Genomic DNA, 144,179 nt, shown 5'->3' on the forward strand with positions numbered 1-144,179 from the left:
GCTGTTTGATGTGTGTGGGCACAGGGTTATTATCTGTGTTCAAGACATGTGTGGAGACGGTTTCTCTAATCCAGCACTGCACAGACCAGAATGGCCATTGCAGTGAACAGAAGAAGAGTGTGTTAAATTAGAAACCTAATGGGAAACTAGATTCCAATCTACTAATAGAATATCAAAGCTTTACAAAAACCCAACAGGATGCTTTTAAAATTCAGTAGGTTGCCTGATAATATCTAGTGAGAGTGAAACCTTAGATTTGATGAGAATGTGAATCTCCTCTTAACCAATGAGCCCCACTGACATATATTCAAAAGTGTTCCTTCCCTCAATTAATAGAAGGTCTCTGAGTACAAAGGTCCTTCCTCTGTGACAGCCGTGAGTGGGTTGTGACCAGAAAGCCCCAAAGAAACATGCTCCTTCCTTGGTCTGCTGCAGGACAGGCAGACAATGAGGGCCTTGTTCCCAGGGCAGGCTCATAGGTGTGGTTTTAAAACCAGCGTTAGGGGAAAAGTTCAGACTTCCGAAAAGTTCCCTGGTAACTGGCAGATGGAAACTTTCATTGTTTTTGGATGAGGTCTGAAAATAGTGGAAATGTAGAGCTGCCTGGGGAGTGTGGATGGGACTCGAGCGTTCGCAGCATTCTGACTCCACAAATCACAGTCAGCTGCCTGAACAGCTTGATGCTTGATTTTAATTGTAATGTGAATTTAAAAAAATGTAATATGAACTCATCTTCCTGTATAGAGATCAACAGGAAGAGTTTTGAATAAGCTGCCAAATGTTGAGCTTCAACTAAGTAGAGAGGTGTGCAAGTATGGTAGTCACAGCCTTTCCCATGATGTACATGCAAACCCCTCATTGCTGATGTTCCAGAATGGATCAAGAACATGAGGATGTAAGGATACCACTGGTATTCTTAACCATTGATTGTCTTTGCCTGAGATTTGTCTTGTTAAGGTGTTTTCTGCTGCTTTAAGAGTAATGAGCATTTTGCATTAGGTTTGCAGAGTGCTTCGGCCACCTGGCTGCTCTTAGGCCTGTGCTAGCACTGGAAATAAGCAGGTCATGAGAAGATACCTGGAGCTTGCTGGGCCCCACGTACTCCTGCAGTCAGTGCGGGATTTGCAGTAGTTATGGCAGATGAAGAATCTACTGCACTGAATGATCTCACTGGATAAGTAAATATAGCAAAGCCAACTTGATGCAGACCAGGTTATGGGGTGTGGACTTCAGTCTTCTAGGGCTTTAGCTTATGGTCTTTGACCAAATTCACTTTCCATTGCGAATTTAGCCAAAAAAGTAAACTGTGTGCTGGCCCTTACCATGGAACAAACCCACTGGAGGTATTTGTTTAACTATTAATTCATCCTTTTATAAATGAAGGCTTGTTGTGTAAATCATATTTCCTTTGCAATTATCCAGCATACACATACTTTTTCCAAAAGAGAATTTGCATTTTGTGAATACATTCTGTGAACCTCCAGCTAGAGGCAGGAAAACCCAACCTGTATCTCTGTAGCTGTTTATGTATTGACATGGAATTGCTCAGGGAAAATAAAATGGGATCCTGGGATGATCAGTCACGTAATCAAATCAAAGTTCTTCCAGGTCTGCAGTCACTCCAAGAGGGAGACGTGAGTGGAGTTAGTTCTGGATGATGTATTTCTGTTTGAATCCCTTCCATTTACTGGCAAAGGTTTCCTATTGTGCTTGCGTCTCCGGTCAGCTAACCTGCTGACAGTGCACTCTCCTGCGAAGGGAGTGTGTGTTCCGCCTTAAGAGCTCAAACCTACAGCAAAGTCCCTGTGGCTTCAGAGGTGACATTTACCTGCATTCTGTGGGGGAGGAGATAATCCTCCCCATTAACTGAACAGTAGTCATCCCTTATGTTGTAGGACTCTCCTTCCAGCATCTTACATCTGTACAGGACTTGCTGACCACCCTCCCTGTGTGCAAGCGTCAGCCAGAGAAAAAGATCCACGAGTCCTTAGAGCATCTGAGGTCAGCTCATCTGGTCGCAACTTAGTTGTAAAGGTGAAGCTTCAACAAGCCTTACTTGGGGGATACAGCTCATTTTTGGCTGCCTGGGCTTCTCCTGCCTACCAGTGTCAGTCATCTGCTTCAAAGCAGGCTGCAGCACCCAGCTGCTTGGGGGCCTCACACCCCCCTTGCCTTGTGACAGTGCTCAGCCCCATGTGCCATTCTGCCACAGGGTCCCTCCATATGCCATACTCCAACCTTATCTCACCTTGGTAACTGCTCTAGAGCAAACCTTGAGCCTGTTAAGGGAGGACTCAAACGTGTGCTAGGTCTCTGGGTAGTACTTGGGACATCTGTCCTTATTTGATTCTGTGCCTTTCAGCCTGGGGTAGATCTGGGTCAGAATTCACAAGCTCCTGCTTCAAGAGCTGTTTGGGGGAGGTGGAGAGTTGTCCATGGAGAGGTAGGCATGATACTGTGCTCAGGTTCTCCTAGGCAGGGTTCACACCTCCTGACTCTTGGAAAGCTTTCCTCCTGCAGAGCATTGTCTGGTTCTTTGTAGCCTGTGACTTTCCCATTTCTCCATTTTTCTAACTATGCCCTTCTTTTTCTTTCTGGTTACCCATTTTCAGCCCAAAATCACCTTTCCTTGGTGTTGTAGAGTCTACTGTTCTTTGCTCTAGTTTTCTCTTCAGTTTTCTGTAGGGTCATGTCTGCTTTAAATATTGTTTGGTGTTTCTGCGTGTTGGTCCATTAGCTGTTGTGACTGTTTTGCCAGTAGCGTGGTGTTTTGCAGATTATGTTAGAAATGTCACTTGCCCTGTCCACAATACTTAAAAGAAACCAGAAACATGGGTTTTTTTCATCTGAGTAATTTCTAGGGAGAGCAGAGGATTGTGCTAGCTAACAGGATTAACTCATGCAAAATAGAGACCTCCAGAAGATCTTCGTTTACTCTATTCGAGATATGGGTGACAGTCCAAGAGAATTAAGAGTTTCTCAGTGTGTTTTGTCAGATGCCACTTGGAAACTTGTACCAAAAAATTCCTGAATGAAGTTAAGAGGAAGGTGTGACTCAGATCCAGTTGTGATCTAGACATTTCCATGTTCCTCTAGGAAAACTGCTGATATCAAGCAGACTATAGAGGAGTCTAGCCAAAATGCAGATTTCTACCTATCTGTTAAGTGTTTAAAGAAGCTCTGCACTATGGGAGTAAACGTGGCTTCCAAATCCATCTGTGTTTTCTCAGTCAGGTTAACTCGGAGGGGAATGTTGACCGGGTACACTAACCTGGCCTGGGGAAGGGAGCAGTAGGACAGGGCTGGCAGCAGATGATCTCTCTGTGCCACAGAGCACAATGTGGGGCACAGCTGTAAATGTCACAAGCCCAGCATAGAAATGAAGATGGTTGCAGTCTAATTCTTGTAACTTCAGTGATGCCTAAAACTGTTCCTGAAAACAAGCTCTGCCCTTGAGCCGAACTCCAGTGATTTATTTTTTTCTTCTTTTGCTTTTTCAGATGGGTATGCGTTTTCCCAAGAAGAACATGGTGTTGTTTCCCAGTCTGAAGTTGTACGATCCTACGATACAACCAAAAGGAGAGCAGAAATAGAATAATTGGTTCTTTACTTGATGGGTGGTGGGAATAATGGGATTTGGATCAATGCATCCACTGTTGTTAACGCATTCTTGACTAGGGTTGGCAGCAGCAGCCAAAACACCAGAGAACTCATTTCTGTGGCCTTAGCCAACAAGTTTCTATATTCTCCCTGCAAACCTTGAGTACATATTGTGGGGGGGGGAATCATTGTTTGAATTCAGTCACAAAGCTCTGCCTAACGTTTTGTTTATGTTGTTATGAAGCATTTGACTGTGTTATGTGAGGTGTGAAATTAAAAACAATGTTTTACCACTATTTAAAACATCAGCATAAGATTGTTCTGGGAGAAAAGTAGAAAATTTATGTTCCATGAGAAATCAGCCTTCGCTTAATTGGAACGGGGTGCTGAGATTTCCTGTTTTGTTACACACAGACCAAGCGCACACGGCTGCATGCAGACCTTGCTCCCTCTAATATTTGCTGTTTACTAATTTGGCTGAAATTTTTAACAGATTATTTGGCATAAAATTTTTGATTGCAACACAGTCTGTAGCTAAAAATGCTTATTTGCTGCCTTATGACAGAATAACACAAGATAGGAATGAATTACTTAGAATATTTCTTGCCCTTTTACAGGATTTATTAGGGCTGTATCTTAGCTTTCTAGAACCCAGTGAATAGCTTGCTCTCAAAGCCAGGACGTGGAAGTTGGAGAGCTTGGCAGGGCAGCTGGCTTGAGTGCGTGGCATCGTGCACAAAGAGGAACTCGAGTAGCTGCCGTCTGGTAACTCAGCATATTGTATTTGGACGTGCACTTCAAGTGTAGCCTGGGATTTCCCTCCATGATCCCATTCCCACTTTAATAGTAGAAGAAAACCATGAGAGCTTCTTAAAAGGTATGAGCTTGTAAGGTGCTGAGAAAGAAGATGTACATCTGCACAGGAGGCTGATACTGTAACACTAAAGAAGGATTTCCCTGGCCAGATAGGACAAGCTTGCAAAGGAGAGTTAGGAAGGGTTTACACCCGTGCATGCACACACATGTATGCACACAGAGCTGGTTGTGGTGAAGAGGAGATCTGCTGTTTGTTCAGCCAGACCAGCCCCTCTTCTAGTTCTGATCCATCAGCAGGCTTCCCAGCACACTCGGAGCCGTGAGCTCTGGAAGGAACGTTGGCTCCACGGCCTCGCAGTGCCAGTGGGACAGGCGTGCTGCTGCATAGATTGGAATTTGGAAAAAACGGCAAAAACTAGGGCATAAGTTAAAGCTGAAAGAGCTCTTAGAAAGCTTATGCTGTCCTCCAGACAAGTTCTATTAATTTTAGTTGCCAAGCCGTGCTTCTGAATAGCATAAAGTAAATACTGCTGTGTTTTAGGCAGGTTTCGTGGTTAATGCATATACTACATCTGTACATTTAAGAAGCTGGCACTGTTTTTGCCCTATTGACCGTCATCCAGAACTTTTTATTGATTTAAATATATCCGAAAGCAATTTGAATATTTATGTTTAGTGAGGAAAAGGAAAATGCCAGCCTGGCCCAGTGGCTTAATCTTCGTCAAGGGTTGTGAGTAAATGCCGGCACTCGTGTGTCTCAGTTCAGTTCTCAGTGCCACCTCGGAGGCTCGGAGTTGCCTTCCACATTAAAAAGCAACTTTTGCTCCTGCAGCACCAGGCGGGATCTGCTCTTGAATTAGGCTGATGGCACAGAGGGAAAAGTCATCACCTTCTTTCTGCAGTGCTAATGAGACGATTATGCAATAAGGGATACGTGCAAATATTTTTTCCATAGGCGTGAATGTCAGGGGGCCAAGTGTGGGTGTATATATTTTCTGGGAGGTGAATTTTGTTTAAAGGCATAAATACTAGTTGAGAGGATAAATAAAGGGAGGCTAAACCTGATGCCAGGAGCTTTTGAATCTTAATGCTGATCTAACCTGCTAAACACTTTCTTTTAGTTGGAAACAAAATCTATTTAGGAAATATGTGGTGTAAGCCTGTCCTCAAAACTGCTAATTGTTTCTTCCTTTTGTAGCAACACAAGGAAAATTAACTTCCCACTGAGGCGAAGCGAGATCAGCTTAGTCTTTGTACTTTAAGCCCCACACTAAACATTGGTATGTAAACAATTTGGAGGCTTTTCATGAGGATACAAAAAAAAAAAACTTTTAAAAGCCTCTGAATAATGAAAAAGGGCAAGTAAATGTATTGAGCAGAGAGTGGAAAGGATCCTAGAGTTTCTTCTGTTCTTAAGTTAGTGCAACAAAGTTTTATGGAACATAATGAGAGATGCTGGGGAGGAGCAGCTGCCATCTAATGTGATTTATTTTATTAGTGCAGACTATGGGCTGTATAATTTTGACCTCTCTGTAAATTGAGGTCAGTGTGCGTCACAAACACAAACCCTCCCTAGAGCGAATAGTGGTTTAGGCTGAGGTGCATGCGTTGGATGTCAGCTCAATGGGAATTACACATGGGGTTTGTCACGGGGCGATACAGTATGTGGCGCTGGGGCGAGCAGGTCAGACTTTATCATCACTGTAAGGCCTTAATCTCTAGCTGAGTTAATCCTGTAGAGCCCACCCAGGTCAAGACCTGGCATTCTTCTTGGTCTTTGGAGTCATTACAAGAATTAATATATTGTAATATGCTGTAGCCTGGCTGTTGGAGTTGCCTGTCTTGGTGAACAATGATGAGGCGTGTTCCAGTGGTGTGTTAGCAAAAGGAGAAGGGCAGCTGCTCTACATCAACAGAATTCCTCGTTCATTAATGCAAATGCATGTAGCAGTAACAGGAGCCTTTGAAAGTGTTATCAACTAGACAGGGTATCAGAGCAGAAGGAATGGGAGATTTCTGCTTGACTGTCCAGATTTAACTACCTAGGGTTGATCAGAAAAGGGTTTCTTGGGCAGCTCTCTGCACTGACCAAAGTGATGGGGGGCAGGGGGGGCATTGAATATTCAGGAGGGAGTGGTGATTTTCCTGAATTAAACCTGGATGCTCCTTTTTGTAACACCATAACTGTCGCCTGCATAGGAGCTGCCGCTCCTTTAATGATTGCCTAGTAGCAAATTAAAGCTGATGAGCGGGAGCCTGAGCTGAGCACTGCTGAGAAGTCTTTTGACATATTCTGTTCCCTGACAGGGCTTCAGGTCTTGCTGTAGGGAGCTAGCATGGGAAGTCAGTAATAACTTGTCAAGGAGAAATGGCAAATAACCAATAAAAGTATTTGAGTCAAACTAAGCTGCTAATGTATCTAAAAATGTGTGTGGAGTTAACATGAACTGTATGGGCTGTAAATTAAGATAACAGTCAAGCCTCACTAATCTGCACTTCACTAGGCCACACGCCTCTCAGTGCATGCCAAAAATGCACAGTCTCTTCTCCTGCCTGAGCCAGCAGCTACCAGCAGATGCTGCAGGGAAGTCTCCTGTTACCAAGATTACATTATTTTTACAGCATGTACTGAAGTGTGTTTGCTGGGAGACAGTCAATGCTCATAAATAAAGAGGAGAAAATTCAGGTGGATCAGAATAAGTGAAATGCAAGGACTGCCGCATGGTCAGTGGCCACACTGGGTGCAACTTGGCCCTCTGTGGACAACCCCAAGAGCTTGCGAGGTGCATATTCCCTACACTGTCCCTTTCCTGTAGACTTATTTTGCCCTTTGGGGCTAACTCACCAAATCTGCTGTTTTGCATTGCCTCCAGTCACCAGTGAAGACTAGTAATGCCCTATTTACATTTTCCAGTTTTATAAATAATGACTTAATTTCATTTTTAAATGCTCTGAGGACTGTACTTTTGCTGTTATGCCTCACAGCTCAAGTTTGAAGTAGAGCAGCCCTGGAGTGGGTGTTCACTCCTGAGAAGCACTTTGGATTTGTCAGAATTCTTCCAAGTTTTAAGGCACTGAGGATATTTTACCTTAGTTTTGGATCATCCCACAGTATGAATGCCTTAAACATCAGTCAGATTGCAGGGGGAGCTCTTTGTGTCTTGTTGAGTCTAACAGTAAAAGGTGATGATATGAAATATCTGATGGTTTGGAGGAGAATTTGGCCATGTCTGTGCTATACCTGATGCATCTGTGTAACAGTTTGATTCTGGAACATGGCACTGACCATACATGTTCCTCAGTCTCCAGACAGCTGGGCTCTTTCTGTTGTATAAGGAAGGGCCTTATCTCTTCCAGAGCCTGTGCTGCAGCTCCAAGCTGCCTTGAGGATGCCAAGCACAGAGCAGATCCAGCCCCTCAGTGCCCCGTACCTGCAGGGTCCCCTGGGCACAACCCTGGAGCTCTTCCGCAAGCGGCTGCTATAGGCACAGCCAAAATGCCTTTGAATTCAAATCCAGGTTTTGTCCCTAGCCATAACTCATAATTGTCACTGTGGACAGTGCAAGGAAGTATCCAAGAGATGAAGACTCAGCCAGTTATGAATCTGACAAGTGGACTTGTACATGGCCTGTTCCGATCCCACCTGTCAGGCCCTGCGTGAGCAACTGTGTCACTTGGTGAGTGAACAGGCGATGATGCTTCTCTTTAGTGTGTTGCTTATTTGCAGCCGTGTCACTGTTCCTCAGAAGCTCCTGCGTAGGAGCGGTGTCCCAGCCCCTTCTGAAGGGCAGCTCTCCAGCCAGGCCGGGAGGGGCAGCCCCGAGGAGCTCCTTGTTCCGTAATGTGATGGCACAGTTGTCTTTGTACCACAGGCGGTGGCCAGTGGGACTCTCCCAGCAGCAGCAGGGGTAAAACAAGCTGCTCTAGGAGCACAGCCCCTGCTTCTTTGGAAATGACCTGTTAGTGCTGATGAGGTCAGGCCTTTGACATGACCTGAGCTTTCAGATGGATGGTTTCTAGAGCTTATTCTTCCTGGTGCTGAACCTTCTGGGTTGACTGCAAACAATTCCTGTTAGAATAGATTGAAACGTGCTTTTACCCGTTTTCTATACCATACATGAAAGGCTCAGTGCTTTGTTCGGTGAAACCAGACAGGTTGATTATTTTCTTACAGCTTTCTCCTCCTGTGTTGCATTGGAGCAAGTCTCCTTGGTTTGATTACACAGTTAACAGAGCTCTGTTGCCATTTTATTTTCACTAGTCTTATGATATTGCTTACACTGACTTCTCAGAACTGAGTAGCTCCAGGAGAGAGGGAATGCAGATCCTCTTACCTGAAAGCTTTATTGTCCTCTAGACACACAAGAGAGCCTCCACAGCCCTTCAGCACTTCTGACCAGAGCTGTGTGTCTGGAGAAGACTACAAGACAGATCAGTACAATAGATGACAACAGAAGAAATCCACATGAGTGCAGAGAATAACTCCCTACCTTTTTGTACCTAGCAGCAAGATTAATGGAGGCTTCGAGCTGTGTTTGCAAATGAAAACCAGGAAGTGCCCTGTGCTGTGTCACCACACAAGCAAATCCCACAGGTGATGGCTTCTTGGTGACCTGCGGCCTGGCTGGGTTTATCTGGTCAGGAATGTGCTCTCAGATGGGCTGTCCAGAGCAGTGAAGGGACTGGGAAACCAAATAGCTTGGCTGAGCTCACTGCTGCTGTTAGAGGCAAGAAGGGAGGGATTCCTCGGTCTTCCCTGAAGAGCTGTGATAAAGCTGCTCTGGCTTCTTCCTGCAGCTCTGGGAAGGGAGGTGGAGAGCTGGGTTGTGAGCTTGCAAAGCTCCGTTATCTCCTGAAGCTGAGCTTTCTCTGGCACCAGGCTGAGTCTGGGCTTGGAGAAAGGGAACGTGTCCCTCAGCTCTAGCAGGTTGTTTTCTGGGTATGACAGATGGCTAAATTGTTTACTGGCTGCTGTTTGCTTCACGGATCCACAGGAATTGAGCACTGGAATTATTTCAGCCCTGATAGGAAATGGTTTTCACAGAGAGTTAATGGGACTTCTCCTTGGGTGTTGCTCCTGGGCAGGTTCCCGTACCCCAGGCCAGTGGAAGGGGCTTGTTATTCTGGGGATCTGGGTCTAATTGTGATGGAGTGTGAAGCTGAGGGGTTGTTTTGTTTGGATTCATGGCTTCTTCATTTGTGGTGTGGACAGAAAGTAAAACAGCTGAGTGCTGGTGTTTCTCCAAAGCCTCCCTTTATATATGAGGAAGGTGAGATGCGTTCTCCTGAAGTCTGCCACGAGGGGATCGTTCCCCCTCAGCATCTCTATAGCTACTAAAGAGAAATAGAAATGGGTAAATGACACATTCTGTGTGGTCAAACCCCAGCTCTGGGCAGTCACACAGAAGTCTAATGATGAAGAAAATACTAATGTATTGCCAAACTGTCACTTTGCGTAGCTGGGAGGTCAGTACCCTTGTAATTATGGAGTGATGAAGCCAAGGGAAAAAGCCAACATTAACAGAAAGACTTGATTGTTTTAAATTCTGACCACCTTACTGGGTGGCTTCTCTGCGAAGATGTTCCAGATGTTGTCTTGGCATAAATTAATCAATTTCAAAACATCTGCAGGGTTCCTTAGAAAACATGGAATTTAACAGACAGTGCATATGCTCTCCTTTACCCTTCTGGTTGATATTTTGATTGAGGAAGGGAATGCAGGCACTTGCTTTTCTTCTTGTCAAGGGCTCTTAGGCTGGAAAGTTGCTCAAAATTGTTAAAAAAAGGGCTCCAGATAATGTAAAGCAATGAGGCAGCCAAGTCCTCTGGGACTGTGTGTGCATGCGTGTGTTGGAAGAGTCGTCCGACTTGAAATCCTCCCCCCGTCCCTCCTCCTGCCCCCGAAGTGCAGGCCATTGCGCCAAGAGGTCAAATATTCAGCGACTTGAGTGACAGGATCTTTAACAGCATCTTTTTCATCAGTGAGCCAAGTCCTGTGCCCGCTTGTCTGTCATATCTGTACTCGAATTGCTTAAATATTGTTTCAGATGGGGAGTTTTTAATCTGGATATGCAGAGAGGAGCAGTGCTGTGGGGGGATGTTTAATTGGCTCCCAGCAGAGCAGCAGTGGTGTGTGGGTTTTTTCCTCTAGAAGTGTTACCATTTTCACGTCCTATTAATGTCCTCTGGTAGTTTAAATACAGCATCGCATTACAGTGGAGTTTGTTTCCCTCCCAGACTGAATACAAATGAAGGTCATTTACTTGTATTTTTAGAAGGTTCAGAAAACTTAGAAAATTTGTAGCTTTGAACAGCATTGTTGACTGTTGTATGTCTGCACAAAAATATTTCCAATAAACCTTTTGTTAAAGCAATCCACTGGACCAAGGCTTGTTTGTTTTAGACCGCAGCAAGAGTTCAATGTTAAATGTGTTTGAGATTTAGCCCACAAAGCTGGTGAGTGGATTATTTTTGTTTTTTCATGACCTTTTGGGTGTGTTTTAGGGGCCTGTTTCTGTTAGTGCCAAGGACAAGGCCTGGGCTCCTTTAGCGTGTCTCAAATGAGGCCCCGAACACTAGACTAGTATGGTAAAATAAGAATGGTATGGGTGAGCTTACAGCAGGTACCTGATATTTGAATAGTGTTTCCAGTGGGTAAAAACATCTTTTTATGTAAACTAGATGGCAGATATTCTCCTACAAATGATACATTTGATTTCACCAAGGCTTCACCAAAATAAATCTTGGAAATCTTTTGCCCTAGGTAAGTCACATAGACACAGCAGGGGAGAATTAAGCCCTAAAAATCTCCTTTGCTTCCTTCTTGCAGCTATATTTGCAAGAGGCATTTTTAGCCCAGGTCCTACAGCCTCCCGTGTTTGCAGGGCGAGAGGGTCTGATGGTGCATTGAGATGTGATGCAAGAGCATGCGAGATGCCTTTCTCCAAACCATCCTGAGCGCAGGGGCAGGGTCTATTCTGCTTCTGCCTCACCAGCATCACGTCCACTCTCCACTGATGGTGCTCGGGTGATGCTGCCGAGCTCGCGTTGCCTTGCCTGGAGAAGAACCTCTCGAGCTCGCTTGCCTCAAGCAAGACTGAAGCATGAAGCAGCACACAAAGGCTCTCGTGTCGCCAGTGGCTCTGCATCCACACGCTCCGGGGGACAGGTGCTGTGATCCTGTCTGCTGCAGTGTGTTCTTTCCCTTTAACTAATAATGTTTCCTAGTCGCTGTGAACCACCTTGTCCCTTGTGCGGGGCCTGCTGGGGGCTGGTCACCAGGGAGCTGCAGCAGCCAGGCTGGGGGACATCAGGGCACAGCCAGCTGGGGCAGCAGCACCATCCGTCCTCAGCAAAGCACCAAGTCAGAGGTGATACTCAAGCCACAGCTGAAGTTAAATCTGCAGAAAAGATTTGCTTTACTTGATTTTTGGTGACAACAGGGAATGTGCATTATAAGATCAGTATAGAAAGTAAAAGTGTATGAGCTTTAACAAAGAGGTCTTTTTGTCCAAATATTATTAGATAGTGAAATTAAACAGATTTTATCAAGAACAAAATGCATATTTATATATAGTCTGGCTAAAACTGTTTCTCCTTAGGGTGCTATAACTTGATGAATGTTTTTTCTTGCCTTATAGGTCGCCAACAGAACCACTTTTAAGAGCATAGAGAGACTTTTTAAAAACAACAAATTACTTCTGGATTTTTTTAAAATTAGGAAACAAAAAGGACTCGTAAGCCAAATTTCCCTTCTTCCCTTAACAAGTCATTGCTTGAGCACATTTCAGAACCCTTTCATCCCAGCAGCCAGACCCAGTACCTGCTTTTACTTTGCAGAGGAATAAAAAGCCAACGATGAACTCCTGGTGTATCCCTGTTGTGCTGTGGTGAACACAGTCTCCTTCCCAGGGCCTCCGTAGCAGCGTCCAGCCCGCAAATGTGTGCAGCAGAACTTCGCGGTGTGGAACGGCTTCTCGCACATCTGGGCAATCCATTACACAGAAGTAAAATTGATGGTAAACTTGAGAAAGCTTTATTCTGCTGGTGGTGGGAGAACTTGATGCTGAGCTGAGTGCTCCCTGCACTGTCGTCTCATACAGCGCACTAAAAGTGAAATGATTCTCAGAATGGTTAAATATAATGGATTGCTGCTTAAACCCCTTATTAGATATATTAGTTGACTAATCACCTCAGAGACTTTCCCTCTCACGGTTAAACAGGCAAGGCTGTCAGAGCGTCTAGTGCTCAGGTCCCAGAGCCAAATATTTGCCGGAGCAGCTGTTAAGTCCGTTGCCGTCAGTCTTTGGTGCCTCAGACCAGACCAAAAGAGAATGAAAGTCCCTAAACCCATAGATTAATGCTCAAGCCTAAAATGGGAGCATTAAAAAATAAAAGTGTAACTGAGAAAGGTCCAGTTGAGGAATGTTAAGCAAGAAGATTTCGGAAACACAATCCCTCTCTGTGAGTGCTCCTGGGCAGTACGCAGACACCTGGCACCGGCACAGCCCCGCGCCTTCTCCAGCTCCCCCAGCGCTTGGGGCACAGTGAGTCCTCAGAAACTTGGATGGAGACGCAGGTTTTCTCCTGGGGCCATGGAGAAAGGAGGCTTGGGAATGTCACTGAAACCACTACAACTTCTCAGCCGTTTGTGCTGAGGAGGGGCCTCTTGGGCAAGCGTCAAGTGGGCTGCGTCCAAGGTGGGGAAAGGTTTGTTGGTCTTGGTGGATGCTGTGGAGCTGGTGGTTCTTGCTGGTAACGAGTACAGACAGCAGGAGCACCTACTGGTCCCTCGGGAGAAAGAAGACTGGAAGAAAGGGACCATTGGGTTGGGTTTGTATAACACACACTAGATTTATAACAGTGCTGATCCATTTCCCCCCTTCCTTTCTCTGTGATGCTGATTGTGGAAGGAGCTGCCTCCTAGCACACTAATACAGGATTTTGTCTGGATAAAAATGTAGTGTGGTCCTAGTGTCAGTTAACTTGGATGTGCCTGGTATCAGAACTGTGTACCTGTTTCACATGTGCTAATTAAATCCTTTATAACAAATACATATATATACCCATATATAGTGAAGGTGGCATTTTAGCTTTTAAAGTGAGAGCCTGATTCTCACTACACATTAGGTCTACAGTGGTTGCTTTTGGTTTCCACCAATGTAAACTGAGAATCACTTTTTTCCCCATAAGGAGACATTTACAGTCATGTGCGGACTGTCTGGTGTGTGAAGTCAATGGGATTCTTTTTCCCAAAAGCAGATATTGAGGGAATTAGCAGCTGCATAAGCCAATATTTCCCATTTGGGTAACAAATCATAGCAGAGACTGACTGCACGACATGTTGGTGTCCTTGTCTCAGAGGAGATGTCCTGTCATGGGTCAGCTTTGCCCTGGTGCTGACGGCCGCAGCCCCATCAAGCGCTGGGAGGCTTGTGGCTCAGCTCTGCCCAGCAGCATCAAAGGCTCTGCAGCCTATGTGCTTTCAAAGTACTGTCCACACCAGATTGAAGTTGCTCAGTATCTTGGAAGGGAAATAGATAAGTCATTTTATTTTATTACGGCTGTCGGACGTGATGTTCACTTGCCCTAGTTTGATAGCATTGATAAGATCCAAAGTGGTGCCATCTTTTTTGTTTTCAGGCTAACCTGCAAATACAAACCAGCTTGCTCCATGCCCTGAGCCACTTCAGCATTAAACACGAGTAAGGCTTGCTGGAAAGTGACTAATCCTTTGAATTAAACAACATTTTTCAGCTTGATGTATCAATGGTTTTGGTGAAGGTTTTCTGAAGGACTGATAACAGCAAATAAGGGATTTCTTACCTGGAAGAGAAGGATTGTCATGTTTAGGAGAAAATGTTATTTCTACTCTTTCTTGAATGCTTGAATTCTACTTTTTGCTGTTAGAAGCCTACGAAGTGGGTGAAAAGAGCCTGTGATGGCAGACAAGATTCTCTTTTCAAAGTTTAAGGTCAATTGTCCTTCAGCTTTCCTGACATGCCGTCTACAATCCGAACAAGGAAACTATGTCTCCCCTCAGCAAGCTGCAGGTACCACCAGCCTTGCCTAGTGGAGAGGGTGACTCTTCGAGTTGTCACCTGCGTGGTTTCATCTCATCAGAAATAACCACCAAAACTGATGAATATTAAGGAAATGCAAATTAAGTTAACCTTCTTTTGCCAGAGCCAGCACCCAGAGCAGTGCTGGAGGCACTTGCAATCTGAGAGCTTTGATTCATGTCAAAGCTGGCTTTATTTATTACAAATGGGCAAGGGGTGAAAGGATGGCACAGGCTTAAGTGACTTGTTCAGTCCATTTGCAAGTGATCCTGTGCAGGAAAATGTTGCATACCCCACTGAGGACCTACAGAGACCTACAGAGAAGCAAGAAATCTGAGCAGGAAGCAATAAAATGAGATTCAGCTTGGAAAAATGCAAGGGAATACATGTGGGGAATAATATTTAGTAACAGCTTCAGTGGGAGGAAAAGAACAGAAAAGCAGGCAATCTGGAGGGGAAAGAAGAGCTCTGGCAATACCAAAAGTGAACAACAAATTAGATATTTTGAGAGAAAGGTGCTGCAGTTAACGTGCTGAGCTGGGACCAAAACCCCAGCTCCCTCTCCTGTGGGCATTATGGGCTATATTAAAGAATGGCCTCTAATTGCACCATGCTCTGCTGTCCCCTAATAAACATGGCGATGGCTGGTACCAGCTGTGTGAGGCGCACAAACCTCCTGCTGATGGGGAGGAACAGGCTCTGTCCTCTGCCTGGACTTGGCTAATCGGTGAGACATTTCCAAGTGGTTCTCTGTGCATCTGTTGTGAGGGGGTAAGGTGGCCGGTGATGGATTTGTGCTGTTCCTGTGCATGGCTCAGTGGTTTGGGCACTGTGGGTCAGTGCTGGCCAAGCCTGGAGGGTTGGGTACAGCTGCCTTGGGGCACCAATGCGACCACTGTTCCCCGTTTGAGGACACCAGCAGCACCTTGGGGTGCTATGGGTGAGCCAGTGCCAGCCCAGCCTGTGTGTGTTCTGCTGGCTTCCCCACATCATCACTGCTTACCATGCACATGGTCTCTGGCACGGCACAGCACAGAACACTTCAGCGCCTGAAATACACGGCAATGTATTCAGAACCAGACACTGAAAAAGCGCACTGTGCACTTTCAGCTGCGAGAGAGAACATAAATTGAAGAGGTGTAAACAGCAGGAAAAAAGAGGAATTGTTTAGGGCAGTCTGGGAGGGAGGGACTGACTAATGGGATGAAATCGAGCAAGCAAGAAGGCGTGTGGGGTGTATGGCCTTGCAGGGCAGGTTTCCTGAGCTGTGTGCCACCCTGCACCGAGCTGCATGACCCACAGCAGAGAGCCCTACGGGGAGCACGCAGCCAGGGCTGCAGGAGCATTTCCAGCGACTCTTACAGCCATATAAGGTTAAAAATGTATTTATGGGCCATGTAGTAGGTTTAGAAGTGTGGCTGTGATGATTTTTTAAATTTTATTTTATTTTTTAATCCTCAGGTTTCAGGCTCTTGCATTACAAAGACAAGGAACAGATGCACGGTCACTGGTGGGACCCGAGAGCCGGTGTGCTCATCCTGGTCCCTGGTCGGAGCCCGTCCCTGCGCTGCCATGGCCCAGCGCTCGCCAGCAGCGCTGCACTGGGGTTTTCCAGTTATCCTATTACACGAGGGACTGTTCCTTTTGAGTTGCAACCAGCTGAATCCTGGGTCTCAACTAACACTGTAGCCTATTAAAAGTAAATAAAGGCCTCTTTCCTAACCACTTTTGCTTTATCAGAGTTTATCAGCAACTGTTTCCATGGACTGTTTCCCCATGTCATCCTTAGCTATTGTGTCTAGCGGGAAAAAAACCCCTAACTCTCTTGACCAAGGTAAAAAAAAACCCACAACAAACCACACTCCATAAAACTACAGGAAAAAGCTTTGAGACAAACACTTTGCAGCAGAAGAGGCCAAGTGCTCATCACTTCAGCACATCTGATCTAGGCTGTGGCTGACCCCCCGCTCCGTGTTTCTGCCCTGTTCCTTTGCCCCCCCAGACACCAGGAAGCAGTAGCATTTTGAGACCCAATATGTGCAGACTGACCAAGGCTACATTTTTTTCCTAGCCTGCTATTTCCTATTTATTTGAGCTGCAAACGTGTGTCTGAGGAGTCCTCATTTCCCATCCATGCCCTTTCTGCCCGCACCTACGTGCTGGGCCCCGCACGGCAGCACCAGGAGGGAGCAAACACCGGGACAGCACAGTGACCTTGTCCTGGACTGAGTTATACCCCCCCAGCACAATGGGAGTTTTTCCTCTCAGTTATAATGACAGAGTTTGCTCAAGTGAGAAGGTTCGATGTGCACAGGAAGGTGGGAACAGCACAGCCACTTACTGAGAGTCACACGGTCAAAATGCTCGGCTGGGAACCAGTGGAAACCAAAATCCTCTGAAAAACGCCATTTGCTGCAGAGACTTTGGCGTCATTTGGAAAGGGGGAGCCTGGTGGAGACATGGGCTCTGCTCATCCTGCTCCCCAACCATCCCCACGGGTCCCCAGCTCACCTGATGCTCAAACAGCCCCTCTCTGCTCTCCACCCACACCAGCCCCCTCAGACACGCCCCACCGGGGAAGGGTGCTCAGCCATGTAAGCTGTTTTTACTGTTATTCTTTAAAAACGCAGCCAAAAACCACCACTTTGCTTTCTGCCAGGGTGTGGAGAGCCAGGCTGGTCAGATATGCTTGTAGACTGAGGAAAACAAAGCATTAACTGACCAAAAAAACACTGTAACAAAGCAAACAAAAAAAAAAATCACACCATAAAGTGTTTATTAAGAAACAAAGGGGGCTTTTTTTTTTTCTTCATTTGTAAGAAACACTTTAAAGCAAGTGCCCTTTCAAAGATTTAAAAGTTATATCAAATGGTAATATTGGTCTTACATTACTGTACATGACAAAAAAAAAAACCACCAACACCCACCACATCTCACAAACGTCCTTTTATTACAACTCAGGTTTCTCTGCTTTCAGTTGTAAATTAATTTCTACAGACTTAAATTTAACTTACGCTTTTTTTGTTTTTTTTAAACAAGTAAACAATGTACAAAGAGGTTCACCTGAATGTCGAAGGTCAGCGGGGGGGTCCTGGCCAGGGCGCCTGCAAGGCAGGCGGCGCCCCGACAGTGGGAGGCGAGTGCTGACGGGGTTCACAGTTGGGAACAACACTGAAGGTGGGATGGGCTCGTCTTCTGGCCACGGGCTGGGTCTCACCTGGGCCCAAGCACCTCCAGCTCCTGCCAGAGCCACCAGCAGCCAAAGGCACACGAGCCCCCGCACCAGATGCAAACCCAGCTTTGCAAGGTCAGAGTGCCTGAGCTGCTTTGTTTGGCTCAGACAGAACTTGGGAAGGAAGGAACCTAATTCCCCATGAGACCCGCGTGTACGTTGGGTCCTTCCAAGCCCGGGAGCACCCGGGTGCCCTGAGAGGCAGAGCAGACCCGGCCCGAGCAGCGCCCAGTGCTGCCGCAGCCGGTCCCCGCCTCGCCAAAGCTGCCCAGCCTGGTCTCATCAGCCAGTCTGTCTGTCCAGGTCCTACGCGCTGGATGGGGTGATGGCAGCCAGAGCAGCAGAGCTGGGATAGAGTCCTATTCATTTTCATGTGTCAGTGGCCAAAGCATTTCTGCCCACTGCCGACTACTTGTGTGTGGCATGTTTACAAGTAAACCATTGCATTTGGCAATGCTCCTGCATGTATGTGTAATTTAAAAACAGACATACAAAAAAAATAGTAGTATCACAGTTATTGCTACATACTGATACAGTATCTGACAATAAGAAACCTTTTATCTGCTCTGGTTACTGCAACTGCCCGGTTTTGGCACAGACGCACCGCCCCCCCCCCCCAGCCCCAAATCCTCTGTTGCGGTATTTTGGCTGAAGAGTAACTGGATGGAAATGTAGAGCCCACATTTTTTAAGAGACAAAACCAGCCTTAAACAGTTCAGTTCGCTGCATCCGGGGTGATATATCACAGCACGGTCTGATTACTCCTGGTGCACTGTTGCGGTATTTTTCCCCAGACGAAGCCAAGCTGGACGGAGCCAGCAGCTCCAGTGCCAAGTGTGTCCCCCTCCAGTACCACACTCCTCCCTGACCCCCGCGGCATCGCCGGGAGCCACAAGCACCTTCATCCTTTGGTTGGGCCTTTTACCTTGTTTTAAAATACAGCTGTGCCTTCCTCTACTCCCCTGTCCCATAAGTAAAGAAGAAATGCGGACGGGTTTCGAACCTCCGCCGGTCCCTCTCTGCCCAGGCTGGGGGGGCTGTGTGAACCCCCAGGTAGCAGGGCTGGGACTCAGGGTGGGCTGGCGGGGCAACAAAGCCCGTTTTCCTACGGTCAGACTCAATCACAAGCAGGGTTTGGGTCTGACAACTTCCTGCACAGTCACACGAGTTTACTGTTTCATGGGAAGTGAGGTTAAATCAGGCGTATTTGGAGTCACAGTCCGACCTTTCTCTGCAAAGGCGTTTTCAGCTCAGACGCTGCCAGCTGTACCAAACGCTCTGCTGAGCGTCAGGAAGAGCAAACACCTCCTACCCTGTTTTTAGTAAAAAGTTCACAAAGATAAAGTCTGTGCAAAGCACTACTGGGTCCTGATCTTGAGGCAAAACCAAATCAAGAAGGGTTTCAAGTGCACTGGAAGGAAGAGCTGAATAATTCACACTCTTCTAGTTCCTACATAAATATCTGAGACAAAGGAAATCGGTCTTTGCAAGACTAAGCCTTTTGTGGCATTGCACCCCAAACCGGGGGCACATAAGAAAACACGGGGGCCGGTACCAGCACCCAGCAGGCAGGGATTGCACCGTTCGGCTCTCAGTCGTGATTGTCTGGAAAGCAATGGGAAATGTCACTAAGCAGCTGGGAGAGGAGGAAAGGTTTCCTAAGTACTGCGGTCTTGCACAGTGTAACAAAACACTTTTTACGAATTAATTAGGCAAATACTTCTGACCATGTCATACCTGAAGGGCACTTAATGGCTCCGGCATTTATCTCGCAAGTACAGTGATCTGAAATGCATATGCATTTTCAGCATAATCCTTCACCGCTGTAAATCATGCGCTGGAATGAGAGCGTATCTGGCAACGTTAATTCAAAGATATCATCCTACAGTTTCTGGCAACGGACCCCGATGAAAAATAAATGGTTTATAAACACTGTCTGACATGCATGAGCCTTGCAAAATTATTTACAAGTGATGTTCTGGGAGCTTCGTTCCGAGGAAGTATTTCTCCTCCATTCAGTTTAGATATTAAAACGTGTCAGGTGGGAAAGGGAGGAAGGCGTCAGCGCTACACAGTCACAGCTGGGTACATCTTCTGCTCGCTGCTGGTGTGCGGGTAGGGAGACTGGATCTGCCGGTAGCCGCTCTGCAGACCGTCGAGGAACGGGGGCACCGGGGTCAGCGGCATCGAGTCGTGCTGCACAGCGTAGCCCACGTACGGGGGGTGCAGGTACTGCCCCTGGTGCGGCACGATCTGGGTCGCCTGCTGGCAGTTCAGCACCGAGAAGTTCGTTGGCATGTTGACGTAGACGTTATTCATGGTCCCTTCCGGCAAGCAGCAGTTGGTCTGGGACCTGGTCGGGGGTGCTCTGGCCCCCGAGTTGGCGCTGGAGCTGGAGCTGGCGGCCGTGCTCGACTGGCGGGACGAGGAGCCCCGGGATGTGCTGGCACTTGGGATCATGGGGATCGTCTCCATCAGGCGAGTGCCCCCGGGGGCTCGGCTCTGCTGGGGCTCCTGCTTGGGCCGCAGGCACCTGCAGCAGCAAGCGGCCACCAGTGACCCCAAGATGATGAAGGCGACAAATACAGATCCAACAATAAGGAACGGCACGTAGATGGGCACTGCAATAGCAAGAAACGCTTCGTCACTGGGAGACAAGGACAGACCTCAGCCACTCTGGCAGAAGGTCCCACCCACCCCAGGCTGAGCCCACCTTCCCCCAGCGCGGGTCAGTGCAGGGTGAGAACCAAAAGCTGTGTGTGCAGCTAAGCATTTTCCAAAGGGAAGACAAAAAGACCTGCTAAAATAATGGCTGGAATTACCAAAACACCTTTAAAGTTATTAGCAGGGGGAAATCCCACAGCTCGCACCTCAAGAGAGGACAGCTCGCTCGTGCTGATGGTGGCCTAGTCCACATCAACCAGTGCTCCACACCTCATGAGATCTTGTCTCCAATATACCTCGCCAGAAAAATCAGGCAAGAGAACAATGGGTTTGAACAGCATCGTCGGGAGATACTATGGGGGCAGGATCCCTGGTCAGGGCTTGGGAGCACAAGGTGGTCAAACTCTGGCACTGCATCACATCTCCCCCAATCGTCAGTCCCCCCGGCTGCTGCCACCCCTCGGGGCAGGGGGACAGCCGGGCAGCCCTCAGGGGGCTCTGCCACCCCCCAGCCCCACAGATGAGTGTCCGGCTGCTCTGAGCTTCAGCCCTGTGTTTAGGGAGAAACCAGAGGCAGGCAGTGGGGCAACGGCACCATGCTCCAAAGCTTCACAGAAGGGTTAGTGTTGAAAGGGACCTCTGGAGATCGTCTAGTTCAACTCACAGCCCTCCTTGCAAGGCTTAAAGAAGGGACGTCAGGGCAAGAGTGCGGGTCGGCAAGGGGCACGAGCAAAAGGTACAGGTGATGCCTCAGAGGTGGGGATGGGAGACCCACCCTTGGAAGGATCTGGGCTCCAGTTGCTCTGCACTCCGAGGGAGAAAAAAGCTGTTTCCTCTGCTTCAGTAAGAAGTCTGCACGGGTATATCCAGGAGTAACAAGGGGAAGGTGCCCCCTTCAGTGCTTGTGAATGCTGCCAATAACACACCTGAGCTTCATCAGCCCCACTGAAACCTGTCAGCCCTGAGGCCCGGGCAGGGCTGCGGAGCCCCTGCCTGGCCTTGGCTAACACTGAGGATGTGCCCTGAGCACAGGGGATGCAGCCGCCCCTCCTGCACGTTAAACCAGCGCTGGTGCTGGGCAACAGCTCCCAAACCTGCTGAGCACTAAATATCAATTGCTAAGAAAACTAATTGTTAAGAAAAATGTCTTGTTCTCAGAACGGCAAAAGGGGTTTATCTGTCCACTCAAGTCAGAATACCTCCTCACACAGGTGATTATGTGGGGTGAATTATTAACCAAAAGGCCGTATTTCTCCCATTTCTTCCACAATTTCTGCACTTTTTAAACAAAAGCCTTGCAAAAAACTATCTCTACTTCTGCACTTGGCACTACGGTAGCTCTTGAGCAGGTGCATGCACTTGCTACAGACTATAACACACAAGTTCTCCAAGTAAATCTGTCCTAATTATAACATCACTTCAGGCTACTTCTGGTGTACTCAGTGCGTGGGGATGGCAGCAAGGTGCTGGGAAGCCACTGAGGCTCTTTTTAAAACAGCGGCAGAAAGATTTGAGATTAGCCTTGAAATTCAATGTTGTAAAAAAAAAAAGTCCTAAGTGGAGGTATCTGAGCTGGAACAACACATACAATTAGAGCAGGGACCAGCCAAAAGTCATTTTGAAATGTCACGTTACTTTTTCTTTATGTCTTGTTCATACGTAGTTTCATTTTTTCCTTTCCTTTTTAATTGTCAGCACAAACGGGGCTAAGAAACCAATTCGGAGCAGTGGCAGAGCCGCACACGACAAACAACTCGGCCAAGGCTGTGGGCCAGTGGTGTCACCTACTTTTAAGGACGACAGGGCTGGACTTTCAAATCGGAGGAAGACAAAAAGCAGTATATCTAAGCGCGGGTACTTCTTCCCGTTTAACGGCTACAGAAGGGCTTGGCTGCCCCCACCTCCATCCTTTTTGCCCCACGACCCATTGGTGGAAGGAAGTGACAACAACGGGAAGGAGCGGGCCAATAACTTTGCCGCAAAAGCGGCGGCTCCCCTGGAGCCACCGAGGCACAGGGAACCGCCGGGGCCGGGCCGGGGCCGCCTCACCTGCCGCGCCGTCGGTGCCGTCCTTGCCGGGCCGGCCCGGCTCGCCGCCGCCCTGCCGCCGGTCGTTGTCGCAGGCTCCCTGGTCCAGGCGCGCCTCGGCGCTGGAGCAGCAGTATCGGAGGGCGCAGCTGCCGCAGCAGATGGTGGCGTCGCCGCCGTCGAAGCGCTCGGGGCACTGGAAGCCGTCCCGCCAGCCGCCCTGCCCGTCCAGCCAGCCGTGGCAGTACTCGCCGCTGGCCGCGGCCCCCGCCGGCAGCAGCCAGCCCAGCGCCGCCAGCAGCAGCCAGCAGCGCCCGCCTCGCATGGTCAGAGCCCCCCCGCGCCGGGGCAGCGCCGCCCGGCCCCCCGGGGCAGGCAGCCGCCGCGCTGCGGGGAGTCTCGCCGCGGGTCCCGCCGCCGCATGCCCGAGACCGGCCCGCGGGGTTGCGGAGCCGTCGCCGGGAAGGACCGGCGGGCAGCGCGGGGGGGCGGGCGGCGCCGCTACTCGCTACTCCCCGCCCGCCGCCGCGCCGCGACGGCCCGGCCTGCGCACTGCGCCGCGCCCATGGGCGAGGGGAGGCGGGTGCGCTGCGACCCTCCGCCCGCCCGCGGGACCCCGACCCGCCGCGCCCGCCCCGTCCGGCACCGCCGCTCCGGCGGGGGCACCCGCGCCGCGCCCTTATAGGCAGCGGCGGCGGTCGAGTGCGCATGCGCCCGCCCCGCCCCCGCCCGACGGGGCGTCCCCGCGGCCCCTGGCCGCCGAGGGCACGGGCTGCAGCACCACGGTGCCGCTGCCACCGAGAGCAGCGCCGCTCCCCGCCCCCACGTCCCAAAGCAGCCCCCGCGCCCCGCCGGGCAGGGCCACACGCCGCCGCGGGAATCCACGGGTGTTTTTGCCGCGGAACATCTCCACAGCCAGCGGCGGCTCCAGGAAAGGGGCTGCCAAACCTGCCCCAGCTGCTGAGGTGGCGAGACAGTTAGACAGCTGCGGAGGGATTAGAAACAACTGGGATGTTACCAAGCGGAACTTCTGCATGCAAGACATTAGATCAATTTAAAAAGACAGAAAACTGGTAGCTCTGATAACTTGCCATTTTTAAATCCTGCTGCGAAATCATTTCCCTGCAGTGGCAGTGACCGCAAAATTAGGTTTGTTTCTCTTTCAAGCTTTTCTACTTCAATTAAATGATTGTCTTTCACTAATAACACACCAGTCCTTCCCCCTCTGTTTTCATCTCTCTTTTGTTGTCACTCTTTTCAGACGCTCCTCCCCAGCTGCAGGCTTTCACAGAGCTATTCGTTTGGGGCAGCAGATTCTGGTCAAATTACAGCACAGGTAATTGCATTTTGCCCCCTCAGCTACGCTGCTGCTCCCAGCAAGTTCTTTCCCAGCTCAGCCCACAGCCAGAGCACAGGCGGGGCACACAGCCCCTGCCTCACCCCAGAGAGGATGAGTAACCCAGAGCAGCCAACCTTCAGAAAAGCTGGTAGTTATCAAGATGAAAAGTGGGATTGCAGCAGGACAGGTTCTGCTTTGCCCATATCAACCCAGCTGGATGAATGAGAAGAAACTTGCAGGGATTTGAACGACAGAGTTCGGGATGCTCCATCTCAGAACCCGCTCAGCTCCAGCACGCTGGGTTTGGGGTGAGGAGCGCCAGACAGCATCCACCAGCCTGCGTGTCCCAGAGCACCCATCGTCCCAGAGAGCCTGTTCTGTGGGTCAGCCTTGGGACACGGCTGGGGAGAGGCATCCTCTGGGGAAGAAGTTAAAACCACAAGCTCCCATGGGTGACCCATGGGGGTGTCTGGCAGCCCCCAGGGACAGCTCAGCAGCTGTTGAACACCTTTACTCACACAGGGCTTCCTGCAAGATCATTTTCTTTAAATCTGGGTGGGACTGACATTCTCATAGTTAGGAAAGCAGCTTCTTGATTCTTTTATACATGGCAAGCAAAATACTTTCCAAGCCCCACCCTTCCAGCCAATGGTTCCACTGATACTCATTAAATTGGATCTTTCAGTGGCAGTAACAGCGTATTAGAAGATAGGCACTAGGTAGTTAAAAAGGGGACTATTTATTCCCATTCAGGAGTCCCGATCACAACAAAATACCAGCACCAGACCCCTTGCAGAGATTATCTGTAGCAGGTACTTTTTATATTCAAGCTCAGAATTTGTCTTGTCTGGGTAAAACCAGAGATAACAGCACATCTCACTATGCTTTCATAAAACTTAAAACACTTGGCACTTTGCAAAGTGCTTTAGAATGTAGTGATACAGTAATCAGCAAAGATTTTTTTTTCTAGCTGTCTTTACAAGCTGATCAGATAATATTAATATTATTTAAAATATAAAGCACAATAAAAAAAATCCCAAAAACCCAAAAGCAGCCCCTCTGCATCTTGAAAAAGTTATTGTCCTGTGCCTATCAATTTGATAACATTAACTCAATCTGTTTTCAGTGTAAACTTAACTCATCACTAAGGCTGACACATTCCATTTGCCATCAAACTGAGCATCTTGCGGCTTTTAACCGCATAGAGCTGACAAAGATTTTTAAAGCCGAGAGGCAGTCAATAATGATCACATAGTCTATAAATCTCTGTTATCTGCTTCAACTTTTTTTTTTTCCTAAAAGTATCCAAGCTTCTACTACTAGTAGTTGTAGTTTCTGAGGCCTTTGGCTCAGTAGAAATGTTCTTTGCCCTTCACAAGCAGGAAAGCAAACGTCCCACCTTGAGTGTGAGCTGCTGAACCGGTCACAGCGAGGAACTGCAAATATTTGTGGGGACCGGCTGTGCCAGCGTGCAGGGGACAGGAAGGAGGGAAGGGAAAGGACAGATTGGAGGAAGCTGTAACAATAAGGGAGAAACAACAGGCCCTCCCCCTTGTGTCTTACAAACTCTCCAAGATAAAGTAGGAACACAGACCTGTCACCTTATTCTGTATCTTTATCTATTTTGGTTGGAATCTCTTTAGAGCCAGGAAAAGGAAAACCCTGCGACACGACTCCCTGAGCTGCCGTGAGCTTCTGTGGCTCCGTACATGGCTCTTGCTGTTTGGGATGTTTTGCTTTCCCTGTTGTATTTTCAACCCATGCTCTGCAACTTGCCCCATTCCCTTGATGGTAAAAGACACGCAGAACTGGGAGCAGCTCCTGTCCCCTCTTCCTTTCAGCCCATTGGAGATAAACTTTAGATGGTGGATGGATTATTTTTTTCTCTTCCCCTTGGGGATATTTAGTATTCATTCTTGGTACCCCAGTCACTTGGGTACATGTGAGATTATCTGTTTTCATTGCCCAGCCTTTCATGCCAAAGAGGCATTTATGTACCTTTCTCGTTATATTTAGCTAGTGTATCTACTGTATCTACCATCAAACAATTTTGCAGCCTCATTAGAAACCTTGAAAATCTGGATTTGGGAATTACTTTGTCTGCAGTTACATCCACAACGTTGCAAATCTGGATTGTAAATTAAAATTTATAACCTGAAGTCTTGTTCCTCCCTTCTCCCAGAGAAAATCTACAAGTCGCCACCATGGTACTGTCATTCAGATCATTTGGCATGTAAAAGCCAGGCCATGCTTACTGCAAGAGCTGGATTTTATTGCAGTTTGTACACTTACATATTGCAGCTCAACACTTCATCAGTAGAAGATTCTTCTTCCTGGTAATACAAAATAATGCAATCAATTCCCATCTGAAAGCCAAGCTGAGTACAGAAGTGTTTAGTTATATAAAACCCAATTTGTTTGGGTTTTGTTTTGTCTTTTAATTGATAAATGCATCCCCTTGGAGGCAGAAATCCCAGCATCTTCTCCATTTATCCTGGCAAAGTTGCTTCTCAGGTAGAACTGTATTTCCTGCTGATAAAGCAATGCCTTGCTGCCCCCGTGTGAAGCAAGTGGGAAGGGTAGCGTTATTAGAACACCATTGCTATGGGGTTTGTACAGAGGGCTGTGCTGTAATCAAGACTGCAGCCCATACTGACATGTTCCATTAACATAATTTCCCAGGTGAGGATAGTTACCAGAATAATAGAGCTTAATTTGTCTCCTCCTGCTCTGGTTATTAGCTACCTTTTACACTAGTGTAGATATACCTGTGGTGTTATTTAAACACCATCAGTATATTTAAAGGTCCAAACAGCTTCTCCAATTGTGGTGTTACTTGCCTAAGCCAGCCTGGTTTTTATTTCTGCTTAGGGAACATATTTAATAACTGTATTTTAAAATACACATGTATTCATAGCAGAAAGGCTTTCTTTTATTTGCTCTCATTTCCTGGAAAATAATTAGAACAAGATGACCCAAGGAAAAAAAAAAAATCTCACAGAAAGAATCAAAGGGCTGTAAAAATAACCTCAAATGAAATGATATGAAGTTCGCACACTCAAGAGCTGGTCAGTGAATCTGCAGTGGCTGCGCCGGCACCAGGCACATCAACACGCAGAGATTCGGGTTCTGCTATCAGCGCACGCAGAGGTGACATCGGACATCAGCGCTGGCACCACGTTATCACAGCCAACACAGACACCTCCGCTATCGCTGGGCCGGCTGCAAAATGCACTGCTCGCTCGATAACGGGGTGAAGGGATGGGGACAGAGAGGAGTGAGCTGACCAGGTAACAGCATCTCTAAGTGCTGGGGGATATCTCCCTCCAAATTCATGAGGGGAGTATTGCAACAAGGTGGGGAGGAGGCTGTTTCTCAGAAAGCATCCTCCTGTTTCAACGCTGAGCCCTGTCAGACGGGGGCTTTAGGAAGTTTGTTAGCATTGCCTGGCTATTCGGCTGTGATCAATACAATTGTCATGCTCTTCTCCCTGGGGTCTTACTTAGTACATTGATTTCTGGAGCTCCCGCTTACTGCAGACACAAGAGATTGGCATTAGAGTATAAAAGACACAAAGCTGATGTGCACATCTTCAGATTGAAACAGGTGCCATTTCCTAATCTAATTGTTATTTCTGCCGTAGCCAACTACTCGAACCACTAGCAAAAAAGAATTTTAGCTTTTTTCTCCCTCCTCAGACAAGAAGGGAGGATGAATTACTTATTAGGGACTAAATCCATCTTTCCACAGCCTGCCCTCCCAGTGACACTGGCCAGTTTGACAAGGCATCATTACTATAAAGTTATTTAAATTGAAAAAAGAAAAACCCTAAAGTACTGGAATTTTCCACATTCATAGTCCAGTTTATGCTGCACAGAACATAAAGCATGAGCACTTTATCAAATGCAGGAAGAGAAACAGAATTGTACTGTTGCTCTCCTAATGTCAGAGTGCAAGACAAAGGATTTAGGCACAATACAGTGAAAGCAGCACCACTCTGCAGCTGTAGCACAGGCTGCTGCCTGGGCAGTGAGGTTAACAAGCTCCAGACAAGAAAAATGTGCTTTTCCTCTTGGTATGGTTCACCGGGACTTAAACTACAACTTAATCTGCAGATTTTGATTTTACATAGTGATTATTAGCACAGATGAGCAAGAACAAGCAACTTGGTGCAGAAAATTAACAACATTTATGAGAATATTTTCTAGATCATGGTGCTTTTTTTTTTACACTGCTTACAAAAGCAGTAAAATGGACAGTGCCTGCTTGCATCATTGCTTTTTCACTTAACATCAATAGTATAGCACAAATATGACTTACCTTCAAGATGCCACAACCTAGCAATAACAACCTAGCAACAAGGGGCTGCATGTCACACCCCCCCTCCCTTCTCAGGGCCAACTTTCAATGACACATCCACCACTCTGCAACAGCACTTGGTTTTTAATGTCACTATTTCTGTGGCTGCAGGAATGCTAATGCTATCACCACCCATCTGCTGGAGCCCAAGTATCCCTTTTGCCCCAGTACTTCTCAGCAGCTCTGCAGCCCCGTTACCACCACAGTGCAGGCATCACCATCACAGAGCAACACTCAACAGCTGTGCTAGAAATAAGGCATGGGGAGAGGTGGTGAGGAAGGTGACACTTCTCAAGTGCAAAGTGAAAAATTATTCAGAAACACATTTCTAGCTAAATATTGTTACTAGTAAGGTATAAATTTAAGCTAACAGGCATTTGCATTAGACAGGCATCTTTAGTACAGCAATTCTTGCCCTGCACAGGGCAATCTGGATGAGCTGCCACAGCCTCCCTGCGGTTCCAGCCACTTCTGCACATCCCCCGACACATCCCCGAGGTTGCTACCGGCACTGACAGAGCATTACCATGCCTGAAGCCAACATAAACAATGTCAAAAGTCTTCCCTCTTTACTCTCAGAGCAGAGCTCAGCATCAACTTCACTTTGCTACCACAGGCTCAAGTAGGAGCTTTACCCTTGTGGGGTTTCCGCATCAGCTCAGCTAACAGCCAGCGTGGGTCTCGCCCTCCCCGGGGATAAGGCTTGCTCTGGTTTGGCTGCCAGAGGTACACAAACACCTGCCTGCTCACTGGAAGCCGCTCCTGTAGTTTAAGCATTATGCCGCTACCACGGGGTGTGCAACGGCACCGTTAGCTGCAGCCAGTTCCTTCCAACCACCACCACTTCCCTTAACGAGCAGCCAAAATAAAAGGTAAAAAAGGACCATTGCTATTTTAAACTGATATAACATGCACTCTAAGGCTGATTTCCATGGCATTAAGGTTAACATGTTCCTTTTGCCATCATTTCTGTCAATTCACTTCGTCTGACCTGATGTTAAATCAGAACCACTGTAGCTGCCTTCAGCATTGCTGCTAACGATGAAGGAGGCATCACACCGGATTGCTGCACCGAACCACAAAAGCGACACGCTGGTGAGACACAGGTGTGCTCCTCCACTCATCCCCAGCAGAGCTGGAAAGGTGTCCCCACTCCATTAAGGACTAGGGCAGCGCTGGCCTAACTGCTCCCTGCCAGTGCACACATTCAGCCTTTGGGCACATCCATTCCAAGCCTTTTGTTGAAAGATGGACATTTTTTCAGTAAGGACTGCTTTAGCAGATGTACCTTACCTTATCCCTGGAGAGAACAGCAGCAGAAATGTTTAAGCTCAAAGGTTCAATTCCTTTATGCTTATGCTGATAAAGAAATAAAGGTAGTCCCAACAGCCAAGAAATGCTAACACTGTCAAGAGGATAAGAGGTTTTTGGTGTTTTTCCCATTTAGAATAGCTTCTGTTTAGGTACTTAAACATGGAGTTAATAGGCTAGCTCTAGCTACCCAACTGTACATAGCTTGTGCATATTTCCCCCCCTCCAAGGTTTCACCCAGCTGTAAGTCTGCTCAAGCTGCCTGTCACCCTTTTTTTTCCCCATGAAAACTTACCTCCTTCTTCTCTTATTAGGGTTCATGGTATTTTTCAGATTTTCAAGTTTCATATAATAGTTTGATTTTGAATATTTGTCAAGTCTGTGTTTCTTTCCCTTTTTACTACGCTGTAGTATCTGATCGAAGCCTCATCCTAGCTTGCTTTTGTGACTGGGATCATCCCCATTGAAGCATTCCCTGTTACCAGAATGTGCCACATTAAACACACAGAGCCAGCAAAGGATTTCTTGCCTAGTCGATATACACCAGCCTCTAATCAAAACTGGATTTTGGAAGCAATTACACGACAGTTTAGAAAGGTGCCGTCCTGCTGCTGCCCAAACACACGTCACAGAGTGACACCTGCATTGAAGAGAAAAGAAAGAGGGAAATCCATCAATCTGTGAAACATTAGTTGAGCAAACAAGCAAAATACCTTTTGCCTGCTCAGGTATTGACCTGTTCGGGGCAGCAGTAGGCATGCCAAGTTTCCATGCAAGCGTTCAACAGAATTGAACCAATAACCTGGTGAAGGCAGATCTATATTCAAAAAAAGTAAAATCAACCTAGATGATTTTTCTAGTTTGTAGAAGCTTCTGAATCTCATCATAACTTGTTCATAAGAAGCTAGAAATACCTTACTTCTAAAAGGTGAGAAAATAGAGAGCAAACCATTATTTGGAAAAGTTTTCAAAGCTAAAGTAACATGCAGCCTACTCACCTCCTCACTGTGGCACCTCAACTGTAGCGATGGGCTATAAATATTAAATTCCTGAGGCTGAGTAAAAGAGCATTAAGTAATAAACCTCATAGCAGGAGTCAAATGGGTTAGAAGGATCATTTAAATATTGAAGTTCAACAAAATCGAAAATGTGAATAACCTGGAAATAAAAGGTGACGCAGGGCTTGAGAGGTCCACCTGCAAGGCTCGGCATTGTGGTGGCAGTATGTATTATAAATGGCAGCCTTCTGCCACCTGGGGGAAGCTGCACTCTCCAACAGGGCAACTGGAATCCTGATAGGACTCTCTTAATTTTACATTTCTTTTAATTCCTTTGGTTTGAGAGTTAATTAATAGATTTCCCCCACCCACCAAGTAAAGAAGTGTCACCTGTGTAGAAAATGAAACTGCCACTATCATGTATTTCTACCTACTACATGCAACATTCAACCAACATAAAAATATATATATTACAAACTCAAGTTGATTTTAGACTACAGAAATACGAGCATATAAATATCCAACACCGAGTACAGAAGAAATGATCCCAAGCTGAACTAAAACATGTTATCCCATTCACAGTCAGAAGCCTTGTGCTCTGCATCCCCTCGTTTCTCCCCACACATCTCCTCCCCCCTCATCACTTCCATGCTCCTCCTCTTCAGCAACCTACCTGTCTGGTGGGGTGGAGATGGCACCTTACAGCTGGGATGAAGCTCCACTAGCACGGTGCCAGCAGGTACCCGCTGCCTCCAGGCCCAACTCCTGATTTGCATGAGAAGTTGTACAAATCTACTACTGTGGTACTTTAACCAACCATCAGTGTCTGGAGATACCAGCCATGGCACTGGAAGGTGCTTAATGAGAGGGAGGAGGGAAACTGTCTGACAGCACAATTCCAGTGATCAGTCCAAAACCTGCATAATTTATTGATGGAAATTTCTGTGCATAGCCAGTCCTTCGTTCTTATAAACTTTAACAAGAATTTTACGGAAGGAAACTTTTATGGAGCATAAGGCATTTACATTCTAAAGTGCAGATGGATTTTTCTAAACAGTTACTCTTAATTTTTCACTAAGAACCTACGAGGTGCTTCTTTCTTATCTCCTGTTTAGACATGCCAGGTATTAGAACCAATAACATGCAAGAGCTGACAAAACTAACTCGATTATTTCTACTATTAACATCAGTAGCAGACTGGGAAAAAGAAATTACCACTGATGTCAAAGAAGGAAAAAAAAGCCCACTAAGCCTGTATGCCTTAACTATATTTTTCATTTTAAAAGTGATGCTCAAAAGTAATGGAGGTTCAAAGTGCAGTTATGTTATGAATGTGTAGATGGAGGGGGTATAGCTGGATTTGGATTTCCTGTCGTGAGGAAGGTGCATAAACTCTATCCAACTCCACCTCAGTCCAACCTCCTCCCTCCCAAACCACCAGAAGGCAGTAGATACATGCGGTAGTACCAAGCTGGCCAGCTTGTCAGGAACAGGGACAATTGTGAGTGTAAAGAAAGTTTTGAGGTGCTGGACCAAGAAGAGGTTGGTGAAGCAAGCAGTCTAAGGCACAGCGCTGCCCTACCTCCTGCTGCGTTCATTGCAAGGAGAACAGCAAAGAAAAGAACAAGTTACTTCAGGTAAAAGACAGAGGTCACGTAAGTAAGTTTACACCATAGCTGCACAACCAGGTACAAACTAGTAGAGAATCGCATCCTACATATGTGACTTCAGCCTTTCTCTGGTACATATTTTTCTTTTCTGACAAAAATAATCCAGACGTGATTTCATTCCATGGTGTTTCAGTACAGGACAGCTTCTTAGCCTGTCTTGCAGGAAACCAAGCCACACCTTCAGGGTATTTGTATTTTGCACTCTAATTATATCACATTTCTTTGCATTTGGAAAAAAAAAAAAAATCATAAAAAATGTATACAATGCTGATCCTTGAAAATCATGGCCAAATTCAACCACCCAAGTAATATTCTGGCAATATAATGATTTCATATCCCATTTTGACTTTAGTTTTGTACTTCAGCATGTGATTATGTTATTACACAGTCACTTTTTCACTTAGGCTAAATTAAAACATAACTGTACATAACTGTTGCTTTAATGTGAAAAGAAACAGAACACGGATACGCAGGAGGCTCAGGCTGCTTTTGCATTCACTAAGCCATCCCCAGTGCTGTCACGTCTCTGCACGACCCAGGTTTGTACAGCACACTCTAAACAGATTCCAGACAAATCCATAACACAAAACCTCCCTTCACCAACACCGCAATCCAGAGATCAGGGCCCTAACTTCACAAAGAATAATTTTGCATTATATACATTCTAAGAAAAAACAATTCTACATATTAGACAATGATGTTTTTGCTTCTCCTAAAACACAGGAGAACAACAGGAAATCATCTTTCAAATAGGCAAATATGTATTCCAAGGATCACAGCATTATTGTTTTATTGTCTGCACAATGATAAGTTGCACATATGGACAAAGAGTACACATTTAGAATTAGTTTCACAAATTAATACATTACAAGAGAGTCCAGTGGTTTAACATATTAACTATTAAAAAAAAGCAATAACAAAGGAATATAAACATTACTGTTTTGGCTGCAGCCCAAGGAAAGTTTAAAAGAAAGGCTGAAATAAAAATAAAATGTAAGCTTTATTTTTCCAGGACATAAAAAAACCCCACATTTTATCCCTTCCTAAGAGACTGCTCACAAAGATGCAATAACATACAAGTACAAAAGTGAAGAATTCTATGCTCAGTTTCCCTTAATTATGTCAGATCAAGTGACAAACTGAACATTTGTCAAAGAGCAAATCACAGCTGAATGCAGACATCATTTCCAAAACATAAAAAATGATAATAACACTTTAACAATAGCAAGCAAATGACCTGGTACTAGAAAAATCTTACGCACTGTAACTGTTTTAGAAAAAAGGTGCTTTTGTGAAAATGACTGTGAATATTCATTTGATGCTTGTTATATACAAAACATCTTCTACATCAAAAGCAACCTGGCTCCAAAGTTTCATGTTCACATTTCAACCTGTATCTTTATATGCAAAGATTCAACCTATTCTTTATCTCACATAAGGCAGTACCTCCTTAAGATGTTCTCCCAGCTATTTCTACTGCATTCTGACTTGGAGATGCAGCACAAGCAGCTGTGATGTAATATGCAAGATTCAAAAACTACTGTTGCAATAGCTTTAACCTTCAAATGATATAATTTTCCTCCTCGGTTCTTTAGCAGCAACTTATCATACCATACCTCATGTTGAAAGCAGATACGCAACTGCTTTTAAGTCAATGCTAGTAGCTCCGATGAGAAGCCAGTGAACCGGCTCCAATTAGTAACAGCTACCTTGGGTTTTCATTAGAGCAGCATATCCCATCTCCTCCAGTTGCAGGGAAAAGCTCAACCAACGCCCCACTATTCAGCTCAGGAGAAAAACAAAACCAAACTGTCTGGGAACATTACATGTCTGTGTCAAAATCTCAGGCTCTTCTTTAGAGTTGGCTGCTAAATGGGCTAAGAAAAAGATTAAAAAAAAGCAACTACTAGCCACTATTTACCAAACTTTATGAAATAGTAAACGTTGTATTTCAGCTGGTCTTAAACAATAAAACAGAAGAAGCAATGATGACATAGCCTGGGACCCACTATTTGAAACTCCTAGGAACATCAAGATAAGGGACCGCAGGGCAACACAGAGAAACAGCACACACAAAGGAAAGGAGACCTGTCTATGGGGCAAGGTTTGCACATCTGTATTTTATACATATATATATACACATACATACACACAGATGTGTGCACTGTACTGTATATATTTACATCCATATACACAAAAACACCCTGAAGTAGATTTAAAGGCCATATCCAGGAACAGAAGATATGAACTCTAGTATTTGTACTAGAATATATTTTATCTGTACAAAAAACCAAATACGCATATATTCATATGGTATAAAGCTTATTAACAAAAAATATTCTGCTACTAACATTAGGTTAAATAGATGGGTTTACAAGATTCTTTAATAATAATGCAGTATAGAACATTTCTAAAACTAGGGCCAAAAATGAAAATACATAAACGGGTTTCTATTCACAAGAAAATAGCTGTTCAATATGATTTCGTTTTGTATTTCAGACTAGGGAAAAGTAGCAAAATTTTTATAAATCTCTTGGGATGCAATTTAAGTAATGCATCAATCTAGAAAAATAAATTTTTCAGCTGAACAAAGTCGATTCACTTCCCCTTCCCTAAGGGTTGCCTATCTTTTCCCCCGCTTGTTTCCAGCTGGAGGTTTCTTCAGCTGAAGAAGTTGCCCTCCTGTCCCAAAGCCTGCAGATGCAGGATTAGACACCCCGAACGTCAGGCCAGCTGATGCTGTGATGCCAGGATTGCTGAAGTTAAACCCAGATGTAGTCGAGCTGCCAAAGCCTTATGAGGGAGGGAAAAACATTTTAAAACAGAAGTTATATCAGGATTGCAAGTTTGTTCTCCTTGGAGTTATGAACACCAACCACTTTATTACCAGTATTTCTAGTACTTTATACTAACTTCTATCTACAACAGTATGCCACACTGCTAACACGTTTGGACTTGCTACGGCAACTTGGATATTACAGCCCTAACACAGTCTATCTCAGTGATTGTAAACAATGACATCTTAAATCACAAGTCTATTATACCATTATCCATACAACAGTAGTATCCAAAAGTCCCACTGAAATTGTACAATAGAAGGACCATAACTTCTCAGGTTCTCAGTGTAAATATGTAATGGGTGCACAGGGTGCGAGGAAGGCAGAGGTACAAGTGAAGCACAGCTCACTGCAGGTAAAGAGCACAGCTGGAGTGCGAGCCCACAGCCTTGTGCCCCCCTGACGAGGCCACCTTTGCTTGTCTTTATAGCATCTGTGGCACAGACTGTGCCTTAAATGAGAGGCAGAAAAGGCTCAAATCACCGCCAAATTATTGGTATTTAAAAATACACTTTCTGACAAACCAAAAAGCAGCACTGAAAACAAAGCTCTGGAAAAACTGAATGACTAGGTGAGCAAATTGTGTTATTTTAACTCCTCCATCTGCTTTTATGAAGGTAAACAAATTGAACATTTGGTTCTGCTATAAAACAAGAACCTTTGAAGAAAACCTGCCTATAGTTTTCAGCAACACCAATTCATTTTACTTTCTTCTGAGAATTTATATCAGTTATGCACAAACAACTTGGATAATACTTGAAACTTAGAGAATGCTAGAAATCTCTCAAATATTAGTTAATAAGCAGAACTTCACTCTGCTTTTTCTTTTCTCAAGGAACCAAATAAGGTAACCATTCACACAAATTAAGTATAACATGAGCAAGATTTTAATAAATAGTTTCATCCAAGTTGCACATGAAAAGATGTGAACAATTAAAATATTAAGAAAAAAATGGGACCGATTAACAAGCAAAAAGAGTATATTCTGAATACAAAGTACTTCAAGTTTTGTTAGTTGTCAAGCTGACAGTTAAAGCAATTATTTGGTTATGTCAGTATCTTCAACTCAATGCCTAAATATCTTTAAAGCACAGAAATAACAAGCCAACTGGTTGCCTCAGCAGAAGCCCAAAGTGGCTCTCACAAGCCTGATGTCTTCTGTCCTCTCACTTGTTATTGATGCTTTGGATTGAGAACTAGTTCAAAACACAACATGAAACTCTTCCTTTTGTAATGTCTGGACCTGGGTTATACAGCACATCACCTGGTCAGGAAAATCCCCGATTATCTACATTCCAGTAACTGCAGTCCTTCAAGACTTATGGACTAATTTGTCTGTCATCCTAGGATGTAAGGGGTGGAATAGATGCAACTATTCCTCCCTTTCCCTGCTAACTCTGAATCCCAAGTAAGACTTTTAGAAGAATAAGCTTGATCTTCATCAGGGAGTCTCATGAATGGAAAAAAAAGAATAACCCAAACTGTTCTTGCTAAGTTACCTTTTGACTTCAAGTATGTATCTGAGATAACAGGTATTGCCTCCTACAGAAAACATCATGAATGCCATTCATGATAAAGCTGTATGTGATCTATAGTGTCAGGAGTTCATTAGGCAAGAAGACAGTGTTCACGAACTGCCTCTATCTGTCTGCCTCTAGATGCAGGGATTATTTTGAGGCGTGCAGGGAAGGCAGTGTGAGCTTTACTTGAGTAATGTTAAAATAAGAAAGATGCATAAACTGTGTTATGAGAAGATTGAGAACATGCCTGTTAATTTAGATATAGCCTGGAGTATAATAGCTATTATGTTAGAAGTGTCATTTAGAGTGGGCACAAAAGCATAGAAAGGCAGAAGTGAAACTCATTTAAATGGTTTTGTGATGTCATGGCAGCATAACAAGGCCATGGTATGAAGTTCTTTTCTTAAAAGTAAAGCAAACTCTAAAGCAGAATACTCAAATGAAATCACTTAAGGAAAAATCCTTGAACAAAGTATACATTCAGTCTTATTCCCCTTGCAAAGAAAGAGATCAGTACTGGAATAGCTCAGTTCTAGAGGGAGCAGTCACAAAGTCTTGAATCATAGCTACAAGTGTGATCAATTATTTCTTTGCTGAAATTAGTATTACTTAGGTGTAAACAATTATTTTCAGGAAGTAAATGACAATCTGCCCTTCAAGGGCATAGATTTAGTATGTTTCCAAAGGACCTCGGAGTACAGTTTATTCATTGGGCTTTTGCATCTCTGCTTCAGTCAGCCCTTTAGAGAGGTGAGCCAAACATGAGATACACACCTCCCCTACCAGCACTTATTTTAATGCTACAGGGATATGTAGCAGCTCAGCAGATATCAAAGGCAACCTGTTCCCTCCCTCAACCCTCACACTACAGTAGTGCTCTAAATCAAAGAGGATTTCCAGCACAACTTAGATGCAGAGGCTATATAACGTCAGTCAAAAAGCTGCACATAGTTACACATGGATTACATTCAGGTCTATTTTTCAGCCATATTAGTATGTCCACTCATGATTCTACTTGATTGTCTCTTAACCCATGTATTGAGGCTGCTATTCTTCAATTAAAATGAGTCTTCAAAACAAATTCTCAACTCAGCTCTTCAAAGCATGTGTAGCATCTCAGTTCTCACAAAAATAGTGTGTGTGTACAGCTCCTCTTAACTTCATAAATTCAGTGCTAATTTTTTTCCTTTTCTCATCACTTTGGGAGTGATGCTTTTTAAAACATCCAACCCAATTTGGCCTTTTCAGTTGCCATCAAATGAGTAAGAATAGGAATTAATTGTAACTTGATTTAGAGTCAGCTTTCCACAGTGTCTGTCTATGTTTCAGAGGGAAGCCTGGGCAACTTGTTCCATGTTGCAATTGTGTCCATGAAAGAAATGGAGAGCAGTCTGTAGTTGCTCTGCTTCTCATCTACTGTCACAGTGGACACAACAAACTGCTCCTGGACTAAGCCAAATTTACTATTAGAAGACACTCAAATACTTTCAGAAGACACAGAATTTTCTCTGCAAACATACAAACTTAAGTTGAGAAGAGCAGTAGTACTACTAGAAACATTTTCAAGTCTTTTAAAGCAATTACATCTAGCTCATAACTTATAAACACTTGACAAGCAATTTAGTGATCTATAATTTTCATTCTAAAATAAGAACAAACTGATGGAATACATGTGGAGAAGACCTGAGGTACTATCTAAGCAGCCTAGAAGGACAGGGTGATGGAATACTTACTAGACATTAGTCTGGGCAAATATTTAAGTGCTCACATCTGAACACAAGCAGCAAGGACGGTATATCCCATATTCAGCCCATTTTCCTAGTTTTTTCAAAATAAAACTATTTAGAAACAAGATACAAATATCACACGGTGTTATGAACCAGAATATTGTTTCAGAACCCTGTAAGTGTTATCTAAGAAACAAGACACATTGAAATTTAAAATACCCTATAACCTGGCTGACCTCGGGCATAACTCAAGCCCTCTCATACACCCACAACAAAATTAAACTAAAGATCATAAACAACCCAGAAGCTACTACGGCATAGGATTTTGAATACAAGAGTTAATATGCTTCTGGGCTACCAAATTTTTATAGAGGTTTCTATTCTATAATCCTAGGCTAGATCAGGATTTTCATGACCACTTTATAAGAACAAAATGACAGGAATTACATTTCATCTTTTATATTCCTGGTTACCACTTTTATAGCTAAGACTTTTGAGATAATTGAAAACAATCTTCATTTTATTGGATTCAACTCCCTCACTGCTAAAGAGATTGGGGGCACTGCAACCATGACACAGCCTGGTTTGAAGAACAGAGCAAAACTGTCCCTGCACACCATCACCATAGCTAAGACAGATTTGCTATTTACTTTGGTTTGATACTTCATTAATATTGTATGACTAACCCATATAACTAGTTTTCTAACTATATTTTTAAATATACTAAAACCTAAATTAGATACTTTGTAACTTAGCACTTTGAAATGCTGCAATACTATTTTCAGTCCATAAATGACAGGCTACAAGACTGGTGCTACAGGCAGGGTTTTGGATTCTTTGGTAACAGCTGGTTTTATAAGACACCAGTCCAGACAGTGGTATGTGGGAAAGGTATGTATTGAGTACTGTCCAGGGGTGGACAAGGAGTGAGTTGAGAGTCTGTGGGTGAGAATCAAGGGGCAGGTTGTGTCAGGAACAGAATACCAAGCAGAATTGCAACCCTGGACTTCAGCAGGGCAAACTTTGGTCTTTTCAAAGAATTGCTAGGGGAGATCTCATGGACAAGGATACTTGAAGGTAAAGGGGCCCAAGATGGTTAGCATTCAGAGACTGCTTCTACCAAGCTCAAGATCAGAGCATCCCGACATGTAGGAAGTCAAGGAAGGGAGCCAGGAGACCTGCGCGGTTAACAGGGAACTGCTGGGTAAGCTCAAGTGGAAGATAATTTACAGATCAAGGGCTGGCCACTTGGGAAGAGTATAAGGCTGTTGTCAGAGGATGTAGGGAGGCAACAAGGAAAGCTAAGGCCTCCTTAGAATTAAACCTGGCGAGAGGGGTCAAGGACAACAGAAAGAGCTTTTTCAAATACGTGGCAGATAAAACTAACACCAGAGGCAATTTGGCCCACAGATGAATGGGGTGGGTGCCCTGGTGACAGAAGATACAGAGAAGGCAGAGTTACTGAATGCCACCTTGTCTCTGTCTATTCTGCCAGAGGCTGTCCTGAGGAGCCCTGTACTGCTGAGGCCCCAGACAAAGTCAGGACATTGGAGGAGTCTGCCTTAGTTGATGAGGACTGGAACAGGGAGCAATTAAGCAATCTCGGCATCTATAAATCCATCGGTCCAGATGGGATGCATCCACGGGTGCTGAGAGAGCTGGCTGAAGTTATTGCTAGGCCTCTCTCCATCATATTTGCTAAGTCATGGGGAATGGGAGAGGTGCCTGAGGACTGGAGGAAAGCAAATGTCACTCCAGTCTTCAAAAAGGGCAAGGAGGAGGACCCAGGGTCAGCCTCACCTCCATCCCTGGAAAGGTGATGGAACGAACAACTTATCCTTGGTGCCATCTCAAGGCATATCAGGGATAAGAGGATCATTAGGGGCAGTCAACATGGTTTCACCAAAGGGAAGTCGTGCTTCACCAACTTCATAGCCTTTTATGAGGACATAACGAGGTGGATAGATGATGGCAGAGTGGTGGATGTGGTCTACCTTGACTTCAGTAAAGCATTTGACACAGTCTCCCACAGCATCCTTGCTGCTAAACCAAGGCCTGTATCTAGTGGAGTGCCTCAGGGGTCAGTACTGGGGCCAGTATTATTCAATATATTCATCAGTGACTTGGATGAGGGAATAGAGTGCAATGTCAGCAAGTTTGCTGATGACACCAAGCTGGGAGGAGTGGCTGACACACCAGAAGGCTGTGCTGCCATCCAGCGAGACCTGGACAAACTGGAGAGTTGGGCGGGGAACAATCTAATTAAATATAACAAGGGAAAGTGTAGACTACTGCATCTGGGCAGGAACAACCTCAGGTTCCAGTATAAGTTGGGGAGCGACCTGTTAGAGAGCAGTGTAGGGGAAAGGGACCTGGGGGTCCTGGTGGACAGCAGGATGACCATGAGCCAGCACTGTGCCCTTGTGGCCAGGAAGGCCAATGGCATCCTGGGGTGTATTAGAAGGAGAGTGGTTAGTAGGTCGAGAAAGGTTCTTCTCCCCCTCTACTCTGCCCTGGTGAGACCACACCTGGAATATTGTGTCCAGTTCTGGGCCCCTCAGTTCAAGAAGGACAGGGAACTGCTGGAGAAAGTCCAGCGCAGGGCAACCAAGATGATTAAGGGAGTGGAGCACCTCCCTTACGAGGAAAGGCTGAGGGAGCTGGGTCTCTTTAGCTTGGAGAAGAGGAGACTGAGGGGTGACCTTATTAATGCTTACAAATAAGTAAAGGGTGAGTGTCACAAGGATGGAGCCAGGCTCTTCTTGGTGACAACCAATGATAGGACAAGAGGCAATAGGTACAAACTGGAACACAGCAGGTTCCACTTAAGTATGAGAAGAAACTTCCTCACAGTGAGGGTGACAGAGCACTGGAACAGGCTGCCCAGGGGGGTTGTGGAGTCTCCTCCTCTGAAGACATTCAAAACCCGCCTGGACACATTCCTGCGTAACCTTATCTACGTGTTCCTGCTCCAGCAGGGGGATTGGACTAGATGATCTTCCGAGTTCCCTTCCAATCCCAACCATTCTTTGATTCTGTGATTTATATAAAGACTAATCATCAGTAATGTAATACACACTCAGGAAAAATAATCTACATGATAAATATGTAAATAGTGTAAGTTTTCACGTTTCTGATATTAAAAACTAACAAAGCAAAAAAAGGTTGATGCTTAGACACTGCATATTGCAAAATCAGAGATGTTCTATCAAGAATTTACTAGACTGTTACACATTCATGAATGTTTAACAGCCAGTTTAGTGAGCTATTTCCACCTTATAATATAATTCAAAGCTTAAGGTATTTTACAGGCCTAATTTGACAGTATAATCCAACACTAACCAAGGAAAAAAAGCAAAACAAAACGCATGGCAACTAACACAAGGCTGGTTCAAGCTAATGTACTGGGCACTTACTAATATATACCAGTCACTTGCTATGTTTGTAACAACAGCAGTTAGAAAACAAATCAAAACATTTTGCTTTTAAAAAATAAATATGCTATCAGAAGTCAATCCCAGGAGACATTATATGCTTTCAATCTGTCATTGAGGAAAGACTGTAAGACAGACTATAGTAAGCTATTTGACTCAAAAATAAACTCCTATTTAAAAAGTAAGTGGAGATGCAACCTATAGAAATGACTTGAGATTTCAGACATCTAAGTTAAGGAGCAATTACATTCGTATTTTGATTTCCTCGTCACCAACAAAACTGAAACAAAGTGAAACAAGTACCAAGTAGTTTAATTGACACGTTTTTAAAGTAGTTAACACAACAAATTATGGATATATACAGAGAAACAATACCTACAACTTACTATTCAAATAGAAAGAATATTCTATTCAATAGAAAGAATCAGCAGATAAACAGTTTTTTCTGGTCTCTGAAAAATAATTTTAACTTTACTTGTAAATACAGGAAGTCAAATTACTGGTATATTTGTCAGAAACTTATACACTAATTTCAATAGCTTGGTAACTGTATAGCCTGTGCATTCAAGCAGTAACTGCATTTCTGTGCCTCAGACTGCATCTTATCCAATCTGATGCATCTGATCTGATTCCATCAAATGGAATAAATTAATGCTCACTCAATACTGTCCACCTAGGAGACCTTTAACAGAACCTAAACGCTTCTCTGAAAATGTGTATTTAGCAAGTAAATAGTAACTTTAATGGCTATATACACATGCAACTTTAAGTACATTTGTTTCAGCAACTTACTTAGACTGAGTGTAGCAGTTTGATTATAACACTTTTGCCTTAACATAAACTTGAATTCAAGAAAAACAAACCAACCTGCACTTAGACTTCCTGATGGTTTACTTGTGTTTCCAAACCCAAATGATGATGCTCCTGTGGCACTGCTTCCAAAGGCAGAGCTACTTCCAAATCCTAGAAGAATAATAGTAAAGACATACAACAAAAAATTACAGACACAGCAATTAAAGACACATAGGTTTTGGGCAAATATTCTAAAAGTAAAACATAATTCTAAGCATTATTTGGTAAACAAATATTCCGAACATCATTGCCTCAATTTTATTCTCAATGCAGTATCAAGAAAACCGCAAACAGGAGAGGATTGGAGAAAAATATTTCCTTCAAAATACAAAATTGAGTAAAGGAAAAACTATAAAAACAGGTGAAGTAAACTATCAGCTTACAAATTTGCTATTGAATTGCTGTTAAATTGACAAGAAAATGGTAACAAAATGGCCCAAAACTAAGAAAAGAAGTGATATGACTTCTCTAACAGAAAGCTGCAATCTTCATCCACAACTCTAAAAGAAAAATTTCCTATGCTTAAAACAGTAAAATTTTTTTTGAGTTTACATTTGGCTTATTTTAGAGTTGGGTCCTGGTCCACTTATTTGGGATCGGCTTTATCTAATAAACCACAAAACGGCTTAAACTTAATTTCACAATATTTAACAGGAAAAATTATCATATAAAGGGCAGGCATAAACATGTAGTTGTAATAAAAGTAGTTCTGTTCATTTTGTAATTGGTATTCATAATTTGATAATATAAATACTTTAAGATTTCAAATTGGGTTAATATGAGATTACTTCAAAGGAAAAGCTGATAGTTGCAGTTTGATACAAAGGTCAGACAAAAGAAACAGTAAGAAAAATACTTTTTCTGTTCTCCATTGTCTGAAGAGTTCGTTGTTTGTTTGTTTGTTTTTTTAAAAAAAGAGCAGTATTTACATTTGAGGTAATTTTGCCCCCATCTTGAGTCTCAAGTGTCAGGAAAAATACTTGTATTTTACTGCAAATTGAGCCTTTAGAGAAATAATTTTTAGATTTTAAAACTAGTAATGACTGAAGACACTATCTGAAGCAGCATTCTCTAGTCTTCTGCAATTTTAAAATCAAGTAAGAGTTTTAAGGGTATATAATGCAATTACCATTTGAATGTAGGATAGCTTATTTAAATGATATACTCTTTTGTCCTAGTTTGAAACGCATTACCAATGGTCAGGCAAGGTGTCTTCAAATATTTAATCAAGCATAGGATCTATATGCTACGTATGTTAAATACTTAAATGCAAAAGCCTCAATGTTTATCACCAGCAAAATTCATTGAATTTTTATCACAGAAAGAGAGTAAAATTCCCCAATTAAAATGATGTTTCATGAGTATACATTAAAAATTGTCCTGTTCAAAAAAAAAAAAAAACAACCCCAAACCAACACACACCAAAAAAAAAACCACACCCCACAAAAAACCCACCAACCACCAAAACCACAACAACAAAAACCAAACCCCAACAACCCTAAGATAAAAAAATCATTTTGCTAATTTGTTTCCAAGAGCACACCTGCAGGATATATTGCACATATTCCTTTATTCCTCTACACTTGCTTCTATCAGATACTGTTCTTGATTTGTCAAAAGATGAACATTTTGCAAATTAATACAGAATAGATGAAACACAAGGAAATGCCTTCTCTAAACAGAGAACTAGGAAAAAAAAATATACAAGGCCTCTAAGTCAAAACTAGAAGCAGTTGTCCATCAATTTAAAAGAAAATGTTCTCTAATTTGCATTGGCAAGATTGGTGAACATATGTAAACAATCTTTAGTCTACAACCTCTTTGGTTGAAAAGGAAGAATTTTATTGTCGTTTTTGTTTTTCTCTCCCCTCGGCCCTCAAGGCATTTAAAATATTGTAGGAGCTCACTATTCTCAGGTTATTTTTCCTGTTCAGAGGTACAGACTTTCTTTTATCTAAATACCTTAAAAACTGATGAGAAGAGACATTGGTAGACTTAAATTATCATATTGAAATGATCCTTAAGGTAAACTGATGTAAGATCCAAGTACATCTTTCCAATACCGAGTGATGTTTTATTATTCTAAATACATTACAAAACTGATTCCCATGTTTGGCTCATAAAGAGGCAAAATGTAGGGATGCAGACTGAGGCTGCAGAGCGGATGTAACAAGAAAAACCACAACACATCATGTTTGTGCTCAGCAGATGTAACAATTTTCTTTGCAGATTTTGTACAAAAGCTGCAGAGAACACCAGTGTCCTTTGACTTGCACTGTAGGAACCCCTGACCTTTATAGACAGGAAATTTACACACAGATTAGATTCTACTAATCACTTAAGATTCTACTTGTAGTTCTACTACTGAGAATTCATTACATTTAAATGAAAAGGTCTACATGAATTTCATGGGGTTTTTTTTATTACCGCCTACTGTTTCAGAGTTACGTGTCCTCTTGGAATATATTCCCCACCAGCACTATTAACATTTTAATAAGTTATTTTTCCCTCATTTTCAAATGTTGATTTTTCAGCTTAAGGAGGGATTTTTTTCCACCTCAGCACTGACGGACAGAGTGATCACTAAAGCAAATATGTTTCAGCAAGCAGGATCCCAAAACTCTAGTAATTTTTAGCATTTACTCTTATCTACAGCCAAGCAGAAAAGGGTCTCTACAGTTAACAGTTGTACATCCAGGTGAAAAAAATTCAGCTACAGCATGATCCAATCTCTCAGGTGTCTAACTTTCATAGATGTAAAGTGAAGTTGTAGTTACAAGAGGATGTACTTGATGTGCTTTCCTCACTTTAAGAACAGAACTTATATGCGATTACTTCATCTTGGGTTTATGCTACAACGGCTTCTTAGCCTTAGCAACTCCTTCTGCAAGGCATGAAGAAGTTTGGAAAGCGCAGACTGCCAAATTGTATAAGGTCTCTCCCTGAAACAGATCATCCTCTTAGTGGAGTTAAAGGTTTGCAAGAGATTCAGATGTGCGGTATAATAATTCAATGAAAGATTAGAAAAGTTAAAGTGTACCTCCAAGGCTTGAAGAACCTAAGCCACTTGATTGCAAGCCAGTGCCAATACCTGAGCCGAATGGCGTTCCAAAACTAACTCCCAGAGATGGCTGTGGCCCTGGTATAAAAAAAATGAGAACAAACTTGCCTTACTCTTTCATAGTAAAGAGGTCCTTTATTTATTTATTTATTCAAATATTTGATAATGTGAACATCATTGCTTTCAACAAATCCCATTAAGATCCCAAACTTCACCTCATCAGAATTCCTCACTTAACTGTATCACTGTCTGCCTCTACATCCACCTGGTAAAAGTCTAAGAAAGCACCAATTGTGATAAGGTGAAACGAGTCAAAGCTAAAAAACCCATGATAATAATAACAACATCATTTAATATTTTTAAAAGTTAGCCAGTCTCACCTTAAACTTCAAAACATTAATTAAGACCTTGAGAGAACTCATAGGTAACAACATTTTGCCACCTGTATTAATAGATCAGAATAAGGGAAAACCTTCGAATTAAAAGTATAAGCACCGACATTAATGTAACTAAAACTATATTACTAAAAGTTAACTTAATAAATAAGAACCTTCAAAACTACTCGAATATTACATCCAAATTTAAACAGAACACTAAGATAAAAAACAAGACAATGACTTTATTTTATTAAATTTATTGTTCATTTTTAAGCAAGTCAATTACACAGTAACATGACAATTCAATTATTTTTCACACAAGTGATAACTGAGTTCTGTTAAGCTCTGCTACATAACACCATTCAATCAAGTAAACTAGTCAAAACACCTGTTTAAAACATTTACAAAAGGCACAGTTCTGTGTACCTTAATGAAGTAGATACATTCAAAATTTCAGAGTCAGTTTGTCCCATAATTAAAAAAAATTGACAGTACTTTCCCTGCATATTCACAGTAAGATGCAGGACTGTCAAAAAACATTTTCAGTCTGCCAAGATGAAATTTACAGCCTCAGTTCCTTTTTTTTATTTGTTTTTTTTAAAGCATTGGGGAATAAAGAGTCAACTTCCTAGCCCATTACTAACACATTTTAAAGTAATTAATTCTGATAAATAATCAATAATATTTTGACAGTTTTCACAGTACAATCTTATATTCCTGTCTTTTTCAAACAGTTTTCAGTGCACTAGTTAAAAAGTTTAACCATTGAAAATACAGTGCCAAACTCTTAATCCACAGACATTCACACCTTTCTTCAAGATAGCCTTCTCCTCCTTTGAACACACTTTATGTAATGTATCTGTCAAAGTGATGATTTATTCAAATATTACTATACAGCTCAGATTATTTCAGTCTTTCTCCTAAACCATTATCACATTTGGGTTTAGTTTCATTCAAAATTTCTTCCTTCAAACTGCAGAGTTTCCTGTTACTAATATTTATCTAGGGTTTTAAAATGTCAATATTTCAAGCTTGTAAAATCATTTCAGTATTTGAAGATTTCAATGGGAAATCATTTTGAATCAAGTGAAAGGCACTGTATATTGAAAAGTAACATTTTTGCTAGGAACACAAAATCTTATGTGATCCAAGCTAAATGACATCTCTATACTCAAAATAGTGTTAAACTAAATTTTAAGGGCAATGAAAGTTGTTAGCTTTCAGTCTCTGCTTAGCAGGGAGTAGTTTTGAAACTCAAGCTATTCTTTTCAACTAAAAAAAGTATATCAGATTTTGTAATGACAAATTTTCACACAGATTTCAGACTTCTTTACATCCAGTTTAAACACTGATACACCTACCTAGCAGCTCTTGAAAAATAAGAAAAAAATGTTATTAGAAACAAAAATCCTTACACAAGTCACTTAGTCATCTAATAAACTAAAAGAAGAACGTCAAAACACATATCCAGTTCCTTCTCAAGTGCACAGGTTCTATCTCAGTAGGAGGCACCGTTAGTGGAAGAAATTAAAACAACCCTACAGTCCTCCAGGCCAAGCTTTTTTCCCAATGCAACATGCTTTTTAGAGCCAGTAAAAAACATTATTCTAAAACACCTTACATTATATAAACAGGATCTTATGCCTTAGGCTAACAAGCTTTTCATTGAGCAACGGCATACGATATTTGTTGATTTTGTACCATAACGTTCTGAAGGCATCATTGCTATTTATAGTTCTTGTAAGTAAACATAATTATAGTTTTGTAAGTAAACATAATTTTCCATAGCAAAAAACTAGTAATAAAGATTCTTCAGTGCCAAAAGTACTAGCAAAAAATTGGCACTTCTGGCTATTATAGGTACATGACAAATTCATTATAACAAATATTTTAACATTTTAAAACTTGACACATTTGCCCCATAGAGCATTTCAGTTTAATGAATGGGACCCACTACAGAGTCCAGGCAGGTCAGCCAGATTCCCTGAAGTGACATACTGCAATTTTTAAAATTGCAGTTGGTCCTAACAGTGAACAAATTTAGTGTCACAGCTTCGATCTGATTCTGACAAAGTAATACACTGACTAATTTTAACCAAGGTTAATATCAAATTATACAATACAATTTTTAAGTGCTACAAAGATTTTAGTATCTTTTTCCATGAGCACTTCAATCTCATACAGAGCCAAGCCAAAATACAACAGTGTGCTAATAGCTTGATAATGATTTGACTGACTCTGCACTTCATCAGTTAAGGAAAGAGTAACTAAGTTGTTAAGGGGGGTACTTCATTCATTTTTAGAGAAGGAAAGGTGAGTTTGAAGAAAAGCATTTTGTTAAGATAACTTAGTCTTACCAGAAAAACATCAGTTTCAGCCTGCTGCATTTACAGCTCTTAGTTCACTGGGCTTTAATTTAGTTTAAAATCTTTTACTTCAATCCCATCAGTAACAGTAGGTAGAGTAGCCACCATCATTTTAACTTCCATGCCATTCAAGATTGCTCAGGGAAGGTGCAGGCGAGGCAGCAGTTAAACCTCTAGCTGCTACTGCACAAAAGCACAACCAGCCTCGCTGCGACCAGTGAAGCTGCGCTCAGAGTAAAAGTGCTGAACTAGGGAGAAAGGTGGTGTGCAGACAAGACTTAAGCATAATTTTAACAACTCTTGCTTCAAAAAAAATGCACAAAAATTGCGCTTCAGTGTGCATGCCATGTTCCTGGTGTCCTGATTATCTGTCCCAGGAAACCAGTGAAGCACGTCTTTGCTCCCTTTCTTCCATATGGCCAGTATCTGCTGGCTTTATTTGTTTAAAGAGAAGCCAGACACATCTTGGCATACAGAGAGAACATAAATAGGGTGCATATCTACACCCAGGAACTGGGGAAACACTCCCTGATCCCACAGCTTAGATGTAGCTACTTTGACTTCTGAACACAACATCAAAATAAATAATCTTTTTCAAAGAAAGTACAGTAACTAACTAATCTTATGAAATAGACTTAATCATGTAAACATTTTTTTTTAAAAAAAGAAGCTAACCATCCTGATCCCTCAATACTAGAGTACCATATATTATATTTCACTCAATAACTTTAAAGCCCAGATTAATTTTCTTGTTTTATTCTTATCTTCAAGAACAGTAACATCACATCAGGTATTACAAAGACACTCCCCTCTCTCTACTTCATATACACCTCATTTCGTAGTCTTTTCTCTCATAACCTTCTACCATCCCTCATCTATCCCACTCTTCATGATCCACATCTTGCAAAGAAATGTGTGATTTTAACTTCTAGCAGACAGTTTATCCAATTCATAGTAATATAACAGAGTTAAAATATGCAAACATTTGCAGTTTTACTGCAGCAAATGACCATCTGAAAACTCAAACACGGAAAAGGAAATTAAGAGACAGAAGTCTTTAAACATCTGAAGATTCCTGAAAAATCAAAATAGAGTCCCCTCCTTTTTCACTCCAAGACAAAAAGTGGTAGCCTTAATTTGAAGCTAAGAAATCTCAGAAAAGTTGTTGGAAAAACGTCAAGCATTGGAATCAGTAATTTAGGAAAGGTGTGACATTTTCCTCTCCAGCAAAAAGTGTTTTAAGATTCCAAGATATCTGTGGAATAGTTCAGGCCCGACTAATCCTGGTTTTGAGCTAGAAAAGAAGATAACTTCAAGTTCCATTTAACTGTATTTTCTAGAATTTTAAGTATTCTTGCAGTGCCACTCAAAACATCAATCCACATCTATTTATCCAAGTCCTCAAGCGAGTTGCATGGAGGGTAACAATATCACAACTGAATAAGTAGTAAACAAATTGTTGTTTACTTTTGTTGGCATGTTTGACATAAGTTAATGGCTTTGTTCCATCTGCATCACTCTTAGAGTTGGCACATTTTTGGCTTTTGAAATACTCTGCCAAAACAACCAACTGAAACAACGCCCACCCCAAACCAATCTACACACACTTCCCTTTGCTCTTTTCACTACAAAATACCTGAAGGTATAAAGGCACCTTACCTCAGGTGTGTTGATACAGGTCAATTCTGCCTCTCCCCCCACTTCACTCCTACTCCTAAGAGAATATTCACAAAGTCATGCCATAAGTGGCATCAATTTACTGAAGTTATTCAAATCTGGACTACGAAGAGAAAGTTCAAATCCCTCAACCCAATTCATGAAAATGCAGGTATAACTTTAAATGTGACATCCCAAGTATATGACTTTCATATACAAGTAATCCTGTAAAGATCATGGAGACTGTTTAAAAAAAGATAGGAGACAAGGAGAAAGATGGAAAGGGAACTACTTTGTCAGCATTAAGCTGCACAACTCACACTTGTATTAAAAATTCCAAAGTGCGACTTTATCTCATGTTTTCTAACTAGACTCTCTTTCAGATGTCACTTCAACAGAATTTCCATGGATTAACAAAGCAGAAACAAGAAGACTGTGGTCTGCGATGGAAGTTTAGAATATAAATATTTCATACAGACTTAATTTTTTTGTTGTGTTAAAAATATTTTCAAATATTTGTCTTTTAAACTCATCTCCTTGCTGTTTACAAGGGCCAAGACCGAAAGTTCATTATGTTTTCCATCTATGGAGAAGGCAAGGACAGCCTAATAATTTGCCAAAATGAAGGTGGTTGCTGCATGAGTTTCTAATTAAAACCATTCAAAATATGACTGGTGCTATAAGACAAGAGAAGGGAAAGGTGCTAATATGACTTTCAGTACACCTATGATAAATAACATTTTAGAAAATAAATGGTAGAACTATGCTTTTCATAATTTGCTGACAAAGACACATAGCCATGTTGAAGTTAAATTGAATTTATCTAATTTCTGTTAAATGATTAAATATTAATTCAGTCCTCTACATTCAGGAATCCCTCTCCAAGAAGCGTTGGTTAGCATAACAATATCAACTAAGATGCCTTGAATTATTTCCTTTGCCATATGTATCCACTCTTCATTAGCAGTGGATCATGCATTTCTGTTTTGGCTTTCCTCTTACACGTGCACACACAGAATCCCTGATCCACTCCTTCCAATATTTACTTACAACAGCAGAGTTGCTAGCTAAAACTGCTCCAACATCACTCTGACAAAGGAGTTGGCTATAAAATAATAAGCCAGGCATCTGTCTTCCTATTCTACTGATGTTTACTCCACTATCCTTCCTGTTCTACAGCATTTTTCATTTTACAGTTCCAAAGTGCTATATAAAAATGCATTATTAATTTAGCATAAGAAAAAGGTAATATGCATTTAGATATTGTCTCCTCACTGATTTGAGATAATTTACTATAACCATACAATTCTGGAAAGAGGCTATACTATATATATTCAGAGATGTAGAGTGAAGACTCACATTCCAAGGGGTAAATTAGAACAATACAGTAAATGTCACTAATACAAGTAAATTCACAAGATTAAGTATCTGTTGTATAATTATTGCTAAGTCTACCCTGCATTTTTCTATTGGCTATGTATCAGTAACTTTGCTCATCACAATGTTCAGATTTAGTCTAACACAAAGGAAGACTTCATAGAAAATTTTACACAAATCGACTATTGTTGTAACACTAATAATCTATAACTTGAATGCACTCAGACCTGTAGCAGGCTGTTGCTGCTGAGTAAGTGTTGCAGCCATCGCAACGGCTGCTGCATTTGGTATGTTGCTGAACGGGGTCGGTCCAGTGGTAACACGTGGCGCGCTCTGCCACTTCTTCGCTTCTGCTCGTCTCGCTTCAAACACATCCATGGCATCCCCCAGAAAGGTTTTCCTGTAGCCAAGGTATTGGTCTTTGAGCATCTGCAGGGAGTAGGGAGAAGCCACTTTAGTTCAGTGTATTTGACATAAAACCTTAACTTAGTAAGGGAAGAGACAGTTATATATAACAATTCCTTAAAAAAATAACAAGAAACAAAAACCAAAAATAAACAGACCACAACACCCCACTCAAAACAAAACCCAAACAAACAACAGTAACAAACAACAAAAAAAGACCCCAGTCTGAAAGGATCTAGTCAGACTATGAACTGGAAGGGACTGTTTTGTATCAGCTACAGCCAGAAGAGGTTCCTTAATTAAATTCTGCAAAGCAGTCAAGCGTAAAAGACTAACATACTGAATGGTATCAAAATCTTTTGACCTTGGTGTAAATCAGCACAATTCTGGTACTATCACTGTACTAGCTCACCTAAGAGGCAAAATACAGCCACATCACTAGCTTGTAACATAAAATAACATACTGTTTGGTGCTACCCTTTCTGCATGGAGTCTTGCTTTTGCTCCCATATCACCTTCACCTGTATTTCTCTCCTTCATCTCACTCTTACATTTATTTTTTAGCACAAAGCTAAAGAAGATACCAGAATTTTAGAATTCACTCTTGTTTCTGATGCATTTCATCAAGAATGTAATGCAGTACAAATGCAATAGATAATTCCACTAACGAGCAGCCCTAGTCTGTTGTGTTGTGTCCCTCCTCCCTATCCCTATGCTCCATCCCTCCTGAAAAGCTCACATTCTGTGGCAACCCCTGGCTGGGCCTGTTCATCCTGAGCCATTTCTATCTGTCACAGATGAGAGAACTATGGATGTCTTAGGTAACATAAAAAGAATAAATGGCTTCAATAAAGAACTGATGGAATTATTTCTATCCTCTAACAGAGATTCCTTAAACATAATAGATTTATTAAAACCACAGAACAGTACATTGAATTGAATTTTATTGAAGACAGAACATGTCTTGTGTTCCTGGCTAAGGATACACTTGTTTCCAAGAAGAGGAGCTAACAGTCCAAACATTCTGACTCAGGATTTGAACAGCTACAATCCTATACCAATCAGCAACAACAGGAAACACACAGAAAGAATGACCTCATCATCACATCAGGAGTGCTGTCCTTGGAGAGACAAGACATTTGTCAAACTCTGAGATTTAATATTATGTCATAATGACTGCCACAGGAGCTACCAGAAATGTAGAGATATTGTAGAGCTGATCTGAATGGTTTAACGACATTCTCCACCTGAATCGTACGCAAGCACATTTTACTCTTCACTAAAAAATGTATCTATGTATATGTTCATACACGATACAAATATATTTAGCAAATACAAAGATGTTTCAGGTCACATTTCTCTGCAACTTCAGACCTTTGAATCAAAGTGTATGTACAAACCAGAAAGCCAACTTTTGACAAAGGAATGTATTGTGGCCACAGCTCTGCCTTCACAAACCGTATCACAACCAGGTACAACAGAGACAGCACTTTAACTGCTCTCCTCTCACAGCATCTCCTGTCTGATAAACTAAACCAGATGGTCAGAAGGACAAATCCACTTAAGCAGTACATGCATTTTTCTGATTTTTAAGCTTTAGTTACAATTGTCTTCTAAAATACAAGCCCTCATGTCTATCCACTTGATTAAATCTCAAAAAAATCCCCCAAAGATAAAACAATCCTCAAACCAACTTCTTAGTTTCAAGCAGTAGAATACTTCTTAAGCTGAAGTAAAGTCTTTTCTGTGCAGTCACACTGACAAGGCACTGAAGGTACTATTGCTTATACTTGCATGTGAATCCAGCTCTTCATATTGAAGAACAACAAAAACATACCATCACAAAGACCACTGCATGACCTGAGGCTACACTCAGATCTCAGAAGAGCCGAGGACACATTTGAGATCCTTTTTGTGTAATTCTGCCAAAATTATGGAGGACCTGATATATTCTACATCTGGTACCAAAACCGAGTTAGCTAAGAGCAGCACAAATACCTGATTGCAGGTACGTGTAAAACCAGTGAATTACCATGCTGACAGAAGCAATGCAATGCAAGGAATCCAGTTCACACAAGATCCTTGGTATTCCTGAACTTAACTCAGGAAAAGCAAAAAACTTTCAGATGTTTATAGAACTAACAATACTGTGCAGAAGCAGCTTTGAGAAGGAAACAAGAAGAATATTTATCAGAGCTATTCCCATTTAGGAAGTCACTTAGCAGAAACAATCCCAAACATTTGTACTCTTCTCTAAGGTGTCTTTTTCTGTTTGTTTTGTAACCAAGGGTTCTGATGATCTCAAGAAAAGTTATGGATTGTAGAACATTGATATTTTATCAATATGTCCAGAACCATGAATGGGAAACTCAAGCCAGAGTCCATGACGGAGAAAACAAGCCTAACTAGGATCTTTGGTACATTAGCATTTTTTCACAGTACGTTTTCTTTCATTATTTGACTTTCCATGAAAACCAGGTTGAAAAAATTAAGCCAGAACACAATTTTGCCTAAAATTCTTCAGCATGTTGAAAAAGTTTATGTATGAATATCGACTTTTTTCTGTTACCTATTTGAGTAAGAGGAGATTTAGATCCTCTTTTCTTGAGATCAAGAGGTCATTGGGCAAAATGCAAAAGACACAAACATGAACTCAAAGACAGACATTTCAAAAATCAATCAAAAATTATAAGGGGAAAAGAGTTAAATGGAAAACATTTTGTAACCTACATGATTATGGTCAGTTGCTGTCATCAATTTAATTAAATAATTCAAATTACACTTTAGATGAGAAAAAGTTACTTTTTTAATCAAAGCACCTCTGCAGGACAGTTTGAAAATTTTTAAAAGCAGTTAGTTTAACAGGGGGAAAAAAAAAACAAAACAAAACTAAACACCCTGCAGATGTGTTTTCAAAAAGCAACTCTTTGTAGTTCTTTCACTAAATACACAGGAACGTATCAAAACAACATACCTTTACATTTTCATGTATTGATTGAAGTTGTGCAGCTAAAGCTACAAATGTTTGATAGATTTTCTGCATAGCCATTGACAAATCTGTAAGAGGCACATACAATATTGGTGAGTGACAATCTTACTACCAGAAGAGATTTAGTGTCTATACCACAGCAAGAAGCCCAGCCAAAACCCATACAGCACAAAGCACAAGAACAATTGCATGAGAATAAGTTAATGTCTGTAAGAAACACAGAATTTGAGAGCAACTGGGTGAGAAGTTTATTAAAAGTACACTTTTATTTTTTTTTTTTTATATGGCAATTCGATTCCTATGATTCTATCATTTAGCAAAGCTAAAAAAGATTATTTAACCTAACTTCATCTAATTACACAGGAACATTTAACCTCATTTTTTAAAAACTAATATTGTTAAAATGGATTTTCTCGCATTTGTATTTATCTTCTGGTCTTTCTGACTTTAAGCTCAGTTAAGCATTCAGTTGACTTTGTCAAAGAAAGAGCAGTAGAATGGAAGCTTTACTTACTTTTCAAAGACAATTAACAAGCATCACAGGATCTCTTATTCTAGCTCTACTCACAAGCGTATCATAAACAGAAACACAATGGGGAGCTTGACTACAGAAAAGTCCTAAATCTAGGTTATCCTACTGCCCACACAGATATGAAGGTGTTTTCAGTGCACTGATACAACTAACGTAAAACTTTAGGATTTAAGGGGAAATCTCAAAGGCTTTGGCAAAATAAGCCATCTGCTGACAAAAAACACTTTTCAGAAAAGTGGCGAATTGATCTTTCACTGTAAAAACATCAGCTTCTGCATTTCCTCTGAAGGACCCATGTATAACCTACTGACATGTACATAGTAGCTACCAAATTCTTAAAGATGTGTAGGTATAGCAATGATTCTTGAACTGAAAAGTCCTGTCTCTTCCATTAAGGAATTTCTCCATTACAACTTGCATTTCTTTCTGAAAAAGAAAAGCTGGGGAATAAATCTCATGCCGACCTACAGGGTTTTGGAGGCAGTGGTATCTAGTAGGATTGGCCACAAGTTTCCTAAGAGCCTGGAGGCAATTTAGTGATACTGAACGTGAGATGTTTCAAAATTTTCAATACATTCTGGGTCATGGTTTCCTGCATGGTAAAAGAAGTTTTTCTGACATGGTAAAAACCACATACATAATTGTGCTGACTAGGTCACTAGATCATGTGCTGACAGTCTGAGCATGCTGGCACAACAGATTGAGCTTAACCCATACAAACAACCTTTAGAAAAAGAAACTACCTTCAGAAACTGCTGAAAAACCTGAGAAAAATCTGGAATGCATTCCTCTCATACTCTGTACAGACAAGAAGATCACACAGAAAGACACAGGATCTTCAGGATTCAGCGTATCTTCCATTCTGGAAGCTAGGTCTAGACAGCTCTCCTGTTTATGACATATGAGGTCTAGAATTTATGTACCATCGTGTGATGGCACGATGTTCAAGTATAATTTGGCACAAAATGACGTGCACTTGAAATCACTGGTTATTGCAGCACTTGTACCTAAAATGGCCCCCAAAATAAATATTTCTATGATCACAGGAATGGTAACCAACCAGAAGACTACTATCCAGAAGCCAGTATTCTCTGACCAGAGAGATTATCCCAAGATTGAATGACGTAGCAGCAAACAAGGCTAAATTTAAGTCAGAGATCAAAGCAATACCAACAGGCTCGAAACTGAGGAAGAGTTCCCATTTTGATCTGGAGCTGGCAGAGCAGACTTCCGTATTTGTCTGGTCAGACAGCCCTGTGCAAGATAGAAGGTGCCAGACATCAGCCTTATAACATCTAGATGCTGAAGGGAAGGAGATGGATATAGTGGATGGCAATGCTTCCACTTCCATGTTTTGTCAGGATTGTCCATCCAGCTCAGAGATTTACAGATCAAAGACTACAGAACACCTTTCCCAGAAAAGCCATTTTTGTCCCCATGCCTCCTTTTGTGACAACATGGTAGTCTTCTGAAAGGAACCTTACATCCCAAACAACTGCATAATTTCTCAGACTTTACAAGAAGAAAAAAAAATCTCCTGTCTACAAGGGGTTTTGTTATGTTCTATAAAGACCTCATCTTAAAATGTCAGGTGGACAGAGAAGTCATATTAGTAGAAAGGGATAGAAGAAGGAAGACAGAAACTAAAGTGAAAGGAAAACAGATTTTCTCACTGTTACGCTAACCACAAGAACAACAGTCAAAGGCAATAAAAGCTGTTTGGAAGCAGAACAGCATCAATAGACAAGGCAAGATTGAGCTGACCCAGTGAGAAGAGGCAGGAGCTTTCTCTGACATCTATGAGTTCACTAGGAATTGTACAAAAGCAAAATACAGACGGACTGAACAGACACTGTCAGAAAAGGCAGCACAAAATGGAAGTCCAAGTGTTTGCAAGATAACGCCTCAGATGTGCCCTGGCCTCACCAAGAGTCACAAACTTCCACTTTCAGCTCCTGTGCAAGTGCCATAGTTAAATCTAGAGAAGACTCCAGTTCTTTTACAAGAACGGTGCCAAAGTCAGGTAGAACAAGAGTGCAAAACATATTAGGCTTCTTTATTTCCTGTTTTTCAGAAGCTGAGAAGTTGTGATTTCTACTCCTGTGTACCTCGGTATCAAAATCTCTATGTAAAACAAACCACATCTACAAATTGCACTTCAGGAACTAGATCTGTCTCAAAAAGCTCAAGATCCTTTATGAATTTAACCTTTAATTCCTAATCTTTGCACTGGACAACTTCAGAATCTACCTGAACACTTATTTCTGTACATTAAATGAGAAAATCCAACCATAACAGGAAATAATTTACTGACTTTTTCTTAGAGGTACAAGACTTCTCCATTTTTATGTATGAAATATTAAAACTGAAACATTTACCTTGTGGAGTTATGTGTGAATTATTTGCTTGAGTAGTAAGATGATTTTCCAGTTCTTCTATTTGTTGCCTGTATTGTTGCAGCTGTACTTCAAACTGCTCAACCAAGATTCTGAAGTAGCTAAATGAGCACGACAAAAAAAAAAAAAGCCTATGATTAAACTTCACTAGTTTGCCACTATTTTTTAATCTGATCTATATCAGCTGACAATTTTCATGTAATTAACTTCAACAGTTATTTTCTATAACGTTCTTGACATTCTTCCACCAGATGAAAGAGAGTGAAGACTATTTCTCATATCTGAGAAAGATTAACTTAAGCGTAGGAATAAAACACTGATTCTATGAAGCATTCAGTACAAATGTTACAAGAAGAAGAAAAAAATAAATCCTATTATCAAGTTCACAGAATCCTAAAATGGTTTCAGCTGGAAGGGACCTTTAAAGATCACCTAGTCCTGCAATGAGCAGGGACATCTTCCACTAGATCAGGTTGCTCAGAGCCCCATCCAGCCTGGCCTTAAATGTCTCCAGGGATGGGGCATCTACCACCTCTCTGGGCAACCTCTGCCATTGCTCCACCATCCTCATCATAAAGAATTTCTTCCTTATATTGAGTCTGAATCTCCCCTCTTTCAGTTTAAAGCCATTACCTCTTGTCCTATCATTACAGGCCCTACTAGAAAGTCTGTCCCCATCTTTCTTATAATCCACTTTTAAGTATCGCAAGGCTGCAATAAGGTCTCCCCAGAGTCTTCTCCAAGTTATACGATTGACCATTTTTTTTGAATAGCAGTAACTCACTCTGCTGGGGCTGTATTTTCATGCTGGAGACCAGGAGGAGTTTTCTGTGTTCGTAATGCTATTTCTGCGTTCTTTAGCTCCTAAGTAAATATCAAAAATTAATAAAAGATAAGGTTCTCTATCAAATGTTCAAAAAGAAAAATAGCTACAACTCTACTGTTCATTCACATAAAATATTTTCTTCATATATTTAAGGTAACACCGTGATATAATCCAACCAGAAATTTTTCAAATAATAGACTACCAGAAAGTTGGAGAACTGCAAATACCAACAAAAGTTTGGGGAATGAACAAGCAACAGCATATACTGAAAGCACATAGAGCTCTCTGAAGATGAGAAAATATTGCACTTAACTATCAGAGATAAGATTTCTGTTGTACTTCAGAAATCCTGTTATAATTTTTGAGGATTAGGGGGGAAAAATGTAACAGTCAAATGCAAGGAAGTGAAATGCCTAAAAGAAAAGAAATAAAACAAACAGCATTATTTTGCCTTTTAAAAAAAAAATATTAACTAGTTAAAAAAAAAAAGTCTTTCTTTGGAAGTGATCTTTTTATGCATGAGAATTACAGCACACACTTCTGTTTAATACCTTCCAATAACTCTGCCATTAGGAATTACTCAATGTCTGCTTCTGCAAATATTTTCAACTGCACCACTTACAGAAATAAGAAAATGTCAGTAACAAGTTTTTGTTTTCACAGAAAATTGTTGGCTAGGCACCGCTATAGGGTATTTCCTTTTGTTATCAAAAGATATAGACAAAAAAAAAAAGCATCATTTTTACTTTAGAATAAAATACACTTATTTATGTAGCAAGCAGCCTTGACATGCCAGATGAAAGAAAAAGTCATACAGAACTTAAAAAACACTCGCATCTAAACTTGAGCTCAAACTGGTTGCATAGTTAAGATGTGGACTGGTGGGTAGAGTTATGACTCAAGTTCATTAAATTAATATTAATGCTAGTTAAGATATTTTGGTCTCTGAAATTTACAGGGTAGTGGTGGTTTATGTTTTGCCTTTTTTTTTTTTTGCTCTCTCAGTTATCAGAAGAAAACATACTTGCATTTCTGCTGCTCCAGTCCAGCATGTTGTTACAAATATGTCTTCACTACCAGCTGAATATATAACCGAAACTGAACTAAAGTAGGCTGATATTCTCTTCTATTGCCTTTGCTATGGAGAAGTGCTTTCCTGAATAAAAGTAATTTTATTGCTGTTGTACTTATCTGAAAATACTGACATCACATTATTTCAGTCTCCCCAGAAACTTCAAATAGAATGGATTCAATTTTTCACTTTTATTTTTTTGGACACGTGTTTAATTGACTGATAAAGGCAGCTAGTTATCCATATGAAATAACCAACATTCAAACTCTACATAATAAAATTTATATTCAATTATACCTGTGCTGTTTCCACTTTCAGCTTGTCAATATTAAGAGTGTTTCTCTGTAACCCACTGGCAACTACAGACAGAAGTTGTTTCAAAGCTTTAATGTCTTCTTGTACTTTAAGCATTGCTTTAGAGGACATTCTACTAATTTCTTCCTGAACTTGTTTTTGTTCTTTGACAAATTTCCTGGGGAAATGAAAAAGAACAGGGTGAGGAGGAAAAAAACCCAAAGTATTCAAGTTGAAATACTCAAGTATTTACTTTTGGGGTACATTATTTAAATAGCTATTAAAATAATTTTTCCAAAATCAAGTACTGACCAGTGAAGTTACAGCATAGCATAGTATTATCTTAACTCCTAGAATGCCAATACTGTAAAAACCAAAAAACAAAACAACAGAACAAAAAAATCACATCAAAAACCCACAAACAAAGCAAAACAGAAAACCCCAAAAACCCACAACCCAGACGAACACCAAAATCCCTAAACTTCAACAGCAAGTGTTTAAACATGTTACGCTGAACCCTGACAAGCTAAGATACATATCAATCATTTTACATATATGTGTTATAATATATAGTATCTATGTAAATGGAACGTGTACTTCACACTCAAAGACAGTGACATATAGCCTCCTTGACTAGTCTACAACCTGGCTCCTTCCTGTCCAAGGAAAGGTTCTTTTGCAGTTCTATTCCATATGAGATCCACAATGCACATGCAATTCAGACATAAGCTTCAACACTTACTATGCACGTGCAACAGGCTTAATACTCCCAGAGAGACATAGGTCAGATTGTAAGAGCGTATCTGTTGGGTATACCCATTTGTGTAAATGCACGGAAAAGCAAGACTGAAAAAAAAAAAAACCAAACAGCCCCAGACTTCAGCTATCTGCCTACTCTGTTCCCAGGGTTAACCTGCAGAAAGGCCTCGGGCTAGTAAGTTATCCTGCATGCAGCCTGCAGCAGGGTGTTTTTGTCACAGAGCACTGATAGCATACAATACTTTAGCTATTAAACTACTATAAGTAAAAACCACTACTTACTGTAGATTTTCTACATCTTGACATATTACAGGAGGTAGATTTTCATCCTTTAGTGCTTTGCTATCTCTAAAAGAGACAATGCACGTTTAGATGGTGCTTTAATACTGCCCAACATTTTTGCATAACTTCTAAATACCATTAAAACATTCAAGTGACTGACTGAACAGTTTCGCACCTATTGCATATATGCCACGACTAGGAATGACCAGTGTCTAGCAGATGCCAGATAAGCTGTAGGTATCACATTTGATGGGAAAATTGCAATATTTAAAATGATGAACCATAACTACTAAATTGTCCATATTGCAAAAGTTGGTTATTTACATTTACGCCTTTTTCAAGATCGAAGTTGTACAAAAGCCAATATATTTAGTTCAGCTGTTTTCTGAGAAGACATGGAATCCAAAGAAAACCTGAATACTTACTCTGGTCTTGTTCCTGTTTTGTCACCTAGAAAATAAAAACTGCAGGTTAGAAATAAAACTTTGAAGAACAAACAAAACAACCTTAGTGAGATTTTAAGAAAGAATTCTTGACTATAATCTGCTCCCTTTCTCTTGATAAGAGGAACAGACAAGGCTAGCCATAAAAGAAAGGTGATTTTAATTTAATCCCACTTCACAGATAAATATCTTTCCAGGAACAATAGCTCAACAGTGGTGCTGACTTCTGGGCACACAAAGTAATGCAAAACATCTTGTGTCACTCGACAAGTCACTACAAATGCATAACAACTGCAGTTGCATAAGAAATCTGTTCCTCTTATGCAACCACAACTCACTCAGACTTGCACTTACAAAACGCTCAAGTGTTTAAATTCAGCAATAACAGTCTCCTCTCAAGTAGGAAGGTAATGAAGGTTTGCCCATTAGACTTCCCTAAGAATTCTGCTATTGCATTAAGTTCAGTAATGAATGAGGTTTTACAGAACTGAAGTTGGTACTGCTAACCTACCACCTACACACTCCAAACTATGCCTCTGAATAACAGAATAGAGCTGAAAACAGTATCATGCATAACACATCCCATACAGCAGCAGTCTGCTAGGGAGAATACTCACTGAGCTTCATCTTCTTCAGCTGGATGGAATTCACATCCTCACTTCCCTCTCAGTGCCATCACGACACAAAGCAGCAATGTAGCTAAAGCCAGTGCCACAAACATTTTCAGCTGCAGAAGCCAGTGCCCAGGCCAGGAGAAGTTACTTTTAGAAGCAACACCTACTTAAATTGTCTGCAGACTGTCAACCAGTACCAGGACACTTAGAGAACCTGGAGTCTCAGACCATTCCCTATGCCTTTTGCTAAGGGGAAAAAAAAAAGAAAAAAAACAAAACAAACAAACAAACAAAACCCCACACAAAAAACCAACAAAAAACAAACAAACAAAACCAAAAAAACCCAGAAAATCGGGGGGAAGAAAAAAAAAAGCAAGCATACACCCCAGAATTCAGGACTCCTTTCTCTGCTAATAACCCAAAAATTAGACAGAAAACTAAGTATACCTTGCTTTCTCTCTCTAGCCACTTTTTTTGTGCCCCAGAACAATACTTACACAGTAAAAGATAAATATTTAAAATCAGATTTTGCTACTTTGTGGACAAATGCTTCAATTTTTACATTCTTTTTAGTAATAAACGAGAAAAATAAGTATAAGAACAGTTTATTTTTGTGCAGCCATATTTCAAAGACATACTAGACAGACAGTCTTCAGTAGGAAAAGCTTTTTATAACCAATTCCAGAAGAGAGAACAAAGGTGATAGTTCCTGTCTATTCTGAGATTCCTAGGGCACTTTTCCTTGGTAGCCACACCTCCTCCTTCCTTTTCTTAAGGAAGGAAACAAAATAGAACCCTCAAAACAATAAAGCCACCACCCTTAAACCTTAGCGCAGTTCCTTATACAGTAGTACAAGCAATTGTACTGACAGAACTGAGTAGCAGCACACAGGTAGGGATATTTGTCAGGGCTGCTTAAGCTAGCACTACCCCTTATGGGAGACACTCCCAAAATAAAACCTAAATTTAAAAAAAGAAAAAAGAAAACTCAAAAAACAGTCTACTTCAACAATTCCCACTGCTTAGCTAAGGGACCTCTGCTTATTACCCTGACAGCAACAGACCCATGCACCCAGTTCCACTATGCAACATACAGGGAATTCAGGTATGCATTCAAGTTTCCACCCTAAGAGCTGGGCAAAACAATGCTGGGAGATGTTAGACTTCAGTAGATAGAGTCTGTGGTACTCTTTTTAAGATACTTGTATATTATGGAAACATTGTGATATTCTAGTATTATAGTAACAGAAATCCCATAAGAACCTAGGAATCAGAGCTTTTTTATCACTCCCAGTTTCAGTAATAAGCTCCAAAAACAATCAACATCATGCAGAGCACTCCAGTTTGGACAGTTTATATGTCATCTCTTCTACAAGTACAAAAAACTATGTCTCCACAATGTATGTTATTCTGTAAAGATGGTTTCATGGAATTTCTGTACTTTTTTCTCTTCTAGCTACTGGTACACCTAATTTAAAATGTAGCTGCTGAATGGAATCACAAGATTAAATTAACAGTATTGATTCCTCAGAGAAAATGCACATTTTATAATCAGCTTTAGTTAAGCTTACTCTGAAAGTACAAAGGCAAGACAACACAATAGATGTCCATGTGTCAATGCTCAATATTCTGCTACTTAAGTACTTTAAAGCTACCACGGACGTAAAATTTTTACAACTGGTCTTAACCTGATAGAATGTATCAGATAAAACCACACACCACAAGAAATGCAGCTTTGAAGAATAACAGCTAAAAATATGACATTTTACTGCGTAGGTTTTCCAGAAAAACAAAACAAACCAAACAACAAGGTTTAAGATCTTTTACAGTTACAGAAAGATGGCTTCAAACAAGTACTTTTTGTATTTGCAATGCCTTCTGTAGCTCTGCTCCCCCCCCTCTAGTGGTTATTTGACATATAGCTGTTCAGAAATTTGCCATGGCCTTTTAGCAAACAGGAGGATATAGGTCCTGGTTCACGAGTATGATATTGGCTTATAAACAAATTTAAATTGCATTGCATTTGCAACCAAAATAATAGTCTTCTATACAAGCACAGAATGCTAAGAATGAAGCTAACTGAAATGCCTTGGCAGGGGGAGTTAAAGTTGTCAGCTTTAATTCTACACTCCTAACACTAAGGCATAGTATCATTGCTGTAGTGCTCCGATAATTTTCTCAAAAAAAAATTACAAATGTTTTAAAAACAAACTTACTCTTTTTGTCTGAAGAGCTACTGAAATCAATGCCACCAAGACCTTCATTTGCAGTAGTTGAAGGAGTTGCAGTTGTCCCCAGAGTCAAACTCAAAGCATTCTGCCCAAGTCCTACAAGAAATCCAAACAGAATTTCTGCACTTAAAACATTGATAATTACAACTTGTTTGCAATTTCAGGGTCCTTTTACTACATTTGGATTTTTAAAAATATACAAAATAAACAGAGAACAACACAGATTGCATTAAGTTTCATACAACTGTGTGCAAATCTTTTCACGTAATTTCTTCACATTATGAGATAGCTAATTAGATAGCTAACACCATCAGCATCTTAAGTATCTTTCTGTTTCTTTCATAGTTTAAGAGCAGTGTTACCAAGACTATACCTCAATGTAACAAATTTTTCCTCTAGAGCTGAAAAAGACAGTAAGCTGTAAAAAGACAATACTAATGGTTAAGGTTAATGGTTTCATTCAGACTAAAAGCCACCCAAATAAGATTTCAACTTCTCCACAGTTGAAGGAGATACATGTTCTCTCCCATTTATGAGGAATGTGCTTACATCAATTATTGCAAAGTTTCCAGATTTCACTTTTATTGTCCATGGATTTCAACACTATTTGTAACAGTAACACTTAAAAAATTACACTTTCACAGCATGAAATTTTATATAAACTAAATCTTACATTATGAATTTATACAATAACACATTAAATTTCAACATTTTAAGCCACAAGGGGGGGAAATACTAAAATATCTTCTACCTGTTGCTGCTGTGCTTGTATTCTGGAATAGTGAACCTCCTAAACCTGCTAAGGCTCCTCCTAAGGAAAGGCCTGTGGAGGCAGTTGTAGTTGCAGCAGTTGTACCACCCAGATTTAATGTAAAGCCAGTAGTTCCTGCAGAAAAAGAAAACCAGCTTCATGCAGACACTCCATCCAAATATATCCACAGACCATCTGAAAGGTCTGAACAGCATCTTAATCATAACTGGATAATAAATTAAGTTGTTCTTATTTCCTGCAGATCTTCCAATGACACAGAAACTTTTGAATCATACATTATTTTGTTCTACAATATCATAATCTTGATCTGTCCATATTTACCTGCAACTAAAGAAAATCTGAGTCTCACAGAATACTAGAAAATCTAGAACTTTCCACAGAATTTATTTTATAGCATAATGGATCGAACAAGTACTAGTAACTTTTATATTAAAAAGTTCAAAAGTTAATGTTTTATGTGAAACAAACTATTTTACACAAGACACACGTTACAAGAAAATTTTGTGGGTAGTTTGAGCTGCCTTCTGGAATCAAGCATCCCACATTTTGGTAGGACAGGGAAGAACTGAGCACAGGAAGACCACAGGCATAAAGAGACAGTGTAAAGAGCAGAGATAGCTGTGCTCAAACACAGATTCCTAAGAAAAGTGAACTGCAGTCTTAATTATCATCATGCACAACACAGTTTAGGCGAGTTAAATATGACGGCAGGTGTGTGCCACTAGGAGAACTACACTGGAAAAATCTTCTTTCCACTACTTGTTAACCATTTCAGGTCATCTACAAAAGGCAGACATTTTCCAAACTTTTCAGCTGCTCAAGTAGGAAGCTTTCAACCTTCAGTGGTGTTAACAACAACAAAAATAACGATTTTACATGATGCATCAGTTCTTGCTACACTCTTGCTGACTTACGTTATATGCTGGCTATATCACATGGTATACTGCCCTCTATATAAACATAAATCTATCTGTATTAGGGTACCCAAATTTAGAACTAGTGAAGTCCAATGAACCTTCTTAATAAAGCATCAGAAAATTATGTAAATACAAGAAAATTAGAGCGTAGAACTGTTTTACCATAAAGTTTTTTTCAAAATAAACCAACACAAACTCCAAATCACCTGAACGTTTTCCTACCTGCTGCAGGAGTCGATGTAAGAGCAGACGATAATGACAGGCCACTGGCTGAGGTAGAAGTAACAGGCAAAGCAAATGGTGTGGCTGAACCTGCAGGTTTGTTGAAACCCAAACTAAAGCCTGTGGTAGCTGCTGATGTGGTGGCAGGTGTGCCTGAAAGAAACCCAAACCCAATTCTTGCTCTTAGAACATTCTCTTTGAGAATAAATGCTCAGTTCACCTTATCTTCTGAACTATTCCCAATTAACCATCACGAGCACCATGGCATGCAAGATAATTTGCATCAAGTAAAATGTCCCCATAGCACCTTTCAGCTCAATTTCAAAGGTTTACATAAATTGCACAGGCATTTTTGCTCCAGAATTCCTAATGATCCAAAGGGCTTTAATCATGGACTGATGATTAAATCTCATGGTAATCTAAAGAAAACTGTAAAAATAAGAGCTGCCACCAAGAGCATCTAACAGAAGCAACGAAGTATTGATAGATGGAGCTGTAAACAGTATCAGCCAAAATACAGACTAAAAATTCTCAACTGGATAACCATACCAAAATGAACCCACATATCCTTTAGATTTCTAAACATGAAAGCCATGTTGAAATGTTATTCCCTCAAACTTTGCTGTTGAACACTTTTGAAGTAAACCAAATAAAGCTTCTAGTAGAAGCTGTTTTCTTGCTGTTTTCATGGTAAGAATCCATTTTACATTCTAGAATCCATATTCCCAAGTAAAGGAGGAGTGTGCACGTACATACACAAACCACAATAGCAAGGATAAGAAACACATACTTAGTGTCCTCAGTAATTGCTGTGTGTGTTTTGGATGACATTATTTCATTCAGTTACTGAAAAGAACTAATGTTCATCTGCAAAGTACCAACTGCCACGTATGATTATGCATTACACAGTCTGTTCTAGGTTATCTGCTGTTCCTCCCTTCTGACCAGTTCATGTGCTTCTTTATCCAACACCATTTTCTCTTTATTTATTCACAGCATGGCTTCCTAAGTTCTTGGACTGCAGACTGAGCACCACTCTAACCCCTAACATTTGTGTTACTCAAGCTCTGTTTCCCCGCAGACTGGTGTTTAAAAAGAAAACCCACAACATAATTCCTGTATATTCAATGAAAAATAGTCACTAGGGATGCATCAGAGAAACAAAAGCAAAATATTCCTAATGTCCTTTCCCAGTTCAACCTTCTTTATTCTTCTAAGCGAGGTAATTATGCCTTTATAACATTACAATCCAAATTAGGTCCTTACCTAGTGTCAGTCCTGTAGCAATAGTTGTTGCTGTTCCTGCTTTAAGAATACAAACAAACAGAATCAGAATAGTAATTGAAGACAACAAAACACTGATAATAATACTACATTATGAAACTATTATGCAAGTTTTTTCTTTGGTATGTTTAAAGTAAAACATTAACAGAGAAAACAGTATTTGTAAGCACCAGCAGCACAAATCAAAGCATAACTGACTTAAGTAAATTTTCAATAATAAACTGCTAATAGTGAAGCTGATGTTAACACAGCAGTTCAGCAAATTGTTTGAAATGTTAAATAAAAGGGTAAACACAAATATGGAAACTAGTAATTCCATCAAGTATTTTTTCAGCCATATGGCAGTACATCATATTAGTATGAAAACCAGCAGATTTACAGTATAACTAAGAGGATTGTAAGGCCCAAAATATTTGCAAAATCCTTTGTCTTGGTTTACAGTTTCTGCCCCACTGGTAATTTAAAGAGAATATTTTGAACACAATGCTAGGCCATTTCACATTTTCAAAAAACATCTGTTTATAAGATCAAAAGAATCACTGAGAGCTCAAAGAAAATTACCCAGATGTAGCTGAACACAGTATTGTGGGCTTTCAAGTCTACTGTCAAATTTATTTCTAGTAGATCGGTTCTTAGAACTTCCCCTACCTGCTCATACAAGTGTACAAGAAGAAAAAAAAAAAAAAGACCATTTTGCCTAATAGTAATGGAGTAATTAAAATCTATTAGGTTATGTCTGCACGATGGCTGAAGAAAAAAAATACTGCCAGTCAGAAAAGTTTTATTCTTTTGCTCTCCAATACTGCTACAAGAATCTGAATTAGACACCTGAAAATACTAATTTCCTCATATAGATTGCTGACATTAGAAAACATTAAACAACAAAACCAGAAATTATTATTATAGCAGGGTTACAAACATCACATTACAAATACTAATGATCTCACAATGTTTTAAAATATTTCTCAGATCAAAATATATCACAATCTTAAATCATAAATTTGAGCATACTGAAGAGTTAGGTTTCTAGAAAACTTCAGGATTCAAATTATGTAACTACATATAGGCGCAGATAGCGTATTTGTGTTTCTGCAGCAGTGATACTGCATAATTCTCAGTGAATGACCTTTTACACTGTTCAAAGAAGCCTTTTTACAATACTTAAGTAATATTTGGAGCTACAGTACTGTAAAAAAAAACCACATTATGACTCCATTTTTGTGTACAGATGACATATTTCTTCACTGTTGATTCAAATTTATGCTGTACAAGATTTTTTTTTTCTACCTGTACTGGTACCTCCTAGTGTAAAGCCAGTTGTTGATTTTGATCCAAAAAGTCCACTCCCAAAGCCCACTGAAGGAGCTGATGTAGTCGCTGTAGCAGTAGAAGAGCCCAGAGTTCCAAAATTAAGTCCACCTGTTGAGCTATTACAAAATAAGATTATTAGCAATAATAATTTTTCAAAATAATCCACACCGTCTGTTATTTCAGTTTCTTTCCCACTTCACTGTTCATCTTCCTAAACTACACACAACACAGCTGGACAAGACAGAGTCCAAGCTCACTACCACCAAAGAGGAAGCCTATTTTTCCCTTTCCTTCCACAGCTCCATAACTCCCGCTGCTTCCATAACACGAGCTCCAGCATTTCTTCATCTTGCTCAGCTGATACATCTTACTAGACCAGTGGGAAATTTGAACTTCTCGCCATTATATCACCTCATTAGTTCTGCCTAATTATTCTCCCTAACCTACTGAAATGGGAGAACAAGTACTAGAGGCAGCACAAAGATGACAACAAACCCACAAGAACACCTTTCCAAAGCAGGCTGCAAGTCCAGTTGGACACCTCTGACCAAAAGCCTCCACCAATGTTACTTTATTTCATTCTAAAGTGATAAGCACAGACACACAAGCATTCACATCAACAGTGCAACTTTGCCCTATCTTACCACTGAAACACGCTGATGCAGGAATTCATTTTCTAACCAAAATGCTTTCATTCCCCACAGGTGTAAACAATAGAGCACCCATGCCCACCAGACCTTCTCTTCTGACTGTATACTTGGCAGAAAGTTACAAAAATAAACTTCCAGAGCTATTTTCACAGATTAAGGGGAAGAGAGAGGATAGAGATAGAGATCAGTCATCACCAGGAAAATTATGCCTATTTTTTGGGGGTACCTACAAATTTTAGGAGTTTCATGGCAAACTTCACATTTAGCAAAGAACACACTAACTTACTGTACAAAATCCAGGACAATACAATAATCATTATCTCTAACAAAAAAACCCTATATGTACTAGCAGCCGGGTCAGTCTATGATTTTACAATTATTTTTGTTCTTAAACTGACAAAAGATCAGCAGAACCATTTATTTGTAGGAACTTCTGACTTCCATTTGTGAGCCTTTTCAAAAACTAGGTAAGTTTTCTCTAACTTACACAACATTTTGCATATGTACAACAGTAGCACTGAAACAAAATGCAATTTGGACTTCAGGGTACCAACTGTCAAGAAATATTTTATATTTCATGTGTTCAGTATTTTCTTGTTGTTCCCTCATTTTCTTTCTCTTTCTGTATGACAACAGCTCCTAGACATTAACAAGTTAAAACACAAAAATAAATCCTAAGAAAAAAAGGCTGTACTTGGTTCTACATTAAAAGTTTTCAAAATCTCTATAAACTGATTGTGGCAAGCCCAACAAAAGTTGGTTGCAAGTTCAAAAGCCATGTATGAGTTATTCTTAAAGAAGTAATTCAGGAAGCAGAGTGGCCAAGAAATTTAAATGGACACAGACCCGCTAATTGTCCCAATTCACAGGAGCCAAAGCATTTCAGCTTTCCTCACTCCCAATATTTCAAATACACCAAACTACAGCACCATGACCTAACTGCCTGTAACCTTCAACATACAATATGCTGGTTCTCTCACTTGTCAAGGGTTTACATTCCTCATCTTTTTCCAGTACAAAGACGATTACTCTGTGAAAATTCTTGTTTCAGCATTCCAGTAGAGGAAAGCTACGCTACCAAATACACAATTCACCACTACAGGACAAAAACCCCCAAATAAAATGAAGTGGCATTTTATTTGTTTTTTTAACAGCAATAAACCAAAATGTAGAAATAAAGCAATGGCAGCATCCTCACCAGCAGGAAAAAAGCATGTCCTGGATAAAACAGGGGAAACAAAAAAACAACAAAAAAACCCCACACACACTATAAAAACATTTACATTAAACAGGAAGTTTTTACCAAGTACAGAACAACAAGACAAAAGAGCTTCCTTGTTTCAGGCAGTACATTTAGAAAAATGTGTTAGAATAAAGAAGTATTTTCCTAAGTTTCACATTTTAATCACAGGAAACCTGCATTAAACAGGTGCGAAGCAAAATACAGTTAAGTTCTTTACCAACTCCATATAAGCTTCACTATGGGGGAAAAGAAAAAACAGCCAAGCATACATAACAAAAGAATGTCACGAATCTATCGTGACCACAAAATTAAGAGTATTAAAAGAGACTCAGAAAACTTGTCCCCTCTCTTGTAAGCTTCCAAAAAGCAAACTGTCATTTCATCTAGATATGTTATTTCAGATTCAGATGTTCCATTGCCTTCCCCTCACACTGCTAATTCCAGACAATTCTAACAGATAAGTATTTTCAAATATATCTGCTTCAGGTCAAATTCGCCTGAGTGGCTTGCCCTGCCCATTTAGTTTATATTACAATGATCATCAATTCTGCCTGAACAGATTTTGGAAAAACTCTGATACAAAGCACTAATACTCAATGGAGACATAGTTGCAAGCAAGTCAGAAAAAATAATCTCTGTTAGTACAGTTGTGTGCAAAGAAAGAAAAAAGGGGGGACAACCAGCAACAACACTTACCTATTATTCTGAGAAACCTAAATACTAACAATGACTTTAGTACAGAGCCTGCTGTATGTTGCATGCACAGCAAAGCACAGTGAAGTTCTCCTTTTACTCCAAGACACTATGAACCAAATGCAAGGTTATCTGTGTCAGGAAGGATAAAGCTGCTCCTAACTTCAAAAAAATATTAAACATTTGGGCTTTGATGTCAATGAGCTGCATGCCACACACACACGCTCAGTTTAACTGCTGAAGTCTAGATACGCATATGATTCACATTCTGCATTCAGAACATTAGAGATAACCGAGAGACACTCTGCTCCGACAAGGCCAAACTGAAGCAGAATTACAAGAGCACCTCTCTTCGTTTTTAGCTGCTAAGTGGACTGATCCCTACGTCTCTATCTATGAAGCCGGCCGTGAAGCAGATGAGGCCCGCGCGCCGAGGCAGACGCGGTGCCGCCGGTTCATCCGTGCACCAAGGGCCTTTCGGCCTAGAGTGCTGGAGCGCCGGACCCGCCCGGGGCAGCAGGAGGCGCAGAAACGCGCAACCCCGGGGCTGCGCATCTCCCACCGCGCGCTCACCTGCACACAGGCGCGTGCAGCCCGGCCCTGCCCGCCCCGGCCAGGCCCGCGGGGCAACGGCGGCCTCGGCGGTGGGCCGGGCCGCGGGGCTCAGCCACACCAGGCCGCGGGAGTCTGGGGGCGGGGGCCTGCGGTAGGACCGAGCAGGGATGGGGGGTGCCGCGTTACCTCGGCGTGGCGGCTCCGAAAGAAAATCCCCCGCCCCCGCCTCCTCCTGCTCCGGCGGCGGCCGCCGCCGCGGAGCCCAGGGTCCCCGTGCCGAAGGAAAAGCCCGCAGACATTGCGGCAGCAGCGGGAACGGCCGGAGAGTGGGGCTGGAAGGCGGCAGCGGGGGCCGGGGAAGAGCGGCGGTAGCGGCGGCCTCCTCAGGAGCGGCGAGGGCGGCCTCAGCGCCGCATCCCGCCCGGCAGCAACTTCGAACCGAGCGGCGGCAGCGAGCGAGCGCGCGGGCACCAGCCACGCTCCCTACGCGCGCCCGCCGCAGTGCACGACGGGACGGCGCCACAGCTGCGTCACGCGCCGGCCCTTAAAGCGACAGTAACGCGCGAGGTGCGGCCGGGGCTGCTGGTGCAAACGGCCGAGAGCGTCCGGCGTTGGGGGGTCCCAGAGTTTAAAACGCGGAAGCACCGGCGGCTGAAGCCGAGGGGAGGCTGCGGCCCTCACGGGCGCACAACGTGCGGCGGCTGTTGGGTGCCGCCCTTGCCGGGTTCCCGCCGGGGCACAGCCGTGCAGGCAGAGCGGAGGTAAGGGACAGGGTTTCCCAGCAAGGCGCCCGGAGGGAAGCAGCCTCCCCCGGGCCGTGCGCCTGGCCCCGCGCTGGCCCGGCAGCCTTGCTGAAGGCTCTGCCGTGCCTCCCTACCCGGTTGGTTCCAGTGCCCCCCTCGATGCCCGCAGGGGCAGGACAGGCTGTGGTACCGCAAAGGTCACCTCCAGGTGACAGGCCAGGAAGCAGGAACTCGGCTAAAAATCCAACTCAAATTCCATGGAGACCCCAAAACTCAGTTTCAGGCTGAACCTGGGCTCTCAGCCAGCACAATGGCACATGGCTCCTGTCTGCCTCTCCAGTGACCCATTGGTTCCTAACGCTGTCGTACAAACCTGAATGTCACACACGCGATTATTAATTGCTGCCCATGTTTACCACACAAATTACTACTCCCGTTTTCCCTGCCAGGTGCTACTTCACCTACACAGACCACATGAAGCTGTGGAAGTGGTTCTACTCCCTGCCCTGACCGGTCACCAGATCACAACATGTCTCTCATATAAAACTGGGGAACTTTAAGAAGCCACTGCTGAAATGCAGGGTAGTTTCTCAGAGTATCCTACACGCCACATTCACTCAGGAGAAGGCGTTACTAGACTTTTAAAAATCTACCTCATACTCTAGATGACTCATAGTGCTATGAAAGGTTTTATACAGTTACCTCTGGAGTTTCTCAAAACACTCCAAACACCACAAAATCCTCTGCGTTCTGCTGCTCAGTGCTGTGACTGCTGCAGAGTACGGATGGCTGACATGTTATCCACTGGAAAGATAACATCTTTAGGATTAGTGATCTGTGACTGGATTGCTGTCCTTTATACAAGGCAGAGCTCCAGGCATATAGTTATATGTAATTGTTGATGTTAAGTCCATATTTACTTACATATTGCACACCCATGCCTATCTTTGAACATCTTAAAGACATGAAAGCCACAAAAGTGTGAAATGTTAAATGGAGTGACTTCCACAGAATCATTTGTCAATAAATTCTTCTGATCTGACAGGCCATGAAGTGACAAGATACATTGGCATAACAGGAAAAGGCAACCTGTCAAGTAAAGGGTGATGCATTTGTAGTATGATTTTAACAACTGGTGACAGTCTATGAATGTCAGTGCTCAAAAACTTCAAGAGCATTAAGTCTGTAGATTAGTACAAGAGGTAGATTAGTACAAGAGGCTCATTTTGTAAAAAAAACTGGCCTACTTGTTTCTAATTTAGATAATAATAATGAAAATGGGAGGACATACAGCCCATTCTGCAACCTTTAAGCTAAATTTTATGATGTCTCTTAACTACCGTACAGCACACGCAAGATTTTTATGCACCAGCACCCACACAACTATGATACGGATGAGTCATTGCACTGTGCAGCTGTTACTTCGTTCTTGTACAGCATAAAACTCTAAACTGCTCAAACACACTTTACCAGTTCTTACTTCAGTAAGGCCTTTGACATAGTCTCCCAGAAGTTCCCCACAGAGATGCTGTTGATGTATGGGTTGGATGAGCAGTGAGGTGGATTGAGGCCTGTCTGAACAGCCCACAGGGAGGTGATCTGTGGCACAAAGCCTAGCTGGAGGCCAGTAGGGACCCAGGGGTCAACAGTGGGTCCAGTCCTGTTTAACATCTTCACTAATGACCTGGATGATGGGGCAGAGTGCACCCTCAGCACATTTGCTGAAGACACCCAACTGGGAGGAGTAGCTGGTATGCCAGAGGGTTGTGCTGCCATCCAGAAGGACCTCGACAGGCTGGAGAAATGGGCTGACAGGAACCTCATGAAGTTCAACAAGGAAAAGTGCAAAGTCCTGCACCGGTGCAGAAACAACCCCAGGCACAAGATATATGTTCAGGGTCACCCAACAAGAAAGCAGCTTGTCCAAAAAGGACATGGGAGTCCTGACAGACGCCAAGTTGAGCATCAGCCAGCAATGGACCCTTGATGTGAAGAAGGTGAATGGCACCCTGGGCTGCATCAGGCAGTATTGCCAGCAGGTCAAGGGAGGGGATCCTTCCCCTCTACTCAGCACTGGTGAGGCCACACCTTTGTGTACTTGACTGGAGCACCTCTCCTCTGAGGAAAGGCTGAGAGGGCTGGGACTGTTCAGCCTAGAGAAGAAAAGGCTCAGGGGAATCTTATAAATGTATATAAATACCTAGGGGAGGATGGAAAGAGGATGGAGCCAGAGTCTTTCCAGTAGTGCCCAGTGACAGGACCAGAGGCCATCGGCACAAGCTGAAACACAGGAAGCTCTGCCTGAACACCAGGAAACTCTTACTGTAAGAGTAACCAAGCACTTAAGTTACCCAGAGAAGTGGTGGAGTCCCCATCCTTGGTGATATTGAAAAGTTGCCTGGACATGGTCCTAGGCAACTGGCTCTGGGTGGCCTTGCTTAAACAGGGAATTGGACCAGATACCTCTGATAAGAGGAACAAAAATCTTTTAGAAACCCCTAGACATAATGTAGCAAGACCAGGCATAATTTAACAGAAACCTAACAGAGAAACAATAGCTCTTTAGAGACTGGACATGAGGCAAAGCAGGATATCTGTCCTTGGCTTGCAAGCTGGGAAAGCAGAATATTCCACTAATTGAAAAAAGGAGCTACATATCTTTTGTTGAGTAGCAGCACAAAAAACCAATATGCATGCTCAAGAAATTATGTCAAGAAGCTGACACCGGAGGGCACCAGGCTGTGAGGACCACCGGGGACCGCGAGAGACCCCGATGAAGACTCGAATACCAAAGGTGGACTTCCAGTAAAAGGCGGGGTTATGCAAGTCATTTATGTTTAATGCATTTTAACTAAGTGGTAGAAATAAATGAATATGCAATAGGTATATGTCATAAATACCAAGAAGTGCGAATCACGATTAGAGGAACAGTCCTCCAGGCATCTGGTGTGGTGTAATGAAAGTGCCTGTTTTTTAACACTTTCAAAACAGTGCTTTTCCCCAAATTTTCGGTATCACCTCCAGAGGCTCCTTCCCACCTCAGCCCCTCTGTGATTTTGTGATACTACAACAAAAAGGACACTCTTTCAGGAGTCTCCCCGTTTGCGAGACTCGAGAAGACTCTTCTTTCACGGAGAATCTGTAGAGCACTGCGGGACACAGCGTGGCCGGGTTTCCCTGCCAGCCCGTTCCGACGGCCGCATCCTGACACCCGCCACAGCGGCCGCCCCTCCGCCGCCCCGGACACGGCACCGCCTCCCTGCGCCTGTGATTTCCCCATCGCGCATGCGCTCTGCCCATAATGCGGCGGAGACCTAGTGTCGCACACCCGTCTCTAGGGGGCGCTGCAGGGCGGCCGCTCCTTGCCTCGCCCCGCCCCAGCGTCCGCCCCGCCCCGGAAGCGTTTCCAGGTGACGGCCGCCCCGGCAACATCAGGGCGGGCGGTGGCCACCGGCCGCTGTGGCTGAGGGGTCCCGCTATGGAGCACATCCGTACCACCAAGGTATCCTGCTTCGGCCTTCCTCTGCCGGGCAGGGCGGCCAGCAGAGGAGCGGCAGCATTGCCGGTGCTGCGCCGGGAGCTGCGGGGCGTGGAGGGCCTGTTTGGCTCGGCAGTCCCTGCCCGCTGCTGTCAGCTGAGGGCCGGGGTGATGTTGTCCTTCTCTTCCTCCTTCCATTTTGTAGCCGATGCTTTCAGCTCGGGGTGGCCACGGGCGCCCGAGGGGCGGGCGATGGGGCTGTCTGGCTCGGGCGGTTCCCGGCTCAGGCTGTTCCTGGTGGGCAGGGCCGGCCTGGGGCGCTTCTCGGCTGAGCCCCCTCCGAGCCGAGGGCCTGGAAGGGGTAAAACTCCCATGGGGAGCCCCGTGCGTGCCGCCCCGCGGGAGTGAACCGTCAGCTGAGGTAGGGGAGGCGGGAAGGGCCGTGCGGGTGTGACCGGGCTTGTGGGGCAGGAGCAAGAGCAGCCGGCTGGGAGCGGGTTGTAGCCGGGTTTTATGCTCGGGGTGCGGTTCCCTGCAGCTTTTTCTAGCTATGGAGGCAAATCAGTTGTAAAAAACAACACTGTTTTGTTTTGTTTTTTTTCTTCCTTTTAAGGATTCTGGTGTGTGTTGTTAGGAATGCAAACATATCAGTATATGTGCAGTGTGTTAGGCCACTCAAACTAGCTAGGCTGCAGTTGACATTTTAGACTTTTCTGATTTTTTTAAATTGTTTTTAATTTTTAATTTGTTAGTTTGTCTGTTCTCTATAATGAAGATGTAAAAAAGAGATCTATTTGAGTCTTTATTAGTTTTGAAAATAATTTCAAAGTTTTTAAAGTTACAGCTTTTATAGGATAACATTTCCAACAATATTTTTCTCACCTTGCTCATCAGCCCTGACTGCAAGGTCTGCTGAATAAAGCTACCTCTCTCTGTTGTGTCCTGGAAATAGTCAAATCATCAGTTCCCTGGCAGTCTGACTTTAACCTGGATTTATAGATCTCTGGAGAAAGAGAGTGGTCATGTTTTGGCTCCAAACAGTAGATTTATAACAATTATATAAAGGAACAAGCTTTTAATTTGGGAGTGTAATATCTTTTACATATTTTATATGATTTTATATAAAATGTGTATGTCTGGTTCTATTTTTCATAAATATTTGTGTGTGTATATATGAAACAGGAGGAAGGTCTCTGTTGAAGGTACTGTTAGTGACACTTTGGTTTACTGGATGGAATAATCTTGCACCAAGCTGACAGGTTGGAGATGAGGGTTCTTTATCAGCCTATTTACCTATAAGCACAAAACTGCTATTTTCAGAACTGAATGTTTTATTGTTTACAGTCAATAGCTAATTTCAAAATAAAAACCAGACTAAAACCAAAGTGTCTTGGTGATCTCAGTAGCTGTTTAAGTTTCAAACCCGAAATTGGGACTAGAAAGGCTACAGGTCACTGACTTCTTGGCATTTGCAAGTGATTGTGTTTTTGCATGTTTTTGGGCACCTGCTAGGAAAAAAGTACTTCATGTACTAATGACCGAGGAGAGAAACAAGCTCTGAACACAACTTGTAAGATACAAAACTTACTACTTGAAGCAATTGTTTTCATAATTCATACAAAAAAAAATCCATTTAAAAAATAACAATTTAGTGGGTGGAAGTAGCATAAGGTTTTGTTTATAATTGTGATGTTTGCTTAGCTTTTTGCGAGCTATTGTTTTATTGAATATCTGGGTGGATTAAAATGCATGTATGCTAGATGGTAGTAATTATGGGTATTACAGTTATATAAAGCAAGAAAAACTACAGCTTCACTGTGGACCTTACAAGTTCAGTGCATGTGTAGGTTCAAGTTGTATCTCATTCCAGCTGTTTTGAAACATATCTACTTCTTCCAAACTAACAGCATTTTGTTTGTTGGTTTCAATTTGTGTTATTAAAGCAATAGTGAAATAAGCTTGAAATAACAATGCAGTCTTGCACAAATTAATTACTGTTTAGGGAAGCTATCAGCCCTAGGAGAAGGTGATGAAATAAGGTTTATTCCCTCTCAAACTTCAGTTTGCTGGAAATATTGGCATTAAAATTGTCTTGGAATGGTCAGCACCACTACCTGAAATCAAATTTAGCTTTTTGTGATATTAAACTGTTCAGTAGATTTACATTGAATGAAGAAGTGAAGTAAACTTAAGAAAACCCCAGACTTCTGTCTGCCAACGTGTACTTAAATAACAACAAATGATGAAAACCACTTTACAATATATCATAAGTGGTGTGGGGGGGAAATTACATATAAGAATATTATGGTTTTGCAGTGAAGCTTTAGAACTAAGATGTTCTTAAAATATTTTAAAGCAAAGCTTAGTGGAAAATATTGGAGCTCCTTCAGTCAAGTCTGCTTGTATCTTATAAGTCAAATCTGTTTTAGTAAAAATTTTCATCTCTACTGGAGATGGAAAGTTTTGGTTAACTTGACTGCTGAATCCTAAGCTTATGTTTGCAACCCATAGACATAAATGAGGAAGGGAAAACTCCTTTTGATTTCAGTGAATGCCATACAAAGTTGTAATAAAAGGGTCTTTGAATGATATACTGTAATTGGTTTTGTCTTGGTTTAATTATTCTTCAGCTTTTTTTAATGCAAGACTTCAGAGCTATAGTTTCAGCCTTCCTTTCTGTTTCAACTTGTCAACTATATTGAAACACTTATTTTTGTGGTTGGTGTTGTTGTTGTTGTTTGGGTTTTTTGTTGGTTTGTTTTATTTTTTTAAATCTCTCCTTTAATCAGCAGCTCCTAGTTCTCATAAACTGTCTGGTGATGCTTTCACTGTAAATACTCTATTGAGGTAGCTGTTGAAATTCTTATTGGTTTAAAATCTCCCTGATTTGTTAGTGCTAGCTACTGTCAGAATATCACTGTTTACTACTTAAATGATCTCTTTTTACAGATATGCTAAAACTCAATAGCAGTCTTCAGTCTCTTAATCTGTGAACACATTCTCTTTAAAACTGCGAATTGACCAGTTTTTCGTAACCAAGGATTTGCCAAACTTTGCAATGAAAAAGCAAAGAAAAAAAGTGTCTGTTTTGCTGAGACCCAATTAGAGCTGGTTGAGTCAAGTTTAAATGAACATGCCATCTCTGGAGGCTGTATCTAAAATATATTTCAGTTGTCTTTAAAAAAAGTATGTGAAGCATTTAGCTTTCAGTATTGTCGAAGACCACCTATGTAAGAGGAAGCTGGAGCACTAATACCTGTCTTCATCTAAGGTAGACATACAGCTTTGAGAACACATCTTTTGTGATGTGGAGAAGCATGTAACTTAGCATGCAGGATATTGTTAGTCACTGTAACAAAACTGGAACAGTTTCTGTGTCCTTCTCTGTTTGCTGGGGAGGTACAGTGGCAGATACTGAGCAGTTGCTGCTGCAGAACTGCCTAAAATGAATTATTTGTTTTGGCTGTGCTATAGTGATTTATGCAACTCTGTATCTGAGCACTGATACTGTGCTGGTCACATCTTAATGTTTTTTGAGGTACTGACACATGTAGGTTTCTTTTTTTTTTTTTTTTCTTTCTAAACTGAAATCTAGAATTTTATATGTATGAAATTGCTTTTCTAACTTTCAAACACAAAATTAGGCCTTCCTAGATTGTAAGAAATACCTGAATTGAAAAGGCAAATTTTAGTGCTTTGTATGTGGTTTTAGTAGACGACTAAGTTTGTACATATGAAGTAAGCAGCTGAACATCGATATGGTAGATGTGGGCTCTCCTAGTCACCCCTTCTAGGTGTTGGTGTTGCTGGTGTGGAAGACTTTGGAGTTCTGCCATGTATTCAGTGGCAGTAGCATCAAGCCGCAAATATACGAGCCTTAACTCGGTGCTAATGAGGCAGTGCTGCCAAGAAAAAGGAGATAAGGCGTTCAGTTTTCCTTTCCTCTTGCTGCACACAAAATCATGTAATGTTTGCTTTAAATACAGCAAACTGTGGAGCTCATGAAATTATGAGCAGCAGAGAAAATTCAGGGTATCTAGAAATCACTGTATTTGAAATGTTTTTCCATAGGATTGAGATAAGTGTTAATGTTATTCAGGAGGAGGAAGCGACCCTTGCAAGACTCAAGATTGAAATATCTGATCCAAATGCCAGCACAATCCTTCAATTCCTAGGAGATTGTTATAATCATAACATGTGCACTTAATTAGAATTTATTTTGATTGAGGCGAAGTTATGATGATCTGAATTTTTAAAGTTGGGGATGATATAGAAGACAATAGATACCTAAAAGTGAAGTCAGGAGGGCATAATCCTTATAGCTTTGAGTCTGCAGACAGCTGACGAAGCATGCTGCTGAGATAAGCTTTTAATTCAGTGCTGGCATCTCAGTAACAGGAAATTGTGTGTGTGTTTGCTCTACTTTGGGGAAGCAGTTTAAAAGCTTAGTAATTCATTGTTCTTACTGTTGTTTTGTTTTGTTTTTGGTTTTTTTTAAGAGAAATCAGGGTATCAAGTTTACTAATAAATAACTGTAGTAGCTATGTATATGGAGTAAGTATTCTGATGAGCCTAACCTTGTATCTTCATTATGCGCTTTTGTATTGAAACAGCATATTTTAACTAGTCAGTCTTCTCAAAGCTTATGTGACCACCAGTGTGTTCTTAATAGTTTGGCCTGAATGGCCTTGTATGCTGTGTTATGTTTCAAAATTTTTCAAAATTATTGCACAAACTGACAAAGCTTTTGAAGTTAGGATTCCAAGTTCTGCAAAAAAACCCATGAATTTTGTTCCCCCCTCCCCTCTTTTTCTTACAGGTGGAACAAGTGAAATTGCTAGATAGGTTCAGCATGAGCAATAAGTCAGTGACGGGAACACTGTACCTCACAGCAACTCATCTGTTATTCATAGATTCAAGCCAGAGAGAAACTTGGGTAAGGATAACGAATACTTGTGGCTCAAAAGCATAGGTTCTTCATATGCATTTGTTCTTCCTGATCTAAGGTTGAATTTGTTTACTAAAATGTTAATCCAAGGTATAAGTTATACTACATGTTCTCCTTGTTCATGGTACCCTAATAAGTTAATGATTTGCAGATTGTATTCTTGCATGACACTGCTGCATTTGAAATCAGGTGGTGTTGAAAATGTTCACTTGTTTTCAAGCTGTTGTAATTTCTTCTATAACCTTCACTTACATTGCTGAGTGAATGTGGTTGTTTTCTTTAACCAACTGACTTGAACTGCAGTTCAGAGGCAGAAGCAAGAGACTGCTAAATAGTTTAAGCATCAGGTTTAGAATTTCTGTGTTAACTTATATTGTATTTAGATCCTGCATAGGTTAAATGAGAAAGCAAAATCCAAAGATCTAGGTTTTGGTGGCATATTGGAGATCCTGTGCCCTTTTTCAGAGTAGTAAGCAGTTGTTTCTTCCCAAGTGTTCATGTCTGGAATAAAATAATTGAGAAGGGGCTACAGCTTCTTGGTGACCACTACCAATGTTGTACAATCAAAGTTGGCTAGTGCAGTAATTCCTGTTAGTTTTTCTGCTCAGTGCCCTGGTGTCACTCATGTGAACATGGAGTTCTGGCTTCCACTCTAGCCCAGCTACCTGAGTTTAGTGCCTTAAGTCTGTCACCGTCCAGGGTGAAGTCTCATTTCCCTGGGTGTGGTTATCTTTTTTTTTTCTAAGTACATTTTTTCGGATTACACTTAATCCTGTATCCTCATTATCTTCCAAGATACCTCATGGTGCTTTCAGTAAAAGTTATTTTCCTGTGATTTGTTCTTGGATAGACTGTGCAATTTTGTACAAACCAAACTGGTATCCTTTCATACAAAATGGCTTACTGGGGAGAACATGATTTGGAAGCATTACTTGTGCACTATGATAAAAGGTTCAATTTCCCCCCATATTAAATCTATACTATTGCGTTTTTGTGATGATAATGCAAATGCCAAGTATAATTATGATAATGTCTCCAAGATATAGTCTTTGTAAATGCATATTTGGCAGCACAGTTTTCAGATGTCTGATTCTGATCAATATTTAAAAGAAGATGATTGCTTCAGGGAGGTAATTGAAGTGCTATCAAGAACATCTTGTTCAGTTGAGGTAATGCATCTGTGGCTTTCTTCCCATGGTTGAACAACTGTTACCTTCTCATGTATTCTCCTAAATTTTGTGTAGATTTGCCATGCAGATGCATCTATGGAGAGCTGTTGTATATTCATTACTGTGACAGTTTGCTGTTAAAGTGGTTGAAAGGCATTTAGTTAGACTGTCATGTCTACATAACACAGTGGGTAACACAGGAGATGTTTTTCCTATCTCCTGTTCATTCTGTAGATGTTAAATACTGGAATTCTAAAATCTTCAGCATCTTCTGTATCTTTCATGCATTGAGTTGCTTTCCCTGACTTGCTTTATTTTGCCTGAAAATTCTGAAGTATGTTCCTGTAGATCCTTAAAAAACAGTTAGATGTATGCTTGTTGATTAGCAAAGTTCTAGGAGTGAACAACTGTAGTGGGGTTTAACTTCTCACTTTTGCATTTACGATATTTACTGTTCCTTACAAACATTAGGTAACACTTCAAAATGTGAAGGAAGAGAATAAATTTTGACAAATTATGGTATCCTGACCAAAATGCTTGTCTTGGATTTCTTGTTCTAAATGTATTTATTTTTATAACTGATTGACCAAATTAGTCAAAATACATATTCAGCATCACTTAATGTCCTGTATGTGCTCTTGTAAATAGTATGCTGTCCTCATTTTTCATCAGCCTACTTATGATGTGAGTTATTGTGTGCCACAGATATTACATCATCACATCGCTGTGGTGGAGAAACTTCCCTTGACTACTTTTGGCTGCCCCCTTGTCATCCAGTGCAAGAACTTCAGGATAGTTCACTTTGTCATTCCCAGGGAGAGAGATTGTCATGACATTTATAACTCTTTGCTTCAGCTGTCAAGAACAGGTAATACTTCTAACTATAAAAGACTTTGCAGTACATGCCTGGATTGCAAGTTGGTAGGGGATGGGGATGGGGAAAAAATCTATTATTTTTCTATTTTGCTAAAACATGCATTATGTGGAAGTCTTTTAAATGGATTTGATATATAAAAGAATTTTAATGATTAAGTATTAACCTGCATACAAATTCAGAAGATGTGTCATCTGACTTTTGTAGGTCACTGATATTTGCTAACAGAATGTGAGATTTCTGGGATTATTTTTTTGTGTGTGTTTTTAATGTTATCCCTGAAATTGTGAATATAAATGTGTTTAGTCTTTATTAACTGGTGTGTTCCACAGATAGATCGCTACTAAGCAAATACTGCCTTATTACTGATTTCGTTCAGTTTCAAAAATAGAGCTAAGTTTTGATGCTAAAATAGCAATACTAATTCAGCTTTACAAGATGCTCTTGTCACATAGTATGTATGATCTTTTCTATTTTCTGCCTTGTGTTTATAACAATGTTAAATGTTGTCATGTGTGATGTGACTAGGGTATTATGAAAAACAAAATATTTTGAAAGCGCTTTTGCTTTACAGAAAACTTTAAAGCGTATTGCCTTTAAAGGTTAGTAGACGTAAAATTCTGTATGTACATCCAAAAATCATTTGTTCTTTGAGCTCTTGTGAAGTCTTCTAACAATTCTGCCTTTAGTCATGTTTAGTTTTGTCTGTCTTCATATTCTGACTTCTGCTTTGCCCTTGTGGCTTTAGAAATGTCCCTGCTGAAATAGGTCAAGGACACTTGAGAAAGCTCTGATAACCTACCTTTAACTAAATATCTAATTGTATCAGTTAACTGTATGATAGTTGCAGAATAAATACTGCAAGAGTGTCAAGTATCTATTTAGTCTTGCTTCTGGGAATTTTGAAGCCTGAAACTTTCTCTGCAATTTGGGCAATTTCAAGAGTTGTCAACTGTGCTACCTTTCTTCACTTAGGCATTTTTGGGGACAACTCATTACTTAGTCATTTTCTTTACCTTTTTAGCAAAATATGAAGAACTGTATGCCTTCTCCTATAATCCAAAACAAAAAGAAACTGAGCGGGTCAAAGGTTGGGAACTCATTGATCTATCAGAAGAATATAAGAGAATGGGAGTGCCAAATGCTAACTGGCAGTTGTCCGATGCAAATCGTGATTATAAGGTAAGCGTGGTAATTGAAACATGTCTTGTTTTGCATTTGTTTCTGCTTTATCATCTGACTCTAGTCCTATAGAAAACAGTCTAATACTATGAAGTAAACTAACTACAAGAAGGACATTGAGGTGCTGGAGTGTGTCCAAAGAAGGGTAATGAAGCTGCTGAAGGGTCTGGAGCACAGGTCTTTTGAAGAGTGGCTGAGGGAACTGAGTTTGTTTAGCTTGGAGAAAAGGAGGCTGAGGGGAGACCTTATCACTCTCTACAGCTACCTCAAAGGAGGTTGTAGTATGGGGCACCTGTCTCTTTTCCCATGTAACAAGCAATAGAAAAAGAGGAAGTGGCCTCAAGTTGCACCAGAAGAAGGCTTAGATGGGATATGAAGAAAAACTTTTTCACTGAAAGGGTTGTCAGGCATTGGAACAGACTGCCCGGGGAAGTGGTTGAGTTACCATCCCTGGAGGTGTTTAAAGGATGTGTAGATGAGGTTCTTGGGGACATAGTTTAGAGGTGGACTTGGCAGTGCCAGGGTAACAGTTGGACTCTATGATCTTAAAGATCTCTTCCAACCAAAATGATACTATGAAGTCACTTGGCTTACAGCATAAGTGAAAACTTGCAGGTGGAGAGTGTTAACTCTTTCATCAGTGTGCAATCTCATAACTTTCTAATTGAAGATTTTTTCCAAAGCTTCATTGAGAGAGTAGATGGTCATGGATGCATGTCTTTGGGATTGTTTCTGGAGTATACTTACCTGTTTGAAGCCCAGCCCCAGCAACTGTGGTGCTCTGCAGCTTTTTTCCCTCTTAACTGAGAAGGATCCTACTTTACTATTTGCAATGTTGGCTGTAGTGGTGCAGCTGATTCACAGATTAGATTTCATCTTACTTTGTAGTCTGCAAATACAAAAAATGAGGGGAATAATTTCATTATTTTATTGGAAACACATTCTTAGCATTTCTCCTGAAGAGCTGCATTCTGGAGAGTCAAATGCTAGTATACCAGTGCTTGCTTGTATAACTTGGGTACCAATTTGTACTTGTTTATCCGTGGCTTGCCTCCTCTTCTGAGCTATTTACGTGTATATAGAGAAACACATTAGCAATTATCCTTTCTCTTATTTCACCTAACATCTCTTAAATTGGATGCAATAGAACTTGTATAGGATTTGTGCCTTGTACATGAAATTCTTTTTGTGTATCTCTGTCTTGCAGATTTGTGAAACCTATCCTAGAGAACTCTATGTTCCTGTAACTGCAAGCAAACCTATAATTGTTGGTAGCTCCAAGTTCAGAAGCAAAGGAAGATTCCCAGTGTTGTCGTATTATCATAAAAACAAAGAGGTATAGTGTGTCTTCCTCTTAATGCAAATGCACTGAAAACTATTTCTCAACACTTGGCAGTAGTTTAGGGTGGGTAAGGAAGTAAGTACAGTGGCTTGTATGAATGATATAACTCATGATAACCTTAAATAGAGCTGACACTAGTGGTGTCTAACAGGATGCTGAACTAAGCTAAGCTAGTTTAAATTAATTCTTTAAGTAATCAGTTGAATCTCTTAAAGCTTTTGGAAACTCACCATAAGGTAACTGAAGGTAGTTTTTTGTCAAGTGATCTGTCTTCCTTGATGTATCAAGAATAAAATCTGTCAGGTCAAAATGGGGGTTTTAAAAAAAAACCCAAATCAAAACCAAAAACCCCAACCAAAACACAACACCAAAAGAAGAGAGCTGGTTCTTTAAGGAGAAATTTGCAAGGTAAAAAGAACTTGAGAAAGAAATAAGATTTTGCAGGGTTTGGTAGGGAGTGGTGTGAAGCAGTATCTGCCTGTCTCGGCTCAGGGGTGTCTTTGAAGGGAGAGGAGGATTGTCACCTTGCCGAGTTGAGAAATGTATGAAGAATGAATGTTAACCTATTAAATGCATTTGAAGATAATTACTATTTGGAAGATGCACTTGATACCTTCTGAAATACAATATATTGTTGAAAATGATATGATGAAAATTATACCAGACAATAGCATATTGTACTTGCAATAATAAAATCATACTTTCAGTAGTAAAGCCAACTATAATTAATTTTATACCAGGACAGTAACATGCTTTCCTGAAGTGTATTTTCTCCAGCCTATACTTTTGTGACGTTTTTATACTTGAGCAAAGTCCGTTATGTAAACTGGTATCTTGCCTGTGTAGATAAACTAGAAAAAAAAATATGTTGTTAAACCTTTAGATTTAACTTTTAGGTACCATGTTTGAAGATCTCGAGTGATGTGCTTAAAGTTGGAACACCTGAGCTTTTTTCAGCTTAGTGCTGTTATCTGCCAAATGAAACAATTTGTTTCAGTGTCTTTTTAGAATTATGCAAAGCATTTCAACTGCAAGGATTAAACTGATGGTAACTTGTGTTGTGTTCTTTATGACAGGCTGCAATCTGCAGATGCAGTCAGCCTCTCTCAGGTTTCAGTGCCAGGTGCCTGGAAGATGAACACATGTTGCAAGCCATCAGTAAAGCAAATCCTTCAAACCGCTACATGTATGTCATGGACACCAGGCCAAAGGTGTGTACTTCAGACTCTACAGATAAGCCTTTCTTCCTGAACATTAGAGTACACAGATACAGTGTAATTCTGAAAAAAAAGGAGTTAAATATTACTCCATCATGAGCAAAAATGTCCTTCAAAGGTAAGGTGAGGCCTCTCTATTCAGGCATTTAATTTCTTGCTTTCTTAAAGAAGTCGAACCCCTCTCACAGTTCAGTTAGAACTCACCAAATATGCTAGTGAACTTTGGAGGAGGTGTATTTAAAAAATATACTTAAAACATAGTTGAGAAGTGAATAGTTCAGTGCTATCCAAGTCATTGTAACTGTTTGAAATTAAATTAATGAAATAGTGAGCTGTTTTGGAGTTTCTTTTAGAATGGGAGTGCTGTGTTCTATGTAGATGTTCTGTGAAAACTGCTATTGTTGTCTGTCTTAGCCAGGAAACAGCAGGGGAAATTCTGTTGTAGCCTTCTGAGGTTGTACTTCATCACTGTCTAATTAAATTGAATTCTAGTGGGTTTTTGACCTGCGTTGGAATGTGTGGAGTAACTTCCACTCTTTAGACCTTCTGTGTTTAAGTTAGTATTCATTTCACCCAATCTCTGAACATAGAAGCTGGAAAATAAGGATGTAAAATGAAAATCCTACGCTGTAGGATCTGTACTTACTTTGAGCAGGGTTCAACAGTAGGTTGGTCTGATAGACTGGAACTGAGCCAGTTATGGGGTTTTTATAATTGTAATTTTTATAGCTGCAACAATTTATTAGCTTCTTGCCCCTGGAATTGCCATTTTTAGGATGCCTGGAAAGTGCTTAGGTCTGGGTCTTACTCTTTCCTTTTTAGGTTAATTGCTTTGTAGTGTCTTTGATCAGAAATGTTTGAAAACAAGTAAAGGTTTGCTGGTGGGAAGATGGAGAAGACAATAGGAAATAATTAAATTATTAAATGTGCCATTCAGATATGTCAACTCTAAATATGTTGCTTTTTATGTACCATACCTTTCTTACACGTGAATGCTTTCAAGTTGATTTGCCACAAACTGTTAATTTATTAGAATCTGTACATAGTATGTGCTCTTGTGTGGTTTTTTTTTTTCCAGTGTATTCCACTGAAATTGCATTACTTTTGTTTCTTAATTTGAGATTTTTATTTCAAGTACTGTTTTTCAGTATTTTTATTCTGCCTTTTTAAGCTTAATGCAATTGCAAACAGAGCTGCTGGGAAGGGCTATGAGAATGAAGACAACTACTCTAACATTAGATTCCAGTTTGTTGGCATTGAGAATATTCATGTAATGAGATCCAGCTTGCAAAAACTTCTGGAAGGTATGTTCTAAATGTACCTTAACAGCATATATGAAAATAAGATAAATATTTCACTGAAGTCTTTAATAATAGCTTACACAAACTCTGTTGATATTTCTGTATTTTATACCAGCTGTGTTTATCACCAGCTGCTTGTGCTCTCTGGTAGTGAATTACCTTAAACCTTTACCTTTGAACTGTAAACCCAATGAATGGAGTTTTTTTGAAGAAAACTGAGTGGCACATATGTCTTGGATGAACTTGGTTAGTATGTCAGTGGATTGTGGGAAAGACTTTTGTGTTCTCTAAGTACACATGTATGTATACACATTTGTAATATAAATGCACAAAATAGTGTGTGTCTGTACATACAGTTTCACAAATAGAATACTGTTTCTTCAAGCAGCACTTAGCTCCACAGAATTCTCAGTAAGCACATGGTCTGTACCAAACTCTACCTCTTTGGCCTGGTGAGCTGCTTCTGTGCTTGTAGTTACTTCTTAGTGTTTGTGGAGAGGGGGGCAGGGGAAAAAGCAAACCACTTCACCATGAAAATGGAGAGGCAGAAGTTTGTTAAATATTTCTGTTAAAGTTTTGTTTAGGTAAACAGCTGAAAACAGATTTAAGATACTTTGTGGAGTATTAATACTGAGATTACAGTGGTAGAAGTCAGGCTTCCACACCCAATAAATGATATGTGTGAGTGCTTGCCTTGTAGAAATACACAAATACTTCCAGTCATGGCGAAGGCTTACACTTGTATGGAAGACTATTTTGATAAAGGCATTCTGGCTACATTGGTCAAGAAATCTTAGACTGGTGATATAATCTTCCTTCACTCTCATTAAGTCAGTATCTGCTGCTAGCCTGTCTTCAGGCGCATTGTGTGGAATACTGTTGAGCTTTGATAATGTGTTTTTGTGGTTATTCTTGCATATGCTTTATTGAAGGGAAGGAACAGCAGCATGAGCCTTTTTTAAAATTTAGGATAATCATTATTTCTTTCGTTAATATCTTCTTCAGTTCCAGAAAACTAGCCAATAAATCTTCTTTTTGTTTTTTTAAGAGGCCTTCTGCTGCAGAAGTGTGTGCATATCACACTTCAGCCTCACAAACTTCCTTTCATTTGGCTTAGCATTCTACCAATAGTAGGATTATTACCATGTTAGCAAATATGTTTCTGCAGCTTTCATTAAGGATGAAATATGTTATTTTTCCTTGTATGGAGAACTAAACCAAAGTCATATGTAATGTCTATACTTGTTCTCTGGATTAGGTTTTGGAGTAAATGAACACAGTTGTTTTACCTCTGTTCAGTCTGTATAATTCAATAGAGTTTGTCGAATCCTAGTCCAGAAGTAGAAGCAACTCTAGGGATAGGAAGGACTATTTAAATTTCAGGAGGTATGCAATAATTTACTCTTCAGACCCCTGTAGAAATGTTCCATCAGTGGGGTGGTCAGGAAGGAAGTGCTATGGAAATGGTTTATAGCTTAAAATGAGGAAAATGCCATTGAACTTCTGTGTACCAGCTTCCCCTCCATGTGCTGAACTGAGTGTTCTTCGATCAGGAATGTGATACCTGTGACCCTGTTCTTTCAAAAGCTGTTGTAACTGAGACTGTCCTTAGTTTTATTTATAACAAACAACTGTTATTCCTTCTTCAGCATGTATACTACTCTTAGGCTCTTTGTCTATCTTCCTAATTTCCTTTAGAATCAAACAATTCCATTTGCAAGCAGAATGTGAGACATAAACCTTCCCAACATCCTTTTGTAATGAGATTATGCCATGGAGCATACCAGAGTGATTTACAGTCTATTTTTCATCTCTGATTCAGCTGGTTTTTAAATATCTTGCTTGCAGTGAAACTAAACTTTTGTAAAATGGCTTTCTTCAGTGTGGACATGATGACTCTGCTCCCCTGATGGACAGACTGCCCCTCTATGTAACACTAATGGAAGAATCTACACATAGACTATGTTTGTAGCTGTGGTATTGAAGTCCAGGGTTTATGTATTAAAAAATATAGTATTATATGTCAAAAAAGATTGAACTCTGATAAACAAAAGGGTTTTGCCTATGTCAAGAAACAACATTTCTGTGGGAAATATTTGAGGAAAAGGCTCCATAATATCTGCTATAGTTGGTGCATATATTTTGATGATGAAAGTGTGTTAATTAAAGGGTTTTTTTGTGGCTTTTGTTGAGTGTGTATATGGGGGATGGGGAGGTTGTTTATTTGTTATTAAAAACAATCTCTGCCTCTGGCCAACTGTGTTTCAATCAGAAGGCTTTAGTCAACTCTTGAGTTGCCTGAGGCAATCAAGCAATGCAATGCAACATTGAGGTTTAGGGGCTTAGATGCATGTGGGGCGTGCATTTATGATGGGATGCATATAGCCAAAGCTATCCTGAATGATTGTGAAGTAGCTAAACATCTTGGTGGTAACATAAATAATCTTTGACTCCTTCTGAGTCCATAAGGGACTGGAAATTATTTTTTTCAGCATATTAGTGTCAAAACAGTGTCAGTGCAATTTCTTTATTTTGTCACTAAGTAGTATAAAAATGTCTGTCTTAATTCTTTGGGCTCAACATCTGTGTTCTTTACTTTAGTTTATTAAATAAAAAAACTAGTTAGAAGGGGCAAATAGCAGTGTGAAATATTTCTACCAAGATGAAAATTCTGATCAAAAGCGGATTTTGACAGCAGTATCTGGGTGAAAACCAACTGAGGGCTGGAAGCCTGTTTATTTTCTAGCTGCAAGTTTGTGCTTTAAACCATAAGCTAGAGAATATAGGAGTGGGTGGCCATCAGTAGTGCCTCTAGACATTGTCTTGTCTGTCCAGTCTCTTCCCTGCTGATGTTTGACTTTCCAGATATTTCAATATTTTTTGTTTCTTTACTACAGAGCAGTGGACCTGTTTGTGTACTGTTGTGGTCGAATAAGTGTGTGGAACCACTGGTGTAGAGAGAGTGTGAGTTGGCTGAAAGGATCAAGGTCTCAGCTGATTTCCTCCATGTGGCAGACCTTCTAGAAGCAGAACTCTTGCCTAACAACGCTATCTCCTTCAAAGACCAGGGAAAGACTAGCTTAACCTTTACTGCTTTTACTGATACTTAGACTGACCTTTACAGTTAGGTCTGGGATCCAGGGATTTCTTAATATTTCGTTGCCTCATGGTGCTATGGCTTGCAAACTCTTTTTCTAGATGACAGAGATCTAGCAGCTTTAGAAAAGGTGCTGTAATACTTATTTGGAAGTCTGAATTATCTCTGCCAGTTCAGCAGCAACTGCCACCATGACTCTTCCTGAGCAGTGGACAGTATATCAAAACGTGTGTGGCTGAAAGCTGGGAATCGTGCAGTGCAGGTAAAGAAAAGCTCCATGAGGCAGTGCTTTAGGAGTTTATAGCCTTTGTTACATCAAGGTACTTGACTGAACATGAAACTGCTTCACAGAATGACTTTGAATTTTGTTCTCTGCCTTTTCTGCTGACTCGCTTCCTCCCATACTTGAAGATAAAGATTATTTTGCAGTTGCTGTATGAATATCCCCACTGACAGCTTTCAGCTGCAGAGCCTTTTTATTTTCATTTGGAGTGTGCTAGCTTGATAGACATAGGCTTCTGCTGTGGCAGGAGGAGGTATTTTTGTAGATGGCAACCTTGGGTATCCTGTCTTAACTTCAGCTATGTGTGATTCTACGTCAGCCAGCAACTATTTCTTTTTTATTGCCAGAAGTTTGTCACGTTTGGACAGCAATGTTACTGTGTGAGTTGCTACTCAAAATCATACATGAACCAGGTTATCTGTCTTACTTGTGAACTGGTGTCTGTGTGGGGAAACTTTCAGTCTACCTCTATACCCCTTGCTGTTACACTGCAAGGCAGCTTTCCTTTAACTTGAGTTCTTCCCTGCCCTCTCAATTGGCATTATTGTTGCAGGATCAAAGTATACCAGGGAAGAATGGTAGAGATCAGAGTCGGAGTTGCAGTATGTCAGTTCTGGAGGCAAAAAAAATCTCAATGGTTTTCAGTTTATCACCATGTCCTTGTACTGTACTCGCTTTATTCTTAGCAGAGTGGAGAAGGTGACGAAACTCTGGCCGTCTGACTTCTCTGAACTGTTTGTATTGTCTCGATGCAGCCACATCCTCCTAGTAGTTGTAATTTTTAAGTATTTCTGGTAAGCTTTTGGCATTTGCATTGCCTTCCTTGGTAAGGTGAGGGTAAGGTTCCCTGTTGGGGATAACCAGTGTATTTGCTTTGAATGTTATTTTGTCAAAAAGACAAAGATCTTACAGTAATCACGAATGACAAGAGTAGTTCTATAGAACTGAACTTTGGAAAGCGCTTTGTAGTACCTCTCTCAACTATTTTAGTGGTGGCTTTTGAAGGATTTCTAATAAGCTTACAGCATAGGGCATTAGAAACAATATACAATTATTCCTTTGTTCTCCATTGCAGGGTATAGGTAGCTGCAAATGCTTAAGTCTTTCTAACTCTTGGTTTCTTTCAGTCTGTGGCACAAAGGATTTGTCTGTCAATGACTTTTTGTCTGGTTTGGAGAGTTCTGGATGGTTGCGTCATATCAAAGCTGTGTTGGATGCTGCTGTCTTCCTAGTTAAGGTAACTTGAATGCTGCTTTGTATGATGGCAAGTTGGCTTGCTACTAGGCAAAATCATACTTTAATATTATGTCATGTGTAAAACTCTGACCTTTTTAGAAGTAGATACTTAGTATAAACCGATAAAACAGCACATCAGATGTAAGTATTGCATATTTCTTTATGACTGGAGATGTTAAATATGCCAGCTAATGTTTTGGGATTGTTTTAAATGCTGTTGGGACATGAAGGGATTCTTATGCACCCTCGTTCTTGTAAGTATTTATGAAAGGTGTAACCAGTTTGGAGGTGGATGAAGCAAACCATTGTTTAGTGTATACCAAAAACCTGAAGTCCTGGGATGCTAATTGCAGAGAAATGTAATTGGCTGTGCTGACTTCATCTGGCAAGGAAATGGGGCTCTTCATGAAGACTTCAGAGGAACAATTGCCTTTGCCTGGCACCTGTGAAGCCAAGGGCTTGACCTGAGGGAGACTGGGTGAAGAAAAAAAACCTGGATCTGTTGTTTTTACTAGGTGAAATAATGGAGTTAATTTTAAAGTGGCTGATTCTCCTGAAGCTGACTCTCAAAAATACTTGGACTAACAGGATGTTAATTCTCAGCTGAAGCTAATAAGTGTTCCCTAGTCCTTAACTTTTGTGTAGTATAATGATGAACAAGTGGGTATCTTTAGTCATGTGTTTGAACTGGTTTGTTTTAGCATGTTTGGTCTGTAGTGTATATAGTCTACTTCTTTCTTATTATGCATTTGCAAGGGATTTTTATAAGTTTAGTTTTACAAGGGGTAGAAAGAGAACTGGCAACCACTCTAGATGTTCTTGTTACCTTGTGCAAAGGCGGTAGTGGAATTTCTTTTATTTTTAAGAAATTTTCTATATTTTCCACGGAGAGAAATTCCTAGTTTTCTGATAGTATCAAATCCTTTCTTTATAATAAACATTTTTTTTCTGGCTTTGTTAAAAATCATCTGTGCTGTGAGTTTAGGAAAAACATAGCTTTTGTATTTATTTACCAAATCTTGATTTCTGTCTAGAGTAGAACATTCACTAAGGAACAACTGTTTTGCAGGCAATAGCAGTTGAGAGTGCGAGCGTATTGGTGCACTGCTCAGATGGCTGGGATAGGACTTCCCAAGTGTGTTCTCTTGGAGCTCTCTTACTAGATTCCTACTACAGAACAATCAAAGGATTCATGGTAAGTGAGCTCTTGCATTGCTATGTTGTTCCTTGGGAAACAAAGGATGTAAAATGTTTGTGTGAAAGTGAGCAGTGTATACTTACTGATACTTGCTTTTTGTAGTTACAAATAGAAGATTTGCAGTCTACTGATACATCTCTCTTTTAGAAATACTTTGCTCCTGGGAAGAACCATTTATATAAAATCTAAAAAACAGAAATGCAAATAGCAGATTGCTTTAGGCACTCTGCAGAAATGTTGCAATGATTGCCTTTTGCATCAAAAAACACCCCTTACCTATGAAATGTAAGGATTCCAAAGTGCTTATGTGAGACAATAAATGTACAAAATCATAGCAACTGTTTGTCACTTGTCCCAAAATCAACATCAAAATATAACGATGACAACAGCCTCAGTGACAGAGGCCTGAAGCTATTTAAGTAATCTAAATTGGTCTTTCTATAGAGAGGAATTTTGGTGGTATTACTCCAAATTTTAGAGCTGGAAAAGAAATAGTGTTTTGCAGTGACTGTACAAGGTGCTATGGGAACTCTTGGAAGATAGTACATAAAATTTTATGTATTGGTTACAACCAACTACCACAAATATTACAAGCAGTGAAAATGAAAAGGAGGAGGAATTAGAAGAGGATTTGTTTCTGGTGAATAGGGAGAATGTGTATAATCTTTAGGGAAGTAATTTAATCTTTTTGGTTTTTTAGTCCTCACTGCTTTGGGAATCTCATTAAAGACTTCCAAGAAAATAAAGGAACTACCAAGTCACAAGTAGTTGCTCCTACTGTAGTTTGACTCAGATTTAAAATACAATATATCAATAACCTGTGGGGTTAATGCTATAGATGTAAGACTGAATAACATGTTGAGATTTTTGTTTGGTTTTACCTTCTAGGTCTTGATAGAGAAAGACTGGATCTCTTTTGGGCACAAGTTCTCTGACAGGTAGTTCACTCTTCCAATACAGTAAAATGTGTATAGTGAACTGAACTAAGGGTTCTTAAAAACAAAGACAACTTGTAGATGTTCAACTGCTGCAGTGTTGCTAGAAATTTTGCAATGAGCAAGCTATTTTCAGTAGACAATGCATTTTGTGTGTTGCTTTTTATTCAAGTACTTATTGGATAATTGATTTATATTATAGACACAAATTTCTAGTGCTACTGGTACCCAGCTCTCAGAAGTCAGTAACTGCATCTCAGTCTGCATGTTTGCATAGATGATGTAAAACCAATGTAGAGCTGCATCCCAGCTATTTAGGGAATATAAAACAGTTTTGGAATCTTTAAAAAATGACTTTGCATTTGTGTTTACTGTTTAATGATGAAGTCAGGACTACATTTAGAAGAACTATATGTTAAGAGTTCTGTTTTTCCCTTGATCTGCCTGTTGCCAGCTATGACAATAGCCTTGCTGCTATTTACTGCTTATGAAATTGCGCTTAGCTCCTATACTCCAAATGTTGACTATGGATGTAATAGACACAAAGGAATTTAACTGTCTTATGTTGCTTTTCTGTACTGAATACAGATGTGATTACTTACAAGTCAGGAAGATAGGTTAAATATAGACTTATTTCTATTCAAAAGTTGCCCCAGTTTTCAAAGTTAGGTGCTTAATCTCCAGACCAAAGCTATTGTCAAGTTAATGTGCTGTGATTTAAAAACAAGTACAGCTAAGACTTTTTTTTAAACTTAGACCAGTTTCAGTCTGTTTATGGAATCTTTTTCAGGTGTTGTCAGTTGGATGGTGATCCAAAAGAGATCTCACCAGTGTTCACCCAGTTTTTAGAAAGTGTGTGGAATTTGACCGAGCAGTTTCCACAAGCCTTTGAGTACAACGAAGCTTTCCTCCTTCAGATCCATGAACACGTCCATTCATGCCAGTTTGGTAACTTCCTTGGAAACTGCCAAAAAGAGCGAGAAGAACTAAAGTAAGCAAATGTATTGTAATGTGTCTTGTTTATTCTAACAGACTAAGAACTCTTGTCAGTCTTCTTTATTTTAGGCTCTGAATAAAAACAGAGACAAGACTGGTAGTACTGAAAATGATATTGAACTGCATCAGGGAACAGCAGTGCTTGTCATGCTTTTGTACATTGAAGACAGTCTTTCTAATTATGGGAGAAAACCCCATGCTTATTTTTCATAGGGAAAGTTAAGGCTTGTTTCTACCTCCTTTTCTGTTTGGTGTTGTGGTGTTGGTTTGTGGTGTGGTGTGTGGATTTTGTTTTGTTGTGTGTGGTTTTTCCTTTTTTCCCTAAAAATGCGTAGGCTTAAGTTTGGAAGCATCACCTCATTCTGTCCCCCAATCTATTTTTAGGTAACTTTAAAATTCTTGCCTGCTCAAGACTGATTACTGTCAGTTAGAACTATTAATACTTATGTAAAGTTTTCATCAGTTCATCTGTCTCAAACTGTGTTTTAAAAGCATTTATTACAACTATGCAAAACTTGCACAGCATAAACACTAGTATTTCTAAAACTGATAGTTCTGTTCAACATTAGCATATGCCAGGAAGAAGGTATTAGTAAAAGCTTTTAATTTAAGATTTGTAACTATTTCTGGTAGCTTATTTGCCAAAAGTTAGGATGGATTTATTATGTTGAGTTGAACAGTTTCTGGTTTTTGCTTGTGCTCAGTGTCTTGACTGTAATCTCTTTTTGCCTTAAGAGTGAAAGAGAAGACTTATTCCTTATGGCCGTTCCTTCTGAATGAACAAAAGAAATACCGTAATCCTCTATATAATCCAGATTTTTCTCCAGAACTAACTCTTTTGGAGCCTAATACTGCATCATTCAATTTTAAGTAAGTTTGAATTACATACAGTATCTTTTCTTTGGTGCTTTATCATGCATAGTTAAGTGTCTCCTACCTGCAGGTTCTGGAGAAATATGTACCATCAGTTTGATCGAAGTATGCATCCCAGGCAATCTGTACTCAATCTTATAATGAACATGAACGAACAAAATAAACAGCTGGAGGAAGACATTAAAGAACTGGAAGCTGTAAGTATTGCAAAATAAATGTACTTATTTGTGACTTGTTCAAAGTTACATTTATAGTCTAATAGGGCTGCTTTTGTGTGAACATCACTACTGTATGGCATAATACTTGATCTGTGTAATATTGACTTTGACTTTTACTGTGTGCTTCTATGTTAAATGCCAGACAATGCAGCCGGTGTTCTGCTCTTAAACACAACTTATTGTGCCTTACTGCTGGACTATATCATGTAAAAGTGCTTCTGCTACTAAAGAAAGCATTGCTGAAGCTGGCTTAATATAGTTTAAATTTATGTGAAACTTGCCTTAGATGACAAGGTACCCATTGTAGCTACAGCTGTGTCACTAAACCAAGGAGACTGAAAATGTTTTATTTCCATTATAGCTACTAAAATGGAAGCAGTAAGTATTGTCCTTCTCTTAACTTCATATGCAGATGCATGCTATCATAAGTCACTTTAATTATGGGATATACAGAGTGTGCTGCTCATTTGACGATCAGTAAATCCAAGGATCGGTTTTCTATAAATGAATTCTAATAGGTTGCTGCAGTAAACAAGCAGGAAGGACTGAACACTGTATCTCACTTTATTCTAGTGTGACTTATTCTTGTCAGTTAAGATGCTGAAACTTCAGAACAATACCTTTGAAGAAATGCAGAAGTTCTCTAATTATCAGTTTTACTTTTTTGTGTGGCTAGAAATAGTAACACTTAACTCATGTTATTCTGGGGTGCGGGAGAGGAAAGTACAGCTTTTCCAAGAGGAAAGATTTTATTAAACTGATCTTACTGGTACGTAATGAATTCCAGTCACTTAATCTTAAACTGTTTCAGATCTTAGTTTATCTAAAAGGTTTTGTGCAATTGAAGAAGCAAGATGAAAACTCAAGATAAAGCAAGCAGAAGACTCAGCAAGATGAAAATTCAAAACTGAGACTTTACTTTACTAGAACCTTGTTCCAAGGTGTTAAATGAGAAATGTGAGCTTAGGTGCAGTTGAATGATGAAGAGATTGAGTTGTTTGAAATCTTGATATAGACTTTCCTACTGCTGTTTCCATCTTGAAAAAGTTGGTGTCAGGAGACACTGAAGTCTTCTGGGCTCAGTATAGGTTTTTTGTAGAGCACAAACACATCAACATCATCAACAAACAAAAACAAAACTGCCAAACCGACCATCAAACAAAACCAGTTCAGTTAATTAGTTCAAGCTCCCAGTTACTGGGTGAGATTGTTCAAGCTCCCAGATACTGGGTGATATTTTTTTTGAATTTAAAAAAACCAAAACAAAACAAACCCCAAACACCCCCCCCCCAAAAAAAAAAAGAAAAACAAAACCCACACCACAAAAAAAACCCACAAACAAAAAACAACAACAAACAAACAAAAACCCACCAAAACACCTTTTGCTCATTTCTAGGACAGGTCCTTTCCTCCAGTTCTGCCTTCTAGTTGACATCTTTTGGTATATTACTTCATTGGAACAAACTGTATTAGCATTTTTCCAGATATAAAGGAAAGTCTTTTAGAAAGCTTTTAGGAAGGACAAAAGGGCTGAGGTATGAAGTTATGTTTTAAGAGCCTCGTGGTCTACTACAAGCTCCTTGGTTGCTAATAGTACCAAGGTCTTTCTTCCTTTGCCTGTACCTCAGAAAGTATTCCCATCGTGATAGCAACCAAACAAGGGGCAAGCCTGGAAGACCCTCTCCTTCTTTACAGACATTGACAGGCAACCTTTCTGCCTTCTGTTCAGCTGCAAACTTTAAGCATACAGTGCTTGTAGCATCTGCTGTAAATTCTGTGGAGAAAAATATTGTCCAATGGCCTAAATATATTGGACGCTTAAAAGATTCAGCTGGACGGGGTGCTGGGCCATCTTGTGTAGATTGTGCTTTTGCCAAGAAAGGTTGGACCAGATGATCCTTGTGGTCCCTTTCAACCTGGTATTCTGTGATTCTATATGTGTGACCCAGGAATTGGCCAGCACTTCTTTCAAAGCAGAATATTATCAGTAAAGCAGTGATGCTCACTGCCAGTAACCATTTTCTGTATTTCAGAAAATAAAGCAGAGAAATGGACAGTTGGATACAATCCCTGTGAAAGAATGTCTGCAGTCTGCTCCTCCTGCACTGAAAACCCCTCCCTGCTTCAAAAAGCAGCAGCCACTGATCCCTGTGAACGATGCTGTAAGAACTATAGAGGGCAGCAACACAGCAGACAATCGCTACAGCGAATTCGTGGAAGAGTTCTCTAAAGCTGAGCCTGCTGTTGTCAGCTTGGAGTATGGAGTGGCCAGGATGACCTGCTAATTAAAATCCAGTACTGTGCACCTCGTTGAGACTGATTGAACTGAGAGATTATTTTGAGGATGGGTCTGTGCTGCATGACCAAAACATGATTTGTATATCGGCAAATTTTGTTAATGTAGGCTAGAACAGCATGCTAATTGTCAAGTGTTTGCTGTTCTTTTAAGGAAAAAAAACCCACCACTGTAGTTGTCTTTTAAAAGAAATGGGGGCATTTGGTAAGTAGTGACTAAAAATTAAGGAATGATGTCTTTTGAGACTTAAGTCAGTTTGCACTAAATTGATTAAAATGGTAATATTACCTTATTCAGTATAGGAAAACACAGGTGGTCTTTCACGAATGGATTTTATTTGGGCAAGAAAACTTGAACTTTCTATTTTAGGAACTGAAGCTACATGCATATATTACGTACGATATGATTATGTATACCCTTGTTTAATGTCACCCAGTACTAACTTTCAGTGTATTAAGTGCCATGGAAAAGTACAATATACTTCAAGTGATGAATAGTTGGCCTTAAACCTGTCAGATCAATGATATTGTTGTCCTTCACTGCTGCAGTCTACCTGGCTCTGTTTACATTGCATTTGCTCAAATTTTTGTTTCCTTAAAACAGGATTGGATATAAGGAATGAAGTATGCCTAAGCTGGCACAGCCTTTCAGCCAGTAGCTCTATGAATGTTAATTTATCACTGAAGACTGTTCTTCCATTTCCACTGTTTAAAATGTGATAGATTGACCTGATTTTCCTCTCTGGCAGCTCAGTAAATTGAGCATCATTGAAGCTACAGGTTGTCTGACCTTAACTGTTTTGATTTGTGGTAAAATAATGAAGTGTAGAGTAAAAAGAGTAAAACATGTCATGTAAGAAAGAACACAGAATTTGGCCAATAACTGAATAGTTGGGTTCATTCAAGTTGTTTACTATGTGCTGTACAGTTGTTCAAGTTGCAGGGATGGAAGCAGGAGGTTTTGAAAGTGTAGTCTGCTGCCTTTGTTCCCAAGTGAAAAATGTTATTCATGTATCTGAAGCTCATGAGAAACTGAGTGCCTCCTAAATCTTTCATTAGAAGAAAATTGTAGTTATTGGTGAAACCCACTTCTCATCTTGTATAAACTTGTCCAATGTATGCATATTGTAAGTAATTTCAGTACAATCTGGAGACTTCTATGTAATTGGAGAGGGGACAAAAACTTCTAGGAGGATGCAGTAGAGATCATGGGACATAATAAAAAATGGAGAAACTTAGTTTCTTTAACCTTCTAGTAAGGGAGAAGATTTTTGCTGTAGTTTGTCTTATGGTGGATTTTCTGAGTAGATAACAGAACAGGGAAGAAATGCCAGTGCACAGTTCTTAAATAAAGGTATAAATTAGAAATTTGGATATTAGGATCCCTAGGTATAATGTTAGATTAATGCCACTGATCTTTTATCTCTGGTTTTAAGTAATTTTTGGTTGCAAGTGAGAATGAGTTTAGTCTCATCCTAATCCCTTAAGTCTATTTTGTTAAAATTACAAGTGTGCCACACTATTCGACATAATTGGCAGCATTTCCCCCTGCACCATGTTGGATCCAAGACTCCATTAACAAGGCCAGTATAGGTCATGATCAAGTTGCACTTGTGAAGCTGTCTGGGAGAAGTTAATTGTGACTCATGTATCTGAGTATTAATTCACCTGTTTCACTGATCTGCTTTTTGAAAGCCTATAAGTGTAAATAAAGATTGGTAAGTATTTTTATTCCCGAAGATATGAGCATAGTGTCATCTTTAAAGTACATTATCCAGTCATTTAAACACATTTAGAATTTCTCCACTGCAGGTTTTGATAGTATCACGTTTGCACAGTGGTGCCTTACAGGGTTGCTGCAAGAGAGGTTTTTGTGCCTTGTTATTTGTCTCCGTGTCATCTTCTGTATCAACTTGGTTCTGTGGTTTTCCTTTGGAAAAACATCTTGCTTGTATTGTATCACAGCAGTGAAACAAATTTATTGCTGGCAATATAGGTGTTACCAATTTGTACTTATTTTAACATTTAGCTGCTCTGATGTGCCATGTACACTCTTCATATTTATTGTTTAGACTTTATAGACTCAAATGATTATACTAAGCTTTTTTGCAAATACTGTTGTATGTTGTTTTTCCTTTAACAAACATCTGAGTGTCCCTGTATGTAAGGCTTTTGAAGAGAAGGTATGTTCCCTTTATTGTTGGTTTATTTCAGTCTTCAGGCCCTTTTTGTTGGCAGAGTTTATTTCTTAGCAAAAATGAATCAGGTTGCCTTTTTATTTTAAATTAAGGTAGGCTCGTTAGGTGAGCTTTAAAATGCTAAAAATCTGTCTGCTCAGGCACAGAACCTATTTCTTCATTTAAAAAATACAACACTTTCTCATCTGAAGTAAATATTTTACTCCAGTTAATATGTGTAAAGAATAGAGCAGCCTTCTTATAAAGTCCAGATAGCTCTGCCAGCTCAGCCCCCAGGGTCACCAGTGAGAGAAGTTCCTGCAGAGAAGCAGCTGTCTCTTCTCGTTTGCTCTTCAGGCTTAAGCCAAAACTATCCAAAGCACATGGGACCTGCGGTGAAGTAAATAGCTGGTCGTGAAGTGAGCTCCAACAGAAAGCTTGGCAGGATGGCCAGGACTCGACACAGTGGAGCTGTTCTGTGTCCTTCAAGAAGGGTTTAAAAACAATCAAGCAAGTTGACTAAAAAAACTGGCAGAAGCCTTCTGGGAGCACAGAGAACTTTAATTCTTATTTCAGTAGATGAGCTTTTCTTCATCATCAATGTGTTGCTCCAAGAGCAGCTACAGCACTGAAAGGTGCCCAGTACGGATCAAAATAATGTGCATAACTTTCTCTTTCGTGCTGTGGTATTAATGTGTAGGTGGTACATTTGCCAGTTGCTTGGGAATATAATGTCCCAGATAGAAAGTTGCTGTAGTTGATCCTGCTCCATTGGCTGTGAGACTTTGGCACCTGTCGGTTCTGTGCTTCATCTTGAGAAGTCTTGGTCAAGTCCCTGGATTTCTGTGGTCTGTGCTGTGCTTGATCTTTTTTCCAGTCTGAATGCTATAGCAGATAAATAATTCCTTTTAATTAACCAAGCTTATAGTCTCACCTGAGCAACCAAAACTGATTTCACTTTGTACTCCAGGCAGTTTAAAATATTTATTTCACTAGTACTAAATGACTTGAGCTTATTTTGGGGAGGCTTGCTATTGTCATAATGTATCCTTCAATGTAAGTTTAAATATCCAGCTGTTCTGTTTTGCAGGATGACTGCCAGCTCAACAGACTAAGAAATTAATTAAGCAACACTGAACTGAGCCTGTGCATTTTGCACACATGTCCAATTACTAGTGACCTAGATCTAGGGCAAAAGCCTGAAGTCTGGAGAGTCCATTTTAAGAACTGGAACAGCAGCCCTTCCGTGAAACTGCACATCCCCATGTGGAACAAATGCCCTGATAGCATGTTGGTTTTGAGGCAAAGCTACCACAAACCAAGCTGTGACAGTTTGATGTGTCTCTTCCTCAGGATAAGCACACTGAATGTGCCTTGCTGGGAAAGGTGTCATGTTCTTCCTCTGTAGCTGCTGTTTTCCAAAGGCCTTTTGATAAAGTAACACATCAGCAAGTACCTGAGAATTTGTTGCTCCTGTTCTGCTAAACTAAGCACGTAACTGGATGATGCACAGTTGGGCTGAAGTGGGGCTGGGGTAGCTTGGCTTAACTACTGCCCTCTTAAGGAAGTGACGTAAATAATACAAAAGCATTTGATGTTAAAATAGCACAGGGCACATGCTACCAACATTTGTTCTTTAGAGTCCTGCCCTGCTCTTGAGCAAGTGTGGCTAGTGTGAGGGCCTTGCGTAAGCATGATGATTGCTTTCTAGTGAGTTTAAAGATAACCTGATTTCAAACTAGGTCATCCCTCCACAGTGGTAATTTATAGATCTTTAGGTGAGAACATAAAGGTTGCTCTTAGCAACTAAACACAAGTTTTAATAATTCTAAACATGTAGCTGATTATAGGTTAAGTATACTAGTTGCAAAACCTATATTAACCTTTAGAATTAGATCTTTAGACTGAAGTCTGCTCTAATGCTTTTGTGATTTATGCCACACTTTCCTCGTAGTGTTGCCTATTGCCATGCTTGATAGATGTAACAGGCTTTGGATGTTTCAAAAACCTGGAAGTATTGCAACTTTCTTGTGCTATGCTGAAGGCTCAGATCAGCCTTAGGAAGCAGTATTGGTGAGCTCATGTTTGATCTAGCTAGCTTGGCCTGCCTACATGTCAAATTGCACTGAAAATCAGCATGATATAATTCAGTGGTGCAACTTCTGTATGCACAATAGGCTTAAAGAAAAGGATGTAGTCATGGCCCCTTGTCGCAGCATGTAGCAAGGAACAGGACCCTGCTGGGACTTGTGAAAAGTAGCAGCACTAAAGCTGTTTTGATGTCCAGCAGCAGCTTAGGGACTTAAGGTGACGGGTCAAAGATGTGCTACTTCTGCAATGAGTTTCCAGGTCCCGGAGGACTCAATGATGTGGTCTGTTAAATACTTGTAGCTAAACAATTCTGCGCTGGCATCAAGCAACAGAAAATACATATGGATCTGGGTTTCTTAATCTACTGGCTTCAAGTAATAAATGTCCTGGTGGTGACTTTGAAATCAGTGTGCAGACTTTTGTTTATTCTTGTTTATAGTTTAGCTCTTGAGGTTGATTGTATACTGTTTATAATTAAATAGGATCAGAGTTTTTGGCACATACTAGCAAAGTGTTTCCCATCTTACTGCCAAGGTTGGCATGTACATATCTCATGCTTTGTATCTCTGTGTATGTTCCTGCTGAACACTTTTCTTGCAAGTAGGCAACCTTAGTGGAGTCCCATGCTGTCCCTCAAAGGCATTCCTCATTACCCAGCATTACAGATAGCATTTCTTGCTCTGCCTTACTGTTGCTCTTCCATCTTATAGTTTCTTTATGGCTGTCTGTCAGCAGTGTCTCTTGACAAACAGCTTTCCATCAGAGAAAACGGGTTTGTTGTTTTTCTGTGTCTCAGGGATTTTTACCCCTGAACTAGTGAACTTGAAAAATACTGCTTATTCTCCTTTTTGGGGCTTCTGAGTGCCTGTTGACTTCCACAGTCAGTTTACTTACACATTTTAGCTTCAGACCTGGCCATTTAAAATACATATATATAAAATAAAATCAAATGTTGGATGTGGCAAAGGGAAAGAAAACTCCTTCCATTGTAAAGTATCTGGAAAGACTGGCGCTGTTTCACTAGCATTTATTGCTCTATGTAATGCTCTCTGTAAAAGTAATTTTTCTGTGTGCTGGGATCATGCTTGATGTATATTGCTGAAGAAGCTTTAGCAAATGGAATTTTGTAACAAGTATTTTATTTGTAAGTGTTTTGAAAAATCCATAAAGCTAAAAATAAAGTCTTAATATTGCCAGTCTAACTGGGCATTAAATAGTCCATTTATAATAGCAGTGTATGAACACTAAATGTATTGAATAAAGTTTTCATTTTTAAGGATTAATAGTATCTGATACAGACTATAGAATACAGAAATGACTTGGCCTATTTATTAGTTTCTTGAATGATTTTGTAGATTTTAGACCTGGGAGACTGGCTCAGCTTTGTGTTACTGACTGTAGACTACTAGTCTATGAATTACACTACTCTATGCTTAATTTAAGAATTATGTGTCACGACAAGAGAGCTCTGTGTTTACTTAGCATTAGCATTACTCCATAGTTAGTAATCCAGGTTAGTGTGTTCAACAGCTCCAACAAATCTGGTTAGGAAGTTGGAGTAATTTTTTTGAAACACCAGCTTGCCTGTCACTTTTCCATTAACTATTAAGAATGGTTTTCTTTAATTCTTAGTTCTGAGGCTTCTTAGGACTATACAGCTATAGTCTTCTTTTAGTAAAGACAGCAATCATTTTTTGTTATGGTAATAAAACTCTCCTTAACTGGTACTTGCTATACAATGCTTGAGCTTCTTCCAGAAGCATTTTACCCATATTTACTTCACCAACATCCAGCTCCATCTTGAGTGGCACTGAGAATATGATTTCTGTTCATGGTACAGATGGAAGCTAATGTACCAGACCATTGGACTATGCAATGTATAGTCAATGTGGTGATATTTATTACCTCCTGCTGTAGGTAGATGCAGCTCAAAGGGCTCTCTTTAATCCATTGGAGGTTTTTGAGTGGCCTTCCAGGGGGTCAGGCTGTGTGCTGGAATACACTGTGGGAGAATCTGGTTAGTACCGTCAGGGGAAAAGGTCAAAACTCCAAAGTCAAGGCAGTATGTTTTAGCTATGTGCCACAACAATCATAACATCAGTCAGCTGGCTTCTGTATGCAGTGGCTGTAGCTGCGACCTGAAGTGCACAAACATGTTCATCCACCTGTTCTTCTACTGTGTGGATTCTACTGGATGTAGTAAAAGTGCAGAATTTCATACGTGCACGCATAAGTGGAGGGAAAACCCAAAGTTTAACTTCAGCTCTTTTCTGTTGACTTAGTCCAGGTAGCATTTGTTGCCTCACTTGTCTGTAACTACAACTTGCTTAAGTTTAGACATTACTCAGAGTGTCCATGTTTAGACTGAGAATAGATGGCATGTGTGAGAATTAGCTGGCTACTGCACAGAATGGTTAAGGAGAAGCAAGTGGGACATAAAAGGCAAAAATTGAGCTAGATACGTTGCTCTTGACTTTCGTAGTGGCCATACTGGGCTGTGGGATCAAAGGCTGATATTGCAGTGGCTTGAGGGCTTTGATGCTGGCTGAGGTAGTTCCAGACTTTGGTGCAAGATTGAGTGATCCCAAACATGTTGCTGTCTGTTTTGTTTATTTTTCCATCCCCTGAAGTTGCCCTGTGTAAAACTCTAAAAATGACTGTGTTCTTGCAAGAACATGGCTTGGCAGAGGACAGGGCTGTTCGCTGGATATTCAGGAATGTGGATGATGCCCAGATGTGTTCCTCAACTCTGGTATGAGCTGCTCAGGCCAAGTCCCTCTAGGAAAGCATGAGGCTGCTGCAGCTTAGTGCTCGGTTTGAGATTCATGTGAGAACACTTTAGTGGGGGAAATGCTTGCAGTGATTGGATCCTTCTTTAATTTCTAATCCTACTTTAAGCTTTTAGTAAACTTCTTTTCAGTAGTATGCTGGTAGAAGAAATTAATAAACAAAAGGTTTAATTTTCTGCTTGGTTGCTAGACCTTCCTGTGCACTGTCTTTCCAGGTTATCTGGTGACCTGTAAGTGTCCCACTTGTCCACAATATATTTGAGAGGTTAAAGTGTGACTACCATGATAGAATAATAACTTCGATTACTTTTTTTCTCTCAAAAGTGATAAGGTCTGTACATGAGCAGGAAAAATGTTCCAGTTGCTATTGTATCATTTATTTGAATGGCTTTTAAATGCTTATTGTAGGTGCAGGAAATGTCAAAGGAGACTGCTGACAGCTATTATGAAGCAAATTGAAAATAAATGATTTGCGGGAGAAAAGGGTGAATGTTTATGCATATGTTAAATCTACATGTAAGGAGAATTTTGTAACTCTGCTTCATAGGTGATTTAAATTCCAATGCAAATGCAGCAGGAATGATAGATGTGTGCAGTTAGTAGTGTCTCAAAAGAGAAGCAGGAACACTCTTAGTGCCTGGTGCTTTATTGAAACAAAGCTTTGTAAATATTAATCTAGTCATTCTTTTCAACAATTTACGGTGAGTTGACTTTGGATGGTGAATGTATTTTGGGGCAGGAAAATGTGTAGCGGGAACATGGAGCACAACTGAATGTAACCATCACTGCAAATTTTGTGAAATATGGTGTGAAGGAGAGTGCTGAGGTTTGGGTAGCTGTAAAAAAAACACAAAACAAACCACAAAAACCTGAGGCTGAATGGTGCTCTAATTCCTTTGCTGCTGCTGCCTATATCCCATAGCAGACAGGTCCATCTGCAGTGCCAAAGGACAGCCTGGAAGAAGGGAGATAACTGGTATCTGTCTATTTACTGATGTGAACCAAGAAAAGGAAAGGAGAGCTGCTTCCCAAGCAAAGATTGCATGGAGGAGATTGCATACCAAGAGTGGGTCACGAGGGTGTAAGACAATGAATTTCTACTTAGGCCGTTGCGGGAAAAACGCTGGTCAGCTGGAGTTCAGCAGTGTGCGAAAGATAAGGGTTAGCAATGAGAACTATTATACTTATTTGTGTTTGAGGTATTGTGTTGTATGGAGGAACTGAGCTATTTATATAACCCTATAACTGAGTTATAAATAGCCCTAAAAATTCAAATTCCTGGGTCACAGTTTGGCTTGTTCTATTTCAAGATGAGAATCCATATGTAAAATTCTGCTTGGCTGGCCTAAAGTCTTGCTGAAAGGTTATTTAAAAAGCACAACTTGGCAGAGACTGTTCTCTTACCTGCAGATTTGCACTGAGTCCTATATGCTCTATTGTGGTTAGTGCTCTTGTGGCTGTTCAGTTTCTGGCCACTTCTGCTGTTTCCTTGCCTTTTCTCTCTTATCTGCCTATATTCAGTTAGACTCCAAGGCAACTGAGGCCGAGAAGAGCTGCTCATATGTAGCCACAGAGGTCAGCCAAGGGACGGTAGTTTACTTCTGAGCTGCTTGTTGTGGTAACAGCTATCCAAGTCAGCAAGGTAAAAAACCACCACAGGGATTTCTAGCAACAGTGCACTGTGCTTGCTCTGAGCTGCAGAACAATGCAGTCATTTGGAAACTGGTATTAGAGTAGGTCTGTAGAAGAGCTAATGACCTAACCCTGTTCTGGAAAGGACCGTGGGCAAGTGCTGGAAGAGCAGCACTTCTGAGCAACACTTAAGGATGAGAAGAGCGTGGGGCTCTGTCACTGAGAGGGTTGTGGGGGAGCTGCTCTGATTTACTGTAATTCAAAGGTGTTCTGAAATGGGGCTGCTTGTGCTCACTCTGTTGCTTTGTAGGCTTATTAGTGTAACAGATAATGGGGGTGCCTTTAGTGGTAGTTAACCAGGCAGCATGTGTATTGAGGACATGCTCCGTCCCTGGGGAGGTTTTTAGAAATCAGTGATCACAGCCTAGGAAGAGCTAAGGCATCTCAGGTCTTACAACGTCAAGGGAACTTGGTTTTCTAGCAGTGCTGTGGCCATTAAACAGAACTACAGCTGCACTACTGACTGAGTCTCTGCCAGCTCCATAGAGACTTTTGGGCTCATTATTAAATCATGTTTACCTCTTCCATAACTTTGCATGTTCATTCCAATTTCTGAGTTAAGGAAACGCTCCCCTTCCAGCTCTCTGTTAAAGGTTGGGCTAAACTGAATTTACCACTTTCAATTAAAAAACCATTCCATATTCAGCTCCAAATTACAGTGTACTTTATAGGAGAGAAAAAACAACACACCAAACAAAAACCAAAATGTTTCTCGGTTTCATAGTTTCTTGGATTAAATTTAAAACCAGTAGCACTTTGTGTAAAACATCTTTTTAATCCTATAGTTTCAGGAAAGAAAAAGGATATCTTTTTGATTAATGCTGAAAATAGTACTAGGTATGCAGTGGAATTTTTTAAGTACTTCTCTTTGTAGTGGATACACACTCCCTGAAGTGGGCAAATAATGCTTCTCTGAAGACAATGTAATGAACACTGTGACCTCAACATTTGCCACTTTGTTGGTAATGGGATGGTTTGCTGTATGCAGGGATTGTTTCAAAACAATCCATTGGCTTGAAGATGTTCCTATCCAGGTGCTTTTCAGAAGTAGTGACTCGTTTTTGGTGAAGGAAATGGTATATTCACAATCTCTTGCTTTTTTCCAATTATTTTTTACTTTGTTGTGAAATATTTTTATTAATGTCATCAAATAATGTAATCTATGATAGTGACATGTATTCCACAATGTCTTCATTTCCCCCTGTACTCAGCACTGGTGAGGCTGCACCTCAAATCCTGTGTTCAGTTTTGGGCCCCTCACTACAGGAAAGACATTGAGGTGCTGGAGAGAGTTCAGAGAAGGGCAACAGAGCTGGTGAGGGGTCTGGAGCACAAGTCTGATGAGGAGTGGCTGAAGGAACTGGGGCTGTTCAGCCTGGAGAAAAGGAAGCTGAGGGGAGACCTTATCGCTGTCTACAACTGTCTGAAAGGAGGTTGTAGCATGGAGGGTGTTGGTCTCTCAAGTAACAAGTGATAGGCAAGAGGAAACGGCCTCAAGTTGTGCCAGGGGAGGTTTAGATTGGATATTAGGAAAAATTATTCATGAAAAGGGTTGTCAGACATTGGAACAAGCTGCCCAGGGAAGTGGTAGAGTCACCATCCCTGGAGGGGTTTAAAAGGTGTTCAGATGAGGTTCTTAGGGACATGGTTTAGTGCTCGAGTTAGGTTAAATTATGGTTCAACTTGATGATCCTGAGTGTTTCTTCCAACCTAAATGATTCTATGATTCCATTCTCCAATTATTTGCCCATTCTGGAGCGTAAGTCTTCAAATATACTGAAGTTTAGGAGAAGGAGCTGTCAAGCCTTTATACTCTGATTCATATTAACAAATTAAATGCAACCTTATTTCACTTTTAGTCCTTCACCTTCATTGAAGACTTCACTGTAGAAATCCATTAATGACATACTCATCCAGCTGCTTGCTCTTCTTTAGGGACCCTGGCTCTCTGGACATAAAGCAAAATAGGGGTGGGTGGGGGAGAAGAGAGCTTCTACAGAAAAACTCTGTCGAAGCTAAGTATACTTTGTTACTAGAACATAAATTACTTGGAACTGGTCTTTATGGTGACTTGAAAATTGAAATATCAACTACTGTTAATCTGAGGTTGAGAGGCAGCTCTTAGCACTGTTTATTTTCTTGTTTTTACTGCCATTCAAGCTACACTGTAATTGGAGACATGTGCCCACTGTTGTCATTGTTGGATGAGCTTTTATCTGCCATCCAGACTGAGTTGGAACTATGGAAAGAGCCTGAGGCTACTTACATAATGCAGTCGTGCTGCTGTTGCATTATAATTTTCAGCTGTAATACTTAAAGTACCAATAAATTACTTTTTTCCTTTCTGTAGTACAAAGATAATAAGAACTGCTCTCTTACCTTCTCTCTGTGATTTTTGTAGACTTTAATATGTAGTTAGTTATATTTTATCAGACTTTATTTAGTTGGATAAGTTGATTTCTGAAAAACAGATTTTATTTAAAACTGAAAGCCACAAATATGGCAGGGAAAACCATCTGTATAACTTCTTAAGGAAAATGCTCACTGATTTGTTTGTTTGTTTTTCTTAAATCCTGGAAGACTACAAATAGAACTGAAAACCTGCAGAATAATGATGAGGTTACTGAACAATCCATCAATCCTGAAATTCTCAGTCATTATAATAGACTTCTACTGGCCAGAGGAGACGTGGAATACAAGTGAATTTCATATGAGAACTTGAGCAAGCAAGTAATGTTAGCTTAGTTGTATAAAGCATTTTAAAGTTGCCTCCAGAGATCCCAGCACTGATGTCATAAAACAGAGGCAATGCAGAAATACATGTCAAAGCTGTAAGTCACAGAAAAGTGAAGGAAAAAGAGATTAAATTACTCTGCCCACTTGAGCCAGTATCCATGTATATGGCTAAGCCCCTTGAACACTTTTTCCAGTAGACCTGAAGGAGGGATCACAAGCTGCTGGCATGTACCCAGGTCCCAGTGGCACCTGATGGGACTCATCTCCAGCTTTATGTACCCACTTCTGTGCAGACCTCCACCTCTGAGCTGCTCACTTTTGGCTCCTTGCACAGATCAACAGCTGCTTCTGGTGCACAGCTGCCCTTAGGTGAAGGGGCACATCTGAAATAGCTCATGGTGAAAATGCCTGTTCCTGTTATTTGACTGAGCAGGAGCCTTGGGTGACCCACTCAGTCAAGTGTGAAGTCAGGCACTGCGAGTCACGTCCCTGCTGCTTTTACAGGTTAAAAGTCTATGATTTGGAGTAGCTCACACACGTGCCTGGGAAAGCAAGGGCTGATGAAGGAGCAAGGTGCCTAGATGTTCAACATTGCAGTGGTTATCTGATGGAGCATTTCATGGCAGTGGCCTCCAGAGCAGCACTGGGGAGCACTGCAAGGCACCTGGGCACCCTGTCATGAGGACTTGGGGGACTCACACAGGACACTGTTAAGAGACACTAGAGACTGATGTCTCATCCTATTGGTAGCAGAGCTTTGGCTGAAGCCCAGTGATGTGTTTGCCTGGCTGGCAAGAGAAACTGAAGAACATGATTCAGAAAACTGGTGTGCTGAGCAGGGAGCTGGTGAAAAGCTGCCAGCAAGATCTGCTGGTGCTTGGTGAAAGACGCAAGGAGGTTGGATGCCAAATCCTGCCTCTTCTCTGCTGCCTTTTAGCTATTAATGTACTGATTAAGGGTTCCATGTGAGAGGGGAGGCCTCAGTTCACTTTCCTGATGGACCTGCTGGGTTCAGGCAGACACTGCTGGCAGGGCTGTCCTGGTGCTCAGGCTGCATGCTGGGCTCAGCAGGGTTGCAAAGCAGCAGAAAGCATGAGAGAGCAGCCCCCTCTCATCTTCAGTGTCTCCTTGGGCCTCTCTGTGATGACTAAAGCTTGCCATGGAGCATCATGGTAGTTCCTGACCCCTCAGGGAAGCAAAGCTGACCTGCAGATAACTAATCAAGATGCACAAAGTAAAGAGATGGAAAGGGACATAAGAGGGAGCACGACTCTGAGGGTACGTGGGCTAAGATCACCGTAAAACCCTGTCCCTCATCTTCCTGGCCATGTGCTTTGGGACTCCTAGGGGCTCTGGGGATGCAGTGACACCACCTTGGATGAGAGCAAGGCTTTAAGCCATGGTTCCTACACTAGGTAGGGAGACTTGAGTCTAATTGGCCAGAAGAGACTATTCTAAACAGGTGAGTTGGCTCTGAAAGGGAAGTGTTTCTGAAGTGCTGTAAGTATGTTACTAGGAAAGCCAGGCTAGAATCAAAAAGCAGATTTTTGCAGAGCTTTGCAATGCTAAAAGGAGATGCACTTTGTGTGCTAACCTGTGGTATCCTCCAGGATATTGATCCCCCATACACCTGTGTTTCCCAAAGGGCTCAGTGATACTGGTGATGGATCCTCACCATTTCCAAGGCATGTTCCAGATGTGCCACAATACCATAGGTATGAGGGCAAGAAGTGATGCTGATAATTGAATACATTGAACAGGGAAGTGGAAGAACAGGGTCTGTAGCACTGACTACATTGAGATGCTCCTTACTGGTGACAAAGCTCCCATGTTGTGTGGAGATGAGGATTTTATGCCTTTGGGCATGTAGGAAATCTACTGCTTCCTTCTTTGTAAAAATGCAGAGTTTGAAACTCATAAGTTGCCATCTGTGCGGTGGCCAGTAATTGTGCTATACACTGAAGATATTAATTTGTTATCTATTAGGTTTGGTTTCTTTGAAGGAGATTCACTTCAAGGTAAATGTGAAATAATGTAGCAATTGGTGTAGAAAGCAATATTTCCTTTTTATGTGGCAAATCTAACAAAGCAGATGATGTGAATTATGTAACTTGCTTTCACCAAAGTATCTTATGTAGTTTGTAAATATTCCTATATGCCAGCAAGCAAAGAAATCATTATACCCCAGCTCTCTGGAAAAACTCTTACCCTACTAGCAGATACATGATTCAGAGAAAGATATTTGGTTTCTCTTGGAGATGTAATAATTTCCAGACTCTAATAAGCTGAGGGTTAATTCTCTAGCCTTTAAAATTATCTCTTATGATTGTGTGAGAGTAAGAAAATGGCTTCGTAGTTAAATGTGGAACTTTGAGAGACATGAACTGGATGGCAGGGTTTGCTGCAGGCTCTCTCTGGCCTCAGATAAGTCTTTTAATCTCTGAGTTGCTCCTGTTTGCCTGTTGAAAACTGAGATAATATCCTCTTTTCATCAGTTCTCCCTTTGGTTTGCTTAGATTGCAATCTATTCAGGTCAAAGATTGTCTTATTTTATATGGCATTTGTATGGACCAATTTCACCGAGGGCCCTGAAGCTCAATCTATAGATAATTCTGTTTTCTAATAGTATTATCTGGAAAATATCTACAATTAATCCATGAAGAGGTACTAATATTACAATGAATAACAATTCCTTCCAAACTGCTTAAAATTTCTATCAAATTGCAGAATGGCAATATTATATCTAGATTATTAGAACAACAGCATATAGCTCGCAGATGAAGGTCCCCGATATTGGCGCAGTCTGAATATTTTATGCTAAGGTGCTGTTTTTACTCTAAGATGGCTAGTTATTTGTTATGTCTTAACTTTGTATCTTAAAAAGCTTGTAATAGGGAAAAAGTAAGTTCTGCAGAAGCTTGACAGTAGCATGCTCACTTATTAGTGGTCCCAGCAGATCTATCAGGTAAGAAAAAATGCTAAAGATAAGTATAAGTGAAAATCAAGATATTAAATCTTTCTCTTCCATTAGCTTGAGAGGCAAAAATGAGGAAGAATAAAAACTTCCCATGAAACCAAGTCTTAAGTGAATGGACAGTCAATACATAGTTTCAAGGCATTAGCTTTCCTTTGTAAATGGAAGAATCAAAATTGTTGTATGTAGAGACCTTGGAGAAACTGGGAAGTACAAAATTAAGCAGTACTTAATGAAGATGAGAATAACAAAATAATTTCCACAAAGCTGCTCAGAATCAGATAAATACCATCAAGGAGCCAGATTTCTCTGCCTTTAGTGAAGCAGGTACCAAAGCTCTGAGGTCTGATTATCCTACTAACGGGACCTGCCAGCTCCTCCTGGTGGCTTGTAAGTCCTGAGGCCTGGCCACCTGCCACAACACCTTCCCCCAGCTTGCCTAACCCACCAGCTGGCATGGCTTTGGTCATCTCTCATCTTGCAGGGTAGCTGGGACAAGAGTCTGGAGTATTTATCTAAGTGCTTATGTCCAGATGTTGGATGAGAGTATTTGAAAGTCCTCTGTATTCACTTGTAGACAATGAAGAGAAAAGAGGTGCTTTCTAGGTAGCCATCTATGTAACCTGTTTGAGACCTCTACCTCACTTCAAATTACTCTTGACAGATTATGAGGGATGAATCATATCTGAAATAACTTCACTTCTGTAGGATAAGTGTGAAACTATTGGTACCCCAGAGGCTAAACCAGCTCCAGGCTCTGCTGCTGTGACATACAGGGGCAGCATGAAGCCCATGTCCAGTATGAGTCTTGGGTTGGCTCCTGCCTTTGCTGGCTCCCTCAGTAAAGCCTTGTGTGCATTATTCTGCCTCTGCTCTTCCTGCAGCTGCCCGTGTGGATGCAGGGGCACCCCCAACCCTGCCCCTACTGCCATGTCCCAGGGTTCCCTGTGTGATCGTGGAAAGGGGGAGGGGGGCCTCAGCTTTGGGAAGCTGGGCCTGGATCCTCACTGCTGGGTAGGTGAGCCCTGGAGAATGTGACAGCCCTGGTTTGGGTTTACATGGCAAATTAATCTTTACCTGTAGTGGGAGGGTTTAGGCAGAAATGTGCACAGGGATGCAGGCTGAGACTGCAGTGCTAGCTGTTTCCCAGGAGCTCTTCCTCAAATAGTGAAAGAAAGTGTATTTAGAAATGAAAAAACCCTGAAATAATGACTTATGGATAGATCTTCCCATCTCTGTCCTCACTTCCTATGGGGCATTGTCTGTTTCCAAGGTATTACACATTTTAATAATGTTGAATCTTAAAATCCTTTCTCACAAGTGGAAATGAGTGTGGTGGTCTTGCAGCCTTCTGACCACTTGCAAAAGCTTTGGTTCCTCTTTGACAAGCTTGCTCAGGAGGGGTCCCAATAGTGAAATGCGGATGGGGGGTCTTCTGAACACCTTCACTGTTTTTAACAAGAAACATCGCTTCCTCAGTTGTGTGAGGACAAGTCTGTGTGGACATAGTCGCAAGAGAGGAGTCTAAGGGAGAGAGAACTTCAAAGTTTTAAATTATACACTTTGCTGAAATGTATAATTCATACTTATGAGAATTGTGTACAAATTCTTGTTGCATTGTATAATTTGTGCAGATGATCTCCTGTAGTTCCTCAATGACTGCCTTTGTTAATTTTTCTCACTAAAAAAATAGAAAAGGTTTTTCTCTTCTCTCATTTTCCTAGAATTTACCAAGTGTTTGCGATTGGACTCATCTTAGATATAATGTTCCCTGTTTCTTGCTGGATGGGACATGCCTGAGTGGGGACTGTGAACAATTATCATCTCAGTGTGTGAAGATTTAATGGAAAAAACACCTGAGCCCTTTGTTTGTTGTGCCTAATGGCTATGGATTTATAGCTGTGGTCCTACAGATGATGTCCTGCTGCTCACCACAATACTTTAGTCATCTTAAGTGCTGTTGGCTACCCATGGTTCCCACCAACTTGAAGAGGCTTTGTAGATGTGCAGTGCTTAAGGAAAATAAACAAGGACTTGATTAGCACCCTTCAACCTATATGATAATATTTTTCTACTTTGTCTCCTGTTTGTTTTTGGTTTTTTTTCAAGAGCCAGAAACCTTACATCTTTGCTTTAATAGCCTCTAATTAATGCATGTTTTCTCTATTATTAGCACACCTGACATCCCTTCTTCATGCAGTATCTAAACATCTAAACACGTTTTCTGTTTTTCATGTCAGCAACTGAGATTCTTGTTCATGTCATGGATAAACCCATGCAGGCTGGATCTCTAGTGTTTTCATCAGCAGCTTACACTATACTGTGCCCTTTCCTAATATCCTTAATCTCTGCTTCTGGCAAATAAAATAGTGACCTACTTTATTTTTCTGCCTTCAGAAAAAAAACAAAGTGCATGTGGTGGAGCAGCAGCTGCTGTTTCCTGATAGCGAGTAAAGAGCAGTAGTGCCTCTGGTCCAGAGCTTTGCTAAACCAAATCCTGCTTTTACAACCCTTTCTCCCCGCTCCATGTGTGTGGGCACTTGCTGTAGCCCTGTATCTGCTCCTGGTGCTTGGGTGCCATCAGCCAGGTCTGGATGAAACAGAGAAGGAGGGACTACCTGCAGGTGAGGATGGGTTAATTACAGGGAAAGTGGACTCAAGGGCTGCAATCCCAACTTTTGGATGTGTGCTCCTCCTCTGTGACCTCCACCTGAGCTACCAGTTGTTTGGAATATATGTGGAGAGTAGGGACCATTGCATTGCCTTCACTTTGCAATATGGGGGAGAAGGGGGTGTATTTCCCATGGTTGCCTCCCCCTCTGTTTCTGCAGTGGATGATGGTGTCAGTGTTGACTCATCAACCTGCTTGTTTCATGGGCATCTCCCAGTGTCTCCAGGATGTCCAGTGCTTCACAAGACTGTCATACAGCAGTGAAAGCTAGGCACTAAAATAGAAAATCAATAGCATGCAGTCTCCTCCCACATGTGTTTTTGAAAACCTCCCCCAACCTTTTGCATCAACAGTAACCAGATTTCACCTATAAATCTGCTGCACTTAATCTCCCTGAGTATGTCTCCAGCACTTGTCTCTCATCCCCAACTTAAGCTGCCTTGCTGACAGATGCACACACACAAACAACTTTCTCCCCCCCTCAGTCCCCTGTTGTTCAAAACCAACACATGACGACAGCTCTGGCAAGGCTGTATCCATACTGTTTGCACTCAAAGTAGTGAACAGTTCAAAAGGGGTGGATGGAGCTTTGCTCCTGCCTGACTTTCAAAGAGCTGCTTGCAAGAGGGAGCCAGGCAGCCCATGGTCTCGAATTTGGGGGCTCATGTGGCCATCTCCAGCTTCCCTGCAAAGCCATGGCACGTATCTGCACAATTGCGCAGCAGTGCCGGGGTGTTTTCCCCTTGGCTGGCTTTAACGCTGTCTTCAAGTCATTGTTTCAAAGCTGCCTGATGCAACATCAAAGCAGCAGCCCAGACAAAGCACATTCAGTCTGGGAGCTGGGGTGGAAAGAGGGAAAATTTGCAGCAGAGCGATCATGCAGGCTGCTTTTTATTTTTGCTTCAATGGGAGTGAAAGGCATGCAGGAGATCTGCTGGCAGAAGTATTTTTATAGGTGTGAGCCTGGGTAGAGGGAAAATCCAGCCCATATCAGAATGCTGTTAGCTGGTTTTGGTGGGGTTTTTTGTTTGTTGTGTTTGTTTGGTTTTGTTGGTTTTGTTTGTTGTTTGTTTATTTGTTTTCCCCCAAAACTTTTTTAGGACAGATAAATTGGAATTGTTGAAAGCAATATTTGGACTAGGGTAACAGCACAAAGAGTTAACAGAGTATCAGATAAATGCATTGGCTCTTTCATGTAGTAAAAAGAGATGAGTAAGCTGAGAATCCTAACAAGAACTAATCTCCATTTCAGATCTTGTTTGAGAGATTAATTATGGAATATCATAGACCTAATTAAACACATAATCAAGGGCAAATAGGCACAACCTTACACCAGCTAACAGAATTGTTGTGCTGGAGCAGACTATTTCTGTACTTGGAAAGCAAGAAACAGCCAAAGCCTCTTACAGCTCTTGCATAGATTAAACAAATAACAGCAAGCAAAAAAGGTCTCAATACATTAACCTACAAAGTCTGTAGTAAAGAAAAACTAATGACCTTCCATAGCCACAACTGCAGTGAATTTTGTGAGTACCAGGAGTTCTCATACTAATTATTTTTCCACTTGCATAGCATCATCAATTTAAGGAATCCAAGTTAGCATAAAAACATTAATTTACCTTGTTACTAATCTGTTGAATAGATGGAGAAACAGAAACCTGAGTACTGAAATGACGTGCCTGTGTTCTCACACAAAATCACTGAAAGAAAAGCAATATAAACTGAGAGTCTTGACATTCAGCTGTTCTGTCAAGGTTTAAGGATTTAAGGGAATTACTTTGTAAACATACAAAAAAAAACTCCCTGGAGGAAATGAAATCACAAATTTAACTAATTGAGACATAATTCCAGGCTGCTTGTGTCAGTTGGCAGCTCTTGGGTTTGAGGTTTTGTTTTGAACTGAGCTCTTGTGAATTCCTTGTTGACTCTCCAAGTCTTCATCACTTAAAAAGCTGGCAATTCTGTATTTTTTATTTTTTTAATGAAATTTTGTGTCATAGACACATTAGTTTGGGTCTCTGAATTCTGCAGTTACTCAAATCACACATGGCCATTGAATCAATCCCATCCTCAAGCAAGGAACATGTATATATGTGTGTGTTACACATTAGCTGTTTAACTTCACAGTGTTTCTGATGCCCTTTTCAGCTCCAGAGAGAAACAGTGTGGCTGCCTTTGCAGTGTGGGCACGGTGGCGATGATTTTTCCATCAGTGTGTGTGCTGGAGGAGCTGTTGGCTTTGGTGACACGTGTCCCTGCTCCTATCCCTTGAGTCGCCCAGGATACAGAGGGGACCATCTCAGGATGCAGCACTGCAGTGCAGCTGTTCGGGCCTTTTGCTTGCCTTCCCAGCCCACCTGTTTAATGTCTGTGCCTTCTGTCAAGCCCAGCTATTAGTCAGACTTCTGTTGCACACTGGGTTGTTCTCCCCTGTCCTTCGCTTGTCACTTCTGGTTTTTCTCTTGCTTTTGTTCCTCTTCTTCTAACCGGTCCATTTTGAGCACTGCATTTTATCCTCTGCTCCGGGAGGTGAACATAAAAAAATCTTCTCCTTTCCTGTTTTTTCTTTACTGCCTTAAAGAAATAAAGGTATGTGTTGCTTTTGAGGACAAGAATATGAAGCATCTATGTTTGAAAATAATGTTGAATATGTCTCTCATCTGCATGTGTGGGAAGAAAAGTGAACAAATCAGCTGTGTTACACTCAACCTTTGAAGAGTATCAAGCATGACTCTATTTTACAGGATATATTTCTCCCTCAAGGAATTTTTAAAGGACACAGCTGAGAAATGGTCATAAATAAGGAAGTGATAAACAGAAACCAGTTGGAGTGTTTTTACCTGGGGCTTCTTGTGAAGTCAGCCGCTTCCCACGCTGCCAGATTCCTTTCTTGATGGTGTTGCCTTTTAGCACCAAAAGGATACTACGAGATAAAGATCTGGACAGGCCAGAAGATCAGTGTCTGGTGAGCTGAACTAGCTCACACCAGTAACGACGCCTTTGTGGTCAGACATGGCAATAAGGACGCCAGCTGGGATCTGGCTTGTGGCAACCAAACCCAGAAGCCCTTTGTGTGCTAGAGGAAACCCAAATAGTCTCAGCTCATGCAGAGGCAGGTATTTTTTTCAAGGTTAATTCAGTTGTAAAACAACTATCCTGGCGAGGTTGGTCTGCCCTTGCCTGGAAATGACAAAAGAGAAAGGCATGGGTGTTATTTTCCTTCCTCTCATCTTCATGCGATACTACCTGCAAGTTCAGGAATATTTCATTTCCTTGCTCTTCACTCATGCATGGAAACTGGTGTGGAGTGAGGGACTCAGTCACTTCTCATGGAACAAAGCAGCCCGAGGGGTCCCCTCCTCCTGCTCCAGCCAAGGCAGCAAGGTGTCTCCTCTGTCTGGAAAGCAGCAGAGGATGGGCAGGATTTGCAGCCACGATGTGCCTGTGTGAACATCTGCCAGGGTTCGCTCCTTGTCAGTCCCACCAGATCACACCTGTGTTATTGCTGGTGATACACCCCTGGAGCAGCCAGGACTGGGGCTTTCTGTTGCAGCACACATGGCTGTTCCTGCATTCAAACCATTATTTTTGTCTGCTGGCTGCTCTGCCAGTCTGTGTTGCCTGTGCTCCAGCCACGTTTCCAGCTCTGCTTTGCAGTAGATTGCTTTTCAGTGCAGCCACTATACTGACACCACCACAAAACTGCAGGCACCGGGGCTTGGGCAGGGTCTGCCTGCCCCTATGATCTGGCCTTCTGGGGCATTGCTTGTGTGTGTGTCAGCTTGTGCCAAAACAGCTCAGGGCACATCCCAGCTGAACTGGAGTCTATGTTGCATGTTGCAGACAAAAGACAAGGTGTTACTTCTGCGTACTGCATTTTCTGTATGGCATGGCCTTATCATTTTTCTGTCCTCATCCTTTGCTGCTTTTAAAAAACCCCTTCATTTCTTAGCCCACTTGCTCTCTGTTCTCTCATCTCAGTTTGTTGCAGAGCCATGGGAGCCCATGGAGGTCCCACGAGTACACTGACTGAGCTCTGTCTCCCTAGAACCTTCTTTGCTATGTTCGCCTTCTTTTCCAGTTTATCCCCAGTGAACTACAAATCCAGCACCACTTTGGTCTCACTTCCCATGACCCCAGTGATCAGGTACCTTCCTAATTGAGCAGAGTTTGTGCATTTTTTATTTCAATAGCAAAGGTTTGCAGAGTCAATTGCAAATATTCTTTGCAGCAATGCCAGTAATATTGGCTTAAACCAGTGCACTTAACGGACGTGTAGCCTCTCCAAAGTGACTAGTGACCGCTCTGCTACTGAAATGGGGAAGATGGCTACTGCAGTTGTCTTCCATGCTAAATTCTATGGCTTTATCCAGCTTTCAAGGAGAATGTGGAAAAAAATGGAACGATATAATACTACATATGAGAGCTGTGAGGGCTGGTTCTCCCCAGAGCAGAACTAAGTCTTTTGCCATTTGCTGCAAATAAAATCAGTGGCTAAGATTCGCAAAAGTGAAAATGTTGATGGCAAGCGTATACCAGCTTCTTGTGCTTTGCAAGATGTCAGGAGAGATTAGTGTTTCCGTACCAGGGGTCAATACAGTTCTTCATGTATTTATGGAAGAAGAAAAAAAATCAGCCATTTCTATTTTGATAACAGTGGCTCATGATACACTTTGTGTTTTAGAAGAGTAACAGAAAGAGTTTCAGGAGTCTGCAGTTCCCTGGTGCAAAAACTCAAGAGAAGTGTCCAGAACAAGACTTTCACAGAGACAGGGGCCCCGACTTGTCCAGCTGAATGGCTGGGGAATGGGCCAGAGCAAAGGAGTTTTGCAAATTTATTTTTTCTAAAATCCCACTAAAGACTTATTACTGTCTCGATACTAATTAAATCATTTTGAGACTTAGAAATGTAGATAAAGAAAGCAGGGATTAAACTACTCTGGTAGTTTCAGTCTCTTTAGGAAATACCCAGTTGAGGTTTTACATAAAACTGCTTAAGTAAGCACAGAGACAGGAAAAACACCTTTACAACAGTCACTGTTGACTATATGGATTCTGGATATCTCTAATAGTGAAGTCTTTGCACACATTAAGGGAAAAATATCTGTGATACATATGAGGTCAGTACTTTCTATAATTCAGTAATATCCCATCTTTTTAATGTGTGAGATAAACCCATTCTTTATCTTTGTTACTGACAGAAAATATCAGCCTGGCATGAAGACCCAAGACTGTTTAGTGTGGAGTGTATCAAACACAGCCCAGGAGGCTCCCAGAAGCATCACTTGTAAGTTGGGCACAGGGTGCCTCACTAGGAAGAATGCATTTGGCATCTCCCTCCATGCTGTCCATGGCTGCTTCCCCTGGAGGTGCTCATCTCTGCTTGGAGGTGCTGGGATTAGAGGTGTTCACTTCTCCTGCCTACAGGAAAGGGAAATCCTCTCTGGGCTCTGTCTGGCACCTCCAACCCCATATTTCCCTGACTCTGTGCAAGAGGAATCTCCTTGGTGTTCCTCAGGGGTCTCCAGCCATGGGGAACCAGGATTTTGGGAATCATCTCCTGAGTTGGCCCAGGGCTGCACACAGTGCCTCCAGCCACCCTCTCCAGCATCTCCACACCGAAATGTGTGGCCTTGCTGCTCTGCTCAGTCTTTGGCTCAGGCTTTGCAGGGCCTGGCTGAGGTCCGAGTTAAGTCAGCTGGTATATTTGTATTACAACTTTGATTTTTGATGCTTTCATTTAGCTATTTATTAAGATACTTCAATGCATCCGTAGGCACTCAGCTTATGGTTTATACATTGTCTAGATCTGTACTTCTCACTTGAAAATGCGTTGATGTAAATTACCAGCAAGTGCAGCTTTGTACATCTCTGACAGCACTGTCTTACACAACCAGGTCCCCAGGGTTCTGCTTGATCCTGGTGTTACAGATGTGGTATAAAAATAACTACATTTTCAAGCCCTGCCTTTGTAATTTAGCTCAGTAGTATGATTTTCCAGCTATGCCTTATAGCAGGAAACCCTCAGTGAAGAGAAACACACTGAACAGAGATTCACAGTGGCATGCTCTAGCCTTCTCTCTTTCAAACAAGGAGAGTGAAAAACACGTTACCAGTGTGAAATGAAGGCGGATGGATGTGTTCAATTATTGCTTCCTGCAATTTTGAGAATATCCTGTGTCATTCTTGTTCTCTTTAATTCTTATGAAGTATAAAAGAAATATGACAAACTGTGCACACTTTGTTGCAAGATAATAATTTACCATCTGATGCTGAGATTCTTAAAATTTTCAGAAACCTTTTGAGAGCACCATACTCTCTTAACTGTTAGCAGGCTAATGTATTTCCTTAGGGTAAATGACTTTTCACTTTTGATGTTAAGAGAAACTTCTCTGTAAATCTTTCTCCCTAGCTAGAAGCAAATAATTTGTAGTGGTTTATTATAATTGAACATCCATAACTTTCAGTGTATAGAAAACAAAAAGACTCTTACAAGAAATAACTTATCAATAATATAAATGATTAATAGAAAAACATCATTCCCTTAAAATACTTCACCATATTTGCAGTGCAAAAAGCAAGTCAGATGCTGGAGTCACACCAAATTTACATTAGTGCTCTGTGCTATTGTGTTCTACTCTATCTTATTTTATATGCCTTCCTAAGTGCTTTCCAGCTGTTCAGTAAGGGAGCTAATTGATGTGTTTTAGTCTTTTTCTTGCCCTTTCCCTTTTATTTGTGTAATGGAATATTTTGATAGGGTTGGTTTCCTTTTGGATACACAAAATTATTTTCATGGAGAAAACAGAGAAAGTGTACCTTGCACTTGGGACAGAGTTGCAAGGCTGATTGTCTCCAGTCTCTATAAGACTCCATTCCTGGAGCAATTGGAGTCACTGATTTCCAAGGACACTGAGTTGAGCCCTTTCCAAGAGCTGCATTTGGGTCAGCATATTTAGTTTTTTGCATGCCTCTTACAATTAACCAGCTCAAACCCTCCTGCCTCCATGAGATAGCATCCTACCTCTGCAGTTAAAATCTTCCTGGAGGACTGAAGAAGCACACATTTAAGCTGATTCACAATAGCTTTAATTAAAACCCAGTTAAACTGGTTCACATTTACACATCCAAGACATACGAGCACAATCCACGCTTTATTACTGTAGTGCAGCCTGGTGCCGTCTTCCATGCCCACAGGTGGTGGGCTTGTTCTCCAGGGCTCTCCTCCCTTCTCCCCTCGTCTAACACTCACGAGCCCTCCCTGCCCTCTCCTGGCACCTTACTGAGGCTCGTTGGCCCTGGGCGAGCAGCTGCAGAGCGCAGGGAAGGGGCGGGGAGCCCAGGGGCACCCCAGCAGGGCCACTGCCCAGCTGCTGAGAAAGAAGCTGCTTGTCCAGTCACAGGGGCAGTGGAGGCTGGTGCTGCCCGGCGCTGCCTGCAGCCATATGGCTGCTCCAGGGGCTTCCTGGCACAGCCCCCAGCAAATCCTCTTAGTTCAGCTTCGCCCTCTTTCTTGCCTCTTTGATGTCGGTCTTGCCTTGGTCCCTGCTCCAGTCTCAATTCCCACTGCAAGCTCTCGCAGTCGGGTGGTGGTTGTGCCCCCAGAGCTTTCATGGCCCGACCAGAGCTTGGGAATGGGACACTGAGGTTATATCTGCTCTCTGCACAGGGTCCTGCCTGGCAATGGGACAACAGGCACGAAATGGCCCCTGTTTGTGCCATTAAACGCTCCTGCCCCCCAAACCAAATGACTGCATCCAAACTGCCTTGTCTGATGCTCTGATGTCTATCATAGGCACCTAATTGAGATGAACTAGCCCAAGGAGAGCAAAAAGCACATTTTGTAACCACAGAATCACAGAATGTTAGGGGTTGGAAGGGACCTCGAAAGATTGTCTAGTCCAATCCCCCTGCTGGAGCAGGAATGAGGGCCACTGCCCAGAAGCAAAGTCCAGGAAGGAAGAACTTAGATCTGCTGCTAGCATTGACTCTCCTCTCTGATACCTCAATAAGGTATCTGTTTGTCTCTGTGTGTCACAGGCAAACAATAAACACAAGACTACTTTCCTAATGCTGTTACAAGGATTTTTGTTAAAATTTAGATCAAGAAAATGAAAAGCGGTAAATAAAATGTTCTTATGTAGAATGGAAACAGGATCACAACCTTATGTGCCAGGAAGAGTGTGTTCACGTTAACAGGTTGTTGCAATTTTATTCTGTTCCTCAAAATCTAGGTAAGGAAAAAAAATTCCCTGCTAATCCTTTTTTAGTTTTGAAGCAGCACAACAAAAACACATCTGCTAAAGCTAATGACTGCATTTGTGCTGATTACATTTGACAATCCAGCACACAACAGGGTGTCCTGTCATGGAGACAACAAGCCACAAGGGTGATGCACTTCTTTGACATTTATTGCCAGAAGTCAGCTACACTTCCACAATAATAGCATCAGCTCATTTCCAGGAGGGCTTTGGCTAACAGCACCAGAGAAAATTACTGATTCCCTCTTGTTTTCCAAGCTGAAAGGTGTAGGGCTCTCTCCTGTCAAGTGTGGAGGAGAGGTGGAGGGGGAAAACAGCTTCCATGACAGTGCCCAGCAAAACCCCTCAGCTCTGGAGTGGTGGAGGGAAGGGGTGCGATTCAGCTGGGCTCAGGCTGAGCCCCGGGCACAGACTGGCCGCAGGTGACACAGGGTGGCCGTGCACAGCTCTGCTCTCCGCCGGGCCAAGGGAGGGCTGGCGCCTGTCATGGGGCGTCATGGCTGGATGCCATGTGGAGTTGGAGGGGAAAAAATGGCTCCTTTGTGTTTTCAGCACAGTAGTTGAGTTTTATGGCATCGCTTTGTTATTCTTGCAGTGTTGGCTATGGACAAATACAAGACGACAATTTTTATCCTAAGGCAAACTGGCTCTGATATGATGCTACTCCTTTTCGCTTTGCTTAATTGGGCTAACAGAAAAAGACAACAGCTGCAATGGTGGGAATGAAGAATGCCTTTGCTTGTCTTGGTTTTGACAGCAATCAGCCTGACAAGGGATTATCAATTGATCTGAGATAAGTGTTAGTGAAAGATGCAGTTTGTTGTTCGTTTATCCCCTTTACTATTTCATAGACACAATTGCACTTCAAAAAACAAATATAGAGAGTTATTCTGAAAGGAAGTAGACCCTTAGGCATGTTTAAGTAAGACCAGAGTGTGAAAAGGAGAAGATTCTCTCTGAAACAGTGCTTTGTGACTTCTGTGTGTTTAGATATGTATGTATGTGCGTGCATGTATGCTATGAAGTGAGCATGCGAAAAGAGTGACAGGCCATAAGCATGTGTTTTTGAGAAAAAATCAGGTCATTTTCTCCAGCTTGTGTCTTCCAAGACTGCAGATCCAACAGTCACAGGATGCTTCCTTCTGGCCTGGTAATCCATGAATTCAGGCAAAGCTCTGTGACCACCTGTCAATCTATTTTTGCGAAGCTCCATGGAAAAACGCCATGAAAAGGACTGGATGGTCTTCATTGTCCCATTTGATACACATGACATTTTTTGGATTGGCACATGGTTTTCCCATTGGGTTTTCCTGGAAGCAGGGGATGATACACCCTGGCTGGGAGCCAAGAGAAATGGGCTTTCCCCAACCGGCCAGTGGCATCAGGCAAACCTGTGCTGTTGGTTTCCAGCTTGCTTGCCCCTAGGCCTGATCCAGCACTGTGGAGCTTGGTGGGAGTTCTGCAGTTGTCCTTGGTAGATGCCAAATTCATCTACTGTATGTGGAAACACCAAGGAGGAGAGGCCTCCAAGTCCCAAAGGCCTTGGGGGATGCTTGCTCTGCATCCCATGTACCATACCAGCCTGTTCAAAGGGCGTAATCCTGGGATTCTTATATGCCCCTTGTGCAAAAGCTGCTACTCTGGAAATCTGTTTTGTCCAGGCAAGAAGAAGAACAAGAGTGGAAGCTCCAGTGATTATTCCTCTTGGTAATAATCTGTTCTTAAACTGAACTGTACTCTTTAGCTATTTTAGTAAAACTGTCATAAATCAACACCCACTGCTTCATTTTTCTTAGTGATAAAAAAAAGGAAAAACAGAAAACTGAAAAGTTGTCCTTTAGCTGACATTCAGTTAGAATTGATCGAGCGATCTGCTGTCAGAGCAACAGCTCCTGTCAAAAATAGCCCTTTGGAAAAAAAGCTCTGGTGTTTTTGTATCGCGTGTACTGCACAATGCTCTTTAGTGAGAGCAAAGTATAAGGGACCAATATTAAAAGCAATCAGTGAAAGTGCCACGTGGGAAATGAATCGTGTGCATCTCTACAAGCTACCAGCATCCCTATGACTGCCTCCAACTAACGAGTTCACTGATGTGTATCAAAGCAACATTTTTAGAAAGAACAAGCAGGGTCATATTTCTTTAGAAATTCTCACAGCTCTGAGGGACTGACACAACCAAATTCCAGGCTGCACCAAGCCTTTCCCATGGTGTAACTTTGACCAGTGTCCCAGTTCCTGCAAACTCCTGATGATCTCAGTAGCTCCCCTGGTGCAAGAAATAGGCATCCACGTGCACATGCATTGAGTGATGCACATGCTTGCATGAGACATGATGGAAAATGTTTTATCTTTGTGTAACAATGTTTTCCCCAAATGGAAAAACTGAAAGCTGAAAAACGTCAGCTGATTTTTTTGGGAAAAGGAGGAAATACCTTAAAATCCACAAATGCTGAAACATTTGGAGAGGGGCTGATTTGAGCAAAGTTACATGTTTTTCTCTGAACATTTAACTTGGACTCAGAGCTTTTAGGATAAGATTTACTTGTTCCGCTCTTAAGCTGACATGTAAAACAGGTCAAATAAACTGCATCCTAACAATACCCGTCTTTCGCCACATTAGAGAAAGGAGATTTAAGCCAACTAGCTGAGATGCAGCTGTTTACCCTGCAGCTGGCTGAAGCATGGGGAGACAAAGCCTACCCTTAGGTTTGAAACAGAAGGATACCAGTGGTTCCTACAGGTTTGCCAGGCATGGCCTAGTTTTGTATAACATCTCATATTCCACCCTTTTGGAAGCTGCTGAGACATGCCCTATTTCAAATATGAAATATATAATGTCTATCTGCTTAAGAGCAGCTCATAGGGAGTAGTTGCAGTTTTGGGGCTCCTGAAAAAAATCCTGACAGTGAATTCTGTCATCAGTTTTGAAAACTCGTCATAATAAAAAGCACAATTATTTCTCTCCTTTTCCACCATGTTCCAAGGCCCAGATTTAGTCTCAAAGTTTTTCAGTAATTCCCTTGCAGTCCATGTGTTTCACACATGCTCAGGTTTCTTCTCCCTCTTTCCCATTTGGTCTCCGAGTCCTTTCACCTGGATCCAAAGACTTCCATGTGCTACCACCGTGCTGGCACCAAATTGTTCGGACAGATGTTCTACTCAGGGGCTGGTTGCTTCATACACAGTGAAATGTGGGGGGAGCAGGAAAGTGAGACAGAGGACTCCTGAAATCAAACTAATAACGTATCTATCAGTAATTGCAATGAATGGACTTTTTTCTTTTTTAACTGCAGCAGCTGAATCTAGCAATATCCTTGCTGGTGACTTGGAGAAGTGTTTCTTATTTTTTAAAAAAGCACAAGTAATATTATCACATCTATCTAGGTATCCTACTTAGGGAGGTTGAATCTTTAATTAAGGGCCTTATTCTTCTTTTACATCCACTAACACTAATCAGAAGTATTTCTGCTGAAGTCAATGGAAAGGTCTGAGATAGTACAAGGGTGAGGAAAGAACTCAGGTATCCCCAATGCGATGAAGTTTTTTTGAATGCTTACCCCTCAGTGGAGATATCTTCATTCTCCAAATATAATTCTCAGCTGTCTGAGAAAGACATTCTGACCCACTATTCCCCATTGTCCCCCTAATCTGCTTACACTCTTGTTTGGACTTTTAATTAAAGGTAGTGGAGAAGACCCATTCCTGCTGTGGTACTATTGTCTGTCAGGTCTGCTGCAACTGTACACCCAGGATTATATTCTAATTTATTTTTGAAGTAGAAAAACTTAACTAGCAAAATTAGAAATTAAAAAAATAATTTTAATTATGTCTGGGATATAGCAAACATCCAAAGAAGAAAGTGAATGGCTGCATATCCATGTGAGAAGCCCATATTTTTAACATTTCTCTTTTCAGTTCAGTATATGGAAGAAAAGAACCTCTCCACATTTCCAGTAATTACAGTGCAAGTAAATCTAGGATTGGGCTTAGAGGTTCTAGCTACAATGTTATACCAGGATTAATCTAAAGGGTTTGTTTGTTTTTTTAATGCAGAGGGCTGGGGCACTAACCTATTATTAATTGGAAGTAAATCTGTCCCTTGGGGGACTACATGCACTGTCTGCATTTTTAATTTGTATTTAGGTTTAAGATAAATGACAGATATTTCCCCCCTTTCAGCTTCTCAGTGGCTTCCTTATTTCTCTGTAATCCTTTTGTTTTGCATTGAGAAGAACAGCTGGATAACACAGAGATCGTAAGCAGACAATCGATTTTTTCAGTCTGTCGTCTGAACTGGAAAACATTCAATAATTTTCTTCTGGATCGAACTCATGTATTGTTTCATTTTGGGAGGTTTACTGTTATTTTCCTATTTTGCTCTTTAAAGCAGCAAAACTTAAGTCATTTATACAGAAAAGTTGTTTCAACAAAAAAAAACCCTACAAAAAAATGAACAAGATACTGTAACTTCATCCTTTCTCAGCTCAGATTGTTTACTTGATGTCAGAAACCCCATGACTGGTTTGCTCAACCTGGACATCCATTTCTTGCTGAGCATTTTTTTTTCCTATAAAATTGCACCCCAGAGGGATGCTGGGGCTGGGTGACAGTAATAAAAGAAAACCTCACAGTAGCCACAGGATTCCTTTCGCATGCAAGGGTGGTGTTGGCCTTTGCTGCAAGGACATTATCGGTGAGAACAAGAAGTATTTCTCATAGAGAAGTCCTCACAGTCTCTGGTCTGATACAGAGTCTTCTGGGCTCATGAAATGGGACTTCTTCCTGTTTTGACTAGACTGGACCAGTGTTTAAATATAGGAAAAGTCAGTGCCTGTTTTTTTTTTTACTTTGCTCCGCATTTATGCTGCAGAAAGACAGGATCATTTACCTATTCAAGAATTTGTACATCAGCTCTCATTTGGTGTGATTTCTCAGACCTTTAGAGGACATCTTGGTTACTTAAATTACATAATTCTGCAGCGGGCACTTCCAAACTCAATAAGTTTGTGGTGTTCAGACATCATTTTTTGAAAATAGAGCCCAAGTGTCTGTGCTGAGAAACAGGTCTTGTTCTGCTCACCGTACGCTTCCCAGTACTGCAGCTCTTCAGCCAACAGAAAAAAGTAATGACAGTTTATTATCTCCCAGGAGACTGGAGATATACTTTACAGGGACATGCACATCTTCCAGTCATGATGATCTTGGCTATCTGTACATTGCACTGATATCAGGTTTTCCCAGTGGCAGTTTTTCGTGTGTTAATCAGGCGATTTCTGGTGAGCATGAAGCCTGTGTGGAGATGACAGTCTGATAGAGTGTAGGAAACTCCCTTTATCTCTCATATTCTACTTGCCACTCTTTATCTTCCTTCCATAAATCACATTTTTAGATTCTTTCAAGATTCTTTTCCCTGAGACATCCCCAAGTTTGAGCTGCCTGAGCGTGAGGGTCAGCCAGGCTTTGGACGTGCTGAACTGCACATTTATGCTCTTCATGCCTCTGCAGCTAGGGAGAGTTTGGTTTGCAGAAAAGGATGTGGAAAATAGTCTGATCAGGGAAAAGAGAGGGAGGAGTAACAAAGCAAATGGCTCTGAGGAGGTCCTAGCAGCTGTTACATGGATTGGAGGGGGAAGAAGGAAATGTGCAGTATTAGAGGACATGGATCTGTTGGGAGGCAAGGGCAAACAGGTGGCAAAAATTAGAAATCCAAACGCTTTTCCCCTGTACCTGTACAGGTAGACATTTCCCACTGATATGTGTTATAGCAAGACGGCTCATTTGGAAAGCAAGAGGGATTCTTTAATACCCCATTTATTTTTCTGAAAATTTTCTTTTGCTACTTTTTATCTGTGATTTTTAGTCCCTGTGGTTCCCTAAGCAGATCTTAAGGTATCAGCAGAGATCTGACATTACTATGCCTTCCTTAATGAGGCCATTGATTTTGTAATCCAGCAAACAGCCTCTTTTCCATTTCCTGATACTGTAACACATGGAAGAGTTTATCCGTGCAATAGCACACCTAATCATGTAAGAAGAAACTGTGGTGTTTGAAGTAACTTTTCAGGTAGTGGGACTGTTTTCCCTATGGACCTGTTGTTGCTCTGGGCTTCCCTGTACTCAGCCTTACATTCTAGACCCTGGCATGGTAATTATCTACGGCTTTTTAAAAGCCTTTTGACTTTCTCCCATCACCGCCTGTGGTCTAGATACAGGCTCTGTGCTGGCCAAAGTCTTGCGATTCACTTTCTGCCATTTAGAATCACCACTTATCATTAGGAAGACCTACTAATTTTAAATTAATGTAGCATCTTTGAGGCTAATGAATTATATATATACTATAGTACACATTATGGTAGAAACACAGCTGTAGAGAATGCTAACAAAAAAAAAGGGGAGGGGAAGAACTTGAGCAGAAAATGAGTGAACTCTGGCTTAAAACTGAGCAAATCCTGGGTGCTATGTTAAGAGGACTGCTCCCAACTCTTTGGAGTCACTGAAGCTACTCAGAAATGAATCATGAAGTGAGAAATTCCTGCAGAGATTTTTGGACACTGTGCTCGGTGCTCCTGCTCAGCATAGGAGGCAGCCTCAAAACACCAAAAGACTCTGAGGCTTCTGTCACAATGACGGACAAGACGGTTTGCTAGCTGTCACTTCCATCACTAATTCACACTTGGTGAATCCTGGGATTTTTATTCAGTATTCATTCTGTGCCATATACTGCAGTCTCTGGGGGAACCGAGAATGTTCACCTGGTGTAACCACTGGGGAAAAGCCGGGTGAGGCTCTGATGGCTGGTCTGTAATTATTGCTGCTGCTGTTTCACCTGATGGCTCCAGCTGTGGGCTGTCCCCCTGGCTCCAGCACCCTGCAGGGATTGAGGCTGGAACAGGGCTGTGGCACCAGTGGGTCATGGGAGAAGGTGCCCTTGGCTGAAATGGAGCTAAGCAGTGGCTTCCTGAGGATCACAGCACAAGTCAATGGTGGAGCCAAGGCTGGGAGCTGGACCAGCAGTCTGTGACAGTGGCCTGCAGCAAGTAGCCCAGAAAAGCTGTACAGTATGCCCAGGGAACAAGGAGAGGATAGCCTTCACCTCAAAGCCCTTAATTTCTATTAAAAACTCTATCCCTATAAATGCTACATTTTTTAAAATTATCTTTTCTGAATAGTTTTGTTAGACAGTGTTTCTTGTCTGTTTTTCTTCATTCATATTCATTCTAAAGATGAAAAAAAATCCACCTTTTAAAACACTTCTTCCACAGACACTTTTCAGCTGGAAGAAACCCTCTGGTGTGGCTGTGCCATGCAGCTCAGCATGGGATCTCTTTCACTGTGTCAGGTGCACCTTCGGCTAAGCCAGGTCGGGGACAATGCTGTAGAAACAACTCTCCCACAACAGCTGCCCAGCTGCCCCTTGTCTGCAGGTCATCAGGAGGGTCCAGCCAACTGTGGAGTCTCTGTGCTTTTAAATCAGAGCTCCTCCTTTGTTTTCACTTTGCAAGGTGTCTGTCAGTGTTTCTTTCCCCTTGCTAGGAAGACAGAGTTAAGACATTTTTCACTGTCAGAAGCAGACTTCCATTTCAGACCTACAGAGGTGAAGAGAAGCCATAAAGAAATCACTACCACAGTTCAGGGGAGTGAGGTTTAAAACTCTGAGAAAAACAGTAAGTAGTGGGTATTGCTTACAAAGGCTTTGCGCAAACTTCCTAGAATGTAAAACCAGAAAGAGTAAAAAAGGACCACATGGAAGAAAATGTCTCTTGCTCCATTTCATCCAGCATCTCACCATCCTTTTCCAGAAACCACCCTTGCTCACCTTGGAAGTCCATTCACACAGCTGATCCCGTATTCCTCTGCAGTTTTGCAAAATGACACCATACCATTGGCTTGCAGGGGAACTCCCAGTCAAAAGCAGGGAGAATCAAAAGGGCAAGGGGACACCACTCAACTCCGTGTGTGAAGTTCCCATTGCACGAGGACACAGGCACAACAGATGTGGCAGAGAACATTTTCTCCCAGCCTCCTTGTTTGTACAGCACTCAGGTGTCCAAACATCCCTATTTGTATGAACAAAACCACTTTCAGCATTACCCTTCTTCAGTTAGAAGTTGGTGAATATTTTGTCTAAAGTTTTTCCTGTTGAGCCCTGAAATGGCAGGTTGACCAAAGCACATCATGAGCTCATTATGAACCATTGATGTCTTCAGGTTAAAACAAAACAATAAAAGAAAAAAGAAAATAAAAATTGGGAGTGTTTCTTTTGTCACTTTCAAAATTCAGTGCTTTAATATTTCATTTTAGGATGGCTATCCATTTCCAGACATACTTCAAGGTTATTTAAATCATGTTTAAAATGTGCAAAAAAGATTTAAACCAAATATGTAGAAACAAATCTTCAATTTGTCAAAACATTTCTAAAGTAGTAATTTTAGGCTGACCTCAAGTCACTTTTGTCCATTAACACTCGACTTCTAAGTTGACTGAGAAACAAGCTGAAAGTCTGCCCTTTCTATCATGGCTGCAAATATTCACACAAAAAGAAAGAAGGTACAATAACTTGTCTATTCCATACAGCTTTAAAGCATTAAGTCATCTGTCCTCTGCCTTTTGTATCTCTGTATCTCCTGCCCTTGGATGCAATGCTTATAAGAAGAATAGGTTAAATATAAAGGATTTGGGAAATGCAGCAAAGCACCAGTATCAAAGTGCAAAAGCGGTAAGTTCAGTCATGTGGCCAAGTCTTACTTATTAGTATTTTTGCCCTCTTTTTCCCAAGATACAGGACCAGGTTTTGTCCTTTCAGATTTCCCAAGGATGCCTGGCTCTGTATATTTGCATTTGCACAAGAGCATTTGGTATTTTCTCTTTTTTTATCAAGTTTCTTTCATCTGTCTAAAGAGCAGAAATATTACCACGTGATGGGGGAATTAATGTGGCATGACTGATGGAGGCACAGCCAAGGTCAGCAAATTACGCCTATGGGTTGAGGTCCTGGTCTGACATCCTGTCTCCATGGCTTGGTTCTGGGCATGTCTATGAACTGCACTCTGTAAAATGTAACTCCCCCCTCCAGCCAAAATCTTGGCTTCTCTCTCATCTGTCCTTTCCTCTGTCTCTTGCAGAAGGCAGGAGAGACCTGTAAGTTGAAAGATGTATTCATATTGCTCTTACTGAATGCTTGTAATTCTGAGTGCAAATAGCACTTTTTACACATTAACAAAAAAGGGACTAAATTCACTGGATAAATTATTCACAACAGATAATTCAACCTGGTCTCATGGGAGAGTGCAATGAATGTCTGATGATGTTAAAAAACATCCCCACAACTAATTCTTCCAACCAGTGAAGTTAATGGCAAAACCTTTTACTGACTTAAAAGGGAGCAGAATCTAGCCCCAAGCCAGAGGGCCCCACATACAGCTTCTCTTCAGTGGTTCTCACTTGCATTTAGAGCTAAAACCCAGACAAGCATTTATGTTTTGAGAAGCCCAGCCTAATGCTGTATAGCAGAGTCAGGCTGCCAGGGCACATGCATTATTACAGCTCTGGTTGAAAGCAGGTCAGCTCTGCAGCCGTGGCACAGAGCATTGCCCCGAGCTGCAATAACCCAGCCTGAAGTGAGGGCCAGGGCAGACGTGTTGTTTAGCGAGTTTGGAGCTCAGAGCAGGTTAGTTGGGCCAGGTTTGTCTAGTTTGGAGAAAAGGAGGCTGAGGGGTGACCTCATTGCTCCCTACAGCTTCCTGAGGAGGGATGGTGGAGAGGGAGGTGCTGAGCTCTTCTCCCTGGTACTCAGTGGCAGGACACGTGGGAATGGTGCAAAGCTGCACCAGGGGAGGTTTAGACTGGACATTAGGAAGCATTTTTTAACCAAGAGGGTGGTCAAACACTGGAACAGGCTTCCTAGAGTGCCTGCCAGTGTTTAAGAAGCATTCGGACAATGCCCTTAATAAGATGGTGTAACGTTTGGTCAGCTCTGAAGTGGTCAGGCGGTTGAACTAAATGACTCTTGTAGGTCCTTTCCAACTCCTATTCCATTCTATTCTATTCTATTCTATTCTATTCTATTCTATTCTATTCTATTCTATTCTATTCTATTCCATTCCATTTCATTCCATTCCATTCTATTCTATTCCCATCTCATCCTATCCTATCCTATTCTATCCTATCCTATCCTATCCTATCCTATCCTATCCTATCCTATCCTATCCATCAATTTACTTTGCATCTGGGATAGATTTGCAGCCAGTGAGGCAGTTTGTGACCAAAGTGCCACCAGTACTCTGCCATGGCTGTGCTGCTGGCCATGGTCCCTGGTGGCAGCGCATGGTGGGCACGATTTGAGTGCCATGACTGTGCGCAGTAGATGTGGGGTGTGGGAAAAGGCTTGTGTGGGGGCTGCTGCCGTGCTCCCCCTCCCATGGCAGGGGACGTGAGTGGAGTGAGAACTGGGCTGTGCCCCAGCTTGTGCCACTGCTCCCCTCTGCTCGTCGGCAGTGGGGACGTGTGGCCTCGGGCACTGGGCAGAAACAGGGACACGGGGGGGGAGGTGAGAGTCATTCTGGTGAGGTGGGAGAGAAGGAAGCAAGAGGGACGGGCGAAGTTGGCATTCTTCTTCTCTGCCCCTGGATGTCCCATGTTTCCACCCATCTGTCCCCGCCGTGTGGTGCATTGCCGACCGCCGCTTGTTCCGCCCCGCAGCTCCCCGCTTTCTCTCGGCGCTGCTGGTGCTTCGCTGCATTTCACATCGCGGGGTTTTAGTCACGCAACGCCTGTGGTCTAAAGCGCCGTGTGGTTGCGCCGGGAGGACACAGAAGCGATGCAAAACACTCCTGTAAATAAAAGCTGAGCTCTGCCTGCCCGAGTGCCCGTGTGCGGAGCCGCGACACCCTCCCGGGGCACCTGAGAGCCTGGTTCCGCGTGGGAGAGGGGAAGAGGAGGTGTGAGGCAGCGGCGGGGCCCGGGGCTGGGCTGCAGCCGGGCGCGGGCAGCGGGCTCGCTGGCTGCCGGCCCCCGCGGGGCGCAGGCAGGAGGAAAGGGGTTAAGTTCCGCCAGCCCCTTCGGGGAGGGGTGGCGGCGGGGGCGCTGCCGGCGGGGCTGCGGCGGCTCAGGTTGATTTGGAAGTGGGCGACAGCGGCCTGGCGCAGGCCCGCGGCGGAGGAAAAGCGGCTTATATCCGCCCCCCCCGGTTGCCATGGAGACGGGCGGGCGGCGGCGGCGAGGCTGTCAGTGAGGGATCGCACCGGGCACCGGGGCGGCGGCGGAGGGGAGGCCGCGGAGGCGGCAGCGGCGGCGGAGGCAGCGGCAGACATGGACTCGCACTGCGACTGTGCCGAGCCTCCGGCCGCCGAGCAGCCGTCGGGGAGGATTAACAAAACCGCCTTCAAACTGTTCAAGAGGAGGAAATCCGGGGGCACCATGCCGAGCATCTTCGGGGTGAGGAGCAAAGGCGGGGAGGGGAAGGGCGCCAGCAAAGCGGGGATGGTGCGGAGCCGGACGCACGACGGCTTGGCCGACGCCGTGCTGGAGAGCAGCAAGAAGGAGGAACCGGGCGGCGGCGACCCGCAGAGCAAGGAGGCGCAGGGCCGGCCGGCCGGCAGCCTCGGCGTCTCCCCCGGCAGCTCGGTGGCCAAGTCGCACAGCTTCTTCTCCCTGCTGAGGAAGAACGGCAGGCCGGAGAACGGCAAGGCGGAGAGCGCGGATCCGCGGGCTGGCAGCAGACAAAAGAAGGGGCTGAAAGGGCTCTTCAGCAGCATGCGATGGCATAAAAAGGACAAAAATGGCAAGGAGGAGAGGGGGGAAACCTCAGAGATCCCGTCTGGTCTTATTATGCCAGGGTCCCTGACTGCCAGCCTGGAGTGCATCAAGGAGGAGACACCAAAACCTTTGTCTGAAACTCCGACCAGCACAGGAGACACGGGGCTGGAACTGCCCGGGGAGAAGCGCAGCGGCGAGGCACAGGTCTCAGCTGAGGAGCCCGAAGCGGGAGCTGGGGAGTCGCAGGACAGCAGCCCCCCACCCGGGGAGGCCCCTGCTGCTGCTGGAAGGCAACCCGAGGAGCTCGGCCACCAGCAACCGGACCCGAGCGCCGGAGAGGTTGGGACTGCGAAGGATGCGGCCATAACAGGTGACATTCCAATAACGACTATCCCCCCTGTTGAACCTCACTGTGATAGCGGTCAAGAGACGGCAGCTGCCCCTGACCCTTCCTCTGTTGATCCACCCTCAGAGCAATCGATTGATCGTATTTGTTTGATGTTTGCTGACGTGACTTCACTGAAAAGCTTTGACTCTCTTACAGGCTGCGGAGATATTATTGCGGACCATGAGGAGGATGTGGGCGGCGGGAGTGGCGGCTGTGAGAAGAGCACCCCTGGGCCCAGCAAGCTGGGTCCCTCCAAGAAGCAGCCCACCATGGTGGCCTACCAGGGAGGAGGGGAGGAGATGGCCAGCCCGGACCAGGTGGATGACACCTATCTGCAGGAGTTCTGGGATATGCTGTCGCAGACAGAAGAGACCCAGGCAGAAGGAGGAGGAGGAGGTGGAGGAGGGATAAAGAAGCCCGAGGGGTTGAAGGAGAACCGAGGTACCGAGGGGGCCCAGAACAGAGTGGCGGCGAAACGTGGTGGCCTCCGCCAGATCCCAATTCACCTCAGCCACAAAGAGGAGCAGAAGAGCAGGGAGAAGGAACAACATGAAGGCGTCCCAAACAGTGACGAGGGCTACTGGGATTCTACCACCCCTGGTCCCGAGGAAGATGGCTCCACAAGCATCCAGAAGGAGACCATTCCCAGGGACAGCTACAGTGGGGATGCTCTCTACGACCTCTACGCTGAACCAGATGAGAACCCACCAGCAGGGCCTATGGACGAAGAGGTCACCTGCGTGCCACGCTCCAAGCCCGTGTCTCCAATAACGACCACGTGCTCACTGAAGACACCCTCAAGCACAATGAAGGACTCCAAGATACCCATCAGCATTAAACACCTTTCGTCGCATCCTGCCAGCCATGGAACAGATGCCAGTAACAGCCATCATGTCGCACACCATCACCTGGCCAAAAGCGAGATGCACAGAACAAAAATCCCCGTCTCTAAAGTCCTGGTACGCCGGGTCAGTAACAGGGGCTTAGCAGGGACAACAGTGAAAGCTGCCATGTACCACGACAGTGCCAAAAAGTAGTTGAATAAGAGGTGGAGACAAAGATGGACAGCAAGGTCAGCATGTGAAAGTCTGCACAGGAGATCACAGATAACGAATTAGTTTTGCGTCACCTGAAGAAAGGCACCTAAAAGACTTCCTTCACTGTACTTTGTGGGCCTGCACTTCTAAATACCTTCTTACTAGACTGTATGGCTGAATATAAAAAGTTGACTTCTTTTCCAGCACTTTTTTTACATTTGTATCTTTTTTCTGCAGCACTAAACACTGGGGAGGTTCATTTTTACATGCCTTTTTGGAACTTGGATTATGAACCATGCATCCTCATGCAAAGCAGTGCCATGAGTTCTTCAAGAGAACAGAGTTACGAAAGGAACAACACGAGAGGTTCTCCAATACACTTTTAATCGTTTCCAGGGGAGGAGTGGAGGGTGGATGCCTGGCTTCAAAAACGGTGTTTGCTCTACAAGATGTTGGAAAAAATGCCAAGCAAAACCCAACCAACCTAACAGGTATTTTACCTGCTGTAGGAACGAGAGCACTGCTCAGCAGCAGACTTGATTGACTTGTGTGCAGTAGCTAACTAAGGAGTTAGGTGGACTTGTCTAACAGGAAAACATATTTTTGTTTGTCTGATTGGTTTTGATCTGGTCTAATGTAAATGGGTAACAGAGACACCTGACATAGGTTCAGATGTTTACATCAATACTTGTCCGGTAACGTATACAATCAGGTTCAGGGAAACAATTTACTAAATGCCAATATATACACACCGTTCACATTTATACAATAACTTGCTCGCCATGTGTAAATATATACATATTTTAGCAGATTTACTCAATGCTACAGATTTTTTTATATAAAAAAATAAATCACCTGTCTGTATTATCTAGAGTTTAAACAAGAGTTAGTTTTTATAGGTAGATAATTTTACAGTTCTAAAGTGATAGAACTTTGTGTAAGTACCTTAATTTAGAGCAAAACTCTGTTTTGTATGAGCTCATGCATCCCCAGATGAGTAAGTCTGAAGTGCTGATTTTATTCTGGTGGCATATTCCACGGTTCAGAGCTGAGGTTCTGACAGCATTGCCACTGCAAACCTCTATTTTCAGGGGTTTAGACAAAGTTGCTCTGGGCTTAAATCTTACAGAGAAGGAACCCAGGAAAGAAACGTGTTTTTTAATTATTATTTTTTAAAATATATAAAATTAGTTTTTGACTATTTAAAGAAAGTTTGGGTTCTTGTTGGTTTTTATTTTCACTCTTAATAATATCAGAATAATTTTACTTTAAGAGAGAAAAAGAAATATGGTAAGCTAATGATACATAAAATGGTCTGATGAGCTTGGATCTTATGAGAAATGGATTAATGGCCAGGAGGTTTTTGAATAGTGGCTAGTGTACGTGGGCATTGACACCATTTCAAATAAATTTAATAGGGTTTTAATGTGCCTGAGGACATATTTTTATGATACACTGAAAAAGCTCCAAAAATCACAGAAGTCTAAAGGTAAATGTTATGTATTTACAAAATATTTTGATATAAGTATTTAATCATCAGACCACAGTTAATATAAAATATATGCTCCAGTGTATCCGAAAAATAATATACATTTTAAAAATATACATGTCTATATTATGCAGAGAATCCTAAATTCATGTCATTGAAGCTAATGGGTCTGATCTTACATAACAGTTGGTTTTATTGTCTCTTAAACTGAAAGAAAAAAAAAGAAATATACAGAATATACATTTGAAGGATATTAAGGTTATAGATTAACCATTAAAAGCCAGGAAATGCTGTAATAAGAGTTGTATATATGTGTGGTTCACTGGGGAAATTACCTTATAGTCACAAGGGTAAAATTGGTATCTAGTTCTGAAATGACTGCAGGATTTAATACCGAAATGCAACACCCCAGTGAATGAGGAGAAAGTGTCAGTTTTCCTGCTCAGTTTTCATGGTTTGAATAAGAACCTTAATATACTTCAAACAATAATATTTTATATGTTTTCTTTCTAACGTGTATGTGTGTGGTTTTCTACATGCCTGCTCACATAGAGGTGTTGTACATATGCATGTGTAGTCAGAACGCGCCTCCTCCTGGGCTGTGTGCCCCTGGGCAAAGGCGCACACCCGTGCACACTCGTGTGAACACACCCGTGCACACTCATGTGAACACAGCCGTGCGCGCACGCTCCCGCGCGCGGGCTGAGGCGATGTGCTGTCGATCTATCTCAACACGCTGGCAGCGATTTCCTTTGCCTGAGGAAGGGATTTGCATTTGGCCCGATTCTGCTTCTGCATTTTAGAAAGTTAAAGCTGAAATACCGTCAAAAGGATCAATGTACAGAACACAGAATATTATCCTGTTCCTCAGCCCTAAGCTTAACATTCATTTTTTCCTGTTCTTTTGTTTTCTCTTGACTGTAAGGGACACATCTTTCCTTGCATGACAAGTCTGCAGAAAAATCATAATTCCCCATTTTGTTATAAGGAAAAATTGTGCAGAGAGATTCTGTAGGAAGTTGAGAGGGAAGGAGGATGTGGTGAGCTTGGGGTAGTACCATACAAACTGGAAGCACTGAGTACAGGTAGTAAGAGCTGTGCATCCTTAAAACCACTAAAAGATATCAGCTACCATCTCTACAGGACTTGTGTGTGGCAAATTGTTCATCGTATGCATTTTGTTTGCATTGTGGCATGTCTGTATTGAGAAACCAATAGAGTGGCACTAGACTAGCTCCCTCTCACATAACGACTAACACGACTCATCATTAAAATGCTTTGGCTTCCCTTCGTTTTTCTCTCTCTCCTTTGTTTTCTGCCCCATTTTTCCTCTGTCCTCTGCATGCTGGCGGGTGGCTTCCCCCCTGGTGCTTACCCCCAAGCGTGGGGTGGGAGGGCGGCCACGCTGCTGCCAAGGCCAGGGGCTCCCCGGTCGCTCCCTCGAGCTTCCTATTGCGTACCCCATGTAAGTACCTTTTGCAAATCTCTTGGTGGTTCGTTGGGCTGCTTGCTATGTACATATTTTAAGGACAATCATATCCTTAAAAGGAAAATGGGAAAGTAGCTCGTAGTAAGGCGTCAGTATTTTGAATCATTGCGACATACTGACGTTGATTCAGGGTAATTGTTGTGTGAGAGTAAAAATACAATTTAATGCTCAAATTAACTTTGTATTTATAAAACTCATTTTTGTCTTTAAGCCATCTATGTTTTTTATTTTGGAAGGTAATAGAAAATTTCATGTTTACTAGGGCTTTCAATTTTCATAGAGATATATGTGTATAAATCCACACAATGCCTGAAACAATCATTTGAAGAAGGTTCGAAGGCTTTCTTTAGACCTATATTTAATTCCTGAAAGAATCCCTGTAAAATACTGTGAGATGCCTAAGAACAAACTGTCAATGGCTTGCTGGATTTAAACGCTGAGATGTAAAGAGGTAATAGTCCTGAGGCATTCTGTGGTGGTTTGCATTGTTATTTATGTTACCCTGTTCAAGCATGTATTTTCCTTGGCTTTGGTAGGAATCAAGGTAGAAATGGTGTTCTGAGTCCCAAAGATAACATTCCCAATGCTGTCATCGATTTATTTTCTTAAAGGATACTTTTCTTAATTTGTTTTATTTGTGATTTTGTGGTCTGAATGATACTTTGTAATTATCAGCCTGTATGTCATTCATAAAGGATTTTGTAGATCAGGACTTGGCATTTAGTTATATTTATTCTTTGCACTTTCAGGTCACTACTGGTAAATTTTATATGTTCTTAGAGTATTTCTATATATTGCATAGTGTTTTATAGCTATCTACAGTGATTTCAGTGGTATTCATTCCTATCCTATATATCAGCACAAAAGATTTCCTTTCAGTAGCATGAAATGATGTTTTTGTGGACTTCTTTTGTCATGATAGGAGTTAAATTTCCTGTACTATATGTGTGGCCTGCAACAGACATAACAGGTCTTATTTTCCCTGTAGTGCATATGCATTTTGCTCTTGCCAGTAATTGGACTCAAAGACATTTAGTAGATTTCAGAAGAAATTCCATTATTAGAATAAGAAAAAACTGTGTTCGGTCTTATTCCATCAACCACCAGCATTTTCTTCACCCACTGTGAATATCCTCACTGTCATTCAGGGCAGTAGATGACTGAATTTTAAAAATTACAAGCATAGATGTACAGTATGGAAATTAATTCACTGATTATTTTTTAATGAATCTTACTAAATTATTTATCTAAGCTAAGCGAATATTGCACCAAAGTCTTCAAAACACCTGATACAGATGGTATTTGCAGTTAGATGATATAAATGCAGATGAGACAAATTAACAGGCTTTGCTTAGCAAAGCAAACCTTTGTTGTTTCTTAAATTTGTAGTACTGCCTGAGCTTCCAGATCAAAGGGAGTCAATGATTCTGCTTTGTTGCCATGCTCAGAGTTGGTTTTTTTTTCCAAGTCTAATGGACTACTTTCAGAAAAGGCTTTTCAGCAAGATAATGGTATGAGGGAGATATTTGACAGTAACAATAGCCACTTACAAGGCAGGTGGTTATCTAACAGCCACAATGGGGATGGCCTGAAAATGTATTTTCATAGTTACTGATATGAAAGACTGAGGCTTCTGTATTGGAAAACCAAATTGACACTGACTGAAAGATGCTGCAGAGTCTTGGCATAGTTGACACGTGACAGCTCCTCCAGGGTTTGGGGTTTTAAAATTATTTTATTTTTAATTCTGGCTTTTCTTTTTTTTCTTTTTTTTTTTTTTTTTTTTTTTTTGCTTTTGCTTTGTTTATTTCTTCATTACAATGACATAACCCCACGTGTCTGAACAGAATTGCACAACAACTGATTCTTCTGAGATTCGGTGCTGAGAGTACACTGTCAGTTGTCTTCAGTAGCCTGGGACTGGTTCCCACTGAACACCCTTCCCTTCCACTGAGGGATGGGATGGATGGGATAGTGGGATTCCCTTGTCATGAATCCACGTGCTGTTTACTGTGAGCTGGAGGTATCCGAGACTGTCTTGCTGTTTGTGTTCAGGGGACAGTTTATTTTTATTTTGACTCACAGGAATTTTTTAACTCATGCTTAGCTCACATCTTGTTTTCCTTGTGAGCATCTCAGCTAGGAAAGCTCAGCATCGATTTGGTGTTTCCTAGATCCATTTCATGTAGAGAGAAATGGAAGAACTTGTCATATGCAAAGGAATAAGAGCTGTAACCACTTTAGCCACATCCTGGGTGGGGGCTTTATTCCTGCAAAAAGCAGGTTGTTAAAGCTCTTTTTGCCTTAGAGGGCTTCTCCTTCCGAAACAGTGAGTATTATTGCCTGGGACCCCCCCCTTTTTTTTTCTCTCTCTCATTCCGTCTCAGCCATACTGCAGTTGCTTGGGAAACTTGAGATTTTTGTTCTAGTCTTCCAGTGCTAGAAAAGAAGAGCTGTTGCCAGTGTGCCAGGAGGTCTTTGCTCTTACTTCTTGGTCTTGAAAAAATCAATTCACCTTCAGAACAAGTGGCAAAGTTATTTAAAATGGAAATCTCTGCTGTGTAATCTCATACATGTGGGTGAGGATGTTGAGTGATATTTTGCATAGAGTGGAATATACCCCTCCATTTTTCTGTTGAGGACAATTGAGCATATCTAGCAGGGAAACATAACACTCTCGTAGGAAAGCCCAGAAGCTGTTTGTTATGGAGACTGTACCCACATTTTCTTTATCTTTGGCAAGAACTGCTTTCCTTTTGTGCATATTTAAATAAAGAGAAACAAAGTTTTAGTGGAGAGAGGAATATGTTATGTACTTCACAGGGCAAGGAGTTTAAACTGCTAGGCTAAAAGACTTCTTGTAGCAATGGCTAAAAGGCTTCTTGCAGCAGTGGCTAAAATAACATTGCTTTGCCTACTTTAACATCACATCCAAGAGTGCTCTGCAATAGATGCTTATGCAGCTATGGCCACAAAGTTAGAAAGCTGGCATTTGCCAACACAAAGATCTCTTTCCAGGGTCCAGTTCTGCTGTGGCAAAGCTTCCACTGACTCCAGCAAGAACTGACAAAGGTCCTTAATCTCTTATTCTTAAGGAAATAGGAAGTGTTTCCTAAATAAGTCTTCCTTTTTTTAAAAGATGAACATTATTCATGTGATTGTGCAGTCTTTTGCATTACTGTAGTAGTAATTTCACTGATCTGAATGCAAAACATGTCTTTCCATTGTTTTTCCACCTTAACAAGCAGCCACTCTTGCACATAACTCTGGTGCTCAGCATGTTTAAATTACAGCTAACGCAATCACTGCCTTTCTTAATTTAACTTGTGATGGCAAAACCAGGACCAGATCCTTTCCAAATCAGTAAACCCCCTGCTTATTGTGTTGCTGTTCATGTTTTTTTGATATGGTAACTGAGGATGCCTCTCTTTAATTATTGCGTAGCCACGTTTTAAATCTGTTTTTAGGACA

At 41.6% G+C, this 144,179-nt stretch overlaps 4 protein-coding genes across 12 annotated transcripts; 2 read left to right on the plus strand and 2 right to left on the minus strand.

Annotated features, from left to right (window-relative positions):
- Positions 1-18,350: 18,350 nt before the first annotated feature.
- On the minus strand, positions 18,351-22,978 carry SHISA2 (shisa family member 2). The gene is made up of 2 exons (XM_080363292.1): positions 22,423-22,978; positions 18,351-20,330 (listed from the first exon to the last, which is right to left on the minus strand). Exons 1-2 carry the CDS (start codon positions 22,724-22,726, stop codon positions 19,777-19,779), a joined length of 858 nt encoding a protein of 285 aa, XP_080219418.1. The 5' UTR covers positions 22,727-22,978; the 3' UTR covers positions 18,351-19,776.
- A 6,955-nt stretch (positions 22,979-29,933) lies between these two features.
- Positions 29,934-72,199, minus strand: NUP58 (nucleoporin 58). Of its 6 annotated transcripts, none has more exons than XM_080363205.1 (16): positions 71,962-72,199; positions 68,611-68,750; positions 67,306-67,344; positions 66,040-66,192; positions 64,880-65,014; positions 64,114-64,224; positions 61,266-61,290; positions 60,841-60,906; positions 59,803-59,977; positions 58,392-58,471; positions 57,590-57,708; positions 54,665-54,747; positions 51,513-51,714; positions 45,489-45,587; positions 42,464-42,559; positions 29,934-30,050 (listed from the first exon to the last, which is right to left on the minus strand). In XM_080363205.1, the coding sequence occupies exons 1-16, from the start codon at positions 72,072-72,074 to the stop codon at positions 30,037-30,039; spliced, it is 1,650 nt and encodes a 549-aa protein (XP_080219331.1). In that variant the 5' UTR covers positions 72,075-72,199; the 3' UTR covers positions 29,934-30,036. The 6 variants fall into 6 exon arrangements, with proteins under 6 accessions (XP_080219331.1, XP_080219329.1, XP_080219330.1 ...); XM_080363203.1 differs by lacking the exon at positions 29,934-30,050 and adding an exon at positions 33,006-34,871 and having other exon boundaries at positions 67,306-67,341; XM_080363204.1 differs by lacking the exon at positions 29,934-30,050 and adding an exon at positions 33,006-34,871 and having other exon boundaries at positions 54,671-54,747.
- Positions 72,200-75,939: 3,740 nt separating this feature from the next.
- MTMR6 (myotubularin related protein 6) lies at positions 75,940-101,727 on the plus strand. Of its 4 annotated transcripts, none has more exons than XM_080348552.1 (14): positions 75,940-76,020; positions 80,816-80,932; positions 82,819-82,981; positions 84,012-84,169; positions 85,377-85,505; positions 86,588-86,722; positions 87,900-88,032; positions 92,537-92,646; positions 93,715-93,840; positions 94,732-94,781; positions 95,569-95,769; positions 96,510-96,644; positions 96,718-96,844; positions 98,899-101,727. In XM_080348552.1, exons 1-14 carry the CDS (start codon positions 75,997-75,999, stop codon positions 99,148-99,150), a joined length of 1,860 nt encoding a protein of 619 aa, XP_080204678.1. In that variant the 5' UTR covers positions 75,940-75,996; the 3' UTR covers positions 99,151-101,727. The 4 variants fall into 4 exon arrangements, with proteins under 4 accessions (XP_080204678.1, XP_080204679.1, XP_080204680.1 ...); XM_080348553.1 differs by lacking the exon at positions 75,940-76,020 and adding an exon at positions 76,381-76,417; XM_080348554.1 differs by lacking the exon at positions 75,940-76,020 and having other exon boundaries at positions 80,854-80,932; positions 82,929-82,981.
- Positions 101,728-135,858: 34,131 nt separating this feature from the next.
- Positions 135,859-137,730, plus strand: AMER2 (APC membrane recruitment protein 2; the record flags this gene model as incomplete). The annotated part of the gene is made up of 2 exons (XM_080355300.1): positions 135,859-136,675; positions 136,850-137,730. The coding sequence occupies 2 exons, from the start codon at positions 135,859-135,861 to the stop codon at positions 137,728-137,730; spliced, it is 1,698 nt and encodes a 565-aa protein (XP_080211426.1).
- Between the last annotated feature and the right edge of the window lie 6,449 nt (positions 137,731-144,179).

Source organism: Nesoenas mayeri, assembly GCF_963082525.1.
Source record: "Nesoenas mayeri genome assembly, chromosome: 1".
Classification (NCBI taxonomy): Eukaryota; Metazoa; Chordata; class Aves; order Columbiformes; family Columbidae; genus Nesoenas; species Nesoenas mayeri.

Bases quoted from the DNA above. Each gene is read 5' to 3' on its own strand.
- SHISA2 (XM_080363292.1), bottom strand. From the start codon at position 22,726: ATGCGAGGCGGGCGCTGCTGGCTGCTGCTGGCGGCGCTGGGCTGGCTG. The intron at 20,331-22,422 runs GTGAGGCGGCCC...TTGCTATTGCAG, and splicing joins CGGCACCGACGGCGCGGCAG to TGCCCATCTACGTGCCGTTC.
- NUP58 (XM_080363202.1), bottom strand. From the start codon at position 72,074: ATGTCTGCGGGCTTTTCCTTCGGCACGGGGACCCTGGGCTCCGCGGCG. The intron at 65,015-66,039 runs GTAGGAAAACGT...CTTTTTCTGCAG, and splicing joins TACATCGACTCCTGCAGCAG to GAACTACTGGCTTTACATTA. The intron at 42,560-45,488 runs GTACACTTTAAC...TTATTCTTCTAG, and splicing joins AGGTTCTTCAAGCCTTGGAG to GATTTGGAAGTAGCTCTGCC.
- MTMR6 (XM_080348552.1), top strand. From the start codon at position 75,997: ATGGAGCACATCCGTACCACCAAG. The intron at 86,723-87,899 runs GTGTGTACTTCA...TGCCTTTTTAAG, and splicing joins TCATGGACACCAGGCCAAAG to CTTAATGCAATTGCAAACAG. The intron at 94,782-95,568 runs GTAGTTCACTCT...AATCTTTTTCAG, and splicing joins GGGCACAAGTTCTCTGACAG to GTGTTGTCAGTTGGATGGTG.